A 144,179-nucleotide genomic window follows, 5' to 3' on the forward strand; every position below is an offset into this window, starting at 1 on the left:
TAATATCATGTCAAAGCCAATAGGCAGAATATCTAATAGCATGTCAAAGTCAATAGGCAGCTAAACTGAATACATCATGTCAAAGCCAATAGGAATGCAATGTCAAAGCCAATAGGCGGCTAGACTGGATATAGCATGTCAAAGCCAATAGGCAGAATACAGAATGTAATGGCTAATGCAATGTCAAAGCCCATAGGCGGCTAAACTGAACAAAACATACCATGTGCTACTGGTGAACATTGAGCAACTAATATGCGCAGTGGTGAAACACAAAGTCATTGGTCAAAACAAAACTTTATCAAATGGCAGTACATTCCGCCCTTTGACCAATGAATTTTTGTTTCACATATCTCTTGTTTCAAACAAAAACAAAAAACATCAGCACAAACAAAAAAAACATTATGATCAAAGCAATCCATGTAAAGCAATAGAAGTGAATTAACACATTGATTTCATAACCTTTCACATCAGATACATCTACATAGAAAAGACTGGGCAATTTGTACTCTGAATTAGTCTCTAATTCAACAGTGTTAGCAATTTGATGTAGCATGAGTACTACTCATGTAAAGGTGCACGGTCCACCTGAAAGGTTTTCTGGAAGGTAAGCAAAAGTCAGAGTTCCATACGAGAAGGCAAAAAAAATAAATTAAAAAAACACAGCTTAGTTCCAGTGGAAGAATGCAATCAAACAAGTTGAACTTGAACTGAAGGCGCAGTTTGCGCAAAATGGATCCATGGTGCTGGCACTTTACTCAGCCAGGTTCAGGTTGGGGGTTCGGACCCTTCCCCGACCCCACACGCACACACCGGAAGGGGGACCACACAGCACACTCAGGGACAGTGGCGAAACGTGGTAGGATCTGCAAAAGAAACAAGTATGACTTTTCTTGCAAATAACATTTTTCATTTAAACTGCACCCTTCCTCTTTCTTTCCCTGTTTTATAATCAGCAGGACGTTTTTGGGGCCCTTTGTTATATTCTCTGCAGGTTCTGGAGGGTCACTTGGGGCTTCAGCCCACACACCAGCACTGAGGTTTTTATCTGCTGCGCCACAGCTTCCCTTTTCTTGCACTGTCAGAATGGCTGGGGCAGACTCATTCTTTACCAAACCTCCATTCACTGCATTTTTGCCAAGTTGGGCCATTCTGTCTCCAATTTGTATGAATGAATCAGATTCTTTTCTAGGTATCAGCATAATTTCGATTTTTCCTTGGTAATTTGCAGCAATCACTCTCCCTAAAACCTGATCAATTTGCCATTTCTGTTCTGGTAACTTTCCTCTCCCCAACTGCTCTGTGACTGCTTGCATGACAGATTGCTTTTGTGCGTGCTGCACAGTTTTTATCAAATCTAGGGGAATGTGCATCTCTCTCATCTCTGCCCACCTGTAAGTGGCTTTTTCTCTCAGCTGTTCACATTTCTGGGGCACCCACTTAGCCATCCCCACTAAGGCAGAATTCTGGGTGTACACTTCTCTCTCTGAATTTTTCTGATTAACATCTGCAAGGTAATTGAACCAGTTAGGTACAAGCCATGTGGCTAAAACATTATTAAAGAACCAAAAATCAACATAAAAATGACACATCTCACGTAGCTCTTGCTTTAAAATCTGACACACATTATACAACGCTGTTCCTTCTACTGTGCCAGAAAACAACATTTCAGTCAATGAATCATTAGTAAAACAAACATGCTTTTTATCTTCAGTAGACACGAATTCAAATGGTGCACACAATTTCACCGGTAATTCTTTTACCTGTGGTACTCTAGCCCTGTCTTGCAAGTACCAGATCCATTGTATGATTCTAGCTAGGGGCACTATTTTCTTTCCTTGTTCTTGAGTTACATGTACATAAGTATTTCCTTCTTGCACTGCGCAGAAACCTAAAGTCTGCATTATTTCATTTGCCAAATCACAAGCGCGCAGCTGCATATTATTTTTCACAGTGACCATATACAAAAGTATTAGGATTTCTCTCAAATGAGGGCTATTCTTTTTCCAAAAATCAAACAAGCTAATGAAAGTCCGCTCTTGCTCTAAAATCTTTCCTTTTACTTGTGCATTTTGCAACGGTAACTCGTAAATCACATTCTGGTCTCTCTCGTCCGTCCGTGTTATCAGTTAAGGAATGCATTTTGGCTGCCAAAAACCCTGGCTCACACGAAAACTCAGTGCAGCTCGGAGCTGTCTTAACCCCCTCATTACTGGAATGGGACAAGAAAGATTCTTCAAAAACAGCCCTTTTATAACTTTCAGTCGGGCTAATTTGCTCACGTAAATTCCTATTTTCATGTTCCAACTTCCTACATTTCTCCTGCATTTCTCTGTAAGCAGATAAAGGTATCCAGACCTTTCTGTCATCATTACTTCCAAAACACACGTTTTCTACACATGCATTTTCTTCTGTAATTCCCCAAACAGAAAACAATTCACAGTTTTTCGTAGCACCATCAGGCAGTTTACCAATACATGCATTCTCAGACATGGTCTGCCGTGCTACTGTGATTCCCCAAACAACAAAAAACAATTTCTGTAATTCTCCAAACAACAAAAACAATTACACTTTTAAAGTGTGCACTTAGAAATCTACCAACTCGTCAACACCCTCTTAATCACCTCTTAATGACCGACCCCACGACTCCTGGTACCAATTGTAGTGCTTTCCTCTTATTTAGTTTCTAAGCACTAACATAACACAACAGAAATGCACTTCTGAGGTCAAAGAAGACTTTTATTGTTGTTAATTCTTCCCCAACCACAATATTTATGAATGACGAATTAGTAGCTTTCAAGTCCGCGTTAATCAAACAAAATATATCAGTTTGCAATATACACAGCAGGTTATATTTATAAGATATTGAATGCAAAGCAAAACAAATACTTCACCGTGTGGGAACTATCTACAGCTTCATCTTTCTAAGGTCTGCAAGCTGATGACCCCTGTCAGCCGCGAGAAAGAGAGATTCATCTACCCACACGGGATTGCTGGCAGCCTGCGCCAAGCTCCAGCACGAGGTCCGGCAGATTCGAATCTGACTCTCTGCAGCCTGTTACATTCGTTACAAAGGTGTGCCCCCTCCTCTCAGACCTGGGAAACTGAGCAAGCCTTTTGGAGACTGGCCAGGTCTCCAAGACTACTCCTGTTCCCAAGCTCAAGCGAAGAAAAAACAACACCCATGTACTCTCTCTTATCATGTCTAGTCTACTGTGAGAAAAACATCTTGGTTCTCTGGTGCAAAAACACAGCTTGGAAAAATACAGCTTGGATTCTCAACTGCAATGTCTAACTCCACGTTAAAGGCAATAGGCAGCTAACCTAAATATCAAATGCAATGTCATGTTAAAGGCAATAGGCAGATAACCTAAATATCAAATGCAATGTCTAGTGTCATGTCAAAGCCAATAGGCATCTAAGCTGAATACAAAATGCAATGTCTTATATCATGTCAAAGCCCATAGGCAGCTGAGCTGAATACAAAATGCAATGTATAATATCATGTCAAAGCCCATAGGCAGCTGAGCTGAATACAAAATTCAATGTATAATATCATGTCAAAGCCAATAGGCAGCTGAGCTGAATACAAAATGTAATATATAATATCATGTCAAAGCCAATAGGCAGCTGAGCTGAATATCATGTCAAAGCCAATAGGCAGTTAAGCTGAGTACAAAATGCAATATATAATATCATGTCAAAGCCAATAGGCAGAATATCTAATAGCATATCAAAGTCAATAGGCAGCTAAACTGAATACATCATGTCAAAGCCAATAGGAATGCAATGTCAAAGCCAATAGGCGGCTAGACTGGATACAGCATGTCAAAGCCAATAGGCAGAATACAGAATGTAATGGCTAATGCAATGTCAAAGCCCATAGGCGGCTAAACTGAACAAAACATACCATGTGCTACTGGTGAACATTGAGCAACTAATATGCGCAGTGGTGAAACACAAAGTCATTGGTCAAAACAAAACTTTATCAAATGGCAGTACAGTCGGTTACATGGATAACTGCACTTTTGCAGATACGTTTCACTGCAAGAGAACTTCTGTTTCCTTTTCTGTGGTTGCTTTGCGTTCATGGCAGTTGTCGGCTCGCTTATGTGAAACTGTTTTACTTTTCAGTTTATGTGGCAAGAAAAGTCTGGTTAGGAGTTTACAACACTAATAGCTTTAACTCGAGTAAACGCGAGACCCACTGCATTGCAAATGCTTGTTTTTATTTCTTCAGACCCAGCAGCTTCCGAGTAAGAAATGTTTTTCTTTATTTGCAGTGAATGCTCATGTGATGCCATGCTTTTCCTGCTTTAGGCCAATGGATCATCCACCTCAGGCACATGGCATGGACTGGTTGAAGGTATCTTGGAGGAGGCTGTTGCATTCCTAAGGAAAGCAAACAAAGTGATAGGTTTAGTTAAATAATTTTACTCAATCTATACAATGAATAAGGTATGGAGTCACTATCTCTGGCACTCTATTGGGCGGTATAAGGTAGTAAGCTATATGTATAGTCTTCACACCACTCCCATGCATGCTTTGTTAACTAATTTTCCATGATTTAACATGTCCTCTCTTTTCAATTTTCAATGTGTGATGACTTAACTGACCTTCACTGTGACTTATAATAAGTGCCGTCAACGTCTTACACGTAATAATACCTAGCATGAATAAAGTCCAAAGCATGACGAGACTCAGAAAATTAGCGGGCTGGAAATGCTGCAGCACCCCTTTAAAATTTGAACAAGTTTAGATCGGGAATGAAGAATGAAGGGCCCACTCTAAGGTTTATTTTCTGACACAAGTTGTGTTTTTAAGGACAGATTGTCCCTTATCTTATATGCATTTAGCTGTGTGGAGTACGAACCAGCACCCAACTCTTCAAATTGTTCCATAACAACTTCTGTCGATCTTCCTTTGTTTTATTTTAAACTGAATATATTGTATGCCCCCTTTACTAGTTCTCGTTATTTTGAAGTCAAGGTCTTCAGACATTCTAGGCTTCAGACTGTGCCTTTAAAGCTTATAGATTGAAATTCTAGGGGTATCATTTAGCAAGTTGAGGTAAAAGGTTAAACAGTAGTTCCCACGAGTTACTGGCACAAAAGCAGTTCGAAATGATTGGCCGGAAATCATCATAAGTATTTAGCCTGCCTCAAATGCAGTCTAAAGCAAGGCTTAGAATGTGAGGCCATTTCAAGAGCAGGGGTTCATTGGGAAAGTAATAATTAACTCGGTTTATGCAAACGACACGTGAAAGAAGACTCATTAGCGGTCTAGTGTTCACATTATATTCGTCTAATCATCCTAATGGCTGACCGCGGTAACAGCCAACACTCATTTTACAACCGAAAAGCACGTTAAAAACGTTCACGTCATAATTTGTTAAATGATCATCAGCCACATCTCAAGAAAATGAATCCATAAGACATCCATTTAAAGCTCATCATTGAATACTGACAACAGCAATTGTGTACATTATAAAGTCGAGGTGAGCAAGCCAGCAAATTCATAGAGCAGGCGAGAGCAATGTCAGAGATCTGACTCGGCTCTAAGAAACAAAGGGACATATTTAAGAAAAGTGGCGCCACAGACAGTGCAGTGCCACTTTTGTTGCACTCCTTAGCGCCACCCTAACACCACTACGTGTGTGCCATATTTAAAATATGGTGCACCATGGCGGTAGTTAGGGGACTAGCGTCTGAATTTTTTACACTAGTCCAGCGCTTTGCAGGATTAGCATAAAAAATTCTGACGCTAATCCTGCAAAGCACCCAGAGGCCCATTTCAAACAAAGGAAGCCTCAATCTAATGCCTGCTCTGAGCAGGCGTTAAAAGTGCCGAAAAAAATGGAGCAAGGAAATCACTTAGATTTACTTGTGCCATTTTTTTTGCCCCCCTCCCCCCTGGGTATGCCCCTTTTGCATACATTTTGCCTGGCACAGACATAATGTAGCGCAAAGGGTTACAAAGTGGCCCAATGCATGCATACCTTCACTTTGTGAATATGGCGCAGCATTTTTGGCCTTCTAACTCCACATTAGCGTCACAGATTTGTGCAGTGGGCATGTTTAATTATTGGAGTTTACAATTAAAAGAATTACATGTTGAATGGTTCACTTTGCTGATAGGGTCCGGTTTATGGAGGCATGTACATGACTGATACCGGGAGAAATGTTTAAGTTTGCCAGTGGAGGTTATGTCTATTTCCTAAAGGCGTACATACACTCAAGCATATGAAAGATAGAGGTGTAAATTATACGGTTGCATAATTCACATGCATTGCATTTTGGCCATTTTTACAATTACCAGAGGAGATTTTTGGCCTCTGCAAAAATACCATGAAGAAATGCGGATCAACCTTTGAAGGTGGACAAACAAATAAATAAAAGGGAGACCCACATGGGTGAGTATGTCTTTGGCTAAGATTCGAAGTATGGCTAGGTCATTCATGGAGCCAAATATACATTCCAACCTCAACTCCTTATGCAGCAATGATCTCTAAATTGACCAGACCTTTCTCTGGACAGTTTCCATTTCCACTGATATAACTACAAAAGTCTAGATAAAGTAGGCATAAGACGTTCATTCTTGCACCCACCCTTATTTGTTATATGTGTTTAGAAAAGAAATGTGCTTAAAAAACATTCATCCTTTGCCTTTCCAATATTCTTTGGTTTGTTTTCTGGGCAGAAATAACACAAATACAAAATAGTAGGCGACCAGACCCTGGTTTGGACACATTTCCTCTCGCCATTTCGACTTTCTGGCACAATACAAAGTGTGCGGTTTTCTCAACCTCTTATTATTTGTGCAGAATATTTCAGAGCCCTCTTGGGGAAGAGGAAACATACCACCAACACTTATTTGTGTGTGGAAAAGGCCACTTTATTGAAAAACTGGTGCACTCACAATTGAACCTTGGCCTTTGCCTTACAAAACGAAATACCTCACTATACATTAAAACACATACAAAAACTCCCCCCCAACCCTGCCCTCCCCCCGCCCTTTCAGATTGACCTTGTGATCTGGTACTCGTTAACTGATCCAGCTGTTTACTCCCCGTTGAAACTGTTCCTATCCTTACCAGCCTTGTGCTGCAACCTAAAAACTGAACTTGCAACTAGCAAAACTCCTAATGCAATGTTTTCCTTCCTGTCTTGTCCTGGCCTGCTGTTTCCCCCTCTTTTTGTTGACACACCCTGCCTCCACATGCATCATGAACAAGCGACAATTTACAAAAACCATCCCCTGTGCACCCATATTCCAACGAGTCTGCACATCCCCAACACTCCTTTCCTGTTGCAACCCTTACCATGTGCTAACCTCTAGGGAGGGGAGGGAAGGAAGTTCCCTACTGCTACAGCCAGCCACCGGTGACCTTCAGAAATGGCTCCTGTGCATTAAAATGGTGGCTATATATGTTTATAAGGATAGCCCAGTGAAGTAGCCCAATAATAGCCCAACTCGATTGGGCTGTACCACCTCCTCAAACCTACCCGGGGGAGACCATCCTCCAGTCGGCAGTCCACCAATCCAAGTCCCCTTTGGAGAAGAGGAAACATACCAACTGACACTTATTTATGTGTGAAAAAGGCTGCTTCACTGAAAAACAAGTGCACTCACAATTCAACCTAGGCCTTTTCCTTACAAAACTAAATACCTCACTATACATTAAAATCACTTACCAAAACTCCCCCTTCCCTATTCTAACCTCCCCTTGCCCTTTCAGCTTGACCTTGTGATCTAGTACTCGTTAACTAAGCCAGCTGTGTACTCCCCATTAAAACTGTTCCTATACTTACCAGCCTTGTGCTACATCCTAACAACTGAACTTGCAACTAGCATAACTTCTAATGCAATGTTTTCCTTCCTATCTAGTCCTGGCCTGCTGTTCCCCCCCTTTTTGTTGTCAATGTGTAGTGCCAGGTTCGCTATTCGTACGCATTATATGCCATGTGACATACCCTGTCTCTGCCACCAGAAAATGAAACCGACATTTTCTGCCTCCCCACCTCTATTTCTCCTTTAATAGGTCTTCCAAGACTTCCCACATGTGCTGTAAATACAGCTCCATGCCCATACAGGACAAGTGGACACCGTTGTCTCATAAAAATTCCACAGCTGCATACCTCAAGTCCTTTTGCTCTAGACAAGTAATCCCCATTGCCCGGCAAAACCCCTTCATCTCTTTGTTAACCTTCCTCCATGTGCGCTCGATCACCTTGGTTTTTTTAGCCCCCCCCAGAACCTCTGCGGAATAAACGCTATCCATATCAAATGACATCCCGCCACTGCCTTAGAATTTCCAGCAAGTCCTTTTTCATGGCTTTCCACACCTCTAACCCTGTTTGCACCACCAAATCGTTCTCACCTAAATGTAGCAGCAGCAGTTCCAGGTAAGATCCTCTGAATACCGACCTCTGCAACAACAAAATATAGTTCCTGCCACTTCATGCCCCCCTTTCCTTTCCAACGCACATGATAGCCCTCCTGATCCAAACCCAGATTCCTGCCATAGGTGGTTTGGCACGCCTGGTGCTGCACCCACTTTAATATTGAGTGCCCACAATCCAAATCAAGATGGCGCTCACATCGGGACCTGGAACCACACCTGCGGGAAAAGAAAAAGACACACAGTTAGACGTCGTCCCCCTCACATACCTTTTGTAGCATTCAGACCTCAAACGCCCGACCCCCATCAACACGGACCTACCTCACCCCTGACTGCTGGCATCCGTAGCCATTCCCACCCTAAAGGAGTGGTTTGTAAATAATGACACATCATACCCCAATGCTCCCAAGACCTTACGCATGACCGTGAGTAATTGGATTACCGCCTTTCCGTCCAGGTGCCTGAAAACCAGGCCTGCCTTGTTCGCACTCATCCCCCACAGCTGTGTGCCCAGTCGCAACAGGCATGTCTCCCTCACTGAGTACTTTCTCAGCATTACTGCTGCTCCTGCTCCCACCTGGTCTGTTTTGGAATGTTGCAGTAAGACATTTACCCCTTTCTCACCCACACAAACATCCTTCCACGTCAATGCCTCCGAGTTCCTTTTTACCAAAAACTCAAATACCTGGAACACTCCAAAAAAACATCCACAACATCAAGGTTCCGAAAAGTAAAACCTCCCTTCTCCCACGCAAAAACTCAGAAGCCCGGAGACCAATTCCTTTAGTGGCTGCATCGTAGCAGGACCCCTGACCCGGCCCCTACTGTCAACCTACCTGGCCCAACCTTCCAGCGGGTACCCCCAAAGTAACTTACCCACAAACCCGATACCAGCCAACTTCCCCACGATGGTCACCCTCGACTGTACCCTACCAATCATATCCAAAATTAACTGTACCACGTCCTCCACCTGCTCAGCAGTGTACTCCTGCTGCCTCGCCCCTGACTTCAGAAACTCTTCCCATGACTGTGCATATGCCCGCTTTGTGGAAGGCGCTAAAGAATTCACCACCAGGAGAAACATCCTCCTCTGCCTATGCTCCATAATGCCTGTGGCATCTCCGTCCTGGCCAGTTCCTCATCCGTGACCAGCCCAAGGAAGCTCGCCCACTGCGAACGAGACAAGGCATCCGCAATCTCATTATTCACACCAGGTACGTGCCTTACCCTGAATGCAATATAATGTCGTAAGCAGTCCAAAACGAACACCCTCAACAACTGCAGCACTTATGGATCTCTTGCAGACTGTCTATTCACAACTTGTACCACTTGCAAATTTTCCATCCAAAATCCTACCTTCTTTTGCTGCAGGTGCTGTCCTCACACACACAACCACCAAAGGAAACAGTTCCAAGAAAGCAATGTTCTTTCCTCCATGCTTCCACTCCACTGGCCACTCTTCCGCACACCATTTTCCCTGCCAACACATGCCAAAGCCTGTTGTGCCTGCTCCGTCTGTAAACAATTACGCATCCCACTCGCATTCCTTCCTCGACTGCAGAGGAATCCCTTTGAAATCCTGCAGAAATCTGCACCACATTTGTAAATCCTCCTTTGTTCCCACTGACAATCTCACGTGGTAGTGTGGCAACCTATGGCCTGTGAGCGCCAACCCGTGACCTACAAAAAGTCCTCCCCGGTCTTACCACCCTGCATGCAAAGTTGAGATGCCCCAAGAGCAGCTGAATGTCCTGCACGTTCACCTTTTTCTTGAATAGCATGTCCCCTACTGACCCCACCATGGTCACCTTTTTGTCCTCCGTCAACTGAGCCAACATAGCCTCTGAGTCAAGCTCAATCTTCACAAATGACAGCCGTGTGTAGGGTCCCATTGTCTTCTCCGGGGCTAGGGGCACACCGAGATCCCCCATGAGTGACATAAATTGGCCCAGAATCTCTGCCCTGTGCCCCTTACTGATGGGTGCCACAAAAAGAAGTCACCCATATAGTGGGTCACTGCCTTGTGACCTGCAGCTTGTGTAAACACCCATTGCAAAAATGTATTGAAACACTCAAACAAAGAGCAGGAGATGGAGCAACCCATCGGCAAGGCCTTATCCACGCTCCACTCTCCCTCAAATTGGATGCCCAGGAGTTCAAAATCCTGTGGATGCACCAGCAAAAGTCTGAAGGTGGACTTAACATCTGTCTTTGCCATAAGCGCGTGAGCCCCCAACGCTTCCACCATCTCAATGGCCACATCCACAGAGGCGTATGACACCTTTGTCAATTACTCCGTTATCATAAGTCATTTACTGACGCACCTTCGGGCCATGATAAACGTTGAATGAGCCGAAATTCCCCTGCCTCTTTTTTAGGCACTACTCCTGTCCGTGAGACAATGAGGTTTTTCATCGGCCAGTCATCAAACGGGCCCGCCATGCGACCTTACTGCACTTCCTTCCTCAGCTTCTGCCTCACCACCTCTTCCTGTCCTTTGACTGACTTCAAATTTTCCACCCACCGACGCACCCGCGGGCCTGTGTACCCCAGCTTAAACACACAAGCAAACCCCTCCCTCAGCAGCTCTGCTTCTTCTCGCCTGTCATACTGATCCAACCAAACCCCGAGCCTCTCCAACTTAATTGGAGTATGAGCCTTGTCTCCCAATCCTTTGTCCTCCTCTCCCCCTCACCGGCTGCCATCCTTGCTTTGTTCTGTCCCCAAAATCTCCCTGCCCTTGCCCGATCCACTAGTGGAAGGGGCCACATTTCTGAAACAGTGCACCAATGCACGCCTCCCAGCCCATTTGGATCATTCATGCTTAAACTTGCAATATTCCCTGGTGCACAACTTCATATTGAAGTCCCAGCAGGTCTCCAGTTGGGTTGCACCAGACCCTGTTGTTGTGCTCTGTCCTTTTCCTGCTGCTCCAACCCCTCCCTGGGTGGGACGATCTCGAAAGGAGCAATGCTTGATGGGGAGCCCACTAGTCGTAAAATTGATCTTACCGAATTTTGTCCGACACATCATATGCTGCCACAGGTGTGAGTGAATCTCACCCCATTGCACCTCCGTGTCCGCCGCCATGCGTGCCCGAAACTCCTTGTCGTACTGAGCCCACACGTACCCCAGTAGTTCAGTTGCGCCTTTCTAATAATATGAATGTATTTAAACTCTGTCCCGGATCTGTCCAGATAACACTCACAAAAAACAATGGCCGCTGTCCAGTTCTTGATCGTAACCAGAACTTTGGGGCACTTAGCCAGCTCGTACTCCTCCTCTTTTGACCCTTCCTTTGCCCTGACCTCCCTGTGGAGCAGCCTCAGCATCTCCACGTGCTCCCTTTTCCATATTTTCTCCTTCGTCGCTAGAATGAGGTGAGCGCCTAATGGCTTGTCAGTGCCCATATATGGCAGTTTGTTGCTCTTCTCCATCTTCCCCGCTTGGTCCCCATCGCCCACCCCCTTATCGTTGCCCCCTTTCTGTGCACCTTGTCCTGCATCAGTACCCTTTCCCCGTCATCCGTAACTACCCCAAGTCAACCAAACAAATCCCCTTTTTGCAAGCAGGCCTCCCCACCACCACCACCTTCCTTGGCCTCGATGGGCACCAACACCATATCTGTTATCGCACAACCTCCCTTATCTGACGCCAAGGTCGGCAGCCACTACTGTGCCTTCCGCCTAGGGACTTCTCTTTCCTTGCAGAGTCCTCCCTGGTGCGCTCCTGCGCTGGCGGCTGCAATGTCTTAAACACATGATTAGGTTGACCCCTTTTGCCCTGTCCCCCACCATCCCATCCCCTTGTCCTCTCCGTCCTCCTCCCTAATTTCCCTTTCCTCCACACTCTCCTCGTCATAATCCTACCATGTTGTGTCCTCGGCACCATACTCACCAGACGCAGACTCCCCTGCGCCTCCTCCTGCGTTTTTTGTGTATGCCATATTAGTCCTGCCTGGGGCTCATGCTGAGGGGCTGCATGCTGCCCTGTATGCCACTCCGATGTACTAGGATGCTTTCTCTTCAAGGCCACGACGTGGGTGGGCGAACTGCACCTACCGTCACACGACCCAGAAAGAACTTCCGTAGTCCATCCAGGCCATGCCAGTGCCTGCCCTAAAGATGTCATCCGGCTGGCAATTTGTGGCCCCGCCTTCACTTCTCCCCGGGGTAGCGGAGCCACACTTGGCTCCCCCAGGTCCTGCTGCTTCGCTTACCTCTCGTGCTGCCAGTGATAAGAAGGGTCCGATGTGCTGGTGCCATTTCTATTGCCAAATGCCCCTGGTTCCTTCCACTTCGTACCCTGTGCACGACTATGCCACCAACCCTCCTTCCCCCTTCCGTCGCCCTTCTCAACTCCCCATGCATGCCCCCCATTTCCATCCTGCCACTGTCCCCCACACTAACCCTCCCATACACCCTCTGGGGGGGCCTGACTCTCAAGTGCTCCCTCCCTCTTAGACCTTGATCCCCAATATGCCCTCCTTTGCAATCCGACCCTTCTTCATCACCATCACTCCATATTAGCATTGTGGGCCAACGCTGGGACTTAGGTAGGTTTACTGTGATCCTCTCTATCCCCCTTCTCCCTCCCCCTCTCTTACTGCTCCTTCTCATTCATCCTCCCCCCACCCATCCCCCTACCCATCTCCTCCTCTGCACTCCACTCCGCAGCATCCCCGAGGAGACCAATGACAGCACTTGCATCGCTCTCCCCTGCCACACAGAGCGCGTCTGTTGGTGCCGCCCCTCTCCTTTCCGGCTTGCATGTGGACCCTCTTCTGCGCACTGCCTCCCTCCAGCATGCCTGGGGCCTCACGCTGCCGTCTGCACAGCCGAGACGAATCCCATATGGGAGGGGCCTACCGTCCCTTCTCACTGGTGTCATCGTAGGATGCCCTTCCCCATTGCCATCACCGATGAGGCACGCCTTTCCCCATCGTCCGCCTCCCTCCCGGAGGCCGCTATCCACCCACAAGGGTGGCCTCCTCCTCCTCTCACCTGGGGCCCGAGGCTCCTTCTGAAGCATGGTGGCGAGCAGGCCAGATGGCCGCAGCCACGTCACTTTCCACTCTGCGCGTGGGCCGCGACTCGGCCAGCGTGCCATCTCTCAAGACGACCATGCAGCCCGCTTCCGCTGCAGCCACACCCCCTACTGCACCAACTTCTCTGATGACATTGTCTGCTGTGAGCTACACTCTGCCCTCGACACATGCGTCACACCGTACGGCCTCCCTCGCTCTCCGATGTTAATGGAATTTGCTATATCTACCTATCTATAGGTATCTATATTGTATTGTGTTATGTCTTCTATGTATGTATATTCTTTATTTATTTTTTTAATAAATGCCTGAAAAATTTAAAGTCAAAAAGGTCCCTACTGCTACAGCCAGCCACCGGTCACCGTCCAAATGGTGCCCCCGCATTACAATGGTGGCTATATAAGCTTATGAGGATAGCCCAGTGAAGTAGCCCAATGATAGCCCAACTTGATTGGGCTGTACTACCTCCCCAAACCTACTTGGGGGGGAGATCTCCCAGCCAGTCAGCAGTCCCCCCCCAAATCCCCTTTGTCACCTGTTGCCATATATTCAGCCATTAGCGCCGAATGCTGGCAGATACCATGGCAGCAAATAAATCATCTGCTCGACTTTCTTACTTGGAAACGGTGGTCGGAAACTGAAAATATACTCGTTGGGAAAATAATACTCCTTATCTGTATGCAGGTGCTATGACTCAGAGTTCAACTTCCAGGTCTGCAAAAAGTAATTCATTGTGTGTAGTGCTCTTGCTTTTCCAACCCTCAAGAATATAATTTATAGAATTAGTAGGTAAGATATTTCACTGCTTATAAGAGAATGTTTCAGAAAGTAGGGGCTTGTATGTGTCAGTTCCTTGTTTGCATAAGTTTGGTCACTGCACTGCGTTTGCATGAAACATGCAGCAAGACCAGGCAATGCACCTCAGATCTTTTTTACAGATGATGATATGATATGTTGGATGCAAAGGTTAGAATTCATTATCTATTGGGCCGATTTTATCTCGATTATGGTGTTCTGGAGGATTACCTGGCAGTGCTGTGGGGTAAGGGGTAAAAAACAAGTTTATTAGTTAATTAAAACCATAAAACTTTTCCTTCCACGTAAACATTTAACAGAACAATTTTAGTGCAAAAAGACAATTACAGTTCTTTGGCTTAGGGTGAAATGGTAAGTAAAATTTCCTTCCACATAAAATTTTTAAGAAAAAAACATACTAGTGCTATAAGGCATTAATAATAGGGCAACAGAACAAACTTATTAAAGGTAAGAAAAATACAATGCAAAATAAAATCTTGTGATTAAAATGAAATGGTATATAACGTTTCCTTCCACAAAGAAATATAAAGAAAACAGTGACAGCCCAATGAGGTATTGGTAAAAATGGGACAAAGTGGGAGGGGGCCTTCTAACGATTTTATTTACCCCTACTTAAGTCTGGTTGTTGGTACCAGACTCTATTATGACACAAGCTAAACAACCCAATGGACTACCTAGGAGCTTTCCCTTCTTTCAGATGTTTAAAGTGGGTTATAGGGATTTCGCTATCATTTCCGCCCTCTCTCTGAGTTGGTTGTTTCGAGAGGCTGTGGTTTTTAGAGTGAAAATTTCCAAAAATTGAACCAGCCTAATGTTCAATATTGTATTTTGAGGGTTAAAGGCTGCAATTAATGCTTGTCTGCATGATCTAATTGTTAAACCGTTAAATTCTTTTTTTAGTAGGAGTCTCTTTTCGGCCGCCAGGGCTGGGCAAATGCAGACCACATGCATCAAGTTTTCATCTGCTAGATGACAGAGATGGCACTCCCGAGAACCTACTTGCCGCTCCTTCTTCCATTTTGGCATGAGGTCTAAAGTAGGGACTTCACCCAGCCTAAGTCTGAGAAAGGATTGCTTTATTTTCCGTGAGTAGGAGCCAGCCATCAGTGGTGATTCTTTAAATGTTTTGTAGGGGTTAAGGATCAACCAACTATGCTCCCTTTTGGCCAGTGAGATCTTATCTTCTAACACACTCTTTAATTTACTTGCTTTATTCACTGCTTTATTGAAAGCGGAGATGGGTAGAGACCGGTTCCATACCTCATCTAAGCTCAAAAGATTCTTACTTTTTTCTAGATACCTTATGTAGTTGGGGTTCCCTCTTTCTAGGCTAATTTCCTGCCAGACTAGATTGGCTAAAGACCGTTTTGATGCGCGGCTCAGTTTGTAGCAGCATTTAATGTATGCTGCCGGTCGGGCTAACGACTGTTTGACCAGCATAAATTCCAGTCTGACCTGGGCTGGCGATGCACGTCCGGGCATGCTGTGGGTAAGGGTCAAGGGTTGCCGCCAGCCAGGGCAGAAAGGATCATTCTGTCTGATGTAATATTATCCAAGAAGAGCGTCCCCTACTGCCTTCAATTGAGTGTGCACCTCTAACATTCAGTGAGAAGAGTTTTAAGCTGGGCGAAACTCGGTGGAATCTCTCTGAGTTTTTATGTAACTCTGTGGAATGCTATGTCCCTGTAGCTCACACATGAGTCCAGCCAACTAGATCTTAGAGTACTTCTGGTGGTTCTGGGTTCAATGAGAGTCCCAAATTCTCCCCATTGTTTTGTAATGATGTAGCAGTTCTCATTCAAGCAGCAAGGCAGGTATTCAAGCATCAGGGCAGTCCTCTGGTAGCAGCAGGACAGTCATCGGTGGGTCCCAGCAATCCTTCTGAAACCTTCCACAGGTCCAGAAGTATCCTAAAGTGGTATTCAATATTTATAATTTGAGCCAACCTTTGAGGTAGGTGGACTTTTTGGGCTACTCCCACAACTGGTTCTGGAACATTTTTCCCTTCCTCTGTCAAGGCTCAAATCAGTCTGTGGTAAAAAAAGGTTTGTGTCAGGTTCCTTTGTGTGTGCTAGTGGCAATCCTCTTTGAAATATAAGTTGGACAGGGAACAGCTCTTCCCCCAACAACCCAGGCAGGATGGCCCTTCCTGCTACACCCAATCCCCTTTTGCTCACTGTCTGGCAGGAATACACAAACCCCAATAGCAGATCCCTTCACAGTCATCTGACACAGAATACCGGCAGCAGGCACCATATGGTTAAGCAAGAAAATGGTAACTTTCTAAAGAGGCATTTTTAGAATTGTGACATAAAATCCGACTTTACCATTAAAAGAATTTTAACTCACAATTCATCTGAGTCCAAGCATGATATCTATATTTGCTCCTAATCAACAGTTAGCACATATTAAATGTGTTAACGTAACCCAATATTACCCACGCGAGAGATAGGCCTCGTAGTAGTGGAAAATGAATTTAGCAATTGTTCACTAAAAGGACATTTAAAACTTAAATCCACATGCCCTCCTTCTTAAATACAATGTACAATGTCCTGTGGACTTATTTTGGGGTGATTTACATGTATTTAAAAAGAAAGGTTTAGGCCAGGCAAAAGGTTTAGTCAGCCTGTTCAACTTGGAAGTTTAAAACTGCACTATAGGCTGCACTGCAAAGCCTGAGATATGTTTTAAAGTGCTAAATTCGTGGGTGGCACAATGAGTCTGTGGGTCCACTAGTAACATTTAATGTTTACTGAGCCTGGGTACATACAGTACCACTTTACTAGTGACTTACTGTTAGACCTGACAGCCTTAGAATGGTCACCCTCAACTTTTTTCCTGCTTCTCTCCACTTTTTGACACTGTTTTTGCTGGTTTTAGGACTCTGCACACTTTACCACTGCTAACCAGTGCTAAAATGCCCATGCTCTCTCCCTTAAAACATGGTGACATTGGCTCATACCCAATTGGCTTATTTAATTTACTTATAAGTCCCTAGTAAGAGTGCACTACATATACCTAGGGCCTGTAGATTAAATGCTGCAAATGGGCCTGCAGCACTGATTGTGCCACCCACATAAGTAGCACCCTAACCATGTGTCAGCCTGTCTTTGCAAGGCCTGTGTCTGCAGTTTCACTGCCAATTCGACTTGGCATTTAAACTTACTTGCCAAGCGTTTAACTCCCCTTTTTCTATAGGTAAGTCACCCCTAAGGTAGGCCCTAGGAAACCCCTAGGGCAGGGAGGGTGGAGGACCTGACACTTACATGTCAAAGGACAGTGGCCTGCCCTCACACAATGGACTGCCAAACCCCTTACTGGGACCCTGGCAGACAGGATGGAACTGAAAGGGGACATTGTGCACTTCTAAGCCACTCTTTGAAGTCTCCTCACTTCAAAGGCACATTTGGGTATTTAAACAGGACCTCTGACCTTACCAACTTAAATACTTCTTGACAAGATACCTACTAAGAAAGGAACTCTGAACCAGAACCTGCAACCTGCTAAGAGAACCTGGCTGGCTGCCCAAAGGACTCATCTGACAGCTTTGCTGAAAAGGACTGCTGCCTTGCTGTTGCCCTGCTGCCTTGCTTCCCTCTGGCTCTGCTGCGAAGTGCTCTCCAAGGGCTTGGTTTGAGCTTGCCTTCCGTTTCCTGAAGTCTCAGGGCTGAAAAGATTTCATCTCTGCAAAAGAACACCTTGTGTGGCGAAAATCGACTCACAGCCTGCCGGAACAATGCGCAGCACACTGTGGTGAGAAAATCACTGCATGCCGAACCAGAATGGCACAGCCCTGCTCCCCGAGTGGAGATCGACACAGTGCCAGCGTTGCGACTGGAACTTCAACACACGACCCACTAGATCATCGCATAGCCGAGCAGGAACAACACAGCCTGACTTCCTGCAAGACTTTGCCCTGCACGCCCTGGATTTCTCCGAATCGTCCCCAAGGCATACAAATACCCTGCAACCTGAAGAGGATCCATGTCTGTGTGCCGGAAGTCGATGCAAAGCCCTTGTTGTGTGAAAAAGCATCAACGCATCGTCTGTGTGAACCCGGAGAAACCAACGCACACCGCACCGTTTTCCATGCATCTCCTCCTCTGCGGTCCTGTGCTGATAATTTAGACGCAAACCAGGTATTTTGTGCTTGCAAGAGACACATTGCTTTTCAAGGACTAAAGACTTTACTGATCATTTCAAAAGTGATATTTCAACTTGTATTTATCAAATCTGGATAGTTTTGACCTTATTCTACTCAGATAAATATTCTATATTTTTATAAACCTGTGTGGTGTATGTTTGTGGTGTTTATACTGTGTTATTGCATGATTTATTGCACAAATTCTTTACACATTGTCTTCTATGATAAGCCTGACTGCTCAGTGCCAAGCTACCAGAGGGTGGGCACAGGATACTTTAGATTGTGTGTGACTTACCCTGACTAGAGTGAGAGTCCTTGCTTGGGCAGGGGGTAACCTGACTGCCAACCAAAGACCCCATTTCTAATGCTTACAGATACATCAAATGTGCCAATTAGGTGCATGTCAATTTTACCATGGTTAGGAGAGTGAGCACACGCTCTTTAGCACTGTTAGCAGTCATGATGTGTGCAGATTCCTAATGCCACAATAACAAAATCACAAAACAGGCAGGGTGAAGGCAGAAGGGTTGGCTGAAAAACACACCAAGAATGCCAGGTTTAACAAGCCTCTGTATTTAATTTTTACTCCATGAAACAGCTTTTGTGGTGGTAGGAGAACAGCATACTGAATAATACTAAATAATGTTGCAACCTAATTATAGGTGAAAGAGCATGGTGAACTTACGTTTTTCACCCTCACCATTTACTTTAGAGTTGCTGTTAGACCTGGTATGCATGGCATGGTTATCCACATAACATTTAACCCTCCTGTTTTGCTAACTTCATTTTTGTTAGCTTTAGGACTCTGTACATTTTACCACTGCTAATCAGTGCTAAAGTGTTTATGTTCTCTCCTTAAGAAATGGTAGAAGTGTCTTATAGCTAATTGTCATATTTAATTACCTTATCACTCCCTAGTAAAGTGGCACTACCCTTGCCCAGGGCCTGTAAATTAAAAGCTATACCTGGCTGAAGAGCCCTAACTAGGGCAAAACCGGTCCTAGGTTGCTTGTGTTCCAGTTCAGGGAGGACCTAGCAGTTCGGGCTTGTCTATTGCCAGGAGCAGGGTCAAGACTGATTTGCCTATGGCTGGATCATTTGCTGCCCTAAGTGACCGGGTATGCCCAGACATATGTCCTGGGATCACTGTGCAAAGGGAACCAAGTTATACCTGGCTGAAGAGACCTAACTAGGGCAAAGCCAGTCCTGCATTGCTTGTGTTCTGGTTCAGGGAAGACCTAGCCTAGCAGTTCCATCTAGACTGTTCCCATGAGGAGCAGGTTCAAGACTGATTTGCCTATGGCTGGGTCCAAAGTGAGATGGCATGGTGGGCAAAAAAAGATGGATTGGATTGTGGCCCAAGCTATTGCCAGTGTCTGGATTAATTCAAGCATTCCATCCATCACCTTGTTGGTTTTGTGTTTCCCTTCCTAGTGGGCCTGCAGCACAGATTATGCCATCCACTTAAGTAGCACTTTAAACATAACTCTGGTCTGCCATTTCAGCCTGTAAGTACAGTTTTATACTGCCATTCGACCTTGCAAAATAAACCTTTTGCAGGCCCAAGCCTTCCTTTTAATACATATGTCACCCCTAGGGGGACAGCCCAGAAGGCAGACTGCAGTGCATTTAAAAGTAGGATGTGTACGTTTAGTACGTTTAAGTTTCACATGCCCTGGTAGTGAAAAACTCTTACATTCATTTTCAATACTGCAAGGCCTTCCTCTCCCATAGGATAACATTGGAGTTACCTTATTCCATTGCATAAGTGATCATTTCCAAATAGAAAAAGGTAATTTGTTCATGTCTGGTATTCTTGGAATTGTGATGGAAAATCGTCTCTCACTGTAAATTCAGATTTTAAATTACAATTTTGAAAATGCCACTTTTAGAAAGTTGGCATTTTCCTGACTTAGGCACTAAGGGCTAGATGGATGTAAATTATTGTTTGTGATTTCCTAATAGTGACCTTTTGCAATTCATTATTAGGAAATCGCAAACTATGATGTACCAAAGTGTGTTTCACAATGTTTGCAATCCTCAAAGGGTCGCAAATGGACCTGCCTATACATAATTCATGAGGTAGATCTTAATATGGGCCCCATTGGGAATGGCCAAAAATCACAGGGGAGGTAGCCTGCTGGGGTCGGCAGACCACATTTTCTGTGATTGTTTGTTAAATAAAGCTATGATTTTTTTAAATGCAGCCAGTTTTCCTGAAAGGAAAACGGGATGCATTTCAGAGGCATAGATGAAAGGTTCCATGACCTGTTGCCCTCTTGCCTGGGTGAGAAGGACTAGACATGTATCACATTAACCCAGGAACCCAAGGTGACCCCAGGGGCTAGTTGGTTTGCCTCCTGATCCGAAGCCTCAGGGGGACACAACAGTCTTCCAGCAGCCTTGCATTTGCACCTTGACTCTGCAATCGATGAATCCTACCTTGCCAAGTGGTGCCACCCTAGTCCTGGTCTCTTGAAAGTGAACCTGAAGGTGCTCTTCCAGCCCATCTGTGCATCCAGCAGAACTGATGCATCTACATAGTAGCTTAGAAAAACAAAACACTCTACCACAACATCATTAAGCAAAACAAGTATGTACACAGATTCTTATCACACCTACCAACTCCACAAATCAGTTTTCATAATATAGTTACAAAATGTGTTTGCACTAAGCCTACAACAGCGCTAGCAAAAAACGTTTTGTTATTCAGTCCTTGACATCTATTGTGATTTTTTAAGGGCCCATTTCACAAAGGTAAACTTACATTTTCTGTAAGTTTGTGATTGTTTGCTACTCACAAGGGTATTTTACTAGTAGTAGCTTTACTGCACATAAAAAGAAAGGAGAGTCCTTAAAATACCTTTGTGAATAGCAAACAATCGTAAACTTACGGAAAGTGTAAGCTTACCTTTGTGAATCAGGCTCATTGTATTTATCCTGGGGCAACTCACAGGAGGGAAGATGCTGACTAACTGGCAATCTGAAAACAAGCGTTCTGTCTGACGTCATAAACGTATAAGTAAACGCAACATGAAACGATAACCCTGGTTCTGACGAAATCGCAGTGGCTACAGCACATACACTAGCTAGAAAAGTGAGCAAGATGTAAAAGCTGCATCTCTCTATTCTGCGTCTGTGCACGGTGTGCCTCCTACACTCGCTAGTGTTTGTTCCATGAAATGCACGGAAACAGGTTAATAAAACATCATTAAAGCTAACCCCAGAGATTCATGCAGCATTTAGATGAGATACGTTAGTCCAATTCACTATAACTGATGCCGTTTCCATTAGCAGTGTTAAGCAATAAGCAGCCGTGCGTATAAACGATGCACACGCATTTTAGTTTAATTCCTCTCTCGTTTCTAGAATCCCCTTCCTTAAGACTGTTTCCCTGTTCAGTGTTCCATTTATTTTGTTCATCGATGGAAAATGTTAAATGACCTGCTAATTATGATCGCCGAAAGTATGCATAAAACATTTGAACTCTACAGAAATTATGCATTTGGGACCATGAAATATATTTGACAGCTGTTGGTTTTCATTAACGTTTTTCCTTTTTACGGGGCTCAACCTGGAGTAACCACCAGCATTACATTCGAAAGACACCCTTGGCCGTCACCTTAACCTTGCAAAGAAATAACTAAAGGAACATTTCAATGGAATGAATGAAAATCAGGATTTAGCATCTTTAAAGGGGCATGATCCCAATGCATTTTGCACAAATCATGTGAGGTTTGAAATAAGTGCAAACTAAGCTGACTACTATTTTATTCCTGTATTATTATGTGTTGCTGTTATAATTATTATTATTAATATTATGATTATCATCGTCGTCGTCATCATCATCAAATATGTTACTATTATAGCCCTTATGCTAGTAATATATTATTATTATTATTATTATTATTATTATTATTATTATTATTATTAATCAACCTCAAAGTTATTATTGTGATTATTAATAGTAGTATTCACAGTAGTACAAGTATTAGCGTTAGCTTTAATATAATTAACATTTGTATTAGTGCCCTAGGACTCATTCTGCAGTTGTAAACTGCTCTTTTGCCTAAGTAGGAAAAATTGTGCATTTAACGTTTTTTGGGTGCAACGGGTTTATGCTTTTCTTAGAACATTCGCCTAAATAATGCTTTTAGCGCAGGTGTTAAAGTTGGTCGACATCAGTGTGTGAGTTAAAATCGTATTTTTTACCCCCTTCCACTAAAATGTCTCCCACAGAGGTAAATGCCGCACGTGCAAGAGCAATACAACACAACTCCATAAGCTAAAGCACTTGGCATAGCTGCAGCACATGATAAGCAGGTTGCACCACAATGCCCGGACCAAGTCACATCTTAGGCAGGTAGGCGATAGTTGAGGCAGTCCGTAGATATCTTAAAACAGCCAGAAAATCCAGGTTGCCATAATGAAAAAAAAAACACTACTTAGACATAAATTCAATAAAACAAGACAAGGAGTGTGGATAATAGAGAAAGTATTTTAAAAACTTTGAGCTCATGGTTTTGGCCAGCGAGGTGGTGAAGTCATACCTTTTCAGCAGTCTTGTTTCGAAAACCAGGCACAGGATCAGGAACAAGCTTAAGCAAAACATTGCATACAAAATATGAACTGTGTCCAGCTTCCATTTAGAAGTGAATGCCAATAGCATTATAGAGCAACAGTGAATCGTGAGTGTGTAGTGCAATGGAAAATAATTGAACTACGATTCTGGGTTCAGGATGTTGTTCCACAGCATGTTTGGTCTTCGGGCCAAAGGAAAAGAAGGTGCTCATTTTTCTTGACCTTGTGGGAGGGATTGCTGCTCCAGAAGGCTTGAATTTGCTTTACTATTCTGGCCTCCACAAGGGGATTGCTCTCAATTTCTCTATCAGTACAGGAACAAGTGTAAGACATCAACTATGCAATCACATATGATACATTATTTACAGAATCCACATTGTAGATTACACCCAGGAGACTTCGAGGAAGGAGCAGAAAAAGAAATATGACAGTAATCAGCATCATTCAACGGCAAGAACACAGTCCATCCCATCCCTACTCAACCGCTATTCATTCCCCCATTGCGTTGGTCTGTTCTCAAGTATATAAGTGAACATACAATTAGGCAGCATCCTGCTGAGTCGGACTGTAAGGAGACAGAAGATGCTGTTCAGCCACACTCCCAGGTTCAGTGATGGTGCTGCTAATGAGAAAATACAGCCAGTCCTACCAACAGACAGTATTGCAGTCTCACTCATGAGTTTGATTGCATCACCAACAAGTTCAGAAAGGCCCAATGATAATGGCTTAAATCAACTCTGTATAGATAGGGTAGCAAGATATACTTGATAGTGAAACAGAAGAGTTGGGTGTCACTTGAGTCCTTGATTACAGAAATCGAATAATGAAGAAGGAAGTACCATATTTAGCTAAAGAGGCTTGGTTCGGCAAGTGGTGGGTGTCGACTTCTGCCCTCAGCTGCCTTCAGCTGGCCCATGTGCATCTGAAGTCTACTCCTTTAATTGGTAGATTTCTAATCAGGTGATTGAAATGTCACAGGAGAGAAGGATCTAGCGGGCGATGGCCAGTTCCCAAATTGACAATAGCTGTGCTGGGACAGCACAGCACCATCTGCAGTGTAATTTGTCTTCACACCTCATAACTGCAGCTCAGACCACATATCTGCCTGAAGCCACATCCAGGTCCAGAGAGGGCAGTTTGCAATTCTGTCATTGGTGCGTAACTACACAGTACATTTAATGTCACAGAACAGTGGAAAAGAATAATGTAAGTTGGAGATGATAGGGATCTTTCTTTGAAGTTGAGATATATAGTTTGTAGGATTTTGATGGTAAATATTATTTATGGTAGTGTTGTGATGAAAGAGAGTGTACGATCCCAGGAATTACAGCCCCCCTAGCCTACTAGATATTCTCCAAAAGGTGTTCTGAAACCGAAACCTAGCCAAAATCCAGCAAGGGACAAAAACATCCTGTTACCATTCCAGTCTGGGTTGAGATTTAAATATGGTACAACAGATCAAGTTTTAGGCTCATGTTGGATCCTTTGGATATACATTAAAATCCAGAAGGAACATATTTTTGTAGTCTTTATCAGCCTGAGAGTGATGGTCGATCTGATTCCCTGGGCTTCTCTATGGGACTATCTAAAATCGATAGGGGCCCCATCTGCCTTGGCAGCACTTCTAATGTGGCTTCACAAGATTAATTATGCTCAAGTTTCGTGGGGTAAACATGTGGGTCTAACAGAGAGGATTCCTTTTTATTCGAGAGGTGCATCAAGGATGTGTTCTTGATCTGACTCTCTTTTCAATGTATACAAACAACAATTTCAAACATAACTGATTGCATTTGTGACACCCCAAATCTTGATGATATCCTCATTCCAGGGTTGTTATCGCTGACAGCACCTTGCTTATTTCAAAAACCCCATTTGGTATTCAGAATATGATAAACAAATTCCATGATTCTTATAACCAAAATGGCCTCAAGATTAATTCCCAGAAAACTAAATTTATGATCACATAAATAAGTTTGTAGACATTTAAAACTTGAGAAGATGATCATGGAGGAAGTCAGTCACTTCAATTAGCTGGGAATCAGAATTAGTAACTGCCTGACAAAGACCCAGCATATTGAGAAGAGTAAGGCTACCATATTGCAATAATTAGCTGCTATTGCGAAAGTGCATAGGGCTACCACCGAGAGGGCAGTTACTACGGTCTTGGAAGTGTTTAAGGCTGCATTCCAGTCAGCTGACTTTTATGGGACATAGATTTGGGGTATGGCTCCATTAACTTCACTTTCAGTCAGAGAAAGCCATTTTATAAGATTGACACTGCAGGGTACCACAAAGTACTCCACTTGATCTAGTATATATTTCAACATGACACTGAAACAGATTGGTGATCTTTCCGCCTTCAGACCCTTGGTCCACTGGGTCAGGTTATGGTCTACCCCTGAATTAGAATCCTACAGACAGGGTCTCCAGGAACTAATTTGGTTGGACAGGATTCTATCTCTTCCATGGCTATGCCATATTAAACAAGAATTTGCAATCCAATAGGTCTCACATTTGTGAGAGTTCGAGCTCTTGGCATTTTGAAGGACAATGGCCCTCATTACAACCCTGGCGATAAATCCTGCTTTCTGCCATGCGGAAGACCGCCAACATACAGTGGCGGCAGCGGAATTCCGCTACAGGTATTACGACTCACAACTCGGAATCCGCCACAATACAGACACCCACACAAGTCCGCCACACCAAAGGTCAGTGATAAACTGGCGATACCAAAACCTACACTGTCACACCAACAGGAATACGCCCACACTATCACGACCCATGAATCAAAGCGGTGGTCTTTCAACCGCAGTATTCCATTGGCGGTACACACCACTGCGCTCAAAATACACACACATTTACAAAACACAACCACATTGGACAATTCAAAATACTCACACCTGATACACATACACACACCACTCCCACCCACCCAATTCGATATAAAACACACACCCACATCACCCACAAACTCTTACAAACACAATTCTGAAAGAAGGCCAGAGAGAGAGACTACCTAACACAACACCAGCATCCACAGGCATACAAAAACATCACTCATACAACATTCACGCACCTCAAACACCACACACCAACACATCCCCTCACACATCACAACAGACACCACCTCACACATCACCCACACCACACCATGACACCTCAAAGACACCCCACAGCTATTCGGATCACAGGTTTAGCAGACCTCCATTGCAAGGAAGATGGAGCTATGGTGGAGAATTGTCAACAGGGTCAACGCAGTGGGACAGCATCCAAGGACATGGGATGACATCAGGAAGAGGTGGAACGACCTACGGGGGATGGTATGTTCCATGGTATCCAGAAACCAGATTGCTGTACAGAGGACTGGTGGTGGATCCCCACCTCCTCCCCCACAACTAACAACATGGGAGGAGCAAGTCTTGGCGATCATGCATCCTAAGGGCCTCGCAGGAGTAGCAGGAGGACTGGACTCTGGTAAGTCATATCTTTACTACTTCATCCCCCCACCCCACCTGCATGCCATCACATACTCCCACCCTCACCCTCACACCCATCACCCTAACAACCCACAGATACCCCACTAACACAACCCACACATCCCAAATTCAAGCCCTGCATGTAACACCAATGCATTGAAGCCCATCACCAAAGCATGTCCAGAAGGTAGACTCACTCATGCCTCAAAATCACCAATCACACAAGGGCCATGGCAATAATGCAAGCACAGGAGTAGAGGGTAACGCACCCATTGCACAAGATGACACAGACAGATACAATAACTATGCATTTACACCCCAACAGGACCCATACCCAACGTCACCGGACAGGAGGTGCCAGACATATCCAGTCCCCCCACAGAAGAGGCCCACAGTGACGACAGCAGATCTGCACGCCTGGATCAAGATGACCAGCCCGCCCAACAGTCGGATCCCCTGACATAGGCACAAACCACCACTGAACCTCCCCCCTCAGGAAACACCACCACAGCACCCACTCAGCGGGCCCATCCCTCTGCCCCCAGGACACATCAATCAGCAGTGTGTCAACCACTACAGGGAACCCAGGCAACCCCACTAACACAGGACGATCAGGGACCTGGGGGGCAGTGGCAGTGGGCACACGGTTCAGGGGACATAAGCACAGGATAACAGGGAAGCTGGGAGGACTGCTGTGCTACAGGGGAGGACAGGCCCAGGGAACCCACTCTCCATGAGGCACTCTCCAACATCATGGGAGCTTACCACCATTCCCAGGATACCATGGGCATGGTACTGGCCAAGTTTCAGGCGAGCGAGCGGCTGCAGGAGGAACACTACCTGGGGATCAGGGAGGACTTGAAGTCCATCAACACCACCCTGGTCACCATTGCAGGGATGCTGGCAGACCTTCTCAACACCAGGAGGGACACAGTGGCACATCAATGGGCCCCTGACATTAGCCTGGACGATGAACAGCCCTCCACCTCCGCCGGCGCTAGTGGATAGGAGGCACTGCCACAGGAACAACAGGCCACCAGCACCCCACCCCCTGCAGATGGAGAACCACCCTGCAAACGGTCCCTGAGATCCAGGAACAAGACAGAGAACATTGGCAAGACCCCCACCAGGAAATAAGACCCTCCTGAATGTCACCCTTCGGTCCCACTTTGTCACCCTGTCCACCTTAAACTGGTATTGCTCCACTTCCTATGCCCCATTGGACAATGCACCTGTGAAACAAATAGACTGGACTCTGCCATGGACATTCCTCCACCATCACCCCAGCCCATTTCACACACCCCTCCACTTATTTGCACAGAAATAAACACACTTGAATCACAAAACAATCTGGAGTCTGTCTGTGCTTTCACTACTGTGTAATTGCAAAACCTCTGGAATATAGCAATGTCAATGTACTTGTTCACATACCAATATAACACAGCTGTAGGCCAGCAGGAAACAGAGCAGAGGGCACAAAGTGGGAGCCAGATCTGTGAAATGGAAAGGCAAAGTAACAAGTCAGGGTCCATACACTGAGGGAAAATGACAGACTTATGCTAGCTCCAACAATAGTATGAGATTTGGGAAGCAGTTACATCTTCTTACCTGTGTCTCACTGGAAGTATTGCATGATGATGTTTCGGTTGTCAAAATCTTATTCTTCTGCCTCCTCTTCTTCACTGTCCACTGGCTCCACAGCTGCCACAAGACCACCATCTGGCCCATCCTCCTGCAGAAAAGGCACCTGGCGTCACAAAGCCAGGTTGTGTAGCATACAGCATGCCACGATGATCTGGCACACATTCTTTGGTGAGTACTATAGGGATCCACCTGTCAGATGGAGGCACCGGAATCTGGCCTTCAGGAGGCCGAAGGTGCGTTCTATAATCCTCCTAGTTCGCCTATGTGCCTCATTGTAGCATTCCTCTGCCCTTGTCGTGGGATTCCTCAATGGGGTCAGTAGCCATGACAGGTTGGGGTAACCAGAGTCACCTGCAAATGTCGAGGGACAAATGTTAGACACACACTAACCCTTAGGGACAACCCCATACCCAGACACCTATGTCAACTGTGTTGGGACCTTGAGCTCACCTATTAGCCACACACGGTGCCTCTGGAGTTGCCCCATCACGTAAGGGATGCTGCTATTCCTCAAAATGTAAGCGTCATACACAGAGCCGGGATACTTGGCATTCACATGGGAGATGTACTGGTCTGCTAAACACACCATCTGCACATTCATCGAATGGTAGCTTTTCCGGTTTCTGTACACCTGTTCATTCCTGCGGGGGGCACAAATACCACATGTGTACCATCAATGGCACCACTGATGTTGGGGATATGTCCCAGGGCAGAGAGGTCACCTTTCACTGTGGGCAAATCCTCCACTTGAGGGAAAACGATGTAGCTGCATATGTGTTTCAGCAGGGCAGATAACACTCTGGACAACATGTTAGAGAACATTGGCTGGGATATCCCTGATACCATGGCCACTGTTGTTTGAAAAGACCCAGTGGCCAGGAAATGGAGTACAGACAGAACCTGCACTAGAGGGGGGATTCCTGTGGGATGGTGGATAGCTGACATCAGGTCTGGCTCCAACTGGGCACACCGCTCCAGGATTGTTGCACGATCAAGTATGTATGTGATGATGATGTGTCTCTCTTCCATTGTTGACAGGTCCACCAGGGGTCTGTACACCGGAGGATGCCACAATCTCATCACCTGCCCCAGCAGACGTGCCCTATGGAGAACAGCGAGCAGAGGGTCATCCAACACTTAGGTATCACATTGTGTTATTTGGTTAAAATTTGGAAATTCGCAATGTGCCTTTATCTGTCTGTATTCCAGGCCTAAATAGGTGTGACACAGTTTTTTTCCATGCCATGTGGGCCCTGAAATGGCGGATGCCTGACCTGTAAGGTGGGACAAGGGGAAATGAGGTAACTGCGCTGGCATTGTACACCGTCGCGGTGGGTGGTCAAAGACCGCAGCGCAATTCAGCATTGGTTGACATTGGGCCCTATGGATCCCAGGAGCCAATGACGATGTACGCCGGCGGTGATGGTACGCACTGCCGTGGATGTGACCACCATTTTCTTACTGTTCACTCACTTGATACCTGACCTTCCAGAGGAGAGGACCTACACTGCAAGTGCTGCTGTGACCTGTGTCTGGAAGCGACGATGGCTACAGTGTCTGGGGAAAGGGCCCCTGCCTACACTTCAGAGGAGTTGGAGAAACTGGTGGATGGGGTCCTCCCCCAGTACATGCAACTATACGGTCCTCCAGACAAACAGGTGAGAACACTGTGAGCATTGTGGATGGCACCTGAGTGTATGGAGTGTCGTGGATGGAAGAGGAGGACAGTCCAGCATGTCAGGATTGTGTGTGTTTGTTTGGCAGGGCCACTGTGGGAGGTGTTTGGAAATGCGTGAGATGAACGCACCATGACCCCCCTGATGTACCTGATCCTGGTGGTGGCCTGTCCGGAGTTGGATGGGCGCTTGAGGGCATCACAGCAGCCACAAGGGGGTGAGTACACTCTAATTCAGCTGACTCTGCGTGGATTACGAAGTGTCTGGGTGGGGGAGGTGGGCTGCGGGTTCCCCTAGGCCAGGGCGAACTTGGTAGGCAAGGTCCTTTGCTAAGCAGGCCCTGTGGCACCCCAACTCTTCTACTGGTAATAGCCATCTACACCTAGTCAGGCTCCTGTGGCTTCCAGATGTGCAGCAATTGGGCTTAGGCTTCGTCCCCCATGGGAAGGTGAATTTGCTAGGAACTGTTAGTGCATGGCTTAGTGCATAGGGCTGCTCCCTGTGTGTTGTGTCCACCAACGGTAGTGGTGTTGCATGCACTGAACATGTGTTTCTTCTGTCTCCCCCCCCCCCTTTTTGTTTTGTCTCCCTGTTCTTGCATGCATTAGCATCATCTGGCGGAGGAGCAGTGGCACCGGAGTAGGAGGGAGCTGCAACCCACTTGGCCCTGGAGGGTGAAGCAACAGAGTCTGAAGCCACCAGTGGGAGGGAGGGCGAGGGGAGCCCAATGACGGGGACAGGAGCATACACCAGTGACAGCGACTCCTCCTCTGATGGGAGCTCTCTTGAGGTGGTGGGCACCTCTGTGCCCACTGCATTAACAGGTACAGCCGCCATCCCTGCCCAAGGCACCTCAGCCCCTGCCCCAGTCAGCCCTGCTTCCCTCAGTGAGGAGGCTATTGACCTCCTGAGATCCCTCACTATTGGGCAATCTACCATTTTGAATGCCATCCAGGGTGTTGAGAGGCATTTCAACAAACCCATGTATACCTGGAGGGCATTTATTCTAGGCAGATGGTCCAACAGAGAGCATTTCAGGCTCTAGCCTCAGCACTGATGGCAGCCATTGTCCCTGTGTCCAGCCTCCCCCCTCCAACTTCCTCCACCCAGACACAATCCCCTGTACCTCTGCCTATCCCAAGTACACCATCAGACCAGTATGCACACTCATCAACACACAAGAGTGGACATGGAAAACATAAACACCACACATCCCACAAGCACTCACACAACCACCATCCCCATGCAAACACAGCAACAGCCACTGCCTCCACTGTGTCTCCTTCCTCCACCTCCTCCTTCTCCCTCCCAGTCTTGTCTCCACTCACACCTGCATGCACTACATCCTCAGCCACTACCTCCATCACCAGCACGCCCATCACCACACACCGCTCACGTGCACTCACCACTACTACTACCATTCACACATCCCCAGTGTCCTCTTCCAGTGTGTCTGTGAGCCCTCCTCCCAAAGTACACAAAAGCAGCACACACCCACCCAACAGCTATCCACCTCACAACAGCCTCCGGCCCATGCACCTTCACCCAAATTCAGCAAATGTACACCTCCTACAACCACTGCCTTTTCCTCCACTCCCAAAACCCCTCCATCTTCCCGTCCCAGTGTGTCTAAAAAACTTTTCCTGGCAAACTTTGACCTCTTCCCTTCACCTTCCCCCTTGGCCTTCCCCTAGGGCCAGGCTTTCCATGGTCCCAGCCCAGCACCTCTGCCACCAAATCCCCAGGCACAGTGGTACCAGCAACTGTGGGGTCATCGAGTGCACCACCTCTCAGGGCTGCCAGTGTGCCACCTTTCCAGGCCAAGGACATTCCGCCACCTGCCAAGGTGAAGAAGGTGCCCACATCCAGGAGGGAGAAGCCGCACCTACCAGCCACCAAGGGCTCTGCTAAAACTAAAGGTGACAGTGGCAAGGCACCTGCGGCACAATCAAAGGTGGGGAAGGGACAAAAGCAGAAGAGCAGGTCAGGACAGGGCACAGTGGCACCGACTGAGGGAGTAGTGTCACCCCTTCTGTCAACGACTACACCAACCTGTACAACGGTGAACAACACAACGTGCCCTGGCACCAGCACCGCCACCTGCACCGCCACTAGCAACACCAGCTGCACAGCCACCTGCACCACCACCTGCACGTCTGCAGCCTCAGCAACAGTCCCCAGCATCTACCCCAGTGGGCAGCCGTCCGAAGCTGCAGGAGACGTAGTGCTGTGTCCCTCAATAGGTGCTGACACATGCACCACTGCCAGCACTGCCGCCACAGACACCGCCGCAAGCACCGCCACCAGCCCCGCGACGTGCTCGGACAGTAGCACCGCCGCTGACATGGCTACAATCCCCAGTGGTCATCCGTCCTAGACTGAAGGTGACTTCCTGGACCCTGCCCAGATTCCATGAGACATGACTTTCATCACTGTTTGCACCTGCAGGTGGAAGGCGAAGCCACCTGCAGGTGGAAGGCGAAGGCGATGCCTCCACGGCATATCACGCCACTAGATTGCCTGTTCCTAGGCAATCTAGTGGCACACCCACCCATGTGAGGGAATGGGACCGGCCACACTGCATGTGGAGCACTCTGGGCACAAGGCCCCCTCCAGTGGAGAATAACATCCACTACCTCAGTACTTGGCAGGATGAAGCACTCTGGGCACAAGGCCCCCTCCAGAACCAGTGGAGAAAAGCATCCACTACCTCAGTCCTTGACAGGATGAAGCACTCTGGGCACAAGGCCCCCTCCAGAACCACTGGAGAATGTTATCCACTTGAGAGACTGTGCCTTTGCACTCCCCAGGATAGAGCAGTGGGCAAACCACCCACTGGAAAGACTTGAGAGACTGTGGCTTTGCATTCCCCAGGATAGAGCAGTGGGCAAACCACCCACTGGAAAGATTTGAGAGACTATGGCTTTGCACTCCCCAGGATAGAGCAGTGGACAAACCACCCACTAGAAAGACTTGAGAGACTGTGGCTTTGCATTCCCCAGGATAGAGCAGTGGGCAAACCACCCACTGGAAAGACTTGAGAGACTGTGGCTATGCACTCCCCAGGATACAGCAATGGGCATGGAGCCCCCTCATGCAGCAGTAGCGTCGTACGTTCATTCGGCTGAGGGGCCCCCCTCCCCTTCCCCCTGAGGTGTCTGTTTATTTTCAATCTGATGCCCCTGCAGTGTTCTCTCCATTTCGAGTCAGGTATCTTGTGTGGGGTTCGCCCATACATTTTGGGACCACTGGTCCACGGACAATGATTGGTACACTATCCGACTTGTGTAGTTGGTGTACATATTTGTATATACTGATTTTTGAACTTTCACTGTATGATTTTTCATGATTACAATCGTTACAATCATTTAACTTTGTCCTTGTGTTCTTCCAGGGGGTGGGGGGGTGTATATGTAATGTTGCTGCATGTATTTGTGTTGTGGTGTTGTGGGTGAGGGTGGGGATGGGGGTATTGCGTGTGTGTCACTCTCTTTTCCCTCCCCCCACCCACCTCCCCTGTGTTGTGGGTGCAGTACTCACCGTGGTCATCGACGGCATCTGCCCTGCTCCTGATAGAGCAGGAGGAAGACCAGCATGGGCAGGACCTGTAGTTTGTGCTCCTTGGCATCCTGATTCCTCGTTGGGTGTCGAGAGGTGAGTGGTTTCCCTTCTGTGTACTGTTTCTGCCGTGCTTTTCATAGCGTTGGTTCTGCCCCGGAAAAGGTGGCGGATAGGCCTGTTGTCATACAGTGGGCGGTACTTAGTCCTCCGCCTGTCTGTTGGCGGTTACCACCGCGGTGTTTGGTTCTACCGCCGTGGCGGTCAGAGTGTTAAAGTGGCTGTCTATGTTGGCGGTTTCCGCCATGGTCGTGATTCAATTTTTTTTTCCGCCGGCCTGTTGGCGGTATTACCTCTGCTTTAACACCATCTGCCAGGGTTGTAATGAGGGCCAATGTCTTTTATTTCTGTGTGTGCACAGGGGTAAGAGAACAGAAATAGGGGTGGCAGAGCCAAGTGTGCACAGATTGAAGAGCCGGGTGAGCACAGATTGCAGAGCCGGGTGTGCACATGGTGGTAATGGTTAGGCATGCACAAGGAGGTAGGGGGCTATGAGTGCAAGCAGCACATCTTAGTGTCCACTGGGAAGTGAGGAATTAGGGCTTTAGACAGCAGAGGACAAGAACGATTTAGGGCATGCTCAGGGATTCACAGTTAGATGCTTAGAACCAAGAGTTGCAGAGCGGGTGTGCGCAAGGTGGTAAGGGGGTACAGGTAAGGGTGGCATAGCTGGGTGTGCACAGTGCAGGAAGGGGGTACAAATAAGCCGGGTGTGTAAAGCCTGCAGAGCGGTTAGGTATGGACGAAGAGCCTCGTTTGCTGAGAAGCCCTTCTCTGCTTCCCTCAGCTTTGTCTGATGTTGCTGACCGTGCAGCTGAGGCTTGCTGTGGAAGTTGTTTTTCAGACCACGGGAGGAACAGAGAGAATGGGGTGCCAGAAGGAGATGGAAGGGGTGTCTGGGTGTATCAGAATGCCATCACACACCGGGGGGTGCACAAGGCATGCTGGGAAATGGAGCACATTAGCAAATCAAAAGTGATGGAGGGATGACCAGGAGGAACCCTGAGTGAAAAGCAAAAACTTTCACATAACATTAAACTGTCCACTGCTCTATCCTGGGGAGTGCAAAGCCAGAGGTCGGGGCATGGCAGTGGTGAGCTGTTTCTGTTTGTGGCAACCTAGGCCGTCATATTTTTGAAAGTGCATTTCAAAAGCGCTCCTTCCATTGATCGATAAAATCGTTGATCAATTAAATCAGCACAGTTTCCAAAAGCACAGAATATGCTACCTCCTCCAAAAAAAACAACAACAAAAAAAACATGAAGCACGATGCCGATTTAGCAGGTGCCATGCAGATTAAACAAATGCCGTGTTTGCTGCTTAATAAAAATAAAATAAAAAATGAAACATGAAGCATGGCTGGACGCCGTGCTGATCAAACAAAAGGTATTCCTACTACTCAAACCAAAGCCGACTGGGCTACAAAAGCATATCATTAGAAAACTTTTCTGTACAAGCAGCTCAACCTAGATAATAAAACGTAATTGATACTCATGCAAAGCACTGCAATGCCTCTGATCTAGTTTGCGCTATATGAAGCTTCAAAGAACCATGGCCTCCTTGGAGCGCCAAGGGAAGAGTCAAAAGAAAAAAGTAGTGAGCACACATGAAAGTATATGGCCGATTGTGCAATAATCCATGTAACAGGGTCAGTCTCCAAGGTGGTAACAAAGCAACCTCAAGGCGGGACAAACAAGAAGCATTTACCTAAGAAATCAAGTGAATATTGAAAGGCAGGTCCAGAATGAATGCGGGTGATGGGTCTAAGATGGGCGCGATTAAAGCCCACAGAATGGATTACAACATGTGGAGAAGAGCAGTGGCTGTGCACGGCTATGCTCAACCCAAAAATTACTGTCTTATCTGGGGCTGGATTTAATGTGGAAGAAACCCCTATCATTTTAACAGCTAATGGACTAGTAAAAAAACTTTACTGGGGGTTAATAAGAGGTGAACATTTGCAGAATTCTAAAAGCGATAGTCTTATAGAAAGGTCTATAGTTTGAGTTATATTATGATGAGGTTACTCAATGGGCCAAAACACTTTTTATTAAGTTCAGGTTGGTACACTGCTTTTGAGCAGCTATACCTGTAAATGGAACAAGGGGAATCTGGAGGATAAATATTGTACTTTATGTACTGACTGGGTGGAAACCATTGGCCTTGAGGAACACTGCATGCTTGTTATTGAAACCAATCATCATTTCATTTTAGTGATGGCACTTTAACTGAAGTTTTAGAACATATTTTCTGTTTCCGTTAATTTCACACTAAAATCACCACTACTAAAACTATACACAAAAAACATGTAATAAAGTCAACACTACTTTGTTAGTGTACTCTAAATGATTATTTGATATTACTCCAGAAAAGGCATGCAACGAAAATCAAGAAATGTCCTGCAGAGGCAACATTTCCTACTGACATAATATGGAAGACACATTTAAATAAGCTTTCCCTTTGCAGTATTATAGACATGTCTCATAATAGAAAAACAGTATACCATCATGAAACAAATATGCAGAAGAAACAACGCTTAAACACTTCAAAGAAAAAAATATCCCATTCAAAGGAAATAGAACTTATGATCAGTTATGACTCCTGACTGATCATTACAGGTAGCCCTCTTGAAGTATTATTAGAATTGTGATCTAGGATCAGTTTTACATTGTCTACATTTTTAATTTGCAAGTGTTAGATGAACACTAATGAAATTAGCTCTTGATCTGCCTGGAAGGGTGAAGGTAATTGTTGTTCTCAGCTGGGAGATCAAAAGATTCACCATTGCAAATCTCGACCAGCCTGCTCTACTGGTATAGGTGGGTTAGTGGACTGACCACTGTTCGTGTCAGTTAGAGGTGGAGAGTTGAAAAGGCAAAACTAAATTGAGTTGACAAAATTCCACTTGTCACTTCTCTACCCAACTTCTCTCCATCTCCTACTCCTAAGTTAGCTCAAATGGACCGATCCTCGAGGAAATGGACATAGTGTTCGCTGCTGATACACAATAACACCAAAGCAGAATCTTTGAGCTTTGGTGTCTGTGAATTGCTGGCACTGGGGGCCTGATTACGACCTTTGCGGATGGGATAGTCCATCACAAACATCACAAACATGACTGATATCCTGTCTGCCATTTTACAAGTTCCACAGTACATAATGGAATATGTAATATGGCGGACAGGATATTCGTCAAGTTTGTGACGGAGTATCCCATCTGCCAAACTCATAATCAGGCCTTGAGTGTGGTCTGCTGCAGAGACCTGAGGATGCTGCTGTGGAGATGGCATTGTTCCAGGTTACAAGACTTCCAGGGATAGGCAAACGGGCAGGGTCAGAGCTCTTAGAGAAAAGGTGCAGTTGCCAGGAGGAGAAAAAGTGATTCATAGACCTTGAAGGATGAAGAAATCCTATGATATGTGAGTCTGAGAACAAGAGCAGTGCTTGCTTGTGGCAATCTCCCTTTTTGTTCATACTCAATGGGGCCCTGGCTGTCCTCATTGGTGGCTGGAGTAGGTTCTCATAGAAACATGTTCCTCATCTCATATATATGCACGGGGAGTCTGATATCAGTTGTTTTCCTTCCACTCTTGTACGTTCTTTTCTGAACTCCTGTCCTGAATTTGTGGTACCCAAAAATTCATAAACAGGCTGCATGTTGTTAAGATATTCCTTTTAACGTGTGAGGGAGCAATAAAAAACCAAGTGTGCCTGTGTGCTACAGAGATGTGGACATTTGAAGTGTTGAGTAAAAAAAAACATATCAACAATGGAGCTGTTGAATTTGGATCACCCCTCAAAAAGAACAATGATGGTGTGCAGTTTGGGAATCAGTAATTTTGAAGTGTGGCCTCTGGGGAAGCTCAATGCCAAATTATTAAAAGTAAAGTGAAATAAAAAGCATTTTACCTGGTTGCTAGGCAATATTGAATAATAAGTCTGTCTGAATTGAGATACATAATGTTAACTAATGATAAATAAGGGCAGTTGTCTTTCTGTGTTATTATAAAAAAGAATGCTGTCAAAGCTTAGAGGCACAATTTTTATATGTAAGCCTGTTTGTCTTTTTTATTTGTTTCTAGTTGTTTTGTGTAGCTCGAACTTCACCCAATAGAGTTTCAGAACACTGTACATAAAATAGGTGTGAGAACACCACAGAAGAGTTAACCATGTGTTGACTGTTAATGTAACTAGACAAATAGTATTTACTATACAGTATTTGTTATAGAACTACAGTGGATTTTAATATCATGATATGTAGAATGGGAAATGGCACATTACATTTGTTAAAGTGCAGTATTTTAGAATTACAAAGCATTACAGTTCAAAGTATAGATGGTAAACATGACTCAGCTGACAACACTTAATTCAAAGTGTATATATATAAAGGAATAACAATTTTGAATGTAAGCTAGACTGCCAAGAGAAGAATATAGTTACAAGCATCAAAGAAAACATATCAAGCTAGAATAAAGCAGCACCTTCAATAAGGCAGCATTGGTCACAAGAGACGTTCTAAGGTAACAGTAAGTAATTGGTAGTTGGAATCATAGAACATAAGATTATGAGGTTGAAGGATGTTGTGCATCACCAAGAGTTAGTTATGGAGGTAAACAGCTCAGAAAATGTACACATCTTACTAGGGTTCATATAGAAGGTGTGACCTAGATTGGCAAGAGCAAGAGTATTTCAAGTAAAAGATTCTGGTGGAGGGATGTGAAGCTCTGGAAGAGGGGATGCTTTATATACAGATAGAGAGGGTGTTCCATACTTTTAGCCAGAAAAGTATATGCATAGTGTGGCTTTTTCTGAAGGTAGGAGTGGTCTTTCAGTGAAGTGAGCAAGATCTTCCAAAAAACTCAAGTATCTTGACAAGGTATTTTGGAGTGTGATAGTTCAGATATCTTAAGGTAAGGCAATGTTGGATGTGGCTTTTAGAACTGGGTTCAGAGTGAAGAAGGAACCCCAGAGACTTAGCAAACATTACCAGTTATTGGGTGATAGCAGCTGAGTTTAGGGATTCAAACCAGAATAGGTAAATGGCAGGGTCAGTTTTGGGAGTGAGAAATAATTCAGTCTTCAGTACATCAGGCCCTCTGCCTGCTGTATATGTAGTGAAGTAGACCAGTAATCTGTTTACAGTGTATCTCTCTGGCCTCTAGGTCCAGTGCCACTGTACCTATTGCATCACTGACAGCCACACCCCTGCAGTGCATTACATTTCAGATGCTTTGGCTGTATCCATTTGAGGATGCACCGAAGTGTGGATGTTAAAGCATTGTTAAAATTAGTAGACCTTTATTAGTAAACTGCTGGTGTACTCAGTTAAAGACAGGAGGCAGTTATTTTGTTTCATGGAATCTCAGAGATTAACATCTTAGGCAATGGTCATGCTGTTGATTACTACCTCTGACAAAACCGTGAGTTAAAGAGATTTTCTTCACAGTAATTCTTGTGAAGATTCGCAGCAAGAATCATGTATTATTTTATCAAGTGTAGCTTTATTTGCATAGTATTTAGCAGTGCTTACATTAAATTATCTTTTCTTTTCCAGGTAAAAGAACTACTTGGTCATTGATTTATTGAGAGCTTCTTTGAGTCAGACTTGGACTTCTCTGGTTTGCTATTGTGAGAGTCAAATGCTAAGTCAAGTGTTTAGAGGCACACGACATGACCTGCTCAATTTTAATTATTTTTAGCTTGCTATCCACATTAGACCTTTTTAACTATTTCGCTCTAAAACTACCACCACTTACCTGACATCCTCTTTTCCTTCTGCTCTCCCTGACATATTACTTGTTTGTTTGGCCACCATTTTCACTCCTTTCGGCTGTTCTGTTTCCGCCCACCATATTGGTTGGTGGTCTAGTTGTTGGCATTTATTCAAGATGCTCAATATAAACGTATCTACGCTCCAATCGCGCAGTGGGGGCGCCACTGGCGCGCCAAAGGCACGCCTGTGGTGCGACTAATTCAAGCCCGTCTGCGCCCGTCCATGCCCGGGAGAGGCCAGAGGCCAGACATGCTGTCGGTGGGGCCTATCCGCTCTCTCAGCTGTTGTCCTATAACAACCCTTTTTTAGACACAGTTCACTCTGTCTGCTCTCCCGACTCTGGGAATTGGGCATGCCAAAACTGCACTTGGACTCCCTCTCTTGACTTCCCACCCCCTTCCATCAACATCAATGGACACCTGGGTAAATGTTTTCTGGTCAACTGTCGCTCTCTATCAGCACATAGTCTACATATTTTCTTACTACTTGAAGAATGTCGTCCTGACATCCTGATCCTGATTGTAACATGGCTCAATGATGACTCCTCGCCTGAAGAAGTAAGGTCTTTACCTCAGGAGTATTTAATCAGCCGCCTAGACAGACCCCATGCAAGGGGTGGAGGCATTGCAATTATCAACAAGAATTCCATTAAATGCTCGACTACTCCACTAGATATTCCCGATTGTAAAAGTCTATTTCTTTCTTTAACCCGCAACGCGACATTCACTTTCTCTGGAAAACTCATCTACTGCCCCCCTAGGCCCCATGGGGGTTTTGTCCAAGCCTTGCCAGACCTGGTAGCCGATATCTGTTGTAAAACATCACATTTTACCATACTTGGAGACTTGAACATACTTGTAGATGACATACATTCTTTGGCTGCTAAAACCCTTCTCTCCAACCTGGCTTCACTAGACCTGACTCAGCTTAACACAGGACCCACCCATATTAAAGGCTGTATCATTGACTTAGGGGGTTATTCCGACCCTGGCGGTCCATCGACCGCCAGGGCCGGGGACCGCGGAAGCACCGCCAACAGGCTGGCGGTGCTTCCTGGGCCATTCTGACCGCGGCGGTTAAGCCGCGGTCAGAAAAGGGCAACCAGTGGTTTCCCGCCGGTTTACCCCTGGCCCAAGGAATCCACCATGGCGGCGCTGCTTGCAGCGCCGCCATGGGGATTCCGACCCCCTTCCCGCCATCCTGGTCCTGGCGGTAAATACCGACAGGAACAGGAGGGCGGGAACGGCTGTCGTGGGCCCCCTCACAGGGCCCCATAATGATTTTCAGTGTCTGCAAAGCAGACACTGAAAATCGCAACGGGTGCCACTGCACCCGTCGCACCCCTTCAACTCCGCCGGCTCCATTCGGAGCCGGCTTCATTGTTGAAGGGGCTTTCCCGCTGGGCCGGCGGGCGGCCTTCTGGCGGTCGCCCGCCGGCCCAGCGGGAAACTCAGAATGACCGCCGCGGTCATTTGACCGCTGTACGGTCTTTTGGCGGTTCCCGCCAGGCGGGCAGCTTCCGCCGCCCGCCGGGGTCGGAATGACCCCCTTAGTGTTTAGGAATCTTCCCAATCTTCTCTTCAACACCTCTCTTCCTCTGATCTGGACAGACCACCATCTACTGTCATTTTCTTTACCAGGTGGGCTTTCTCTTCCTCACTTAAGGCCTATAAAGTCAACCTCCCACCAGTGATCTAGATTGGACCCCAGGGAATGGCAGGGCACTCTTCGTCTCCTATCTCCCGAATATGATGAGTCTATCATGGGTCTCATTGAAGACTTTAATAACTGGGTTTCCACATCGTCAGACACTCTTCTTCCAGTTAAGATGACCATCAGAAGAACTAATCGCAAGGCCAAACCCTGGTTCACCTCCCAACTGTCTGAACAAAAAAAAGAGTGTAAGAAGCTAGAAAGACGGTGGAGAAGAGACTACATGGCCACCTCTAAAAAACAATACAGGAAAGCCATCAGAGACTACCACAAGGGAATTAAATCTGCTCAATCCTCATTCTATAGCTGTTGAATAGAACAATTTGCCAACTCCCAGAAAGAGATCTTTATGATCTTTAATGAACTCACTCACATTGTTTCTGCTGAATCACCTATAGAGCCTTCCATGACCCATAGCAATGCTTTAGCTGAATTCTTTCAAAAAAAGATAAATAACATTTATTCTTCCTCCCCTGTTACTCCTAGTTTATAATCAGACTGCTATCCCCACAAGAACCATCAAGTCTCTATGGCCTCGCTTGCAGTCTTTCAACTTTTGACTGAGGCGCTTGTCGATCACTACCTGCACTCTATAAAATCAGGATCTTCCCTCAATCCCACTCCCCCTCACATTCTAGCATTAGCCTCCAACATAATATCTACTATATTGACTAATATTCTCAACCATTTTTTTAAATTCTGGATTCTTACCTCAGTCTTTGAAGCATGCTGTTGTCAAACCTTTACTGAAAAAGCCTAAACTTGACCCCATGCAACTTAGCAATTATATTCCTATTGCTCTTCTCCCTATTCTGTCTAAGATAATGAAAAAGCATGTTAATAACCAGCTAACTTGTTTCCTAGAAGAACATGCACTTCTGCATCCCTCTCAAATGGGATTTAGACCCCAGCACAGTACAGAATCAGCCTTACTAGCGGTCATGGAAAACACCCACCTACTTTTAGACCGTGGTGGAGATGCAGCTATTATTTTGTTAGCCCTAAGTGCCGCATTTGACAGTATGGACCACAACCTTCTCCTCCAAAGGCTCTCTGCTATGGGAATGGAAGGCACAGTACTGAGTTGGCTCTCTTCATTCTTGAAGGACAGAATGTTCCAAGTCCTCGATCGTTCATTTCCATCTAACACCTGTTCCCTCACCAGTGGCGTCCCTCAGAGCTCCTCGTTGAGTCCTACCCTTTTTAATGTTTATCTTGCCTTTCGAGCTAAAGTGGTGGAACCCTATGATCTTTCTCTGGTCTCATACGCTGATGACACTCAGTTAGAAGTATCACTCTCACATGCCGAAAACACTTCTCAGTTGAATCTCTCATCCTGTATGGCAGGTATAGCCAGATGGATGACGGAATCTAAACTCAAGCTCAATGACAGGAAATCAGAAGTAATGATTTTAGGCAATTCTGCCTTTTCTAAATCTCCTACATTACTTCCAGAGGATCTTAAAATTCTTCCACCTCCCGAAGACCATATAAAGAGCTTTGGTTTTTGGCTTGACCCTCGTCTTATGATGGATTATCATTCTTAAAAACCTTGAGGAAAATTCTCAAACTCCTGCCCTTTCTCGCCAGAAGACTTCTTATCCAGGCTTTGATACTGTCACGTCTGGATTATGGTAATTCCCTCTTTCTTAGTTCCCCTGGCTATGTCACAAGGAGACTGCGGGTAATGCAAAATGCAGCCGCTTGTCAACTTAAAAATGCATCTAGATATACATTGGCCAAACCTGCTTTAGCTTCTCTCCACTGGCTCACTATAAAGCAGCGGATCAACTTAAAGACCCTATGTATGACTCATAAAGCCCTTTATAACAAGGGCCCCAAATTCCTCAGGCAAAGTATTTCATTTTATGTTCCAGCAGGACCATTGAGGTCCTCTGCTGCCCTGTTGGTGCACTCCCCTCGTTTTAAGAGAACCACATGGGGAGGTTACTCCTTCATAGTCAAAGTTGCACATCTCTGGTACTCCCTCCCTCTAGAGCTCTGACAAGAACACTTAGAATTACCTTTTCGCAAAAAATTGAAGACTTTCCTATTCTCATTATAGACTCTTTTACTGGGTCTTGCTCTGGGCTCTGACCTATCCTTTAGCGCTGGGAGGCCTTCTGGTAGCCATGCGCTCTATAAATTTCCCAAACTAAACGAAACTAAACTAAAATGGGTACTTGCTCCAAAGCTTGTGTCTAATCTATGGAGACCACAAGACACCACAGGTTAACAGGCCAATTATTCATAAAGGTAGTAACTTCTCATTGCCCTGGTACTTCTCCCATCGTTAACCTGGTATTGTCTTTCTCACTTTGATTACATGAATCTATTAAATTGGAATAACATGCATTTGAAATTGTCATATGCCGGGAGCAAGCATTCATTTATACCCATAGACCAACAAATGAGTGGTTGAAAATAACACCAGATCAATTTGCCTATAAATGAAAAAGAGTGGGCAGCGTTGAACAATTTTTAATTGCCCACAAATCCATACTCACCCAAGATTAAATTGTCTTTCCCTAAAATGGAATTGTTCAGGCCCAATAGAAACTTTACACAAAAACTATGAAAGCATGGCGAAAATAGCACAAACAAATGTAATGATCCTGATCATGTAAAAGTGACCTAATAACACAAAGTGAGCTATAAAACTGCCATTTAAGCCATCCTCAGCCATATGGATTTGGGTCCATTGATCTTGTTAAATGATCCACGTTTGGCAGTGGTAAACATGTGTTCTTCACTGGAACTCTAAGAAATGCCTTCGATTATAGATATGAAATCATTTATTCACGTCTGTTGAAGACACCACTCAACTGTAATGAACCACAACAACCATAAAGCAATGTAACTAAACAATAACACTTTAACACAGAACAAAACAAAATAATAACACATCAGCAGAAGCATAGCAGAGCACAATTAATAAAAACAACTACAACAGAATATAACACGAAACGAGGAAGGCACAACCACATAACATTACAATAATAACACTGAGAACGCAATGCCAAATTTGAAAGCAACACACCGCCATACAACAACACAGCACAGTACAATGACATACCACAAGACGTAAGCATAAAAAAACAACCCCACCACAACAGAAAACTACTTTAAAATTTACTTTGAAACACACTAACAGAGCAACAAATCCTAATACAACAAAAGAACACCAAGATTGTGAGCTTTAGTGCTAATGTGTTCTGTACTAAATTGTGCTGTTCTGCTGTTATGTTGTGCTGTTTTGTTCTGCTGTTATGTTTTATATTGCTGCATTGAGGTTATATTGGTGTGTTTGTCTTTTGTGTTGGTATCTAGTTGGTCTGTGTTTTTTCATTTTTTTTTTGCTGTAGAGAGAGTATCATACCATATGAAAATTATAATGTATGCCAAACACATTGTACACTAAAAATAGACATCACTAAACATCATTAAAAGATTTACTTAGAGAAAAGCAGGAAACATACTTCAGAATCAGATGTATCATAATCAGATGTGATACTCTAAAAGCAAACAAGTATACAGGTCAATTAAGAGAGCAGAAAATGACAAATGAGGCTCTTGAAAAGTATTTAGAAAATTCCCACTGCACGTTTTTGGGGATAGACTAGATCTCTGCACACTGGCCTGCATAAAAAATTGAACATTGTAATATTGTTTGACGTTAGTTATTGTCTGGTGCATGACAGGGGCTGCTTTTTTAACACACAATGGCTTAGTTCTCAAAGATCTGAACCAGCCACATGTTCCTTTGTTCACTATAACAAGGGCAAAGCCAAAGCAAAATGAACAGATTTTCATGTGATATCTCATCTCAAGAGGTTATCTATGATTATAATCAATCCCTCTATCCTAGTGCCCATATCCACAGTTTCCATCTCATATAATGGATATAATGGACTTCATTTAGGGTTTTGTGAGCGGACCACTAACCCACTTCAGCCTTGTACCATTTTCCCTGGTGGAGCTCTGCCAGACATATTTAGAGAAATCTGTCTGCCTTGTTGTTTGCCTATAATGAGACTCAGAAGGTAAGTGGTGCAAGGACAACCAACTCTCATAGTTTCACTGTTCTTTTCCAATGGAGCTAAAATGGAATTTAGTTGTGGTTTTAGCTGTTGAAATTGCCAACTAATTTCAGAGGGATTGCATTAATGTCTTGGGTCCTCTCCTGAGATGTCTGTTACTGTTCTGATCTGGACATCAGTTTGGAATGCATACTCAATGAACACTTACTCCCACTGAGTGTTATTGTTGGTGTGATTGCTTTATTACTATCAGCATGACTCAGGTTGAGCCTATAAATTTTAGTTGTTCAAGGGTAGGTTATGATCAGCCAGGGCTGCTTGACCTCAGAACATTATCGATCTGCAATGACTTAATGTATTTGCCTTTTTTCAGTGCAAACACCTTCCTGATAACAGAACATCACTATCACAAGTCTTAATATTAATATAGAAGTCTGCCAGATCTTTTTGAATCCAACATTAAAAACACTTTTATATAAACAAAATATCTTTCTATCGCTAATAAAATATACCTGCATAATGTCTCAGGTGTCACAACCCTTTCTGGTCTCATATAGCCATTTACATCAACCTATGAAATGAATAAGAACTCTAGTATCATAACAATCTAAGGTTTTCACCAGCATTTTTAACTGTGTCTCTTAGTAAAGCCACTAATAAAAACATCTTAAAAGCTAAACAATTTAGCAACAACAGACCTGCATAGCTGCGCCTGTTTATGGGCAAGTCATTGCAATAAATTGTCTACAGCCATTTACATGCATATCTAGAAACACAACTTTCTCATGGGCTACCACCCAGCTGTTTTCAAACCTGACCAAAGCTTGAGTGTGTAGTCTTATTTGCCTTAGTTGATCTGAAAAAGGGTGGAGGTAGAGTTCCAGTCTTATTAGAACACTGAGTTCTAAATCAGGCGTTAGACTACTTCAACTAAAGTAGGATATTAAGGTCATCAATCGTTATTCTCTGTAGTGAATGCATGACTAACAAACTTTTATTATTTCCAAAATAACCAACAAAGGGGAAATATTGCATCTCATGACATTACCCTACTGACTAAATAGTGGTGCAAGCAATATGTCTGAACTCTGCTATCATTTGAAAGAGATTCTCCCTATCCCACAAAGATTAATTAATAGTGTCAAAGGTATAGTGTCCCGTATAATGTGTCATGTAGTTTCCAGTGGGTACAGTAATTTAGTCACACATTTACTTACAGGAATTGAGGTAACTTACTCTTTTTATTTATGCCATTGGACAGAAGTGAGAAGAAAAGTTTTTTTTAGTTAAAAGTGAAGGAAGCTGGATTTTAGCAAGATCAATTTAACACTATGATTTTGTTCCATGAGTTACTTGTTAGCTGCATAAAACAGTATCACCCTAAAATACGTGCATCTAAAGCTACTGAAATAGAAATTTAAGGCAAGGTCAAATATATAATAGTTTTGAGGTAACCAGCCAAAATGGTGAAGCAAAATCTTTGAAATGCGAACATCTTAAAAAAAACATTTAAATCCTTCAAGCTAAAACACGGAACATCTGCAATATGAGCTGGTCGATAACACCTTAAAAATGTCAAAATCAAAAATCAAACAAATAAATTAATTTAACAGCAAAAAAGCACCATAAATGGGGCAAGCTTTAAAGTACAATAATGAAATAAATACATTTTTAAAATTTCACTCGAAAGGGTATGCCAGGAGTACAGGGTGAAGGGATGAGTGACAATGTTAGCACAGATAAGAGAAGAAATTTTAGGTCTTAGAGAGCATCTTACATCCTTTACCCATATGATATATGAGAAGCTGGATAGCATATCTGCAGTAATTGGGGATATAAGGAAGACCCCACCAAAATCAGATCCTAATTCTCTGCCAAAGTCAGTTGAAACATCGGAAACATCCATCCCACAAAGGTGTAGGGGCCAAAGGGTTGAAATGGTAACGCAGACTATCCAGGGGGGCAATAACGCACCTCCTGTAGCGCGTGTTCGTAATAACTATAACCCACCCTTGGATACAGGGAACAATTGGAAGATGCACAGAGAAGGACATCTAGATAAAAGCCCCAAACACCCCTTGGGAAATAACTTCCAAAGCCAGCCTAGACATAATATTTATGATATTTATATAACAAACGTCCCCAAGCTAAGTAAAGATCAAATTGAGCAAGGGTATTCTCTTAAAAACAAAGTTATTCATTGGATAAGAAGGACAAAGAAATGTAGATCCATTACAAGGGACGATATAGTCACTGCACAGAGACTCACAAAAATAGGTTCAACATCAGATCTCATAGGGATAAAATTGATGAGTCAGAATCTAGCTAAGGGTCTTTTGGCACTTGAGGAAAGAATGAGACCGGGTACCTCCTCCCAAATGACACTTGTCCATAAACCTCCCCAACTAAACCGGTTCCCACAAGAGAGAAACAACACTATAATGGCCCAGTATCCTTGCCCGCAGAGTAGGGATCGAAAGCAAAGCTATATTTCTAATATAGATTGACGTGAAGCCTTTGCCGCTGAAGTTCCCGCAGCTGAAGTTGGGAGTGATGGCATAACTCAGCCTGACTCTTATAACACAAAAAATGACCTATCTAATATCCTGGGAGCAGAGCCCAAAATAAATTCCAGTGGCTCGCCAAAGGAGAAGCGCCAACAAGAAATATTTTGTATACATGAGACTAGGGAAAATCTATCAGAAAATGGGCAAGACCATGACTTACCGATCAAGATCCTATCCTGGAATGTGGCAGGCCTGACTCAGAAAATAGACAATCCTGACTGGTGCAGATTTATAGATCAACACCACATTATTTTACTGCAGGAGACATGGGCGTCATCTGTAGTAAATAGAGAAGGCTATTGGACCTTCCAGAAGGCGGCATTACCATCACCATCAGGTAGGGCATCAGGCGGCCTGATAATTTGGTTAAAACACGACCTGTTCCCAAAAGTTAAAGAGATAGTATCCCCTACGAGGGATCTACTAGCTGTTGCGGTTGAAATCAGTACTGTTAAAGGTCCTGTCAATATAATAATTGTAAATTTATATATCAGACCTGGCTCCCAAAGGACCCAGACCATTCAGATGAGTTCAATAGTAGATTTTTTTAACTGTCTATCTAAGGGGCGGGGTATAATGGCCGCGGGTGACTTCAATATGCAATTGAATTGCAGAGATGGCAATCAGCAAGAGGGATCCCAGCTCACAGATTCATGGGATAGATCAGGGCCGGTGCAAATTACATCTAAGAAAGAAGGAGGAGCATCAGAACTATTGGAAGACCTAATAAAAATAATGGGATTAAGAATAGTCAATGGGAATACCAGATCAGATAACTCGGCGTCACCTACATATAGGAGAGGCGTATACACTAGTCACCTGGACTATGTTTTAGTAAATGACGCCCTCTGGAAATCCCTAACTGACATGATAGTTCTCCCTCGTATTGACAGTGACCATCTAGCTTTAAGCACCTCCTTTTCCACTATTTTATTTAGTTCCAAGACACTGTCAACGTGGACTTCAAATAGTGTCCTCACTAGGACAAATGATCGTAAAAATGTGAAATGGGATCGGGTTGAAAGTGATGCAAATTTTCAGCTAGCGATTTATAGATCGCTTGCAACAACACTTTCTCCCTTGAAACATACAAACATCAAATTGGTAGACTTGGTCTATCTTCATAACACCCTGGTCACCCGACTAAAACCACACTTTCAGACGGTAAGGAGGCGGACAGAGACTGTGATTAAAACCTCTAGATGGTTCTCCAATTCCTGCCGTCAAGCTAAGACGCAGTTATTGGTAGCACTTAAGGAAGGGAACCCAAGAGAGATAAGGAAGAATAGGTCTGTATACAAAGACACACTTAAAAATGCAAAAAAAGAATGGACGAATAAGAATTGGAATAAGATGGTTGTGGCGCTCCAGGAGAAGGATCTTAACCTATTCTGGAAACTAGTGTCAGATAAGAGTAGCCCCCAAGAAATGGGAAGCTACCCTGTTATCCAGCCAGAAATTTGGATGACGCACTTTTCAAATATATATAGGAAATCACATATTAATAGTACTATTACACCCCTACTAAAACCTAATGATTCTGTTGGCAATATCTTAACGTGGGGGAGTATAACACCACCCAAATTTGATCTGGACCTATTTTCCTTAAAAGAAACAACAGAGGCTCTCAAATCTACACGCAAGGGAAAGGCCCCTGGACTTGATGGCATCCCAGGACATCTATATCTCTCTCGTCTGACAACGTGGTCATTGTATCTAAATGCACTTAGTAATGAGATATTGAGGGGGGGAGGACTCCCTATTACATGGCAAGGAGCAGTTATAGTTCCTATCTATAAGAAAGGGCCAAGGGATCAACCTAACAATTATAGGCCTATCAGTCTTATTGATGTTAGTCAAAAAAAATTCGCTAAGCAAGTGCTTAACAGACTACAGACATGGATAGAGGATTCCCAAATTCTCTCCGAATTCCAGGGAGGCTTCAGAAGAGGAGTGAGTACAATAGACCAGGTATTTAGGTTTAACCTCCTTTGTTGGAAATACCTGTCACTCAATAAAAGCCAATTGTATGTAGCTTTTATCGATTTAAAAGCTGCTTTTGACATGGTTCCTCGGGATACACTATGGGAAGTTATGGAGAGTTATCACCCCAATAGCGAACTACTAAGACTGATTAGATATCTCCATGAAGGGACCTATGCTCATGTACGTTGGTCAGATAGTGGTGACCTAACGGAAGCCATACCCGTCAATAGAGGGGTTAGGCAGGGCTGCATCTTGGCACCAACACTATTTAATCTTTACATAAATGGTGCTGTGGACCAATTGCTACACTGTAATCATGATGCCCCTAGACTAGCTGGAACTCCGGTCCCTATTTTAATGTTTGCCAACAACACCTTATTAATTTCAAGAACACCTATGGGTTTGCAAAACGAACTAGACACCTTTTATAAGTTTTGCTCCAACAGAGGACTTGAAATCAATCTAACAAAATCTAAGTTTATGGCCTTTAACCCACACAAATCATTTAGGGGAAAAATGATGATAGCAGGCCAATCAGTGGAGAGAGTCAGACAATTTGACTACTTGGGGATCAGGCTAAGTGACGACCAATGTTGGTCGGCACAGATCAAGAAGAGTCTGACAACACTTAGGCAAAGGGCTATAGTGATAGCCAAGAAAATAGCTAATACCTACGAGGGGGAGATAACACCTGCCATCACCGTTTATAAAGCAGTGGCAGTAGCGGCCTCAATTTATGGTGCCGAGCTTTGGGGTCATACTAATTCTAGATGTCTGACCACTGTAGAAAACCAGTTTATTCGAAACTTTCTAAAGTTGCCGATGAGCACCCCTCTCACTCCACTCAGATTTGATTTAGCCCTAAATGAAATACACAATGAAATTGCACTAAGACCCCTAATGTATTGGATTAATCTTTGGACCTCAGAGGACCGGCATACTCTCCATGCAGCACTAGATGAATTTCTCGCAAATAACAGTGTACTTAAGATCCCTTGGTTTAGATACATCAGAGACACGTGTAAATTTCTTAAAATGGAGGAGGTGTGGAGTGCTCCTCACAATTTGGTAAAGGAGATAAAGGAACGTGTAAAAAAGTGCTACTGGGAGAACATTTTGACCCAAACTTGGTTAAAAAACCATGGCAGTTTGACTTTGCAGTTCTTAGACCACAAATGCAGTCCCAAGTTTGAGGCCTACATGGATAATGTAAATCCTCCATATATCAAAACACTATTCATTAAGTTTAGACTAGGGACTCTTCCGCTTAAGTCATTTACAGCGCAATGGAGACCGGAAGACTACAATTCAATATACTGCCATCACTGTCAAAAGACAAAAGAGTCACTTGCGCACTTTATGTTTTTCTGCCCTAGATATCTGGTACCCAGGAAAAAGTGGATTGCTCCATTATGTAGGGAAATTGGAATAAGGGAATGGAATACGGCATTACGACTCCTAACAACTGATACAAGTGATAAAATAATTTTCTCTGTGGTGGGATATCTATGAAGTGCATGGTCAATAAGAACAAAAGAACTATTATAAATGTGTAATTCCAACACATTGGTTTTAGACTATATTCATTTAACATATCAGCTCTTAATTGGACGAAGCTATAGCCTTAATGGTCTGGACTTTTAGTTTAAAGAATAATGATGATTTGCATGTTTTTACAAATCTGTGACCACAATATGTATTTAGGGGTTTTAAAAAAGTAAATTATGTAATTTTCGCCGTCTATACTAGTGAACAGAGATGAATGATAAAATTGGTCCCCCAGAGGCGAGGTTCTTGTAAAAAATATAGGAGACATGAACTATAACTTTGATAATTACGTGCTTTTAATAACTTGGTTTTAGATTATAATTAATTAATCTGATACATTTTTATTGATTGAAGCCAAATTTTAACGATCTAATATTTTTATACGTCTTGAGATTTTGTGAAAACAAAAATGCTTAAAAACAATATTATCTACACATTCTTAAAATTTTTTTAAGTGCTATGTTCTTAACCATGATATGTCTTGTTTTGTCGACTTTTATGGCTTACAGCCGAAATAAAGATATAAAGGCCCGTATTTATACTTTTTGATGCTAAACTGCGCTAACGCAGTTTAGCGTCAAAAAATTTTGCGCCGGCTAACGTCATTCTGAAGCGCCATGCGGGCGCCATATTTATTGAATGGCGTTACCCGGCGCAAGCAGACCGGCGCTGCCTGGTGTGCGTGGAAAAAAAACACATACACCAGGCAGCGCCGGCGTTGGGAAAAGTGGCGCTAGGGCGTCTTAAAAATGGTGCAAGTCAGGTTGAGGCAAAAAAACGCCTCCACCCGATTTGCGCCATTTTTAACGACGCCCAGACGCCATTTACATGACTCCTGTCTTAGTAAAGACAGGAGTCATGCCCCCTTGCCCAATGGCCATGCCCAGGGGACTTATGTCCCCTGGGCATGGTCATTGGGCATAGTGGCATGTAGGGGGGCACAAATAAGGCCCCCCTATGCCACCCAAAAAAACTAATAATAATAATTTATACTTACCTGAACTTACCTGAATGTCCCTGGGATGGGTCCCTCCATCCTTGGGTGTCCTCCTGGGGTGGGCAAGGGTGGCAGGGGGGGTCCCTGGGGGCAGGGGAGGGCACCTGTGGGCTCATTTTGAGCCCACAGGCCCCTTAACGCCTACCCTGACCCAGGCGTTAAAAAGTGGCGCAAATGCGGGGTTTTTTGACCCGACCACTCCCGGGCGTGATTTTTGCCCGGGAGTATAAATACGACGCATTTGCGTCGCCGTCATTTTTTTAGACGGGAACGCCTTCCTTGCATCTCATTAACGCAAGGAAGGCGTTCACGCAAAAAAATGACGCTATTTGCCCATACTTTGGCGCTAGACGCGTCTAACGCCAAAGTATAAATATGGCGTTAGTTTTGCGCCGAATTTGCGTCGAAAAAAACGACGCACATTCGCGCAAACGGAGTATAAATATGCCCCAAAGAGTATAAAGAGACAATGTTAATCAGAGCCAACAGGTTTCCCTGTCTCTGAATAGTAGGTGTTCAAATCACTGTAAAAACCCACATTTTTAGGTATGATGATTCCTTGATATGTTCTATACATTTTTTTCAATAAATTTAAAGTCTAGATTTTGAACTTATTACATTTGATGTTGAAATGTTAAAGATTTGAGGGGCATATATATGAGAGGCTTGTGCCACCATTTGTCGCAATGGGGACGTAGGTGATACTCCATATTAATGAGTCAAAGTATGTGGGTTAGTGCATTTGTTTTTCTAGGCCTGAGTTGAAAAGTACCTGCGCCCATAAGTGGCTGCCCCATGCAGATATTATAAAATGCAAGTTAGGCATTCCTTCGTAAAAGCTATCTTAAAACTGACACAGTGGCATTTATGGTTTTCTTAATTTGTGACGCATCATCAGCATGTGGTGCAAGGAGCCTGAAATGCATCAAAATTCCTGCGCACTGGCAACCTAGGCATAATAAATGATGCTTTGATTCTGGCATATGAAGATAACACACACTAGTTTACCAAGCTCAACTACGCCATGGAGGTGGTCCTTCTTCAGCTGGGAGCTGTGAGGAGGCCACCAACACCACCTCCACCATCAGCACCACCACATAGGCAGCGCAGGAGAAAGGAACATGTCTACCGCCAGAGGATTTCCATCATTTACTTCAGGGAGGATGAGGTCTTCACACATTACAGACTCAGGAGGGAACATATAAATCAACTGCTTGACCAGATTGTGCCAAGGCTGTAGCCACCAACTGTCAGGCCATCCAATATTCCTCCGCAGGTCAAGCTGATGGCAATCGTCCACATGCTGGTATCTGATTCATTTCAGCGCACAAAAGCCAGACTGGCGGGAATATCCCAGCCATGTTTTTCTGCATTTCTACCATCCGCCCTGGATGCAATCATCAGTACCTCCTTTTCCACAAAAAACAACAACAGCGGCAGGACACCAAGCAAGACTTCTATGCCATTGCAGGGTTCCCACATGTCTTGGGGGCTATGAACTGCACACATGTGCAACCGGTTCCTCCTGCAGCAACACCACACCTGTATTGCACTAGAAAGCACACATACTCAATCAACATTTACGCAATTGTGGACCATCTGGGGATGTTTACAAATGTGCTGGCCAAGTACCCTAGGAGAGCTCATCATGCCTACATCTTCAGGCACTCCATCATCTATAAGTTCTTCCAGAATGGGCAATATGGGAATGGCCTACTTGTTAGTAAGTACATAACAGACCTTCTAACAGTAAACAATGTATGACGACATAGCTATCTCTGTGTCTACCGAATGAGATAGAGCCATATGTATGAGGGATGTTCATGATGCTTTCACCATAGGACATGGCACATGTGGTATGCAAACCCCCAGATCACACATGTTAATACAGGCAAAAGCCACTGTATAAGCCTTTGAATGGTGTAAAGAACCAGAGCAATGCAACACTGTGCAAAATGCAGTGTAGCATCACTGTGTTCAAGGGAGGACTTCCATGGCTGTTGTGTGTGTGTGTCCACATGCAAATCCCATTGTTCATGAGGAATGTCATATACCCGCACCAGGTAAACTGTGAAATGTGGCAAATCAATTGCTCTTCCCAGGTCATGTGTACAATGGAAATATAACTTAGGTCACTGACCATGGTATCCAGTCTACTCTGGGCCCCAGAAGGTGGCCCCAGGCAGGCAATTGTCAGCAATTGTCAGCTTTGTACTGCCACAAGACCACAGTATCCAGCACTTTCTTAGCCCCAGGAGGTGGCTCCAGGCAATTGTTTGCAACTGCTAGTGCTACAAAGCACTCCACCGTGTCCTGTGGCACAGGAAGCATCAGTTTTGTTCTGCCACAGGACCATGGTATCCAGAACCCTCTGGGCCCCAGGAGACAGCCCCAAGCAATTTTCTGCACCTTCTAGGACTACACTGCACTCTACCACATCCTGCTGTGAGGGACACATTGACTGTGTTCTGCCTCAAGACAACAGTATCCAGAATCCTTGGGGGACCCAGGCAATTGTATGCACCTGCTAGTGCTACAAAGCACTCCATCATGTTCTGCAGCACGGAAAGCATCAGCTTTGTTCTTACACAAGACCATGGTATCCAGAATCCTCTAGACAACAGGAGGCGGCCCCAGGTAATTGACAGCACCTGTTAGCGCTACAAAGCACTCCACGGTGTCCCACCGCAGGTCCCGGGAGGCAGCCCAAGGCAATTGTCTGCAGCTGCTAGCACTATAAACGCTCCACCACATCCGCAGCATGGGAAGCATCAGCTTTGTTCTGCCACAAGACCATGGTATCCAGAATCCTTTGGGCCCCAGGGGGAACCCCAGGCAATTGTCTGCACCTACTAGTGCTACAAAGTGCTCCACTGAATCCCATGATAAGGGAAGCATCAGCTTTGTTCTCCCACAGGACCACAGTATCAGAATCTTTAGGACTCCAAGAGGCAGCCCCGGCTAGCTCTACAAATCACTTCACCACATCCTGCGGCAAAGGAAGCATTGACTTTGATCTGCCACAGCATCATGGTATGCAGAATCCTCTGGACCCCAGGAGACTTCCCAGGCAATTGTCTACACCTGCTAGCACTGCAAAGCACTCCACAGCATCCCGTGGCATAGGAAACATCAGCTTTGCTCTCCCACAGGACCACAGTATCAGAATCCTCTGGACCCCTGGATGCAGCCCAGGCAAATGGCTGCACCTGTTAGCACTACAAAGCACTCCATTGCATCTCATGGCACGAGAAGTATCAGCTTTGTTCTGCCATGGGACCTTGGTATCCAGAATCCTCTTGGCACCAGGAGGCAACCCCAGGCAATTGTCTGCACCTGCTAGCACTACAAAGTGCTCTACCACATCCTGCGCCTGTCAGTGCCAGGAAGACGCAGGTCAGGGCCACCCACCTGGGCCCTGCATTTGGACCCTAATAAGCTGTATTAAGGTCATCGACCTGCACTTTAATGGTAACGTCTCCTGTTGGAGCTTGCTTTTTGTTATCTGGGACCAACTACCGCCATTAGCGAGATCCAGTAGGATTACCTGCAGATGCCAGAATTATTTGTTCTGAGCCACTCCACAGTAAAAGGGTGTTACAATACCCACCTGATTCCATTGTTTGTACTGTTTAAGCTGCATAGGGATATCTGAATGCATTATTGACTTATTGGGCATGTTCATCTGGACGACCTTTGACCTAATAGCTGTATCACCTGCAGTTGTTACAATATCCCCCATAGATGGGTTAATGTTAGATGAACAAGTGCACAATCCCTGAAAGGGAGCAAACCGCCCTTAAGATGCAGGTGAAGAAACCAGCATCCTGTTATTTTTGTCCTCAGGGAGTGGGAGTCCTAGAGAAGGAGATCACAACAGTGCAGGATGAGTTGGCCTAGTGTGGGCCATCCTATGCAGGGTTGCCCAATGCAATTGATAGTGCCTCGGAGCAGGTGGCTGATTTCCTCCCACCATCTCGTAAACAAAAGAAGAGGGACGGTACAGGATTGAAAGGCCGCAGTGGCCCGCCATCCCAAGTCTAGGATGCCCTACTGAACTCAGCATTAGAGGATTTTATTAACATCAAACTCCAGAACTGCTGAGACTTATTGAATACAAAATTGAAACATTTAATTAAGAAACTGCTTCTTCTTTTGGAGAAGCATTGTGATAATATTGAACAAGCTATTGTGAGTCTTTAGAAATGTCCTTAGCGTGGAGTTCTTTCCTTACCCCCGGATTCAATTGGTAAAGGTCTGTCTGTAGGTGGGACAAGTGGGGTGGTCCTCGCTCAATGGAAACTGATTTTAAAGCTAACTCAAACGCTGTCGTCTGGCCCTTTGCTACACAGGAGCGGGATTTGGCCATTGGGGGTCCTTCTACCAGTAGAGATCTCACAGATGTGTTAACAGCTGTAGAATCAATGGCTTGGGGGTTATTTAGAGGTTGGACAGGCAGGGAGGGCAAGGATAGATTAGTGATGCGGGCACGTGCCCATTTCCTAGAAGACTAGAAAGGTGGGAGCCGGTTCTGTCACAGGTGGCTGGCTTTGTTACTGGGGGCGACGTTTCAGCAAAATCAGCTCCCCAGTAACAAAATTGCCCCCCAGTAACAAGATCAGGCCACTGTGAATCTGCAGGTTGCTCTAAGCCCATGCTGACAGCCTCCCCTTCTCCCTATCGTCCGGTCCCAGCACCACACTGTAGCAGACTTGCATCATAAGTATGCTTTACCCGTGCTGAAGCCTGGACTGCGTTTTTGGGCCGTCTAGTGGTAAGAAAGTGCTACAAACTTCACAGCCTGGTGGTGTTTGGTCTGCCCTGGCTCCTCTGCTCCTTGCACCCTCTGTCACCTCCTTAAATCCTATCCTTCTGTCCTCTCCTCACGTACCATCATATAGGCACAGAGCATAAGTAGTAATGGCTTCACCTTTTTCAGGCCCCTGTGCAGTGAACAGTAGATAGGTGGGAGACTGCGTGGGGCTTTCTCCAGGGTCGAGCTTTGCCGGACTGAGACCGGCAGGCACGGAACGAACTGTGATTTCTTCCTGGTGCTTATGTGCGGCAGAGCAGGCACACGTGTGCTACTAGACAACTTTATGCTGCACTCACTGCATGAAAAATATATATTCATTACCTTCATGTTTACCAGAGACTTAGCAGCGCTGACCATAGTTCAGATTTCAAACACTCCAGACATTGAGGCTTTTTTGACTAACTGTAAAGATGGAACAAGCACCACTATTTCAGTTAGATTTTGATTCTGACACCAGGAGAGTTATAGCATTTGGGCGCCTGCTGCTGGGGTTCATGTATGACCTGCAGTGTCATTTTCATGATATTTGTTGCGGAATAAATGCAGTTAGAGATTATTCTGTCAAGTGATTCTTCCTGAGAAGATGCATAACGGAGTCCTATTTTCATAATTTCATAAAATCGCCTATTTCAGCACCGACCCTTGTCTTTCAGTGCTATATAACATCTACATCACACGCTTGTTTTAATCACAACATTAATAATTGCAGGGCAGTGCAAGTGTTCCCTAGGCATGAGGACTGCAGAAGGGACAGAATTTAGGACAAAGGTGGGTACACAAATCACAGTACTCATATAAAATTACACAGATAACTAAGGGTCTGAAGAAGGACATGTTCCCTTACTTTGATCACGTGTTCTTATTGCTGGGACCCACTCTGTGCTTGAATTATGTGATTACAAAGAACATAGGGGCATATTTATAATGCCCTAGCGCCACCTTGTGCCACATTAACGTCATTATTTTTTACGTTAATGTGGCCCAACGAGGCCGAAATCACTGTGCCGTAATAAAGGGGCAATGCATGCATTGCACCACTCTGTAACCCTTTGCTCTACATTATGCCTGCACCAAGCATAATGTGTGCAAAGGGGGCGTTCCCCAATTAGGGGAGCCAGAAAAATGGCGTAAGGAAATTTATGAGATTTCCTTGTGCCTTTTTTTACGGTACTTTTAAAGCCTGCTCAAGAGCTGGCATTGAAAAGGGGCTCTTTAGAATGGGGCCTTATGTACTCCTGCAGAGTACATCAATAGCGTTAAGAGAATGACGAGTGCTAGACTTTTCATCCTTGGCGTGGTCTCCCTTAACTTTTTGCCTCTGTGCCCCAGGTTGTTGATGTGGCTGGACTCTGATTTTGCTGTTTTTATTACTCTGGGCACTTTACTGTTGCTAACCAGTGCTGAAATGCAAGTGCTCCTTTACAAAATGTGAATGTAATTGGCTTATCCATGATTTGCATATTTGGTTTACTAGTAAGTCCCTAGTAAAGTGCACTAGAGGTGCCAGATGCTACTAGTGGGCCTGCAGCACTGGTTGTGCCACACACATAAGTAGCTCTGTAATCATGTCTCAGACCTGCCATTGCAGTGTGTGTGTGTGTGTGCAGTTCTAACTGTAAATTCGACTTTGCAAGTGTACGCACTTGCCATGCCTAAACCTTTCCTTTTCTTACATGTCAGACACCCCTGAGGTAGGCCCTAGATAGCCCCAAGAGCAGGGTGCAGTGTATGGTTAAGGTAAGACATATTGGCGGTCATTACAACATTGGTGGTAAAAGCTGCTTACCGCCGTGCAGGAGACCGCCAACACACCGCCGCGGCCGCGGAATTCCGCCACAGCTATTATGACCCACATTTCGGAATCCGGCAAAATTCAGACACCCACACAAGTCTGCCACACCAAAGGTCAGTGATAAACTGGCGATAGCAAAACCTCCACCGTCACGCCAACAGAAATACGCCAACACTATCACGACACACGAATCCACGCGGCGGTCTTTCAACTGCGGTATTCCATTGGCGGTACACACCGCCACGCTCAAAATACACACACTCTTACAAAACACTACCACATTGCACAATTCAAAATACACACACCTGATACACATAAACACATCACTCCCACATACTCATTGCAATATAAAACACAGACCCACATCACTCACAAACCCCCACAAATTCCGAAAGAAGGCCAGAGAGAGACACCACCAGCAAGAACAACAGCATCCACAGACACACAACACCATCACCCACAGAACTTCCACGCTCCTCACACAACACACCACTACATATCAGCACACTTATCACCACACACTCCACCCCACAAATCACCTACACCACCCCATGGCACAGCAAAGACACCCCAGGTTCTCGGAGGAGGAGCTCAGGGTCATGGTGGAGGAAATCGTCCGGGTAGAGCCACAGCTATTCGGAGCACAGGTGCAGCACACCTCAATTGCAAGGAAGATGGAGCTATGGCGAAGAATAGTGGACAGGGTCAACGCAGTGGGACAGCACCCAAGAAATCGGGAGGACATCAGGAAGAGGTGGAACGACCTATGGGGGAAGGTGCGTTCCGTGGTCTCAAGACAGCACCAGGCGGTTCAGCGGACTGGCGGCGAACCCCCACCTCCTCCCCCACAACTAACAACATGGGAGGAGCAGGTCTTGGAGATTCTGCATCCTGAGGGCCTCGCAGGAGTAGCTGGAGGAATGGACTCTGGTAAGACAAATCTTAATTATTACATCCCCCACCCTACCTGCATGCTATCACATACCCCACCCTCACCCTCAGCACCCCAACTCCTCACATATGTCCCAACATCACAAACCACCCATCATAACACCAAGCCCTGCATGCAACAACAAAGCATGGACACCCATCACTAAAGCATGCCCACTGCACATACCCATACAACCCCCTAAACCATCATCTCACAAGGTCCCACACAGGAATGCAAGCACTGGAGTACACGGTCACCCACCCTTTGCACACCATGACACACACAGATGTAATAACCATCCTTTTATACCCCTGCAGGACCCCAACCCACCAACAGAAGAGGCCCACATTGATGACAGTACCTCTGTCCAACTGGATCTAGATGACCAGCCCGGCCCATCGGGGACCTCGGGACAGTCGGTTCCCCTCACACTGGCACAGGCCACCACAGACCTTCCCCCCTCTGGAAACACCAGCACAGCACCCACCCAGCGGGCCCATACCTCCGTCCCCAGGACATGTCAATCAGCTGTGTGTCCACCACTACAGGCAACCCAGGATAACCCACCACCCCAACAACAACAGGGACCTGGGGGCAGTGGTAGTGGGCACCCGGTCCAGGGGACAGAGGCCCAGGAACACAGGGGAACTGGGAGGGCTGCTGTGCGACGGGGTGGACAGGCCAAGGGAGCCCACTCTCCATGAGGCCCTCTCCTCCATCATGGGAGCCTACCACCACTCCCAGGAGACAATGGCAATGGTACTGGGCAAGTTTCAGGAGACCTGCAGGAGGAACAGTATTTGGGCTTCAGGGAGGAACTCAGAACCATCAGCTCCACCCTGGGCACCATCGTAGGGGTGCTGAAGGAAGTACTCAACACCAGGAGGGACACTGTGGCACTACAAGGGGCCCCTGACACTAGCATGGATGATGAACTGCCCACCACCTCCGCCGGTGCTAGTGGACAAGACGCCCGCCACAGGACCACCACACCAGCACCCCACCCCCTGCTGAGGGAGAACTGCCTTGCAAACGGTCCCTGAGATCCAGGACAAAGACAGAGCACGATGCCAAGACCCCCGCCAAGAAATGAGACCACCCTGATTGTCATCCTACTGTCCCACTTTGTCACCCTGTCCATTCTTAAACTGCCCCAGCTCCACTTCCTATGCCCATTTGGGCAATGCACCTGTGAGACTAATAGACTGGACTCTGCCATGGACATTCCACCGCCATCACCCCTCACCATTTCACTAGCCCCTCCAATATTGAGCACTAAAATAAACACACTTAAAGCACAAAACAATTTGGAGTCTGTCTGTGATTTCAAAATAGTGTATTATCAATTGCAGTGACAAAATGCTCTTTCAATTATAATGTCAACATACCTATGTCACACAGCTCTTGTCCATGAGGAATCTAAGCAGATGTCACACAGTGGGACCCACATCCGTGAAATCGTAAGGGAAAGTGACAACTCAGTGACCATACACTGGGTGAAAACGACAGACAGTAGAGAGGTAGAGTTAAAGTACATGTAGTAGGCAGGTCTGTACTCTTACCTGTGTCTCACTGGAAATATTGCTGGATCACTGAGTCCCTGATGTTCATGACTTCTTCCTCTGCTTCCTCGTCTTCACTGTCCACAGGCTCCACAGCTGCAACAACACCGCCATATGGATCATCCTCCTGCAGAAAAGGCATCTGTCGTTGCAAAGCCAACTTGTGAAGCATACAGCAGGCCACGATGATCTGGCACACCTTCTTTGGTGAGTAGAACAGGGATCCACCTGTCATATGGAGGCACCTGAACCTGGCCTTCAGGAGACCGAAGGTCAGCTCAATCACCCTCCTAGTTCGCCCATGGGCCTCATTGTAGCGTTCCTTTGTCTTTGTCCCGGGATTCCTCACTGGGGTCAGTAGCCATGACAGGTTGGGGTAACCAGAGTCACGTGCAAATGGTGAGGGACAACTGTTAAACATGCACTAACCTGGAGGGATATCCCCAGACCCAGACAACCATTCCCACTGACTTGCCTCCAGGTGCTCACCTAATAGCCACACAGGGTGCCTCTGGAGTTGACCCATCACATAAGGGATGCTGCTATTACGCAGGATGTAGGCGTCATGCAGGGAACTTGGCATTCACATGGGAGATGTCCTGGTCTGCAAAACATACCATCTGTACATTCATAGAATGATAACTCTTCCGGTTTCTGTACACCTGTTCACTCCTGTGGGGGGGGGGGCAAAACCACATGGGTCCAATCAATGGCACCTATGATGTTGGGGATGTGTCCCAGGGCATAGAAATCCCCTTTCACTGTAGGCAAATCCTCCACCTGAGGGAAAACGATGTAGCTCTGCATGTGTTTCAGAAGGGCAGACAACACTCTGGACAATACGTTGGAAAACATAGGCTGATACATCCCTGATGCTATGGCCATTGTTGTTTGAAATGACCCACTTGCAAGGAAATGGAGCACTGAGGGGGGATTCCTGTGGAATGGCGGATTGCTGACAACAGGTGTGGCTCCAACTGGGTACACAGTTCCTGGATTGTGGCACGGTCATGCCTGTATGTGATAATCACATGTCGCTCCTCCATTGTCGACAGGTCCACCAACGGTCGGTACACCGGAGGATGCCGCCATTTCCACACATGTCCCAGCGGACGGTACCTATGAAGGACAACAGCGAGCACAGAGTCAAACAACTCAGAGGTACGTTCCCACAGTTTACCCAGAACACCAATCATACACAAAAGGTGGCCTGTATGTGTGTTGAGTCTAGGCCTAGGTATGTGTGACGCAGTTGGAAAGGAAGCCATGTGGGCCACTGAAATGGAGGCTGCCTGACCTGTAAAGTGGGACAATGGGATGTGAGGTAACTGCGATGGCGTTGTACACCGTTGCGGTAGGCGGTCGAAGACCGCGGCACAATGCTGCTTTGGTTAACATTGTACCCTATGGGTCCCAGGAGCCAATGACGATGTACGCCGGCGGTGACGGTACGCACCGCCGCGGACGTGACCGCCATTTTCTATCTGTTCAATCACTCGATACCTGATCTTCGACAGGAGAGGACCTACACTGCAAGTGCTACTGTGACCTCAGTCTGGAACAGACAATGGCTCGAGTGTCTGGGGAAAAGGCCCCTGCCTTCACATCGGAGGAGTTGGAGAAGCTCGTGGATGGGTTCCTCCCCCAGTATACGCTACTCTACGGTCCTCCAGACAAACAGGTAAGTACACAGGGAGCATGTTGTATGGGCTATGCCTGTGTGGAGAGGGCTGGATGTAAGAAGGAAGGGGGGAGAGTGCTCTGTGCATGAAAGACGGTGAATGCATGTGCCACATGGCAAGTGTAGGGATGGGGGCCAATCACTTTGACGGTGCAGCTGGTAATAACTTCTCTTTTTCCCCTGTACATTTCATGTAGGTCAGCGCCCACCAGAAAAAAGATATTTGGGGGGCCATCGCCAAGGACGTCCGGACCCTGGGGGTCTACCACAGACGAAGCACCCACTGCCGGAAAAGATGGGAGGACATTTACCGCTGGAGCAAGAAGACGGCGGAGGCTCAGCTGGGGATAGCCTCCCAACGTGGGAGGGGTGCCCGTCGCACCATGACCCCCCTGATGTTCAGGATCCTGGCGGTGGCCTACCCGGAGTTGGATGGGCACTTGAGGGCATCACAGCAGCCACAAGTGGGTGAGTACACTCTCATTCTGGTGACTTTGCGCGCAGTGGAGGTGTCTGGGTGAGGGAGGTGGGCTGTGGGTTTCCCTAGGCCAGGGCGAGTTCCGTAGGCAAGGCACCTCCGTAAGGCAGGCCATGTGGCAGCCCACCCCATCTCTGTAGAGTACCAAGTACATCTAGTCATGCCCCTGTGTCATCTATATGTGCAGATGTCGACCATAGTCTTGTAGGCCATTTCCCAGGAATTGAACAGTGGAGCCTAGGAGAGCGGCGCAGTGCTTTGGGCTTCTGTGTCTGTCGTGTCCACCAACGGTAGCAGTAATGCATGCACTCAACATGTCTTTCTTCTGTCTTCCCCCCCTTTTTGTGGTCTCCCTTTTCTTGTGTGCATTAGAATCATCAGGCGGAGGAGCAGTGGCACAGGAGCACAAGGGAGCTGCATATCACATGGCCCTGGAGGGCGAGACTACAGACTCAGAGTTCACCAGTGGGACGGAGGGCGAGGGGAGCTCCACGGCGGGGACAGGAGCTGACACCAGCGACACGGACTTGTCCTCTGATGGGAGCTCCCTTGTGGTGGCGGCAACATCTGTGCCCCCCGCATCTACAGGTACAGCCGCCACCCCCCTACCAGCACTGCCCTCCCAGCAGACCCTCAGCCTTTGCTCCATGCCCGCTCACCCAGGAGGGTGGGCATCACCTAGACCCCAGGCACCTCAGGCCCTGCTCCAGTCACCCCTGCTGCCCTCAGTGAGGAGGACATTGACCTCCTCACGTACCTCACTGTTGGGCAGTGTACCATTTTGAATGCCATCCAGGGTGTAGAGAGGCAGTTGCAACAAACCAATGCATTCCTGGAGGGCATTCATTCTGGTCAGGCGGCCCTTCAGTGAGCTTTTCAGACTCTGGCCTCAGCACTGATGGCAGCCATTGTCCCCATCTCTAGCCTCCCCTCTCCAACTTCCTCCACCCCGACACAATCCCCTGTACCTCAGCCTATCCCAAGCACCCCTACAGACCAACATGCACACACGTCAACACACAACGGAAGCTCAGGCAAACATAAGCACCACACATCCCACAGGCACTCACGCAAGCATCACACACATGCAGACACACCAACATCCACTGTCTCCACTGTGTCCCTCTCCTCCTCGTCTCCCTCCTCCCTCCCAGTCTTGTCTATAATCACACCTGCATGCACTACCTCTACAGCCACTACGTCCATCTCCAGCACACCCACCACCACACACCGCTCACGTGCAGTCACCACACCCACTACCATTCACACGTGCCCTGTGTCCTCTCCCAGTGTGTCTGTGATGCCCCCTCCCAAGATACACAAACACAGGCACACACCCACCAAACAACCATCCATCTCACGACAGCCTCCAGCGCATGCACCTTCACCCAAAGTCACCAAAGGTACACCTCCTACAACCACCACCTCTTCCTCCACTCCCAAACCCACTCCAGCTACCCGTCCCAGTGTGTCCCAAAAACGTTTCCTGTCCAACCTTGACCTCTTTTCCACACCTCCCCCACCCCGTCCGTCTCATAGGTCCCGAACTAGCACCTCAGCCACAACATCTCCGGGACCAGTGGTGCCTGTAGTCACTGGAATCTGGAGTGCACCGGCCACCAGGGCAGCCAGTGTGGCAAGGAGCCACAGCACAGACAGTCCCCCACCTGTGAAGCATCAGAAGTTGGCCAGTGCCCGGCGGGAGAGGGGGAAGACTCCAGCCACCAAAGCCGCTCCCAGGGGTCCCAGTGGGAGTGTGGAGTCAGCTGTGACACCTTCCAAGGTGGGGAAGGGCCACAAGAAACCGGCAAGTCTGGGAAGAGCAGCACGGCGGAGAAGACCGCCATCATCCCCGATGCCCAGGAGCCCACCTTCAGCACAATCCCAGCTGCTGAGGACAGGACCGCCAGCACTAGCCCAGCTGCCCAGGAGGCCACCGCCAGTACCAGCCCACCTGCCCAGGAGGCCAGCACCAGCCCGGCTGCCCAGGAGGCCACCGCCAGCACCAGCCCACCTGCCCAAGATGCCACCGCCAGCACCAGCACAGCTGCCCAGGAGGCCACCGCCAGCACCAGCCCACCTGCCCAGGAGGCCACCGCCAGCACCAGCCCAACTGCCCAGGAGGCCACCGCCAGCACTAGCCCCGCTGGGCCTTGTAGGATTGCCAGCACTAGCCCCGCTGGGCCTTGAAGGATCACCAGCAAAAGCCCCGCTGGGCCATGAAGGACCGCCAGCACCAGCCCAACTGCCCAGGAGGCCACCGCCAGCACTAGCCCCGCTGGGCCTTGTAGGATTGCCAGCACTAGCCCCGCTGGGCCTTGAAGGATCACCAGCAAAAGCCCCGCTGGGCCATGAAGGACCGCCAGCAAAAGCCCCGGTGGGCCATGAAGGACCGCCAGCAGCTGAGACCCTGCAATGGAGACCGCCATCTCAAGCACCGCTGCACAGGGCACCGGCGTCTCAAGCACCGCTGCACGGGGCACCACCATCTCAAACACCGCTGAACAGTGCACCGCCATCTCATGCACCGCTGAACAGGGCACCTCCATCTCAAGCACCGCTGCACAGGGCACCGCCGTCTCAAGCACCGCTGAACAGGGCACCGGCGTCTCAAGCACCGCTGGCCCATGAGCGTCAAGGGCACTGACGCAACTGAGTCCGTCACGGGGTGAATGATGCACTCTGGGCAACAAGCCCCCTCCAGAACCAGTGGAGAAAAGCATCCACTACCCCAATCCTTGGCAGGATGAAGCACTCTGGGCACCATGCCCCCTCCAGACCCAGTGGAGACTGTCATCCACTTGTGAGACTGTGGCTTGCACTCCCCAGGATATGGCAGTGGGCAACCCACCCACTGTAGAGACTTGAGAGACTGTGGCTTTGCACTCCCCAGGATATGGCAGTGGGCAAACCACCCACTGTAGAGACTTGAGAGACTGCGGCTTTGCAGTCCCCAGGATATGACAGTGGGCAAACCACCCACTGTAGAGACTTGCGCGACTGTGGCTTTGCACTCCCCAGGATTGAACAGTGGGCATGTGGCCCCCTCGTGGATTTTGCGTCGTGCACTCAAGCGGCTGAGGTGCCCCCCCTTTCCCTCCCCCTGAGGTGCCTATTTAGTTGCTCTCTGATACCCCTGCAGTGTTCTCTCCGTCATGGTCGGGGATCTTGTGTGGGCCTTGCCCATACCGTGTGATCCCATTGTTCCATGGACTTTCTTAGTGCACTTCCTGGACTACTATGCTTGATATATATTATGTACATGGTGTATATATATATATTTCTGCCTACTTGTTTTGAATATATTACAATGGTTACACTCATTTTCTATTGTCTTTGCATTCTTCCGGGGGGTTTGGGGGGAGTAACTGTGATGTATTGATATGCATTAGTGTGTGTGTTGTAGTGGGTGAGGGTGGGGGTGGGGGTATTGCGTGTGTGTCCCCCTGTTTTTTGCTTCCCCCCTTCCCTGTGTCGTAGGTGCAGTACTTACCATGGTCTTCGCCGCCAGCGATCATGCTCCTGGTAGAGGAGCAGGAAGACTATTGCAGGGAGAATTTGGAGTTCCGGGTCCATGGCGTCCTCGTTCCTTGTGGGGTGTGTAGAGGTGAGCATTTTCCCTTCGGGATTCCTGTTTCCGCCATGTTTTTGTCCGCGGTGAATCCGCCCCGGAAAAGGTGGCGGATTGGCCTGTCATAATAGTGTGGGCGGTACATTGTCTCCCGCCTGTCTGTTGGCGGTGACCGCCGCGCTGTTTGTTTGTACCGCCGTGGCCGTCGGAGTGTTAAAGTGGCTGTCTTTGTTGGCGGTTTCCGCCACGGTCGTAATTGCAAATTTTTTACCGCCAGCCTGTTGGCGGTCTTACCGCTGCATTAACACCGACCGCCAGGGTTGTAATGACCACCATAGTAATGTGTTTTATATGTCCTGACAGTGAAATATTGCTAAATTAGTTTTTCACTGTTGCAAGGCCTGTCCCTCTCATAGGTTAACACGGGGGCTACCTTTAAATCTGATTAAAGTGTAGATTCCCTTTGGGAGCGGATGGACCTGTGGAGTTGTGGTCTCTGAGCTCACAATTTAAAAATACATCTTTTAGTAAAGTTGATTTTAAGATTGTGTGTTTGAAAATGCCACTTTTAGAAAGTGAGCATTTTCTTGCTTATACCATTTCTGTGACTCTGCCTGTTTGTGGATTCCCTGTCTGGGTCAGTTTGACAGTTGGGCTGGTTGCACCTCACACTAGACAGTGACACAAAAGGAGCTGGGGTGTAGTCTGCATTTCCTGATAAGCCATCTGTGCTAGGAGGGAGGGCAGGAGTGGTCACTTACACCTGAAAGGGCTGTGCCTGTCCTCACACAATGCAGTCTCCGACCCCCTGCTGAGTGTCTGGGGCCTGGCCTGGGCAAGGCAGGATTTCACATTCAAAAGAGACTTTACTTTGAAGTAGCCTACTTCAAAGGGGAAAATCTCGTGAAGAAATCTCCAAGGGTTTGATTTAGAGCTTGCCTCCTGTTGTTTGAAGTCTCAGGGACAGCAAAGACTTCTCACTGCCAGCACCTGGAGTCTCTGGAGGGACTCCTGCTCTGACAAGTGGTGCCCTATCCAGTCCCTGGGCCCTTGGAAGAAAAGCTGGTGGAAATCCAAGGAAATCGACTTCAGACGACTTCGGACGGACGCCGCTGCTGAATCCGGTGACGCCGTCTGCAACCGACTCCTGGAACGCGATGACCTTCGCAGGCCCGACGCCGCCGCAGCCCCGCTGAAGTCCGCGACTCCATGGAAGTGGCTGCACCACGTCGTGACTGATGCCGCTCGAAGTGTGCGGATTCCATGTCTGCACAGACGCCGCAATCCCCGACTTCGCGCATCGACTTGTTTTCACTCTTCACCAATGGTACTGTCCTTGGGGGCCTACGAGACTCCGTGTCCGACGCCGCTGGTGTCGGCTTGTTGGGAACGACTCCATCACAATGCCGTGTTAACACTCCATCGAAGCATTTTGTGTTTCTAAGCGCTATTTTTTAGTTTAATCTTTAAAAATTCATAACTTGACTTGTGTATGTCGGATGTTTGTCGTTTTGGTCTTGTTTTGTTTAGATAAATGTTTCCTATTGTTCTAAACTGGTGTTGTGTCATTTTGTAGTGTTTTCACTAAGTTACTGTGTGTGTTGGTACAAATACTTTACACCTAGCACTCTGAAGTTAAGCCTACTGCTCTTCCAAGCTACCAAGGGGGTAGTCAGGGGTTAGCTGAGGGTGATTCTCTTTTACCCTGACTAGAGTGAGGGTCCTTACTTGAATAGGGGATAACTTGACTGTCAACCAAAGACCTCATTTCTAACAACGCTATTGCCCCCTACCCTGCGCCATGGTGCTCCGTATTTTAAAAACTGTGTACAAATGATGGTGGTAGGGTGGTGCTAAGGGATGCAGGGAAAGTGGCCCTGCACTCGATGCAGCACCACTTCCATAAATCTGCCCCACAGTGTTAATGCTGAATTTTTACTAATAAATATTCATGTATTCTGAATGTATTCTGAATGTTGAAGCTGCATGGAAAATGAATTAATATAGAAAATAACGCACAACTTGGAAATTGAGCCTACTTGAGTGACTGTCAGTAATCTTGAGGTGTCCTTATTAATTGCTTGTTAAGATAAAATGATGTAATCATGTTTAGATTAATATGTTTGTATGTTTTATTAATGATTACTTATTAAGTATTTTCCTTATTAATCATAGGCCTTAAGTTAGCGAGGTTTTGGGCCTAGTTGTATAGCCTCATGTTAAGCTGCACTGTTTAAATAATTCACATAAAATGGCTGTTTAGAAAAATCATTATTATTCCACTGCATTGACCAAATGTTAGTAAATGTCTTTCTTTCCCATGAGAACTGCTTGCTAGAATACGCTGTATAAGCTATCGATGCATTGTAGAGTTTAGTGTGTGAAAGCAATGTTCCCAGGAGCTAACAATGGTTGCACTGACTGAAGGACACATAGATACAAAATTGTTACCTGACGAGTCCTACGATGGGAACAGAAGAGGAGCCAATCATCGACATGTGAAAGACAGTTTAGTGATATATTTGATTTGAAATTCTACTTTCATTGGACTAAATGTAAACATACAATTCTTTGACCAATGGCAACATGGAAAGTGTTCTGGATGGTTTTAACTTAGCCTGACTGCACTGAGAAGAGAGAGGGTTTTTCCCACTTTGATATCCTCCTGTGAGGAGCTTGCTTGTTCTGTCTGAGGAGCAGAACAGTTCCTGAGGACTTTAACTCTACTTTTAACTTTATTGCTTAGACTTTGATGCTGAATGCTGATCCTCAGACTATGCCTTACAAATGGGTCGGATAGTTTAGAGTCCCCTGTTTTGAACCATTTCCTTTCATCATCCGATTCTGATGCTGACCGAACAGATGTCTGATTGACGAAGATAGTCGCAGCTTGCTGATCCATACCAAGGAAAGGTATAATAGAATGTTGTTATTCTTGTTGTAATTTGTCTTTTGTTCCTAGGTACCAACCACTAATTTTACAGAGCCATAGCTAGATGTTTTCCAAATTTGAGTTGACTAAATTGTTTTGCATGAAGCCCAAACATGCTATTCTAATGAGAAAGTTAGCTAGGAGACTCACAAAAGATGTTTGTAAATTATTAACAACAGTTGATGTCATTACTTTGCTGAATCTAAATGTATGCTATTTCTATTGTGCAGTTATTCTTGTTATTGATTTGTACTGTAATCTGAGAATGCAAAACCATCCAAGCTTTGATTAAATTGAGCTTCTTTGGAAGATTTGGTCAACCGGTGTTGTTCCTGTATGTTTATCATTTGATTTTGAGAATAAGGGCCAGATGTATGAAAAAGTTTTGCACTCGCAAACGGTGCGAATCGGTAAATTTGGCAGTTTGCGAGTGCAAAACAGTGGTCTGCAATGCATGAAAGGCATTCGCAGACCACAAATAAGAAATCACTAAAATTGTGATTTCTTGCGTTGTGACCTGGAAATTGCGAGGCACATGCAAAATACCATGGACTGCAACCAGGTGGTAACCTGGTGCAAAATGTAAAAATGCATTTAAAATGCATTTTTTAATTGAACATGTAAAGCACACATGCCCTTATGGCATGTGTGTACTTTACATGTCCCCCAAAACATTTTTGGGGTGCAGCAGAGGGGGCCATAGGTCCCCAGCACCCTGGGGATTTGCACTTCCAAAATTGCGATTTCTGGTTCAGAAATTGCAATTTTGGAAATGCTAAAAATTCGCAGCTATGGGCCAATAGACCCATAGCTGCGAATGGGGGCCGGTATTGCAATTTGCGATTCGGTAATAGCATTTGCGATTTTTAAGAAATCGCTATTACCGAATCGCAAATGTGATACATGGCACTTTGCGAATCGGTAATAGCGATTTCTTAAAAATCGCTATTAGCGACTCGCAAAGGGCTGTGATGATACATCTGGCCCTAAGTTACGTGATATTAACATTGTTAAAGTTATGCTGCCTATTAGCATACTTTTTACAAAAAGTGCACAAGGAGTTATTGAGCAAGGGTATCTGGGTTAGGATCATGGTTAAAATCAAATTTCATGCACATGTTTGGGATTATAAACTAAAAGCACCTTAACCATTGCAGAGTTTGCAATGTTAACACCTTATTTACTTTTCAGTGAGGTTCCATAAACTGCCCCTGGAAAAGATCAATAGCAGCTTCTCTGCTATGGCAGAGGAGCATCACCCCCCCCCCCCTTCATCAGCCAGCAGCAGCAGCTGTAAAACTTGAAAAATTAAATTATATTAAACCATGTTTATTATCATTTATTATTCAAGGGAGCGGGGCCAAAGGAGATGACAGACAGGGAGGGGGAGTGGTGTGCACTCCCTTTGGTGTGCATGTGGGTTTGGCCGGCTGTCTCAGGGCGGACAAAGCCACAAGCGAAATGAGCTCTCTCCAACCTGAGCTGCGTTGTCGGGTTGGAGACAGCACTGCTAAGACAAAACTGATATATAGTGGGGAAAGATACATATTTTGTAATTGTGGGATGCCAAACACCTTTTTCAACAGCAGTCCTCCACTTGAGGTAGTTAATTATTGATACCATCTGTAATACAAAATTATTCAAGTCCAATTGAATACAGTATCTTCTTATATCATAGTCTTTAGGTAAAAAAATTCAAGACACTCCTCATGTTGTTAGTCAATGCGTTTCGGCCCTTCAATTATAGGCCTCATCAGGACATAGGAAGCGGTACCTACATATATAATTGTAAATATGTTTTTCATTGCTAATAGACACCACCAGGGTAACATTGCATCCTGTTCACCAAAACGTATTCTCAGAGCTACACCACTAAATTTAATAAAGTGCATATTAAAAGCATCACTGTTTTTTCTAAAAAATATGTGTCACAGTGACTGTTTATATGCATGCAACCATACATGCACTAGGGGTGAACACTGGATCCTCCGTGTGATAGGATAATAGTGGTAGGAAAAGAATAAAGTAATTTTTACGATGAAAAATGGAGGGCAGTCTATTTATTACAAAAAAGCATATGCTGGACTGCTTAATTCTGCTATTTATATTTATGCACTCTGAACTTTATGACAGTATGGGAATTTAGCCCACCGTATTGCTAAATGCGAGACCCTGGAGGTTCTTCCGAAATAGTTCTAATAGGACCCTCATCAAAACATTATAGACATTAGAATTCCGATGCGGGCTGTAATAAAGGTGTCAGAGGCTCGGTAAAACAAATATTGGCAACGTGGTATTCACTCGAAAAAGGCTACGCGCAATCATAAAAACGTACATGTCATTTGTATATAAGCTGCAATCCTCTAGTTTTCAAAACGCCCGTAACGTGGCGTGCATGGACACGGTATGTTTGAATCGTAGTCACACATGTAGCCACTCTTCTGAGGTTGAAGGGGAGTAAGCACGTGTGATGGCAGCCATATTTAAAGAAGATCGAGAATGGACTAGAGGCTCCTTCTTTTCATTGTATCACAAGTCATAGTTAGAAATGCGGCCATATTTGCAAGTGGACCAGAAAAATGCGTGGAGGGGGAGGGAACACCCGGAATTCCTCTATTCATTTGGTGGATGATCACATAGACTATGCAGCCGATTATATGTAACGAACAATCTTCTTAATATCTTATAAGGGAACACATTTAATTTACATCATTTAACCCATGTCTGGCTGTGCCGTTCTTCTCAATAAGTCTGGTTTCCATTTTGTCTAAGATAGTTGTCACCTTCATACCTTGTTTTATTTCAGCCACACATAATTCAGACCACCACGTCATCCTCTTTGTGTTCTTTGGCTGTAGAATGTGCTACCAAGGGAGCACATCGTAATAAGCACCTAATCCTCGACCTATGTTGTAAAATGCGGGACTTAACTGGTTGGACAGTTTGGCCAATATAAAACAATGAGCAAGGACATCTTATGCAATAAATCACATTTTTTGCATTGCAGTTAGAAAAACAAAGCTGTTTATGTGTTTTACCATTGGCATTAATAGTTTTGGGATTTTCATTGAACTTACAAGCAGTACATGTATTGCATTTATAATGTTCTGTAATGGGGTAGCTTCAACATTTGTCTCAGATCATTCTTATTTGGGACTAGGGAGGAGGCATGGACTTTTAAAAGAAAAAAGAGGTTTCGGTATGTCTAATGGAGCTAATATTTTCCAGTTCCTCTCTATGATAGATCTTATTCTATTGGCTTTAGGTTTATATACGATAGGACACAGGTCAAGAGAACATCCCTTGTTCGTTCTTTTGGAGTCAATAGACACTCTCCAGGATTGAACCAGGCTCTCTTACATGCTCCTTTCACTAGTTTTTAGGGTATCCTCTATAAATGAGTTTGGACATCAAATTCTCTGTATTGATAAAATAATCTTCCTTATTTGTAAAGTTTCTTCGAATGTGGAGGAACTGGCCATTGGGTAAATTTACTCTCAGGATACCTGGGGCCAGCTGTATCAAGCAATTTTGCATTCACAAACGGTGCAAATTGCAAAATTCGGCCGTTTGCGAATGCAAAAATGCCCTTCAAGATGTATGAAAGGCATTTGCTTTGCAATTTTAAGGAATCACTAAAATATCGATTCCTTAAAATTGCGATCCCATTTAGAGAATCGTAAATTGCGATTCTCTAAATAGGAAATCGCAAATAGGGAATTCCTATTTGTGATTTTCAAAGCACATGTATCAAGCATTTCCTAAATGCGAATTAGGCATTTAGGAAATGCAATTACTACCAAATCCAATTTGGTGGTAAGAATGTGCAATTTTTAAAAATGCATTACAAATGCATTTTAAAAAATGACATGTGGCTCACACATGCCCCTGGAGCACGTGTGTGCTTCACATGTCCGCAAATATTTTTTTGGGGGTGCATCAGAGGTGGCCGTAGGCCCTCAGCACCCTGGGGTTTGCATTACCTAATTTGCAAATTCCTAATTGGAAATCTCAAATTGTGAAATGCAAAACCATTTGCACCTATAGGGATGAATGGAGTCACATTCTCTAATTGCGATTTGGTAATAGTGATTGCGAATTTTAAGAATTCGCTATTACCGAATCACAAATTTCATACATTCCATTTTGCATTTCTTAAATAGTGATCTCTTAAAATTAACTATTAAAGAAATGCAAATGGGATCTTTGATACATCTGGCCCCTGGATGACTACTGGAAAAGTGTACTAATGTGTTTCTATCTGTAGGTTTGGTATACAAATTTATTTTGATGTGTCCCTCTCTTGACTCTATCCAGAGGTCTAGAAAGTTAATCCGTCTTGAATCATGGGTCATTGTGAATTTCAAGTCAGGGATTCGATAGTTAAGCCATAAATGGAAGACAGTGAGTATCTCCCTATCACCTTCCCATATCATGAAAATGTCATCAATATATCTTAGCCACTGTATGATGTGTTGGTAAAAGGGGTTATTGGTACTATAAATCCACTTCTTTACAAAACAATCCATTACACGATTAGCAATCTCTGGAGCAAAGCTGCAGCCTACCGCTACACCTTTTATTTGGAGATACATACAATTTCCATAGGAGAATTCTTTTTTTTAAGACACAATGAAGTGAGTATCATTATGAAGGTAGTGGAGACCCTATGTGGGGGGTCTCTAGATTCTAGCCAAGTCCTCATGACTTCTAAGGCTTCATCTTGTGGCATATTGGTATATAGAGCTTTAATATCAAGTGTAACCAATATTTGTGTTTGTTCATTGAAATAGGTACCCTCAAGTTTATTAATCATGTCCATGGAATCTCTTACATAAGCTTGTGTAGTCCACATGAAAGGTTTGAGAAAAGTATCTACATTTTGAGCAAGTGGTTCAAGTACTGATCCCATGCCAAAATTATAGGTCTACCTGGAGGATTCCTTGGATCTTTATGGATTTTGGGTAGGATATATAACCTAGGTGTATGTTTATCACTCTGATTCAGATAACCAAATTCCTTTTTGCAAATCCATCCATTTTCCAATGCCTTGCTAGTGGCTTCTTTAATTATACCTTGCAGGTTTATCGTAGGGTCTTCTGCAATAAATCAATATTATTCCTGATTATTAAGTTGCCTAAACACCTCTTTGTCAAATGTATTCTTATCCCAAACAACAATACCTCCTCCTTCATCAGCTGGTTTATTAATGATGTTATCATTCTTGGACAATGTCAGTATAGCAATATTTTCTTCTTGAGGACAATTATGCTTAAAGACATTTTTTTAGTATTAAGTTGGTCCAATTCTCTTCATACCATACCCTCAAAGATCTAAACCTCCGGTGACATAGTACTGGTTTCCGCTATTGTCGTTTCTAGGGTACCCGGCCGCTCTGCATAAAACACACGTAGTCTAATTTCACGTAGAAAATGTAACATTTCGGTCTTGGTTTCAACCGGATCTTGAATTTTGGTGGGTACAAAAGACAAGCCTTTGCTTATAATTTGATGCTCAGCCCCTGAGAGCATATAGCTAGACAAATTATATGTAGGCAAAGTGTCTTTCTCTTTGTCGGATTCGATCATCATCGTCTGTACGTCTTCCTTCTCATACGAAAATCTCCTTGTTCTTGGTAGTGCCCCCTTCCCTAGTCTTGATAGTGGGCTCTCCCTAGTGGTCCACCTACTCAGCCTCTGCGCCCGCCTCTGTTGAAAATAGGTTGCACTCCTGGGTATTGAGGTTTGGGAGTCGATTGCATCATAGGGTCTTGTTCTGAATCGGAAAAAGTGTCTGAAAATGTAATAAATCTTCTTCCCGATCTAGTTTGATATTTTAAATTCAAATTGGAGACAGCAGACACACGCTCCCAGTCTGCCTGGTAGTGCAAGTCGAAGGCGCTCAGGGCGCTCAGGCCAATCCTGATGCTGCGTTCATGCTGCCCAAAATAAACCATTGAACACTATCCACATGTTGTGCATTGTGCACTATACACTGTCTTGGCATGGCATGACCCTCAGACAGATGTTATATTTAAAAATACATGGTATTAATGCAAGTTTTCTTCTTTTCTCTCTATTTCTCTTCCCTGTCCTTTCCTGCTCTTCTTTACACTCGCTACAGTGTATTTGAGTTATAGTAGGCATTTAGTTATGTATTCATTAACTCCCTTACCCCATGCTTAATCCTATGTCCTGATGACGATACCAGCATTGGCTAAGGGATCAAAACATCGTCAACTAAGTTACCTTGACTCAGTCTTTGTGTTCTCCATTAGGTTGATATGGGTATGGGTACTTAAGTATTGTGACTTCATTTTTGAAGTGTGGTTTCTGCCACATATGTAATGATTGAGTATTCATCTTTGTTGCCTTTGTTGTGATTATAATTTTTTTGTTTGATCTGTTTTCCCACAACAATGTCATGAATTCAATAAATGTACAATACTATACATTTGGAAATTAAGCAACGACCCATTGCGTTTTTATGTTACATTGATTCTTATTGTTCACTTGAGGGATCATAGCTCCTTCTATAAAATACTCATGCTGCTAGCAGCATAAGAGAGTGTTAAGATTGGTCGCAGGTCAGGCTTGGAGCCTGTGACTGCCGAGCAGTGATGCGGGGATACAGTGATTCGGCAATGCAGCAATGGACAGGTACGTTTTTTTCTGTTTCTGTTTTGTGCCCTTCTACCTTGCCCCACCACTTTGCCCCTACACCAGCCGTGACTGGAAAAGATGACAAATGAAAGAAGTATATTGTATCATGCTGGAAAAAACATAAAAATGAGACTCTGCAGCTGATATGGAAGCAGTAACACACAAGCAATAGATACTGAACTGTTGTTTGCACCATCATCACCTAGTGGAGACCTTTTGAGCATGTTGTGTCAGCAATATCCCACTTCAGTCCCTGCAGAAATAATAAACATTGGCACAACCAATGAACATGCTTTAGTGTGCTAATGTGTGCCATTTCCATGCTTTCTGGCTTGGATGTTATATATAACATTTAATTGAGTAATGTGTGACAATTTTGAGTGACAATTTATTGAAAATACAACAAAGAATATCAGAATGTAGTTCTTATGCTGTAAAGTTATGGCACCGAATCAGTCTTAAAACAGCTTATGAGACACAGCACTTTTGAGTGAAAAGACAAAAGTGGCCCGAAGGATGTTGTGATCAGTATTGTATGGACCCTTGTAGAGTCCTGGGCAGCAATGTATGCAATTTTGCTCTTTATTTAGCATGTTTCTTAGACCGGTCCAGGGAGTAGTCTCTAGGTTGTGATTTCACTCTGCACTGTGCCATCTCTAAGTATGTCCTAGGGAGCTGTCTTTTCTTAATTTGTGATATTATTCTGTTTCACACCGTGCCTCAGTCTGCTCAATGAAGACGTCTCACCTGTTCTGATTTTACTTTGTGTTGAGTGGTCTCTGAGCCTGTCCTGGGAAACAGTCTCTTGAGTTATGATTATGACATACTGTGCAGTCTGTTAGGTAAACATAATTCCGCACTATATTATGGTGTTTCTTGAACTGCCCTCCAGAGAAGCCTCCTACTCTTGTCTTGGACACCACTACTTCTGATTTCACTCAATTCGAACTTGTGCAGACTCGGAATGAATTGTGAGAAGCACTCTGAAAAATAATTTATATCTTTCTTCATACTTTTGAGGTCCTTAAGCATATGCAAATAGAATGATAAAGGGAAGCAACTAGAAGGCTCTGACATCATTATAAATGATTAAATGAAAATGAAAAATGTGTTCTAAAATGCACCATTTCTGCCTTTTTATCTCCAAAATTTTCTTGGAGGGAGAAGTCCTCCCCAAACCCTCCCTAGCAGTGGTCAGGCTTGCTCGCTGCACTCACTCACTACATACTGTACAGGGTCTATTCTGACTTATACTTTGTGTTTTCTGATTCCCTTCTCTTGTGCCTATTTTTGGTGTTCTCTGCAAGGATGTTTATGGGTATGTATTACTGGGCATTCTAGTGCTCTTTAAGGTCGTCATTTAATATGCTTTGAAAGTTAATTAAATTAAATATGTGATGAAAAATGTGTGTAAAATGCACCGTTTTGGTCTTTCTTTACTTTTCGTGTAGGAGAACCCTATCTAGCAGTGGTCAGGCTCACTTGCTGCACACCGTATGGGGGCTGGTCTGCCAAAAGTTGCCACAGCTTCTTTGGATTCCAAGTCTGGCTTTGGGGGAGGGCACTCAATATTGTCTCCTGGTCTAATAGTCAATCTATTACCCGAATCCTCCCCTTATGTGGTGGTTCTAGGCAATGTACTTACCTTAATTGGCCACTCCTAGGAATTCTTCACCAGTTAAAACTGGTTCCAGCCTTATATGACCGTATTAACATGGTGAGGAGGGTGACCTGGGTGGGATTGGCTACAAAGGCTTGGGGGGGACTGTGTTATAATTAATTTTAATCAGCCCAATGTAACAGGTCATGTACCAGTGGCAGCTCATTCCCACAGGCCAATAGCTCTATCCTCTTTCCAGGTCCTCCCTTAGGGGCTTTTTAGAAACCAGAAACAGTCTGTTCCAGACCACAGATTTCAACTGGTACTCATAGACCGGCTGGCCCTACTATGCAAATCTTTCCCTCCTGAGTGGTGACTACTAATAGATTTGCCTCGCTGAGTCGTTTAGACTCTTGCAATTGACTGTAGCCACCTGCGCCTCCAGCTATTTCAGCATCTGCCCTATTAGTCGGGAAATTAACAGGGTCTACCAGCCTCGTTCTCAATTAACATCCTTTTGTGGTGATTTTCAGATGATAAGTTGGAATCTTGCAGGACTCACTTCTAAGTTTATAGATCCTCTTTGGCTGGAGTATATTAAGGGATTCCAACTGATCTGTTTGCAGGAAACCAGGGGGACCACTAATACCTTTTTCCTAGCGGGTTACAAAACTTTTTTTAGTCCAGCAAAACGGGACATGATAGTTTTCTTATCTCTAGACATAGCGGGGCAAGTCTCAGCTTTATATTCAGGGGCTCCGACTATACAAGCGCTAAAGCTAATACCTTCTGGGTCACTTTCTATTGTTGTGGTGAACTTTTACAGTGCCAGATCTTGGTCTCAGATCATACCTGACATCTATACTTTGGGCGTATATATTCAACAGTTGCTCACAAGCAGGAAGGGGCAGGCAACCTTAATTATTACAGGGGATTTCAATATCCACTTGTGTGAAAACGCTTCACAAGCTCCGAATGATACACAGAGGTGTCTGCTGTACAAGGGGTGGCACGTGGAACACACAATAGAGGGGACTAATTTGACCACCCTATTAAACTATTTCAACCTTGTCTTCACCTTTAATAAACTGGCCACAATATCAGGGCAGGGTTAGTTCTGACGTGTACAGGAAGGTGGTGTGCCTCTATCATGGACTTAATATTCGTCTCATTCCAGTTATGTAGCATGATCTCCAAATTTTCCACACAAGCATTTAGTGATCTTAACCTGTTGATCTTAGCACTAAAAGGGTCATGTAAGTGTCTGGAGAGTACTCTGAGATCTTACATTGCACTTCAGCCACACTGTCGGGTAGACTTCTAAGGTGGGTTATGATGGAACCCAAGCAATTTATGCACTCTTTATTAAACAGTTGTGCAGCAGAAATAATCTGTTTAGGCCCCACCTCCCCGATCACTAGCTCTTATTGCCCCCACCACCAACTCCACCCTAACAACCCCAAAATGGTTTGATTCTGGATGTTCTAGGGCCTTGCGTAATTTAAAAAGTGCCCTTAAATCCTCCCCAAAAGATGGAGCACTAATAGCAACCCGTTTGCACAAATATAAATAGAAATGAATAGAACGAAAGGAAATTTGAGAGGAATATCTTGGGAAGACCTGTTTCAAGCATGCACAGAGAAAGAAATAGCTTGGCCCTGGTGCATTGTTAATCAGCCTTGCTTTGCCCAGGAAAACGTCTCCTCCTTGCGTCATCACATAGCAGTGCATGAGTGGGTCACCCATTTCGAGGGCATTTATAACAATGCTCGGTCTACAGCCCGAGCTTGCAGGGTGGTGATATTGTTGGGAGTTCAGATTTTGTCTTCACCCTAGAAGAGACAATACAGGGCTTCAAGAGTCTTACAAAGCAAAAAGCCCCAAGCCTGGATGGCATTCCCCATGACTTATATGTTAGTAATATAGAGTTCTAGGCCCTGTTGCTTATATTGATCCTTAATGCCAGTGATAGAGGGCCCTCCCCTTTCTTGGTCATTCACCGTCAATCTCCCCATTTTCTAAAAAGGCAACAAAGAGAATCCCCAGTGATATAGGCCCATATCGCTTCCTGAATTGTCAAGGTACTCGGTTGTGTGATATTAGATAGACTTAAAGGATGGGGGGAAGAGAATGAGATCGTTTCACACTCTCAAAGTGGTTTCCAGTCAGGCAAATCTACTATTTACCAGTGTACTAACCTATACATGGTGATTAGTAAATATGCCACTATCTACTCAGAATCAGTTCACCTGGCCTTCATGGACCTTACATGTTTGACCACGTTACTTGTGACAAGCTGTGGAACATTCACCTCGGGCTGGGGGTGGATGCAAACATTATCTATTTTCTACAAGACATCCACGCAAACTGTACAGCATCAGTAAGATACTCGAATGATGCTGCCTGTACTAAAAGCATTAGGATGAGTCAGGGATTCTACCAAAGGTGTAGCCTCACCCATTCTTGTTCTCCCTCTACAAAAATGGGTTAGAACAGGCTCTAATTGCTACTAATACTGATTGTCCTCTAATAGACCTGCGCTCCCTACCTGTTCTCCTTTATGCGGATGATTCAAGGACAGCCAGTGGGCTGCAAAGTATGTTGAACACTTTCGAGTCCTTAATGGGGGAAATTAGTTGTTTGTGAATCTTAGAAAATCATATATTATAGTGGTGGGGCCAAAGTCAATTAGAACAAAGACTTTCACATTGGGTCACCGTACGTTGGCAAACGTTCAGAGCTTTCCTTATCTAAGTGTTTTGTTCGATAATCTTAGCTGAAAAACATTGGTTGAGGATAAAAGGCAGGAACTTAGGAAGTCTATTGGGGCCATTTTCAGTTTTGCCTCTAGGTTGGGTAGCAGACCACTAAAGGCCCTAGTGAATATCTATCAGGCCAAGAGTGTCTCAAAAGTTCTGTATGGGTGTAATATGTGGAGCTAGCAGGGCATTAACAAGTTACAGATCAAAGAACATCAGTTCCTGAGGTGTATTCTTTATGTCCCCAAAAGTACACACTCATTAAGTGTATATGAGGAGCTAGGTGTTAAATAGCTCAGTGCCCAGATAGCTCTTCGTCCTTTGCTGAGTTGGGTCAGGATTTGGCCTAAGTAGGAACTCAGTCTTAATCGCTCAATTATGAGGGACAGCCTGTTATTTAGTGGAGTTTGAAAAATACTGTGGTTCAGATACATAAGGGATGCTTGCTCCAAACTGGGCGAGCCAAGTTATTTTCCAGTCCCAAGGGTATTGGGAGAAGGGACTACAATGGATAAAGGAGCGATTCATAGTCATGGCGATGATGCTAAGGGAAGGAACAGAGCTGCTGAAACCCTATGTCAGTAATTATGTTTTGCTCACCTCCACTTTGGTATGAAGCCATATTTAACCATTGTGAAAAACAACAGTGATAGATTCCTGTTAGTTAGATTTAGACTTAACCCCCGCAACTGACCCTAGCCTCCCCTGAAGGCCGTTTCAATTTTTATTCAATGGGCCCCTGCAGCTGTGACAAAAGGTCTCCTTAGGGCACCCTGCATTTTGTTATGTTTTGTAAATTTTACAGGGCACCAATAAACTCTTTTAGTTCTTTTACTTAAAGAGAGAAGCTTCTCACTAGTTTTCCCTGGTATTTAATACCTACAAATGCTGTCAGGTGAGCTTGTTTTTACAAATGTTGTTTGTTTCTTAGGAGCCATAATCTGTATAGAAAGCTCACAAGATGATTAACCATATTTTATACCTTTGTGATAAAACCTTTGATTGGCTGTAATGCTAGTCACATTTAAAATGTTTATGGCTTTTAATTGTGCTTTTATGGGTTTGTAACAGAAACTGAATAAAAATAATTTGAATTGAACTTAAGTCACCCAACACACTTTTGCAACTTAGTGGGCATATTTAAGAGCCACTAGTGCCGCCTTGCGCTACATTAGCATCCTTTATTTTGATGCTAATATGGTCCAACAATGCCAAAAACCTTGCACCATATTTACAAAGTGGTGCAATGCATGCATTGTGCCACTTGTAACCCTTTGCGCTATATTATTCCTGCACCAGGCATAATGTATGCAAAGGAGGTGTTCCCACATTAGGCGAGCCAAACAAATGGCGCAAAGAAATCTAAAAGATTTCTTTGTGCAGTTTTTTGGCCCTTTTTACGCCTGCCTCAAAGCAGGCATTAACAGTAGATACACCATTGATAACAATGGGCCTCAATGAACTTTGCAGGATTAGCATCAAAATATTTGACGCTAATCTTGCAAAGCTCCGAACTAGGGTAAAAATTACCACACTAGTCTCCTAACTACTGCCATAGTGCACCATATTTTAAATATGCCGCACACATGGTGGAGTTAGGGGGGCCCTAGGAGGTGCAAGATAAGTGGGGCTGCACACGGCTCAGCGCCACTTTTCTAATATATGCCCCTATGTATGGGACATTTGGGGGCACACAGACATAAACAATCAGGCCTCCAAGGGTTCATGTTGTGTAGGAAGGTGGCCCCTCCTGCACAAAGCCAATCCCACATGAAATGCAGCTACACGAGCAATATGTTGCAAATGTGCCTGTCTCTGTGCTACACAGCCTATTGTGTGCCAGCGTAGCTTGAAAAGTTAGGACTATGCTGTATGGCCTAAAATATGTCCTACACTGACCTTTCTCAGTGATGCAGTACAGTGCTGATAGGTGACATGCTGTGCTGTACAGTGCCACATTCCAAAATATCTGGGCCCTTGTGTCCTGTCCATAGTTGGCCTAACGCACTGCAACATGTGAACAGTGATGTTCCACATTGACGTGTACTCACTAATCTATCTATGGCAAAAGCTACAGAACATCAGTGAGTACTAATGTGTCTTTTCACTCTGTGTGAATGAATGGGACCACATCATCTGCACCCGTTAACGAATTTAAATTAAAACACATGGAAGGCCAGAAAAGCCAATATGAGTACCAGGACAGCACAAAAGAGAAGTGTGAGATAAGTGTCTCCTCAATTGCATACCTACTCTTTGTATCAGTCTAGACTCTTCTTTTTCAGGGGAATGAGAACATGTGTAATGTAAATGAGTAAATGTGCTACACATGCCAGTATACTGGTATGTTGATTAAAGTGTCAGGAACAACACAGGATGAAGATTTTTGAAAGGCCATGTGTGTCATGCAATGTCAGTGTAGGCCCCAGACATGGGTACATGTCAATAGTGGTTAACAATGTGGCATCAACAGTACAAAACACACATATGTCTCAGATACACTGACAGTCCACCTACAAACATACACTCAGGTTTACTGCCACATCAACACATGCAACCAATGTGTTGGTTCACCTGTTCCATGGGGTAAGTCGAGTAAATGAAAACCATATGAATTAAGAAATGTGCAAGTAACAGACACTAACACAATGTTGCCAAATGTGGCATTCATCAATCATCATCATAGAATTTAATGCAACCTGGATAAAGCACCACAGTGTACTCAGGATACCAATCTCAATAGTCCGTTGTCACATCAATGATGATAGAATCATTACATACAGGTATATAACCAACTAAATGTTACAGTAAAACACATATGTTAGATGACCAATGTATTGTGTCCAGGTCTGTGGTAGACAGATATTAGTTACAACATCAGTGTGTCCTAATAGAGATGCTCCACATTGCAATGCCTTTGTGTTATTCCCAGTATACCATGACATATTGACTGATGAAAAGCAGCAGCTGACGTCTTACACTAAATCGTACAACTCTCCATAGAACATGTTTGAAATGCATCACGCAAACTCACCAAAATCACATTCTAAAGTAAGTATCAAAGTATCTGTCATTTTCAGGCAGTGTAGCAACAACATCATTGGTTCCACAGGGACATATTAATGTGTGAGTATGAAACAGGTTGGCACTGGCACAGCCTACCTAGAGATGACCAAAAGGGCAAAATGCTGTCACTTTGCACTTGCAGTGAGTGCATATCAACTACAATGGCAATCTAGCTTTAAAAAAATCTATCATATTAAACAACTGCCCAAATATAACTGTATGATTGTGGCAGTGTCAAAGGAATTAGGGAGTGCACCTACACATCACAGTAAGCTACTGTATGCACATGAAAACCTGGATGTAGAAGTGTACAATGTATCAAGCTATGCTTATCATTTGCTATTACACAGAGAACTGGAACAGACAAGTGTAAACCTTTGGTCAACTGTATAAATAACACATATTCCGAAATGCCATAAGAAATGTGTATGAGTTGGTTTAATTTTCAGTTGACCAAGGACATGGTCTCCAACCATCAGTCATGACCCCAAAAGTGCATCCCCCCACTGAGCCAGAACAACAGTACAATGAGGCACTGGTCAAGACCCGCAACATTGTGGAGAGAACCTTTGGTGCACTAAAGCCCCAGTTCAATTACCTTGCAGTGTTGGGGGGAGATCACTATACTGTTGCACATGGTCTGCAAGTTTATACCAGTATGTGCCATTCTCCACAACATCGGTGTATGGACAATTGTCCCATGGGACATGGAGTATGATGAGCAAGACCCAATGAAGGGTGAGGATGAGGATTCAGATGGAGGAAAGATCCAAATTACTGTGGCTGGGAATAGGTGACGCTCCCACATTGTGCAAATTTACTTTTCTTGATTTACATTTTCTTCGATGAACTGAATGTCCAACCATAATAGGAAGGTTCAACATGGTAATACAATCTTGCATCCTCCATTTGTGTTGTCATGTAAGCCAAAGTCTCAGTAAACATCAACTCACCCACATCTTGTCAATTAGAAGGGACCTCAAAATGTAACTATCATGTTATCAGACCCGTTGGTGCATAGTTGAGAGGATCACAAATATACTATCTTCCCAAAGATTAAATGTAAGTTGAGCGTGTGCCATTACATGTGTTTTTGTTAGGGAATACTGTCTCCTTGGACCAGGAGGCACACACAAAGGCTTATACTTAGAGTCTATGTAGTGCTACTAATTTTGACAGGAGTAAGATACACATAATGTGTGAATGGCAGCATCTTGTTAATTGAACATTACAAGCATGACAGACTAGACCAATTAACCATATTCTACTGCAGTGGTTACTGATCACACATTGGCTATTTCTGTACTGGTGTTTTGGACTTTTTTGCTTATGCAGGGTCATCCCCAATCTTTTTGCCTCCTGTCTCTTATTTTTTCTGACATGTTGCTGTTGGCTTTTGAACTCTGAGCACTTTACCACTGCTAACCAGTGCTAAAGTACATATGCTCTCTGTGTAAATTGTATTGTTGATTGGTTCTCCATGATTGGCATATTTGATTTACTAGTAAGTCCCTAGTAAAGTGCACTAGAAGTGCCAGGGCCTGTAAATCAAATGCTACCAGTGGGCCTCCAGCACTGGTTGTGCCATCCACATAAGTAGCTCTATAATCATGTCTCAGACCTGCCATTGTAGTGTCTGTGTGTGCAGTTTTAACTGTAAATTCGACTTGGCAAGTGTAACCACTTGCCGGGCCTAAACCTTCCCTTTTCTTACATGTCAGACACCCCTAAGGTAGGCCCTAGGTAGCCCCAAGGGCAGGGTGCAGTGTATGGTTAAGGTAGGAAATATGGTAATGTGTTTTATATGTCCTGACAGTGAAATATTGTTAAATTTGTTTTTCATTGTTGTAAGGCCTGTCCCTCTCATAGGTTAACATGGGGGCTACCTTTAAATCTGATTAAAGTGTAGATTCCCTTTGGGAGTGGATGGACATGTGGAGTTTGGGGTATCTGAGCTCACAATTTAAAAATACATCTTTTAGTAAAGTTGATTTTAAGATTGTATGTTTGAAAATGCCACTTTTAGAAAGTGAGCATTTTCTTGCTTATACCATTTCTGTTCTCTGCCTGTTTGTGGATTCCCTGTCTGGCAGTTTGACAGTTGGGCTGGTTACACCTCACACTAGACAGTGACACAAAAAGAGCTGGGGTGTAGTCTGCTTTTCCTGATAAGCCATCTGTGCTAGGAGGGAGGGGAGGAGTGGTCACTTACACCTGAAAGGGCTGTGCCTGTCCTCACACAATGCAGTCTTCAACCCCCTGGTGAGTGTCTGGGGCCTGGCCTGGGCAAGGCAGGATTTCACATTCAAAAGAGACTTTACTTTGAAGTAGGCCTACTTCAAAGGGGAAATTGGGTATAAGAAGGGCACTCAAAACCACAGACTTTAGAACACTTCTGGAAACAAGAGGAACCTCTGCCTGGAGAAGAGCTGAAGAGCTGAGGAGAAGTGCTGCCCTGCCTGTGACTGTGCTTTGTGGAGCTATCCTGCAGTTGCTGCTTCTGCCAGAGTAAGAGAGCAAAGACTGGACTTTGTGTGCCTTCCATCTTGTGAAGAAATCTCCAAGCGCTTGATTTAGAGCTTGCCTCCTGTTGTTTGAAGTCTCAGGGACAACAAAGACTTCTCTCTACCAGTACCTGTACTCTCTGGAGAGAGTCCTGCTCTGAAAAGTGGTGCCCTATCCAGTCCCGGGGCCCTTGAAAGGAAAGCTGGTGAAAATCCAAGGAAATCGACTCCGGACAACTTCGGACCGCTGCCACTGCTGAATCTGGTGACGCTGCTTGCACCCGACTCCGTGATCTTCACTGGAACACGACGACCTTCGCCTGCCCGACATATCTTCAGCCTTACCGAAGTCATCGACTCGGTGGAAGTCGTCGCACCACGTTGTGACCGACGCTGCTCAAAGTGCGTGGATTCAACGTTTCGCACAGATCCCCGACTTTGCGCATCGGCTCATTTCATTTCTTCACTAAGGTACTGTACCTGGGGGTCTATGCGACTCCGTGTCCGGCGCCGCTGGAGTCGGATTGTTGGGAACGACTCCGTTACAATGAGTGTTAAAATCTCATCAAAGCATTTTGTGTTTCGAAGCGCTATTTTTTAGTTTAATCTTTAAAAATTCATAACTTGACTTGTGTATGTCGGATTTTTGTTGTTTTGGTCTTGTTTTGTTTAGATAAATATGTCCTATTGTTCTAAACTGGTGTTGTGTCATTTTGTAGTGTTTTCACTAAGTTAATGTGTGTGTTGGTACAAATACTTTACACCTAGCACTCTAAAGTTAAGCCTACTGCTCTGCCAAGCTACCAAGGTGGTAAGCAAGGGTTAGCTGAGGGTGATTCTCTTTTACCCTGACTAGAGTGAGGGTCCTTGCTTGAACAGGGGGTAACATGACTGTCAACCAAAGACCCCATTTCTAACATTGGTGATCAGCGGTTGGGATTTGTACTTGTATTTGTACTTGACATACAGTGATTAAGTGTACACTACTATTTTGAGTGCAAACGACTATGTGACCATATACTACTTGTTTGGTGATCTTTTGCTTTTTCTCTTAAGGACTCCTTTTTCTTCTACTTCCATGATTTTGCTGATCCCTTGACTGATTCTTTTTACTTCATTGGGAACTTGTTTTCTGCCGTTGGAACTTTGCACTTGTTGCCATCATGTCTCAATCTGGAGATGCAACAGCTGGAGCTGTGTTTGAATTAGGGAATCTGAAGAGGTACTCAGTTGCTCAATTGAAAGATTTCTGTGAAGATCTTGCCTGTCCCCATTAAGAGCTCCACCAGGAAGGAGGAGCTGCAAAAGGCCCTGAGAGCCTGGGTGGCAGTCAATGAAGCTGGGGGGCACACAGAGGATATGGATGGAGAAGTGCAGAGTCGTCACAGTGGTGTAGTAGAGGTACCTGTTACACCTGGGGAAAGGGTCTCCAGGAGTGGTAGCAAAAGGTCCTCTAAGGGTTTGGCTTCTAAAGATGTGCAGGACAGGCAGGCAGAAAGGGCTCGCCGCTTGGAGGCAGAAAAGTTGAGGATGCAAAGGGAGTTTGACAAGTAGAAAAGGGACTGAGAGGTAGAACAGATGATTTGGGCTTATGAGCTAAAACTGAAAGAGCTGGAAGTCATGAGGACTGGGTCCAGCTGGAATGGTGACAGCAACAATTTTGTATCCAGTGCTGCTGAAGAACTGCACATGCCCGGAGATGTGGTGCCCTACTTGAAGGAGGGAGTTAACACACACCAGGAGGTTCAGGGGTATGAGGTAACTCCAGTGATGCACAGGGTCCCTGAGGTAGATTGGGGAACTGGCACAGGGAGTCATAGTCCTACTAGTGTGAGGGACACTCTACTGACTCTAGGTGAGAGTGACAGGGAGAGGGGTTTCCCCCAGGTAAAAGTCCTGGTTATGGAGTGTGAAGACATCCTAGAAGAGTGTGGGTTGAGTGTCAGGGACAGTCAGGTACTGCCTCACCAGTCTCATGTGGGTGATGTGGGGTGCTTTTTCAAAGCAGAGTCACTCGATGGTTGGGTTAAGGGTACATTGGTTAATTCATGTGAGGGGCTGAGTGATGTAATTGCTGGAGAGCATATATCTAGTCCTTATTTTCCAGAGCTACGCCAACACCAGGTGGAGTGTGAGTTCTCTGACCCCAGGGAACTTACACTGGAGGCAGACTTCTGGGTGAGTACCAGAGAGTCTGAAGAGGCATTTGGGGGTGCTCCTGAGAGGTGTGGTCTGGGTATTTCCCAACCAGGTGAGGTAGGGAAGGATTGTAGTGTCCCAAGTAGGCCCTAGTGTAGTGGGATGAGGGAGGGACCCCATGTCCAGTCTCAGAGGAGAGGGAATGGGGATGGGCTGAGCCCCAAGGTGCCCGAGATCCGGTCCCAGGTCCTGGAGGGTTCCATGAGGGAACACCAGGAGGGGAGCCTAGCCTGTACCGTAGGGCCATCTGTTGAGGGAGATCCCTCAGTGTCAGGAGAACTTAGGGGGGGTGGCTGTAGCCAGCGTCCCACCAGTTCTGGTGTCTGGCAGTACCACTCCTAGTAAGAGGGGGTGCAGAAGTGAAGACAGAGGGATGGGAGGGGGTTGTGGACCCCAGTGGAGAACCTGGAGGGTCAGGGGTCAGCTCTCAGAGCAGAGCCCCCAGGAATGACCTTGGTGAGACCATTTCTGGGTTGGGGGGAATCCAGACTCTGTCAGATGGGCAGAGGTCAGGGGACCTGTGCCAGCCAGACTCTTGTGTGGCCCTTGGGGATGGTGTGCCCCCTGGAAGTCCTGGTGTGCCAGGCAATGGTTCAACCGCAGGGTGGTGACTCTGGGTTGAATGACCAGTTTCAGAGAGTAAACTCTGACCTGGTGGGGGGTAGGTATGCCCCCCAGGAAGTCCTGGTGCGCCAGGCAGTGGTCCAGTCTGAGGGTACAGACCATGGACTCGAGGATCAGGTGCAGGGGGTAAACCCTGACCTGAAGGGGGCGGTTTGCCCAATCACACCCCCCTTGTGTGACTTCAAGGGATACTCTCCCTGAGGGGGGTGCAGAACCCTGAGAGTAGGGGAAGGGGTGAGAGAGACTCACCCCTGACTCCAGTGCAATCTAAGGGTACAGACCCTGGATTGGAAGGCCAGGTTCAGGGTGTCTCCCCTGACCTGGAGGAAGGGGCTACTGCCAACAGTGCCCCTACCATGTTGTCTTCTGGGGGGGGGGGGGCACTCCTAGTTGGGGGGTGCAGGACCCCAGAAGGGAGGGCAGGGAGAGTGAAGCCTCACCCCTGGCCCAACCTGAAGGTACAGACCCCAGGTTGGAGGATCAGTTGCAGGTTAACATCCCTGCACTGATGAAAGAATTGTGCATGACTGCTTCTACAAGCACCCTGACAATTTGGGACTCTGGGGGTGCCGCTCCTGCAGGGGCGGTACAGAGACCCAGAGGGGAGGACCAGGGTCATGTTGTCATCCCTGACCTGGTGGAAGAGAGAGTGGTCAAAGGGTGCCAGGCACCTGGGGCTACTGCCCCCCACTCTCTACAGTCACAGTGGTTGGAGAGGCCTGACGTCAGGCTTTCATCCCTGACAGTTGTCTGGGCTCACTGTGGCTTGCTGTCCTGGTGGATAGAGACGCCCCTGGTGGGGGGAACGAGAGTCACACCTCGGGTGGAGTGGGCAACACCACTGTGTTGGCCTTGGTGGTGCTGTCTACCCCCTGGGATACCTCTGTGAGCAAAGTAAAGTTAGGTGCTGCACAAATGGTATCTGCAGAGGAGGAGAAGTGTTCCCAATGGGTTAGCTTAGTGGGCCCTGACAGTATGGACAGAGAGATCCAACTGGAGTCAGGAAGGCGTAGAACTGGAACATGTCCCTGCTGTTGTGGGCCTGGGTCCTTGTTCTATCGCCCCAATCAGGGAAGTACATCAAGGTATTGATTGTTCTCCCCTGGCTTTAGGCTGGTAGGGGGTCGTATTTCACTTTTTTGCTTATGCAGGGTCATCCCCAATCTTTTTGCCTCCTGCCTCCTATTTTTTCTGACCTGTTGCTGTTGGCTTTTGAACTTTGAGCACTTTACCACTGCTAACCAGTGCTAAAGTGCATATGCTCTCAGTGTAAATTGTATTGTTGATTGGTTTATCCATGATTGGCATATTTGATTTACTAGTAAGTCCCTAGTAAAGTGCGCTAGAAGTGCCAGGGCCTGTAAATCAAATGCTACTAGTGGGCCTGCCGCACTGGTGTTGCCACCCACATGGTGCATCATAAAAAACAATACATTCATCAAAATTGGGAAGGATACACCCAGGAAATTACGCAACGGCTCTGGCAGGTTGCAAACTAGGAAGTATGAAGTAACTTTCATTTTCACTTATGGTCATTGTATCTGTGCTGGCTGTAGGAGGTGTTTTGTGGTTTGTCAAGAAAAAATTGGAGCATTTTGGTCTTATTGGTGTCTGTGCTGTTCCTGTTGTGTACCAATTGTGGTAATTGTGTGTTGTATTTGTTACTTGCATTGTTATTGTCACTGTATTGTTGGGTGTGGGTCAATTCAGTGGTGTTAGGGGTGGGGGTAAGTTTAAGGGATATTTGACCTAGTGGTAAGAGGGTAGAGTGCAGGTAGGACCATGTCAGGGAAGGGGAGAATGATAAACCTGTTGGAGTGGGGTTGGGAAGTCTTCTTTGGCTGCAGGCACATTATGTGCCCATCACAATACGTACGGGGGTAGGGTCAGCAAAGGCTAGCCCACCAAGGAATTCAAGGAGCAGTGGGAGAAACTGTGGTGGCACATGAGCAGAGACTTTGGTGTAGACCGCATCGTACATCAGCTACTAGATCACCTCCGTATGGACGTTGGGGATCCCATTGGTAAGTACATATTTACCATCTGCTTGTAGCTGTGTGCATAGCTAAAAATGATGTAATCTATTTCTCAACAGTAAAGGGCAGATATTTTAAGGGGTATACAGGACAAATTTGTCAAATGGTAACACCATTCCACAGGGGGCTGTTCACAGTGGTGTAAAAATAGCCCATGCAGACCCTGCAGTGTGGGGGAGGCCCATAGGTCCAGGTGGCCCCCTTTGGCACTATGCAGCGAGTGTGAGCCCCTGGCCTAAGAGCTCATAGCTTGGTCCTGAGTGTGGGGGTCACCCTCCATGTATATTGCAGGATGGCCCCTCACATTTTGTCATGCCACGGCTGGACAATGTTGTTGTATCACACCAAATATTTTCACATGCATGTATTTGTATACATGACCTCAATTCACATACAATCCTGTACAGAGTAGGAGTGTTTAATGTTGAAATACCCTGCACAGGTTACATGTAAGGAGCAAAGTTATGAAAACTCACTTATCATGTTAACAGCTTGATGTGCATTGCATTGTTCAGCACACGTACGGAGATGAGCACATATCCCAGACAGCATTAACAATTGTCAACATTACAGCATCATGGAATACTATATCATTAAACATCTTTTTCAAAATATCACTTCTACTTTTGTTATTTAGCATCATACTATGCTCATACATGCTGAAGACGTTTATCCTCACTACCAAAATGAGTACAGTGTGAAAGACTATAAGTATGATCAGAAATTCATGCAGTTCGATAACTGAAATATTATGTGGACCATACATGTACCAGTAGCTATGTGTGTAGCCAAACTTCACAATCAGAGAAACATGTGTGACCACGTGAGCAGGCTAGGCAAAACAAACCAATATCCCTTTCTTGACAGATGCTGCATATGTAGTTGTAAGGGGGCAAAGTTAGTCCTAATCTTTGATTAGAGTAATGAGTGGACAGATGGTATATCAATGTGTGCAGTGGTGAGGATGTAATATATTGCCAGTAGGAATAATTGATTTCATTTCAAAACTTAGGCCACAATTATCCCGAGGGCTGACAACTGTAATCTAGCCTAAGGGGCACCTGGGCATCCCCCAGAGTATTCCATATCATTAATATGTGAGATGGAGTGACGGAGGAACATTTACAAAGATGCCATGGGGGATGTAAGGATGTAGGAGAGAAACTCTATTTGACCATGGGGTTGGACGGTTCGATTTCAGACTGCCTATCTGATGCACATTGCTAGTGTAGTTGTCAACATGGCAAGGTACGGACATATAGCCTGGTAGGTCCTGACAGTATATATACAGAATCCTACCTCAGTGCAGACAGAATAGGTAGCAGTATATGTTGCGCATGTCACCAGTCTACACATAGAAATGCAGTTAAGTGCCTAAATCCTGGTCTCATATACCCAATGTTCTATCACACCTTTGCAAGGAGTTTTTCAATTTTGATGCCATGTGAAAAGGACCATATTCAGGTCTGCACCATGTCACCAGCATACAGCCCATTACACTGCTCACCTACTGATGGTATTACTCCTAGTGGCTAGCACCAAACCTGTCACCCTTGACTCATGGTGGGAGATTACCTGCTAGGTAGAGCACAAAGTACTTATAAACATGAGATCTGTAGCAAGCATGCACACACTTACCAAATGGATATGCTTTTTGTTAATGTACATCATGGAAGGCAGCTGTGTTAATGTGTGGACAGGCACTAGGATATAGAAAGGTTACCATGGTATTGCTGCAACTATATACCATACGTAATGTGTTAGGGTTACTGGTATTTTCCTGAGTCAATATTAGTGAAGTGTCCAACAAGTCTGTTTTACAGGAGGTAGCTACCACCCTCCATCTATGTTTTGACTACTTGGCACAGAGTTAGTCAATGCAGCAATGTGTGTGGCCTTGTGGATTTGCATTATAGATTAACAATGCTGAGGCACACTACCTGTACTTGCTTGACATAACTCATTTGACATAGGTTATTGACCACAAAATATACCCTGCTGCATGCTGCATAACATACACCAGGGAGTCTCTATGTGGACTATGTGTTCAATGTCATGTGAACATCACATCATAGTTCCAACTCTGTCTCTGGATTGATATGGTTGTAAGTTTATTTGTGTGAACTCTGCCATTTCCTGTACCTACACTACCAGCACTTGAGTATGTTTGTCTTGTTACATTTGGAGAAGTATATGTTTTGCAGGAACATTGTTCATTTTTCTTTCCCAAAATGTGTTTTTGGGTGAACAAGCCACATGTGATGTTCAGAACCTGTGGGCCTGTTATTGCTGACACCATGTACAAGCTCAGCTTTTGCTGATACGTAATTCCTTTATCTCCATCAGACAACATGAGAACAGATGAAAAGAATCACTCATCAGGCTGGAGCACTACAGCCACATCAGGCACAGGCGCACCAGAGGATGGGGAAACTGTACAAGGAAGGAAAGGTGGCTGGTACCTGAAAGTTAAGCAAGAATGAGCAACCAGGACCTTCTAAAGCAACCATCCCTCAGGATGCATCACATCAACAGAGCAGAGTCCTAGTGGCCATTCTAGCACCATTCTCTAGACAGCCAGCCCAAGCAACACAGGCCATGCTCACTACCCCTGCAGTAGGCTCAAATATGGAAGCACAGGCCCTGAAGGGCTTCTAAGAACTATAACTGAGGATGGCTACCACTGAGAGGGAACTCGCAGGCCTGCAGCCCATAATGCCCACCTTGCAAGAGGCAATGGAGAGGATTGGTGCTCAAATTTGACTCTCCCTCTGGCTTTTCCGCAGTTTAACTTTGCACTTGTATAGTGCACTACTCATCCGTTAGGGTCTCAAGGCACTGTACACATACCACTGTAGAACCCCTCCTGACATTCCCCTGTGAGGCGCCCACTCCTGGACAGCCCCAGGGTGAAGCCAAGCATCCAAGCGCTGTGAGGGCCATTGTGGACATTAAGCAAGCTATTGACCAGAGATACAGAGTGGGACCCATTAATTAGATTAGGCACCGAGGCAAGAATTATCTGGTCCAAGGGAATTGAGCCAAAGACCTGCCAAGGTGGGAATTGAACCCTGGTCCCGGACCAGATCTCTGCATCAGGGACTGCCACTCTAACTACTGTGCCACACTTTTCCGGGTGGTTACCAGTTGTTTGTATAGTACAGAATTTTAGCATTGGTTAAAAGAGGGTTTAGCAAAGGTTAGGGTAGTATAAGTTAGTTTAATATTTTATTTGGTAGTACTTTGCAGGTGTGTAAATGGATGGGTTTGTTTTTTAGTTGGTGGGTGGTTGATGCATAGTATGTTTTAGTCAAAAAGAATACAAAAATACTTGCTTAGATTTATATGTTTAGGTAGTGTATGTTTAGGATGTGTTTGTCGTTTGTTTTGTGCTGAGATATGTGTATTAAGTGGGTTGGGAGGCTGGTGTTTAGCAGGTCTGTTGTGGTACATGTGTAGCATAGATCAAGCTAAGTTTAGATAGGTTAAGGTAGTGTTAAGATAAGTTAATGTAGGATAGGTAGGCTGTGTTAGTTTAGGCTTAGTTTAGATAATGTAAGTGTAGGATATTTAGTTTTAGTTAGTGATATTAACAATTTCATAAATGAAAATATTTTCCAAATTCGCCAATGCGTAATAATTTACTGCATACGAGTGGTCATGATTGCTAAAGTTGATTTGAGCACATTGTGTAGGAATTGCCTGCAGTGTTTTTGGATATGTGTAACTTAGTGAGAGGTCTATGGACAAGAGTCAGTCTCCCCCACACTTGAGTCACTTGAGTACTCTTCACCAAATTTTGGGCACTGTGAGTGCTCCTCTTCGTGTGATTTTATGCACAGCTCAACACAGATAGTCACCCATTTATGTGCTGTGTGTGTACCAGATATTGCACATATAACATGGAGGATTCTGTCTCTCATGATTACACATTAATGGATGTGTAGGGGGACACACTGGTGACAGCCACTACCACACTAACCCTTGCACCATTATAGTAGGAATTCATTGTTGTTAGCTGTTTGTAACTCATGGATGTAGTCCTTACCTGCCCGGATAACCTCAATCATTCTTGGCATTGAATGCTTGCTAAGTGGGAGACTTCCTGCATGTGCTTTGTGCAACCACTTACTTAGGTGGTCATTATGAACATGGCGGTAAACGCCACCCCACTGGCGGTGGCTGTAACTACTGCCAACAAGCTGGTGGTCCAGACCGCCAAATAATGAAGCATGTGAGAAACAAGTAGTGGTCCATGCATACACCGCCATCATTGTAGTGCTGACGAGGATGGAGGAGGCCGTCCACAGGCTGGCGGAAAGGAACTACCCTCCCACCAAATTATGAAGCACAAGATCGCCATCAGTTCCGGGGCGGGAACCACCGCCACAAACAAAATAAAAGGAAACACTCACCGGAGGCACACAGAACACTCCAACGCAGAGATGGAGAGAGAGTTGGAAATAATGGCAGTGCTGCTCCTTGCCATATACCTCCACGACCGTGACCGTAGACGAAGACGACGACGGTAAGTACCGCGACTTAGTACACATGGGAAGAAAGGGCACAGTTACACACCCTCCCACCATCCCACCCCATACACACCCGAACAACATGTACTTACCCGACACAAGGCAACAAAGACCTGCACCAAAGTAAACACATGTGCACACCACACCCCCACAGAGAAATGCTGAAACAACGTCACCATAACAGCACTACTGGGCACTGAAATGTATTCACTGCAAAAAACGTATTGTCCAAATAAGGCCATTGGCCAGTCCATGAGAAAATCCCAGACAAGCCAAAATAGGCTGGACTTGACTCCCGCATGTGCAGTCCACCTGAAGGGGGCATCAATGGGGCAGCCAGGTACCTCAGGGGACAGAGGCAGGGGGTGGCTGGGGTGGGGGTAGGGACTTCCGTCTGGAAAGGGGGGCTTGGTCTAAGGTTTGGGAGGCGGGGGGGTTTGGGCTTGCCCTTGGAAGGTGGGGGAGAGGGCTTGGACAGTGGGGTGTCAGAAGGACCTGGGGCAACACGGGGCTTCTTCCTCCCTGGGGAAGGGGCACGGTAATGGGAAGGGTGAACTAGGTTGGACTTGGACATGGAAGGAGTGGACTGGGCAAGGAGATGGGCACGCCTATGGATGAGATGGGGTGGGCCAGTGTGTTCAAACAGGTCAACACGGGAGAGAAAAAGCTTCTTAGGGGCAGTTGGGGGATATTTGGAGGAAGGTCGGGAGTGGAGGTGGAGGGAGTGCTAGTATCAGGTGTAGGTGTGCCGGACGTGGATGCAGATGCCTGTACAGTATGCTGATGTGTGGTGGATGTATGTTGTGTGGATGTCTGTGAGTGTTTTGGGAGGACGGGGGTCGACACAGTGGGACAAGACAGGCTGCCAGTATAGATGGGTGTTGTCTGGGTGTCTGCAGGTCTGGTGCGTGTGCTGCAAGTGTCTGACAAAGTAGTTGTGGTGAGTGCAGGTGTGGTGTCTGGGGTGCATTTGTTGTGGTGACTGCAAGAATGGGGCCAGCAGCAGTGACTGAGGGTGTAATGTGTGGGGTTGTGCATGGTGACATGACACACAGGGTGGCGGGGGAGGTTGACACACTGGGGGAAGTGGATGTTGTTGTCTCTGCTTTGGTATGTTGGGTGTGTGCATGCCTGTGGTGGGTAGTGTAGTGCGTGTGTTTCTCTGTGTGCTTCTTGTGTGTTGATCTGTGTGCTAGGCTGTCTGGACGTGTGCTTGGGATAGGTGAAGGGGGTGGGGTGCTGGAAGGGGTAGAGGTGGTGGGAGGTGGGACGGAAAGTCCAGGGACACTGGCTGCCATCAAAGAGGAGGCCAGAACCTGAGAAGATCTCTGTAGGCCAGACATGGCACCGTTGATGCCTTGCAGGTAAGCATTGCATTGCTATGCTAGCCCCTGGATGACATTCACAATGGTTGTCTGCCCTACAGAGATGGTTCCCAAGAGGTCAATAGCCTCCTCTGTGAGGGCAGCAGGGCTGACTGGGGCAGGGGATGATGTGCCTGGGGGGGAGGAGATGCCCACCCCCCCTGGGTGAGCGTGCACGGGCAACTGGGTGGGGAACAACTGGGAGGGTGGTGATGGCATGGGGGTGGCAGAAGATGGTATAGAATGGGTGTGTCCAGAAGGGTCGGCCACCACCAGGGAGCTGCCATCATAGTCACTACCTCCAGTGGTAGTTGCCTCCCCCTTGGTACTCCCCTAGCCCTCCAACGCACTTCTCCCCTTGGTGTCCACCGACTCTGCCTCCTTGGAACCATGGGCCACTACATCCCCACTCACCGGTGCCACTGCTCCCTTGCCAGATGATGCTGATGTACACAAAGGACCAAGAGCACAAGGGTGGAGAGACAAAACATGGGAGAACTCTGTAAATACCTGAATGAATATACATCCCTGTCTCACACACACTCCCATCCAGGTCACACACCTACACGCAGCACCTACAACAATAGTCATGACTGTGCCACTGACTAGTGGCCACTACCCCAGAATACACCCCATTACCCACAGGAAACACGGACTTGATTAACTCTGTGTAGTACACACATGGGAGACCATGCCCAGTGAATGCACTCACCAGTAAATGAGACCACAAACATGCCCACACACCATCTCTGGGTTTTTGAGAGGGCAGGACTGCATGAACACAACTGTCTGAGTACCTGGCACTAGACAGCATACATACCACAGCATCCAAACACATCCATCAAAGCAGTATAACAACAGTGTTGGTACTCACTCCCTTGTGGCTGCTGTGCTGCCTTCAAGCATCCATCCAAATCCGGATAGACCACTAACAGAATGCGGGCCATTGGGGGGTCACGGTCTGGTGAGCACCCCTTCCTCGTTGGGAGGCCTTCCCCAGCTGGGCTTCACCGGTCTTCATGGCTCAGCTCCCCAGGTCCTCCCACCGCTTCCTGCAGTGGGTGCACCGCCAGGTGTAGACCCTCAGGGTCTGCACTTCCTTGATGATGGCTTGCCAGAATCCCCTCTTCTGATCGGCGCTGACCTGCATGGAACACACAGAGCAGAAAAACAGATGTCAGTATGTGTGCACCTAATACAGATGACATGTCGTCCCCTATGGAATGGACATTTTAGAAAGCCATGTCATCAACACACATACAGTACATGCCAGTCTACGTCTGGGCAGTCACATATCCAACACACTTGAATACAGACATCTGCCTCAATCACACACATCCAAGGATGACAGCCGCCAACTCACCTGGTCCTCTGGTCGCCCATACAACTTGGCATACAGAGGTAGGACCATGTCCACCAGCTTTTCCAGTTCCTCTGTGGTGAAGGCCGGGGCCCATTACCTTGTGACTCGCGCCATCGCATGGACCAGAGTCTGGACAAGGCAGCACACGCACGGGAATCAGGGCAAGGGTCTGACGAGATGGCATACGTTCCACAGCGGTGTGCATCATCACCGCCGGCGGCGGCGATCATGATAGGCTCCGGTTCCCCATTGACAACCATGTAACCCAATGATTGAGCGCACAGCGGTGAGCACCGCCTTCCGCCATGACGACTACCGCCAGAGGTATGATGTCACTTCCACTCCCTCAGACCTGGATGGCAGGAGGCTGCCATCTTGCTACCACCACATTATCATAGCCTGGCCAGGGGCCCCTTTCAGGGCCTCCTAGTCTACAATTTTAGTTGCTTGCTTACATGAGTTTCTGTTCCTCACATGTACACATCTTTAAAAATGTGTCCACAATGGTATGCCATTTAAACAGAGTTGACTCTGCACACATTCGCCTGACGGTGTACCACATACTTAGCGTTTGTGTGTGTAACCTACGTGTTGCACATTAATTGAAACAGTAACATCATGTGTTTCAGGTGTATGAGTGCCCTTAAAATGTGTTCTTTCCTCCCCCATAGGTACAGACCCATGTGGCAAGGGAGGGCCCCATCTCTGTATACAACTCTGGTTGATTTGGAAACAATGGATGAACGTCACATCATTGTCACCTACAGACTTAATCATGCTACAATCCATGACCTCTCTGCTTTACTGGATCCTGTATTGAGACTGGCTAATCGGAATCAGCATGCCATCCCTACTGGACTGCAAGTGCTCCATTTTTTGGCTACAGGCTCATTCCAGGTGACAGTGGGCATGGGTTTAGGGGTCTCACAGCCAATGATTAGCCTCATCCTGTCCAAATTCCTGGATGCATTCATCCAACACCTGCAGACATATGTCCAGTTCCCCGAAAGGGCTGAACTGCCTGCCATCAGTCTGGATTTTATGCCTATGCTAACATCCCACATGTGATAGGTGCCATTGATGGAACCCCCAAGAGTGAATGAACAGGTATACAGGAATCGAAAGAACTTCCACTCCATGAATGTACAATTGGTGTGTACTGCTGACCAGTACATATCACATGTAAATGCCAGGTTCCCAGGCTCAGTCCATGATTCCTTTGTCCTGAGAAACAGCAATGTACCACACTTGATGGGACAACTACAAGGGGACAGAGGATGGCCCATACGTAAGTGTGTATGACAATGGTTCTATACATAGGTATCAGCCAGCTAATATGTATGTTCATTCAGTTCATTATGGTCCTGTTCACGTCCACTATTGCAGGTGATTCTGGATATTCCAACTTGCAATGGCTCCTGACACCAGTGAGGAATCCCAGGACAGATGCAGAGAGGACTTATAATGAGGCCCATGGACGTACTAGGAGGGTGACTGAGCGCACTATAGGTCTCCTGAAGGCTAGGTTTTGTTGCCTCCATCTCTCTGGGGGATCCCTGTGCTATGTCCCTGACAAGGTGTGTAAGATAGTCGTGGCCTGCTGCATGCTGCACAACTTGACTGTGAGGAAAGCTATCACCCTTCTGGAAGAGGAGGGTGCTGTTCAACCAGCCCAGCAACCTCAGAGAGGGGATGAGAGTGATGGTGAGGAAGAAGAGAGGAAAGATTTTAACTCCAGGATCCAGCTGATCTGCCTATACTTCCAGAGAACCCTACGGTATTTTTCAATGATGCTGTTGTCTTCACTGCATAGGTTCAGTCGGACTCATGTAATTGGTAATGTGGTGTCTATGGTCATTGGCACTGTTAACTGAGTAGTGAAGTGGCATGTGCCAGGTGACCCAGTATAATGTACAGTGTGACTTACTTCAGACACTACAGTGTGTTGGATCCCCTCCTGCAATAAAGGTATGATTATGAAATGGACTGCCTAATGCATACAGATTCACAATTTAAACTCCTAATGGCAAGAGACATATGATTTGAGTGCATATGTGTTATTATCAAGTGACACAAATTTGTAATATTGTTGTACAGTGATAGGGAGTGGGCTTATGGTGCATATTCATACTCAGGTGCATGTGCTCAGCTGTTGGTGGCACTGGGTTTTGGTCCATGTGTCCATTGGTAGATGGTATGTTGGTAGTGGCAGGTCAACAAGGTAGCACAGTGGCACACAAGGGGGACAGTTTAGGGCAGAGTCACTTCTTTGCGGGGGCCTTGATCTTGGCTGGTGTTCTAGTTATATGTCTGGGTCTGAGGGCACGTTTGTGTGATTTGAGCTGGGCTGCAGGGCTAGGGGTGCTGGTCTCCTGTGTGTCCTCTGGCAGTGGCCCCAGTCCAGTAGCTGCTGCAGATGTAGATGGCAGGGCAGTGTCCTGGCTAGTGGTAGGGGCTTGCAGGTGGGTGGAGGACTCAGGTTGGCTGTGGTACTGATGCTGCAGCACCCCTGCAATGGTGGCCATGGTGGCATTGAGCTGTTTCCATTGCTCCATGGCCTCTTGGTGGTATGCTATCTGCAGCCTTTGATTCTTCTCCAGGGTGGCAAGGATCTGGCCCATCCTGTCCTGGGTATGGTGGTGTGCTCCTAGGACCTCAGATATCACCTCCTGGGCTGCTGCATCCATCCTTTGGCTTCCCCCCTGGGCCACTGATGCCTACCACTGGCCCTTGCCCGTTGTGCCGAAATACTCGAGGTCAAGCCACAACTTGTCGGGGCACAGGTGCAGCAGACACCCATCGCCAGGAAGATGGAGCTATGGCAGACGATTGTCAACAAGGTCAACGCAGTGGGAAACGATCCACACACAAGGGACAACATCCGGAAGAGATGGAATAACCTGCGCGGGAAGGTGAGGTCAATAGCATCCAGGCACAACATCGCCATACTGAAGACTGGTGGCAGTTCCCCACCTACATCCCCCGGCTACACCTACAGGGAGGAGAAGGTCCTGGCTATCCTGCACCCGGAGGGCCTCACTAGACTCACTGGAGGACTGAACTCGGGTAAGTCAATTACAATACTTTAACACTCAACCCACCTATAGTGCATGCAGCACCCCACCGCTCTCACTACCACCAGGACCCCATCCCCACCCATTCCACTACACCCACATCCAGTGACCCTGCATGCACCTAATCCCACAAACAGGCCCCATACTGCCCCCTGCGCACAGTCACCTACCCCTGCAAGGATTCACAGTGGCACTACTGCACCCACAATGCATCTCCACCCCCCACAGAAAATGCAAAGATAAGTACACAAAAAGAATGCCACAACAGGGGAATCAAAGTACAAAATAGGGCAGAGCTGTGCATCAGTTTTCGAAATAGTACATGATACATACATGTCCATTCCCCCCACAGACACCACTACCCATGCCACCCGTAGGGAAAGGCCAAGGAGTGCCAGCACCTCACACGGAGACAGATGCCCCATTCAGGAGACTGGAGAGGGATGTATGGAAAGTGAGGAATACCCTGGCCCATCACACAGTCCTGGACTGTCACCCTCCAGCAGCCCCACCCAAGATCACACTGACAGCCCTACCACCCAGCCACCAACATCAGCTCTGACCAACCAACCCCACACAAGTGTCTCCCGACCACAGACTGGCGGCCCACATGTACAGAGGCCAGAGTCTCCACCCACAAACAGGCAGGATGACAAAGGTGTCCAAGTTAAGTGAATAATCAGATCAAGCAATGGTGCAAGTGGTCTAGTGCCCTACTACCTATGGGCACAAATAGAGTGTATAATGGTATACACAGTGGATAAATAGATACATATGACCACAGCACACAGGCTCATGTAGAGTTAACGAGGTACAAAAAAGTAGAATTAGGTGATACACATATGATAATGAGTAGTATAGTCCTCTTCTTAGTGTTTCCAGAGATGTTTTATTTGGATCAAAAGTCGTGTACCAATATGTACAGAAAGGAAGCACAGCCAACATGTGGTTCGTCACACAGTGACATTTTCAAGGCTGTAAAGAATATAATATATACACATATTAACTTTATATTAAAAAAGAAGGAACGGCATATTTAAGAGCCAGAGTTTGTATAAGTGAGAAATACAGACATGACAGTGTGAGTGGTCAGTAATTGGAAGAGGGAAAGGTATGGTGCTATTTGATCAAAACATAAGTTAAGCATATAGAAACAAACCTTAGTGTGCAAGAGGGTGGAGTGGTAGGTGACCCATATCAATCGAAAACACAGTATAATTAAAATTAAAAAAGGAACCCGACCTACAAGTTAGTTCCAGAAAGTGTGGTGTAAACGTAAGTCCAAGAAGTGAGAGCAGAGCCATAAAGAAAGAGAATTGTATGTGTGAGGTACAAGAGCATACAGCAGCCATGTGGAAGCTGAAAAGGTCACTTTGAATCACGTACCGATATTGTCCCTGAGAATCCAAGAGTCAACCAGATGAAACGATGTAAGTTCTTGCGCTGAAGGAATGTAAGTAAAGAAAGCCCAAAGACAAAAGAAAAAACACAGTAAGAGTCATTGGGAGAGCGAAGGTGTTTAAATAAACTATGAAGATAAACAGTGGTAAGGAAGAGGCTGTTAGGTACCAAGTAGAAGCTAGTTCCCCACGTCTAAAAAGTGAGGGCAGGCCCTTAATAAAGATTTACCAGAATTACAACAGTAACAGGAATCAGTCTAAGTAAAAAAAGTTAGTATGAAAAAATGAGTAACATTGGGAATATGAAGGCAGCCCCTCAAGAGCTGAGTAACGGTCTGCTTTCGTGCCCGAGGACTAAACTGTAAGCATTAACATTGTGAATATGAAGGCAGCCCCTCGAGAGCCAAGTAACAGTCTGCTTTCGTGCCCGAGGACTAGACTGTTAGGTTAAATTTGTGCAGTGCATGAGTTAAAAAAGAGCTGCAATCACTTAAAGCAATTGGATGCAAAGTTATGCGGTGGCCAAGGGAAGTTCCCTTCACCACTAAGGGTAAGCATGGAAAAATCGCTCTCCCAATGACTCTTACTGACCTGTCTTTACCCTTATTTCAGAGTCTGTTACTCCACTCTTCTTCCAAATTATATTCTCTATAGAACATACCATGGTTCACCTGGATTCTTTGTGAACATAAGGTGTTGCTACTTTCGTTTTATTTTGACACTATCTTCTTGAGACACCGGAAGCCCGTATCTGATCTACAGTTTACTAGGACTCACTCACAGGTACTTTTTTGCTATCTCTCACCCCTTTTTCTTTGCCCTGCATATAGTATTTCCACTGATGGCTACTTACTTTACCCCCCTTTTTGTGTTTTTTCTTTTGTCTTTGGGCTTTCTTTCCTTACGTTCCTTCAGCGCGAGAACTTACATCATTTCATCTGGTTATACTGAAGGTGAGTGATCTGGAATGAAAACGCAGCAACTACTACTGATGATGCAACATGCACCACCTCGATCAGCTAATATCACATCTAGTACCACACGATTTTGGAGCGCTACAATCCTCGCAATTTGGAGCTCCTCTGTAATATTCCCAAGTGCCAGAGCTGCCTGATTGGTAACAGCTTCCACAACCCTAGTCAATCGTTTCACTTTCCTACTGTTTAACGCAGCACCCACAAATGAGAACAACCCTAAATTAAAATCAACATATTGTTGCAGGCTAGTGTCCATTTGGTCTACCTCATTTGTACTTATTATTCTTTTATATCTATTTTTAATGATGTCATTGAACAGTTTAAAATCTCTGTGATATGATGAAGGGGCCAAAAATGCAGGGGGTAATAGAAAAGATACATAACACACACCTGACCACCCAACAGGTAGTTGGTAATATCCATAGTTACCACAAACAAAATATGTATTATGTGAAGCTGTAAAACTACTATTATTTACACCCTCAATAGTTAAAATCAAGGTACAATAGCTTATCCCCACTGGAATTCGCCCACTGCTACGTATACATAAATCTGCTTTAGTTCTGGTAAAAGAAATCACAAATTGTTCTTTCTTGTCAGAGTCTCTTATATTTGTGAAGACATATGGTATTGAAACATTGTCCGGTTGATACTCTTCCCATTCCCATTTAGTTCCTTTGGCTTGGGGATACCCATTTTTGTCTTGGTAGCATACTTTATTAAGGCGAAAAAGAAGTCCACCCTCTGTACGTTTTCCAGATGCAAACAAAAGCGTATACCAAGCTTGACAAGAACCATTGTGTGAAAAAGGAAAAGGAATGAAAGTTGTTCCTCCTTTCTTTTGATGCGCAGATATCATTCCACCTACCCAACAGTTAGTAGTATTTGTAGCATTATGAGTATGATGCAACATCTGAATGAAAGTATTATTGAAGTACGATTGACGGTGCTTCTGCTCCTGATAGGGAAGCGTAAAGTAATAGTGATCCTCTGGTACTGGAGTAGTGGCAACAAAAAACTCACGAGCAGGAGCCTTCTTTTCAACAATCCAGGTGATTATTGCTATAAGCACCAAAACAACAATTTCTTCACCACAGGCCAAGATGAGTGTCACTACTCTAATGCATGGCTGATCCCCCCCCTTGCCACATTGGCTCTCCGTTTCACTAACCCAGGGTGGTAGCTCAACCAGTTTTCTCCAGCACTACAGGGTCTTTCCTCGGTCTCACATTATATCGTAACACTCCAGAAATCGTATGGTCCGGGAAGAACTCCGCAGATTCGTCAGGTGATATAGCATGGCCTTTCTCTGTAGTCAAAATCTCTTGATGATCGGTCAGCACAGCAGGTTCCACCAAGGTAGGTAGCACTCTCTTGCAGTGAGTACTCTGGACCCAATTCTTTTGGTTCGTCACTCGAACTGCTGTCCTTGTTGCAAGGAGCACCTGCTCTGGGCCTCGCCACCTTGGTTCCAAGCTACTTGATCTTTCAAAGGACTTAATCATCACCTGGTCACCAGGTCAGAGTTCATGGCCTTCACCTGTAGATCTGTCAGGAAGTGCTTCTCGAACCTATTGATGAATAGAAAACAAATTGTCGGTTAACTGTGCCAAATAATCATTCATCAGGACACAAGGTACATCATATACAGAATTTGGCTTAGGAACTCCCCAAATGTTCATAGGCCTTCCAAACACTATTTTGTAAGGAGTAAGGCAGATTCGAGAGTGAGGCACTGACCTAATAAACAATAATGCCAACGGTAATGCATCCGGCCAAGTGAAGGATGTGGAAACCTGTATCTTCGCTGACTTCAGCTTCAAAGTAGCATTACACCTTTCCACCAACGCTGCTGATTGTGGGTGGAAAACCGCATGGAACTTCTGTTTGATCCCTAATCCTTTCAGGACATACTTAATAACTTCCCCAACAAAATGAGGTCCGTTATCATTCCATAAAAGTCTGCAAACACCAAATCTAGGGAAAAATTATTTCAAAAGCACCTTTGCTGTGGTAATGTATTATCCTTTGTGGGGTACGCCTCTATCCATTTACTGAAGGCACATACCACCACCAAGACATACTTTAAATTGTTGCAGCGTTCAAGCTGAATATCATCCATTTGTAGAACTCTGAAAGGTGCAGTTGGTGCAGCAAACCCTCCCGCAGGAGTTTGTGTCCCTTTTCCAGGATTGTATTGTAAACAGATCAAACAAGACTGTACTACTCTCTTAGCTGTACTGGAAATTTCTGGATGCTCCCAAACTTGTGTAAGCAACTTCGTTATTGTTGAAGCTCCAACATGTGCCAGCGCATGTGCCATCTGACCCATAGGTTGTACAAAAGCTATAGGCAATTTCCATTTATCCATCTGCTTATTCCGCCAACAGCCCTCATCATCCAATTCTCCTTCTTCATCCCATTGCTCACGTTCTTTCACAGAAGCAGATTTCTGTATATCTAATACGTCTTGTCTAGCATTATGCCAACGTTCAGCTTGTGACTTCACTACATACATAGAAGTAGTACTTCGCTGCATCACAGTCTCACGTGCTACGCGGTCCGCAAGGGCATTACCTTGCCCTATCTTATCGGTCACTTTCTTGTGTGCACTACATTTCACAATAGGTAGTTTCTTTGGATATGTCAATGCAGTCAAGAGGTTATGCACTAATTCTCCGTGCATTATCTGCATCCCGTGGGATGTGAGAAAGCCTCTCTCCTTCCAAAGCAAACCAAAATCATGAGCCACTCCAAAAGCATAGCGGCTGTCTACATAAATGTTCACACATAAGTCAGAACTAAGCTCACATGCTCGTGTCAAAGCTATTAGCTCAGCTGCTTGAGCTGACTTCTGGGGTATACGAGCTGTCTCCACTACCGTTTGTATTGTGGTGATTGCGTATGCAGCTGAGGTCGTACCGTCTGGCAACTTCAAACAAGACCCATTAACCCACTATTCCCTGTCTACATCTGGAAGGGGCGTATCTTGTAAATCAATATGACCCTTTGTCTGTTCTTCGGTAAGGAATTTACAATCATGTGTTTCTTGTGACTGAGGCTGAGTCACCGGATATGGCAACAAAGTGGCTGGTTTTAGTGTTGCACATCTCTTCAGTGTAATGTGAGGAGCCAGCAATGTCAATTCATAACCTGTCAGGAGAGCGCTAGTTAAATGTTGTGTCTTTGTTTGATTTAAAAGAGCATCAACCGCATGGGGTGCTAACACCAACAGCTTATGTGACAAAACTATCCCTTCACTCTGACGTATTGACACAGCTGTTGCGGCAACTGAACGCCCAGGCAATGCTCGAGCGACAGGATCAAGTACTGCTGAAAAATATGCACAGGGACGCTGCTTATCGCCATGTGTCTGTATTAAAACTGACAATGCACATCCATCTTTCTCATGTACGTAAAGTGAAAAAGGCTTCATGTAACCTGGAGTACCTAACACTGGTGCTGAACAAAGGGCTTGTCGTAGCTGCCGGAAAGCAGTCTCACATTCATCTGTCCATGGGAGGGGCACTGGAGTATCTTTAGTCAAAAGTACTAGCAAAGGATTGACAATGTGTGAAAACCCTAATATCCATTGCCTACGAAAATAAGTAAGACCAAGGAATGCACGAACATCTTTCTGAGTAGAGGGTACTGGTGTGTCTAAAATTGCTTGAATACAATCTGATGTAAGTGCACGGCCCTCCTTAGACAAAAGGTGACCTAAATAGGTTACCTTTGGTCTACAATATTGCCATTTTTTTTTAACACTTTATTATGGTGTGAAGCAAGAAAAGAAAGTAAGAACAAAGTGCACTTTTCACATTGCTCAGGGTTATCAGCTGCCATCAAAATATCATCCACATATTGTATGAGAGCCACACCTTCAGGCAAAACAAAATAATCAAGTTGTTGTTTTAATGCTTGACTATAAATACCAGGACTCTCAGTATAGCCTTGAGGAACTCTGCAAAATCTAAATGATCGTTTATTCAAAGTAAACCAAACAAATATTGGCTGTCAGGATGAATAGGGATCGAAAAGAAATCATTCTTCAAGTCTATCACAGAGAACGTAGTTGCTGTCGGGGGAACCAAAGTAAGAAGTGTCGTGATGTCAGATACCACAGGATATTGTGGTACCACAATCTTATTGACTTCTCGTAAATCAATAATGAATCGGTAAATCCTAGTATCAGTATCCTTTTTCAGAATAGGAAGAATCGGACTGTTACAAACATTACACGGAACTTCCTCAACAACTCCAACTGCAATAAGATCATGCACAATTCGTGTGAGTGCTTCTTCGCCCTCCTGTGAAATTTTGTATTGAGGCAAACGTGGCAATACAGCTCCCTCCTTGACACTAATATGTACCGGTGGTATAATCATTTGTCCCACATCAGTATCTAAAGTAGCCCACAAAGTACTAGGAAGTGAACCTAATTCAATATCCTCTTTAACAAGACAAACAAATGTCTGCCCGTATCATCTGACAATAACTGGCCGCTAAAATCATGAAATGCTTCTTCAAAGTGTGTAAAGAAATCAGAGACCGATTCAACTGCCTTTTGCTTACAAGACGCTAAAACAGTCCAATCTATGTTTTTAGGGGGAATAATCATTTTTAACTTAACTAATTTGGCTGTGGGAAGATCTAGAATCAACTGATATGGCTTTTTTGCAGGTTCCCTATCCCCGTCCATCTGTTCTAATTCTTTCCATGATGCCCCAAAAACTACACGATCATCAACTTTACGAACAGTTCTCCACATATCTGGTGGTAATAACAATCTGAAAAATAAATCAATGTCAGCCAAAGTCATAGTACAAGAACTAATTGCTCCCTCAACTTCCTCATAAAAGGCGGCTGGATTTTTCCGCAGGTCAGGTAATGCTGTTTTAAGTGCCATTACATCTGCCCTATTCCAAGGAGTATATACCCAATTATAAATAAAATAACCCTAAGCATCAACAGAAGTTTTATCATCACTTCTACCCAATCCTTTAGGAGGAACATACACAGGCGCGGCCTCTCGCATTGGTTTTGCATGAACTATCATAGTCTTATCTGTTCCGAAGATGGAAGCTTGCTCCCCGCCGGTCTGAGATGTCTGTGCAACTACATCCACGGCCCTTTTCTCCTCTTGCAAACGGACTGCCACAACACATAATTTCACCAAACGCCTGATTGCATCGGCCACCTGGGAGAAAACAAAAAGACCATCACGCATTTGCTTATGATCAGCTGCTACATCATCGGGCTCTAACTCATCAGAATATTTCCGAAATAGTTCAATAACTTCTGTGCCAAATGCCTCAGTAAAATATAGCTGCTCCTTTTCCGTCCATCCTTTCATGTTGTTTAAAAGTTCAGAAGCAGAGACAACGCTACAAATTGTTTTATGAGCAATAGATCTAAGCTCAGACGCACGGTCAGCAGGCAACATAGAGCGACTGTCTCGTATCTTCTGTTGCTCCGAACCGGAGACCTCAGCTAACTCATGTGAGGCAGAAGGAACGACATACGGAGGTGGAGGGCGATCTAGTAACAAAAAATCATTGGTTGGTTTATTAAGGATAGGATAGAGAGGTTGGCTAACAGTGTATTGGCCAGTTACCTGTAATTTACGTTCTTTCTCTTCTAGCTCCTTTAAGTCATTTATTTATTTATTTCTCATTTTCAATGCTTTCACATATACATTCTTCCGCTGCTCTTTCTCAAGCAAGGCTTGCTCACACTTCACTCGTCCACGCACTTCTTTCTCCCACATTCGTACACAGTCAAACATATCTTGCCTAGACCTTCGCTTACACATACATTGTTCCACATACTCAATCTTTCGCAAATCAAATGACCCATGCATAGGCCAACGTAACTCAGGATCCACACGAGTGTATTTATTCCATAATGTGCTGTACATTATAGAAGAAAGACCATTTTTAACATACATATCTCTATTGGGCATCCCCTCTGGGGGTGCCGGTTGCGATTCTTTCAGTCTCAAATTGGCACCATTACAAAAGCAATATATCCTACGAAGTGCGCTAAAAACAGGCATGCCAAAAATAGTGCAGAATATGCAATATTATAATCAAAGTAGCACTTAAGGTGCCGTTCAAATCAAAGTTAAATTGGAGAAAATTCTCCTCATTACCTGCCTATATAAATTGCAATTTATATATCAATTCAAAAGACACAAATTGACTAGTCACCCAAAACACGAGAGCCACAGTAAGTGGTGCTAAACTTCATTACCAAACAAAGGCATCAAAACCCAGAGCAAGTGCCATAAAAAGGCTCTTACCAATCACAGGGCGCCCAGGTTCCAACTGCCAAGTTCTAAAATCGACCAAATGGTCACTGCATGACGAATGAACAAAAAGGATCTCAGTCGAGGACCGGCGGCACCTGGATGGTCAAATCAGAAAGAAGGGAAAAACGCTGTGGTAGCCAAGACTGGGTCTCCTCAGGCATTGATCGTCCGCAGCGAGATCCCAATCCTTTGTCGCGACCAATCCGTTGGGCATCCTAGTCGCCGATGAGTCCCTGTTCGGGTGCCAATTTGTCGAAGTAAGCCTCAGCAAGGCCTACTAGTGCGAGGAGTTCGCCCTTCTCTGCACAAAGCCCTCAGACCATATAGGAAGAAGTTGGCACAGAAACTGAAATAAAAGACAAAAGGCCATATGTACTAAAGCATTTTCCCATAGACACAGAATGGGTAAAATCCTTTGGTACATCTGGCCCAAAGTTTATTAAACCTCATGAGGTGGCACTACAGTTCAAACAGCACACTTCGGTAATGTTTGAAGTAGCACACTGAACTAAGGGAGCATGGTCCTTTTATACCCACACAGGGGCTAAAAGAAGGTGGTACAATTATAGAAAATAGACTTACATACATGTAAGGTCATATGGAAATGTACAGTCGACAGGTAGGAGGGGCTAACAGTTTCAAGGACTAGTTGACACATTACTGTCTGTTACTGATTACTAACAGCTGCAGATCTTACTGGGCATGTGCGAAAGTGGGAGATGCTAAATATAACTTGTCACTAGACAGATTTTCAAGAGTAGTTAACAGAAAGGTAGTACAGAGCACATGGCGAGCACATGGCAGAGAAAATGGCTGTCATGAATACAAAATGGATTCCGCGAAATGTTCACAATAGTTGCTAAATACCAGATGTCTTCTGCTAATGCTTAATCTAATCGCTATTAAATTACAACACTATGGCCTCCATTCACAGATGCTTGCATAAGTGTGAGACAATCAGACACAGCAGTGTGTGAGTATGGCCCAGGATAACTTGCAGTATACACATCACAATGTCACAACTCACTTCCTTGAAACACAATGTCACCCCATTCAGACACAGTGCCTGATCCTTGTGGTCAGCCACACCTACATTGTATTATCATACACCAAGTGCCTTACCGACATTCACCACCATTCCAAGTCTAAATATGTAGTTGACAGGAGGTAATGTGGTCTCAAACATGTCAGGCAGCACCTGTGAGCTCTCACTCTACACATCATGACAGCTGCATGCAACGTAATTTCATGCTAGTGACTATACACGTAGCTATTCGCATGAGCCTACATGATGAGACTTCTCATATACCATAGCTGAAGCCACTCTCAGGTGATGAGTTGATCTTCTATCAACCCCATTCCAATCCATTGATTTACAGGCAAGGTTTTACAGCAAGTGCCCAAAAATAGACACAGTAGGGCATCTTTATGTGAAGCTTGTGCCACTGGAGCGTAACCTTTTTTATGCTTCTGCGGCCCAAGCCTCTCAATCATATCTATGAGGCCACTCAAAGCCACTTTATAGGGCTTTGAATGGCCTAAAGTATCTGGACTAAGACAAAGCAGCGCAATTTGCAGTATTGCCTCACTCTGTAGCAGGGAGGCATGCCATGGGCTTTGTGGTGGCTTTTTGAAAACAACCCACATGGATTTTGTTGTGTCCCAGATATAATGATTCATGTAGACGTGGAGCAGCAACAACACCTTAAACCTCCCTAGAGCAGGTGTAACAAGGAGAAATGTTTTCATTTCTCCTCATTTTTGACTCTTGCCATGTGTGCTGCATTCTTCAGCACACATAGAAAGAGGAAAATACCTCTTGGGATTGCTTTTGTGCAGAAAGCTGCCCTTTCCAGCACAAAACCAATGCTGATTGCAACACAGGCACACTTGTACCATGATGCAAGGGTGCCTGCATTGGTGATAAGCAGACAATTGTGCGCCGGTGCAGGGGGAAGGACATGAATGCATGATATTGCATATATAGGGTGTATTAATTGCCCTTCACATTGGCAAAGGCAGTACAGCAGGATGACTTGTGGTGCTACCCTACACCAATTCCCAATAAATATGTTCCAGTAACATCCTGATGCAAGGGAAGCAGCATTGCCCAAGTGAGGTTGTGCAGGGCTCAAATGTCATTGTATGATGTGCTGTTCCAGTCCAGGTATCTTTCCTTTGTATTTTGGGGGTTTGTAGTCCTGGTCACTCATGTTATATTTTCCACAAGTCCCAGCATACAAATGTTGACCTGAACTGGTGCTGTACATCACCCAAGGAATGAACAAAGTTGACATAGCTGGACTGGGATGATCAACATGTAATTGGGCAGTGTGACTTACATTTTTATGATGTGTGACAGCACATGTGAGTGATTCCTGCCCTTTGCCCGACATACAGCACAGCACTGCAAAGGAACATAGCTTGCTGTGTTGCCCAGCATGATATTTTTACGCATATTGTCCCTTGTTGCCACTCATCCTGTTGCTCTTGTTGGTTCTCAAAGCCAGCACTGCCCTGTCCTGCCACTCCTGCCACCAACTCTTCTGAATGACTGATGCCACCTGCTCCTCTAGTGGGTCCAGCTTCTCCTGTTCCTCAGGTCCTCTTCCTGTCTTCTTTGGTCCTACGCTTATAATTATGCCAGCTCTTCTTGCACTGTGGCAGTTTCCTTTATGTTCGCACTCCACTCTGGACTGACAAATATTTTGTTTCTTCCATAATGCTAATTTGGAGGTGACAAAGAACTAAGGGCCAGATGTAGCAAAGGGTTTTACCCATTTTGTGTCAATGGGAAAATGTCTTTGTACATATGGCCCTAATGTTCATGCCTTGTCACCTCTGCTACTAATATTTCATTCTCCTTTTCACTGAAAATATTCTTCTTCCTCTGGGATTCTGTCTGGACAGCCTGGCTGGAGTTGGGGTTGTTGGCATTGTTGCCCTGACTATTGCTGCCCTCTGCCTCTCTCTTTTGAGGTGAAGTTACGAGTTTTCAAACCAATATGTGACTTTTTGAAGGTTTTTGGACACATGACGGACTCCACTGTGACACAAAGGTGATTTGCGACATGTACACGTTAGTTTACAACCCTCAAAGCAGCCTTGTGTCACTTTTCCAGCATATGTGTCAGTTTCTGCTGCGGCATCCATACTACGGATGTGTCAGGGTTTTTTGGCTTATCTTGTTACCTAATGACATGGTGGTGCAAGCCGTAAATACAGTGCATCCATTGCATTAGGAAATGTTGTACCACAGCTTTTTTTCTGACGCATCGCTGCCTTGCTACAGAGATGCTTCATTTTTCGTAAATGTGCCCCTTGGTTTCCAAGTGTTATAAGCAGAAATGATAACCCAAAACTTAATTTTAAATCATGTATCTATTTTCGAATTCCTTGAGCACATGCTGAGAAAGAAACAAACAAGTCCTTAAATTGACATATAAAGTGATTTCAAAGATTGTTTAATCAGCAAAATATTTCTTAGTCCCCATAAACATGTCAGACACGTAAATTGATGATGAAAGGTCTTCTGTAGAATTGGATCAGACTATATTATTAATGAAATAACTGGTGTTTTTATTTTCTGCTACTTATCTGTGAAACGCAGCTTTAAGTTATAATTTCTTACTGCAGCAAAAAAATATATATTGATTCAAATGAAACTTGTTGAGAGCCCTAATCCTGTTTCTGGCTGTTTGCAAAGGCAGACACATAAGTATGTGTAATTACTGTTAAAATAGCATAACATATATTGATCTGTACAGAGACGGTTGCTTTGGATCGAAGGTGGTATAATTGTTAATCTCTGTGAGGCAGGAGATCCTGATTATTTTCCAGTAATAGAGAATGTCACCTCATACGTAGCCAAATACACATACACACACATATATATCTGCGGGCTATTGATGTGTAGTCAATTGAGTAACGCATATCCTCTGCACCGAAACACATAAATCTTCGTATTTGAGTTAAGTCTGGGAAGGAGCGACTTTATTGATCATCTGCACCTTTGTTCCAAGCGGTAAAATGCTCTTCCGTTTGTCTGGTAGCAGAAAAAAATGTAAGGGTGATAAATTGAAAGATTATAGAGATACTCCATCTTCCAAATTATCATCGCTCTGGGAAATTAGAAATCGAGACTGCAACTGTATTTATAATATTATGAAGAACTGATTTATACTTAAACATTTTAAGACCGGTGGCCAGATTAAATAAAATGTATGACTAGTACTAATTTACAACGACATGCTGTTTAGCGCCATAATGTATGGTGGAAGGGATAGTATTTTTGTCCATTTTATAGCGATCAGTAAATAGGTTGTCTACAGAGAGCACCTCTCGAGAACTTTATGGAACTGCCCTCTCAAACCTATGCCATTAAAAGTTATTTTATATGTAATTCGCTGCTATCTATAAGCAGGACGACTGGAATTATGCACTGTAGCGGCAGTTACATTTTCTGCATAATTGTGAATTCGACACATATGGCACATAGCAAATCACCTTCTATAAAATCAGCACATTTTAACAAAATGTTTGTAGCTGAAATGCATCCAAAGTTACTAGTAATGTAGCAAAAACGCAATGGAAAGACCATAACAAATGTTGATTAGCCAGTTACCTGTTGATAATCGCTGTATTTGGGTGTTAAATCAGTACTGATAGGGTGAATTATTTGTCCACTTTGTGTTCACGTGTAAAAATGACAAAATACTCAAATAGTACTGTCCCAAAATATGCCGCATTATGCTGCATAATTTGTGCTTCCTTGCCACATAATTTAGTTCTCCCTGCAGCCACATAATTCTAATCACCCTGCCTATAGGTAAAAGTACCTTAGTATGGATTCCTTTTTTCTCAGTATTTAGAAATAGCCATTGCGACACTTATTTGGGATAGACAAATTATGGTGATAGAAGAAACAATAAGCAACGAGGGATGCTCTACGTTTTTATGCTCTCCTTTGAAATCAGCTGGTATTCTTGTGCAGGAATACTGCCCCGGTATTTCTTATACTGCTAGGTAAATACAGATGTGGGATTTGGGATTATACATCCCCCTGTATCATAAATACTTGTTGGTATTACCTCATCTTGAAGTACTGGCTCTGGGACTATTGGTTGCTAATAATGAACAGTAACGCTGGTGGACAGGACATGAATGCATGCTGAGCTTCAGATAGTACAGACGGGGTAGGTATAGGATTGAGATTAACCGGCAGTGGGTGGGTGTAGGATGTAGGATGTAGCTGCCAGGCACGAGGGATAGTTGAGGAGTGGGTGAATATTTAACAGGCCAGCTGGGAATTACATAGCTTCATTTTGTCAAAGGTGTGCTTTAGGAGTGTGTTGGGTAGAGAGTGGAGATATTAGCAGGTGCAAGTTTGTTGAGTTCACAAGAACAAAAATATTTTGATCAGTCATAATTGTGCTTACCTTCATTACTATTGCTCTTCTGCTGCATCCGAATACAAGTCATTGATGTGATTGGTACCGATGCCAGGGGCATTGCCACCCGGGAGTAATAATGATATGCATGTGAGACGCGCACTGAAGGCGGGGGAAGGAGGCGGCAACCCTAGTTTTGGGCAGGAGCCCTTTAAAACTTGCATCAGCGCTCCCGCCTCGCGGGACGCGCACTGAAGGCGGGGGAAGGAGGTGGCAACCCTCGTTTTGGGCAGGAGCCCTTTAAAACTTGCATCAGCGCTCCCGCCTCGTGGGATGCGTGCGGGCGGCGCCCGGGCCAAGGGCGGGCCCGTCCTGCGCCCGTCAGCGACCGGAGGAGGCCGGGCTGGGCCATACCATATTCATCCTGACTTTTGAGGTTGGTGACCAGCGGACGAATATACTTTACCCACCCAGATACCTTTCCAACATAGGTGAGCAGTACTTTTGGCCCTCCTGGTGTTTCAGCCTTTCTTAATAAAGCCTCAGTAGAGCGAAGCCTGGGTGGGAACAGGAGAGGAAAAGCACCTACGAAAATAAACTGTCAAACTTTGGGGCTGGACTAAAGTGTCTTATTAAAGCAAGATGGGTAGACGGAAGGGGGGGATGCTTTTGGTAAAGGCCGGCAACAATAAGACTCTAGATGGTTTCCTCCAAAAAGCGGTGGGGGCATTAGAAAAAGAAATTGAATTGGTGGAGCGCCGTCTAACTGCCCCCCCACCGACAGAGGCCCCACCGAAAACTCCACCACAACCTCTTCACCCACCCGCTTTTCAGCCTGCCTTGGCAACACTACCTCCAACCACCCAAATGTCTGCTGCAGAGCCCCTGGATAATGTTACACATCCTCCAGAAACTACACAGCCTCTGCCAGATAGGCCTGCACCCTCCCCAGAGCACAGCTCAAAGGGCAAAAGGAAACGAGGGGAGGTAAACTTAAAGAATAAACGGGCCCGTGTTTTGAACTCCCCCAATCATGCCGTGCCTACTCGGACCAAGGACTGTGCACCTGCCCAAGCTACTAACAATGGCAGCTCAGACATAGCCTTTATAATAGACTTTATAAAAGACGAGCTCTCTAAAAAGCTATACCCTATAACAACTCGCCTATTAGCTATTGAGGAGAAACTTGACGGTCTCATCAAACTTAATCAGCTGACCATTTCTTCCTCACTTGATTCACAATATTCCCAACAACATTTTTCCCCATGCCCTCCAGTCAACAGTGCCAGTAGCCTTCCCCTATCATCAAGCACGGGCCATAACTCTCAATCACTTTGCCCTGATTCTCTGCATCAACCAGTGAAGGCTCCAAATGCTAGATTGGTCAATGCCCCTAAAACTAAGTGCTCTAAGAGTGATCCCCTCTTCCCAAGGCGGACTGATGAAATTGCTTCTTCCATGAATATGGGCACAAAACTGTACAAGGATCAGACCCACCCTTCAGCAGACCGGATGCATAGGGATCTAGGAACCAATATGAGAACTTTACACCTACCACCGGAAGCCTGCCCTTATGTGCTTGTTATCACGAATGTTCCTAAGCTTAAACCCAACATTTCCGAATCATTTATAGAACTGAAAAATAAGGTCATTCACTGGCTACATAGATACGCTAGATTTGCTTTCTATATGATACCCTCAATATTAATGGTGAGGAGGGTGGGTTGGGTGGGTCCACTCAAAAACCTCGGCACGGGGGATTGTATTGTTATCAATTTCAATGCACCTTCTCTTGTCCAACAGCTTTCCTTGAATGTGTGCCAATCTAACCCTCTAGGGGGAGCAATCTCTCTATGTAGGCTCCAGGCTTTCTACCCTCACAAAGTTGTACCAGCTACTAAGGGGGCGACAATGCCACTTAGAGGCCCCACTAGTGTGCAGATGCAGCCTGACCCCCAGCTGAGATGCAGCCCCCTTTTGCTCTCGCTTTCTGAAATTGATTGACTAAAAGCCAGCACTGTGTATAGTTCATTTCAGCCTCAAGGTTCTAAAAATTGGGATAAGAAGTACCCTATAGTTGGAAATACTGAAACACACGAAATAGGGCTAGGTAATTCTGAGGCCGAACAAACCCTTATTGCAGACACCAGAGACTCTACGCCAATTTCCGCACCTGCTCAGCCAGATCTTTCTAAGATGGAAACCAGTATCTGGTTTTCCTCCTGTGACCAGAGCTTGGAAATTTGTATTGGGGGAGCAAATAAGGAGGGCAAGGTGATTGAGACCAATTTAGCCCTGGATTTAATAGACCCCAGTAACCATGGATATTCGCCACCATCTCAGATACTCGAACTGTTCACGCCACCCCCCGATTTAGACGGGGCAAGAAATATCTTGGGCTATACTGTAGTGGGAAACCCAAATGAGGCTGGTATAGATATGACTGAAAATGGTATAAAATCTTCCCACGGCACTCCTTTTGCAAGAGAGAACTTTGTGGCTGGAGCTCTCCAAGACAAAATAGATGGCCTAGATACCATTCTTAGTTGGAATATTGCGGGGTTGGAGAATAAAATGAATAACCCTGAATGGGGCAAATTCATAGACGAACATAAAATATGTCTTTTCCAAGAAACGTGGGCACTGGAGCCCAAATACAGAATCGGCTACAAAAGTTACTGGGTCCCAGCAACTAAGGTAAATCCAGGGAGACCCTCAGGTGGGCTGCTTATATGGCTTAGCTGTTCTCTCAAATGTCAGATTGAAACAATTGACTTGGGCTGCCCCGATCTGATGGGTTTATCAATGCCATCCCTTAGTGAGAAACCACTTCTAATAATCAATATTTATAATAGAAGCCTGGGTAGCAAACACGAGTCCGACACATTGACTATTTTGGACAGCCTTCTCTCTTGTAAATCACCTTCCCACTTTATTCTTATTGCAGGAGATCTTAATGTCACGTTTGAACCCTACTTGCTGGCCCAGGAACTATATAAAGATGAGGACGCTTACTGGGGTATCCCTCAATTGGTATCAAGCAAAAGACCAAAAATAAATAGATTAACACATCAGGTTGTGGATATTACACTGGCACATGGCCTGCGGGCCTGCAATGGTCGTTCCCGCTCGGACCCTGATCTTCACCCTACATTTAGGCGCGGAACACAGAAGAGCCAGATAGATTATATTTTGCTTGACATCCGGCTGTGGGGCTATTTGGTTGACATGAACATTGTAGAACATGAGGAAAGTGACCATGAGCCATTGATTTTATCTCTTAGGAATTTATTACCCCTACTTGAAGTCTCTTGTCTCAAGACCCACGAGCAACAGCTCGCACTGACCAATAATAGACGAAATGTTAGATGGGAATCCCTGAGCACCAACACAGTCACCTTGGCATCTGTGTACAGACAGTTGGCTGATCACATGGATCGTAAACCTCAGCCTTTAGAAGATAGTGGTGGGCTTATAGCAGCCCACACACAACTATTTAATTCTCTAAAATATCTTTTTACTAAAGAGTCTGCAAAAGAAGTTAAAAAGAAGTGCAATGCAAGGTGGTTCAACGCTGCATGCAGGGAAGCACAGCACAAACTATTGAGAGCTTTAAGAGGAGGCCAGTCAGACCATATAAGGGAAGCCAGGAAAGACTACAAACAGGAACTAAGTAGAGCCCGTAGGAGATGGGATGAATCTAGATGGGTTTCCCTCCTGGAGTCTGCTAAAATAAATGACACCTCGAAATTCTGGAATCTGGTGGCTGATGCCAGTGAAGAACCTAATCGTTCGCCTGGTGCCTCAATACTCCCTGTAGAGTGGACAGACCACTTCTACCTATTATATTCTGGGATCACTGGTGTTACTACCAGGGAATTGAGCCATATCATGACTACTGAGACCTCCAAAATTGAATTTACGCTGGCAGAAACCAAGGCTGCGATCGCTTCACTGAAATGGGGAAAGGCCCCTGGCCTTGATAAAATACCAGGCTATTTATACAAGACAAGCCCAGATATATTGGCCCCATATCTGAACCTCATTTCCCATTCGGTAACTGCAGGAGCACCTGTCCCGAGCTCCTGGATGGGTGTGAAGATAGTTCCCATCTTTAAGAAAGGCAGCCCCTCTAACCCTGCCAATTACCGCCCAATCTCCTTACTCGATAACTTCCAAAAACGTTTTGCAAAGCAAATTTTGTCCCGTCTAGAAGAACGGATTCTGGAAACCAATGCCATTTCCGATCTGCAAGCAGGGTTTAGGCCAGCAATTAGTACTATAGATCAGGTGCTAAGATTTTTAACAATTAAATGGAAGACTGTGGAAGTAGGAGGGGGTAACCTCTTTGTAGTTTTTATTGATCTTAGAGCCGCGTTTGATCTGGTCCCCAGAAACCAGCTATGGCTGACATTAGCCAACATGGGTATCCCACATGGTCTCTTGAAACTTATCGCCCGATTACACGAGAATACTTACGCACAAATCAGGAGCGGTAAGGATGGCGACCTAACAGAACCAGTGGCTATTGAGAGGGGAGTCAGACAGGGGTGTGTCTTGGCCCCTACCCTCTTTCTTCTATACCTAAATAATTGTATCAAGTATTTAGCAAATTGCACTAACTATTCCCCAAAGCTGGCCGGGATCAAAGTTCCATGTCTACTCTATGCAGATGACACTATCCTCCTGTCTAAATCATCCATGGGAATCCAGAATCTGGTCAACCAGTTCTGTGCATTCTGCAGAGATTACGGGTTAGATATAAATGTTAAGAAAACCAAACTCATGATATACAGTGCCCCGAACAAGAAACTCAGAGCAAATATAAAGATGGATTCAATTTATCTGGAGAGGGTAAAGGAATATGATTACCTGGGCATTAGACTATCTGATAAGGGCAGCTGGGATGCAGCTATAAGGAAAGGGGCACTAACCATCAGCCAAAGATGTGGAGTGATTGGACGTAAGGCTAGCACTGCAACAAGCCCCCCTCTGACTCTTATCTCTGAAATTTACAAAGCCCAAATTCGTGCCACTGCCCTATATGGAGCGGAACTTTGGGGATATCATAGACAACTGGACACTCTTCAAATCAAAGAAAATAATTTCCTTAGACACATATCCAGACTAGGGAAGGGCACGCCGATATTCCCCCTAAGACTGGACATGGGTTTAAATAGTATTAAAGATACAGCATACTTAAGACCACTTCTGTACTGGGTTAGACTAGGAAAACGGAAGAACTCAAACCCTTCAGGACAGCAGTTAAAGAACTATTGCCACCTTGCTATGGATGGGAAAAAGTACGTTGGTTAAGGGAGATGAAAGCGGCTTGGGTCAAACTGGATTTATCCCATTATTGGGAGAATCCCAAGATGATTCCTGGTAACGCTAGACTCCTGATCAAAGACCGATATTGGGAAAAAATCCATGAGGAATCTCTCGGCTCAAATGGGTTAGGTCGGCTGACAGCAGAGTTTCTGCTGGTCAAGCACAAACCTTTGCCTGAAAGCTCCCTGGATCTCCCTATCCCAGCCTGTGCCCGCTCTTTACTACTTCAGTTCAGATATGGAACATTGGCAGTCAACAGCTTCATGGCTCGCTGGTCGACCAATAGTCCTTTGTCTGACAAATGTATAAACTGCCATCTATGTAAGGAAACTTCTGAGCATGTCCTATTTTTCTGTCCTTTGTACAAATGCCCTCAAGGGAAGTGGATTATCCCTCTGTGCAAAACACTGCTAACACAAAACCGAAACAGTGTATATAGAATATGTAAATATGACACTTCCATGCTGATAGTGAGCTCTGTTTCTAAATATTTGGCAGCAGCATGGAAAATCCGCAGTAGGATCATTACAGATCTGAATCCACTGGTTGAAGAACGGTCTAGAAGTTAGCAAACTAGCACCTTGTTATAATAGTTTGGGATTTTAAATATAATTATTAGTGCGATCTATTGAGGATATAAGACTGTGGGGGTCATTCTGACCCTGGCGGCCGGTGACCGCCAGGGTCACCGACCACGGGAGCACCGCCAACGGGCTGGCGGTGCTCCCAAAGGCATTCTGACCGTGGCGGTTCAGCCGCGGTCAGAAAGGGTAAACCGGCGGTCTCCCGCCGGTTTACCGCTGCCCCATTGAATCCTCCATGGCGGCGGAGCGTGCTCCGCCGCCATGGGGATTCAGACACCCCCTACCGCCATCCTGTTCATGGCGGGAAACCCGCCATGAACAGGATGGCGGTAGGGGGTGCCGCGGGGCCCCTGGGGGCCCCTGCAGTGCCCATGCCAATGGCATGGGCACTGCAGGGGCCCCCGTAAGAGGGCCCCACAAAGTATTTCAGTGTCTGCTTTGCAGACACTGAAATACGCGACGGGTGCAACTGCACCCGTCGCACCCCTGCAACTACGCCGGCTCAATTCTGAGCCGGCGTCCACGTTGCAGGGGCATTTCCGCTGGGCCGGCGGGCGCTCTTTTGGAGAGCGCCCGCCGGCCCAGCGGAAATGTTTGAATGGCCGCCGCGGTCTTTTGACCGCGGTGCGGTCATTTGTCGGTGGTACCTTGGCGGACGGCCTCCGCCGTCCGCCAAGGTCTGAATGACCCCCTGTATCTCCGAGCGTGTTGTCTAGTGGGTTACCCCAATTGAAGTGATTTACAGTTCCCTAGCATATATTATTTTATAAATGGCAAGATGCAATTTATTTGATCAATTTACTTAAGAGAACTGACCAACTTAGGGCACCCTTTTCCACTGGTTGACTCCTAACTTTTGTAAATAGGAGCTATTGTATGTAGTTTTTATGTCTTATTTTATGTATAAATCTGTTTTAGAATAGTTTATAGGTTTTTAACAATTGATTCGCATTATCTTAGCATTTAGCGTCTTGCATAGGGTATAATTTAGACACTATTTTAAAAGTCGTCTTAATTATTTATGAAACTTTTTTTATGTAGTTATATGAACCTTTTTTAGATAAGCAGTGCATTAACTGCCAATGTCTCTTTTCTATGCGATGGTTTATGGTTTTTATCTTTCTGTATGTATGATTATTTTTAATTTCTCAAATGGTCTAAATTTGGACCGAATAAACTATTGATTGATTGATTGATATGCATGTGCCTTTTCACCACTGTAACTGACACCACTGTTCAGGATTGATTCCCAGGGTGCTGCATAAATATATGTGTGTTCCTATCACATTAATTATTGTTTGTTTACATAAAGGTATTTTACACTCATTTCGATGGTGTTCCATGTTTTTCATTGCTGTGACATCTGCTTTTAGAATGTCTCTGATGTTCCCTATAACTGGAGCTATCCCTATGATGGCCATGCGAAGAGTTGCACTTCTTAAAGGAAAATGCTACTTTGATTAAACAGTTGTGCACAGATTGTTACCAGAAGGACAAATGTGTAGTGTATGTTTGAGAAGTTGATTACAAGTGGGGATGGCAGTCCTACTGCCTCTGTTAGACTTCCGTGCCTCAGCAGTGAGATCTTGTATGTGCAGGCTTATGTCCAACTCCAGAAATGTTTTAAATGTTAGCTTGAGGGGACTTTGAACATTTTTTGACAATGACCATTCTCCTTTTTAAAAGGGCTGGTGCTGCAGCGCCAAGAAATCCTAGCTATTATTTCAAACCAAAAAGTGGATTTTTGTGCGCTAGAGGCCAATGGATTGACACCACATAGGTTTGAGGGGATGTCAATAACGGGTAAGATAGTCATCAACAATAACCAATATATTCAAAGATCTAGACCTCAAACATTAACCCCACCAGTTTATTAAGAAGAATTATGAATTTATTTCCCTATATTAACAATGCTAATGTCACAAAAATAACACTTAAACTAATGATAAGCATGTAGAATCAATAATGGCTGATTAGAACATCTTATATATCTAAGTTTAATCAAAGTAATCAAGCAAATAATCTCAAGTATCATAACACTGATTAATAACTCTAAAATTGTCAACAAAGGTAAAGTATATATTAGCACAAACAATCGAAGAATGTCAATATGAATCATGAGCATGTGAAGTTAGATTCCCTCACTAACCACAAATTAACATTAACATATTGAACTTCATGTGAAAGAATTTAGAAACGCAAATTTAGAAAAATCACTCTAACTCGGGTCATTATAAAAAAACATTATTTTTATTATTAATATGTCACAGTTAAATTACCTAAAATACAGTGGCGACAACGTTAGCCAGTGCACGATCATAACAGTAACTTTTCCTCTTCCGTCTCGTCTGTGACTCCATTGTTCCATCTCGTCTAAACTTCTCTTCTCAGGAAAAAACTTTTCAGCTCGCAACATTTACTTCCATCCTCGAGGAAGAAACCACGTATTAGTGACAATTTCAAACAATAGAACATTCAAACTTATGTATGATTTAATAAGTCTGACCACGTAAGACATAATGCAGCAACCCGCTAGGGGTAGCTATTTACACATTTATAAGCTATTAATCACACACTTTTATGTAAGCATTGAGCAACGGAAAATAACTACAACTTTAGCTAAAGTTTTGCTTAGACAGAGAACTAAAATGAATTATGGTGACCATTTACAAAAGTCACCCATTTCACATGTTAATTCATCAGTGATTAGTGCAATAGAAAACATTAACAATACATTAGAAAATGTGCACTCCTGCACTGGCATGGTCTTGTGGCACTTGTCTGCTTCAACCGCTATAATCTACCACTGGACCAAAATGCCAGTGATTACAGTGAGTAGTCATGAACATTTTTTTTTGTTCTGGCCTATCTAATGGCTGCTAATGTAGGCCATGGTATGCTACACTTCTATCTGTCGCAGATGTTTCAATACCTGTGGCCCATTGAAGTATTTGGAGAAGCAGTTGCACACCAGATCTAACTATTGAAAGGCGCCCATTGAATCCGGTATTAACTGGCCCCTTCGGAATGCTAGTGGGTGCTTTGTGTGTTACTGTTGTTATCCTATTGTTTATGGTGTACTTTGTGGTTGTTGTGGTTTAACATTGCATTTTTAAAACTGTTTTTGAACTGGATATCACTAATTTGTGTTATAATACAAAGCCAACAAAGGTAAATATGAGCTTTCATTAATAACTTGGAATGCTAACTTTTTAACTAATAACTCATCATTAGGTCTGCCAGAAGCTAAGAACTTAAGGTTTTTATAGTTTTAACGGTATAGGTTTACCTACAGGCTCCATTAGCATGATATTATCATTAGCCTTAATATTATTACTATTGGCAGCCTTTCTGCAATGATTGCGCTTTCCTTCATGTGTTCGGGGTAAGGAGCCTTCATGCATTCTGTAATACACGTTTTCCAATGTGCTTGATTGAGCACAGCGCCTTTTGCTTGGGGTCATGAAAGAAGATCTAAACTATGTATGGCTTGTTCCAGTTTTGGTTTCAGCCACTTCGCACACTTCTATGTGTAATGGTGATATGCATATTGATATAGATATTTACAAAGGAACTTCAGCCTATTTTCAACACTCATTACATTTTAACAGAATTTAGAGAAACACCGTCTCTGCAATCACTTTTACCACTGCATGGGAACACGACGCATTAGCAGCATATGAACAAGTGCAGTATGTATTACGTGATGGCAAAACATTTATCTACACATATAGAAATAGATCTACGTGCTTAGTTCAACTTTCATGCACACTCGTCAGCACCATGTGTACCCTGGTAGCACCATGAGAAATACATTGTTTTTAAATAGCGGTTCGTACCACATGTCTAAGAACACCATTATCCAATTTTATTGTAATCAATTATCGTGGATGGATGGAAGGCCGAGGTGGCCTTCTTATGATTTGAACTTGTGACTTGCACATCACTATCATTATCGGTGGTGACCATTTAGGGGGTGATTCTAACCCTGGCGGTCGGTGTTAAAGCGGCGGCCAACTCAATTCTGACCCTGGCGGGAACCGCCAACACAGACAGCCACTTTAACACTCCGCCCGCCACGGCGGTACAAACAAACAGCGCGGCGGTCACCGCCAACAGCCAGGCGGCAGACAATGTACCGCCCACACTATCACAACTCACCAATCCGCCACCTTTTCCGGGGCGGGAGCACCGCCGATAAAAACACGGCGGAAACAGACTACGAACGGGAAAACGCTCACCACTACGCACTCCAGGAGGAAGGAGGACAGCATGGAACCCGAATTAAACATCCTACCTGCTCTCGTCTACCTTCTCATCTACCACAAGTACGAAGTCCGGCGCAGACGACAACGGTGAGTACTGCACCTACGACACACGGGAGGGGGGAGGACGAAAGGTTACGGGCACACACATATGCGACCCCCCCCCCAACTATGTACACACCAATGCAGAGCAACAAGTCACAGTGACACCACCCAAACACCCCTGAAAAATGCTAGGACATAATCAAATTTGGAATAAATATTTATGTACCAAAAAGCTCCTGAAAATTATCGTACAACCATGAAAGATATTCACAAGAAAACAAATGACATACACATCAGTGTATAACTGAAGTAACAAGTCCTGCACATCCTACGAATTCATCATGTCCGTGGGCCAAAGTTTTGAGAAACAAGGGCAAAGCCCACACAGGAGACCTGAGTCCTTCGGAGAGAACACTGCAGGGGCATCAGATGTAAAAACTACAGGCACCTCAGGGGGAAGGGAAGGGGGGGGCACCACAGCCACATGAGTCCACAACGCCAGATCCACGAGGAGCCACCATGCCCACTGTACCATCCTGGGGAGTGCAAAGCCACAGTCTCTCAATGTCTCTATAGTGGGTGGGCTGCCCACTGTACCATCCTGGGGAGTGCAAAGCCACAGTCTCTCAATGTCTCTACAGTGGGTGGGCTGCCCACTGTACCATCCTGGGGAGTGCAAAGCCACAGTCTCTCAATGTCTCTACAGTGGGTGGGCTGCTCACTGTACCATCCTGGGGAGTGCAAAGCCACAGTCTCTCAATGTCTCTACAGTGGGTGGGCTGCCCACTGTACCATCCTGGGGAGTGCAAAGCCACAGTCCATCAGGTGGATGACAGTCTCCATGGGTCAAGGAGGAGGCATGGTGGGCACAGTGAACCATAAACAGTGATTGAGACGGCGGTGCCCAGCGGAGCGGTGCTTGACAGGAAGGGCCCAGCGGAGCGGTGCTTGAGACGGCGGGGCCCAGCGGAGCGGTGCTTGAGAAGAAGGGCCCAGCGGAGCGGTGCTTGAGCAGAAGGGCCCAGCGGAGTGGTGCTTGACAGGAAGGGCCCAGAGGAGCAGTGCTTGAGACGGCGGGGCCCAGCGGAGCGGTGCTTGAGATGACGGGCCCAGCGGAGCGGTGCCTGAGATGAAGGGCCCAACGGAGCGGTGGTTGACAGGAAGGGCCCAGCGGAGCGGTGCTTGAGAAGAAGGGCCCAGCGGAGCGGTGCTTGAGATGAAGGGCCCAGCGGAGCGGCGCTTGAGAAGAAGGGCCCAGCGGAGCGGTGCTTGAGATGAAGGGCCCAGCGGAGCGGTGCTTGAGACGGCGGAACCCAGCGGAGCGGTGCTTGAGATGAAGGGCCCAGCGGAGCGGTGCTTGAGACGGCGGGGCCCAGCGGAGCGGTGCTTGAGAAGAAGGGCCCAGCGGAGCGGTGCTTGACAGGAAGGGCCCAGCGGAGCGGTGCTTGAGACGGCGGGGCCCAGCGGAGCGGTGCTTGACAGGAAGGGCCCAGCGGAGCGGTGCTTGAGACGGCGGGCCCAGCGGAGCGGTGCTTGACAGGAAGGGCCCAGCGGAGCGGTGCTTGAGACGGCGGGGCCCAGCGGAGCGGTGCTTGAGATGAAGGGCCCAGCGGAGTGGTGCTTGAGACGGCGGGGCCCAGAGGAGCGGTGCTTGAGAAGAAGGGCCCAGCGGAGCGGTGCTTGAGAAGAAGGGCCCAGCGGAGCGGTGCTTGACAGGAAGGGCCCAGCGGAGCGGTGCTTGAGACGGCGGGGCCCAGCGGAGCGGTGCTTGACAGGAAGGGCCCAGCGGAGCGGTGCTTGAGACGGCGGGCCCAGCGGAGCGGTGCTTGAGATGAAGGGCCCAGCGGAGCGGTGCTTGAGACGGCGGGGCCCAGCGGAGCGGTGCTTGAGATGAAGGGCCCAGCGGAGTGGTGCTTGAGACGGCGGGGCCCAGCGGAGCGGTGCTTGAGACGGCGGGGCCCTCTTCAGCGGTGCCTATCCTCACGGCGGGCCCTGTTCAGCGGTGCTCTTCTCCACGGCGGGCCCTGTTCAGCGGTGCTCTTCTGCACCACGGGCCCTGTTCAGCGGTGCTCTTCTCCACGGCGGGCCCTGTTCAGCGGTGCTCTTCTCCACGGCGGGCCCTGTTCAGCGGTGCTCTTCTCCACGGTGGGCCCTGTTCAGCGGTGCCTATCTTCACGGCGGGGCCCTGTTCAGCGGTGCTCTTCTCCACGGCGGGCCCTGTTCAGCGGTGCTCTTGTGCACCGCGGGCCCTGTTCAGCGGTGCTCTTCTCCACGGCGGGCCCTGTTCAGCGGTGCTCTTCTCCACGGCGGGCCCTGTTCAGCGGTGCTCTTCTGCACCGCGGGCCCTGTTCAGCGGTGCTCTTCTCCACGGCGGGCCCTGTTCAGCGGTGCTCTTCTCCACGGCGGGCCCTGTTCAGCGGTGCTCTTCTGCACCGCAGGCCCTGTTCAGCGGTGCTCTTCTCCACGGCGGGCCCTGTTCAGCGGTGCTCTTCTGCACCGCGGGCCCTGTTCAGCGGTGCTCTTCTGCACCGCGGGCCCTGTTCAGCGGTGCTCTTCTCCACGGCGGGCCCTGTTCAGCGGTGCTCTTCTCCACGGCGGGCCCTGTTCAGCGGTGCTCTTCTGCACCGCGGGCCCTGTTCAGCGGTGCTCTTCTCCACGGCGGGCCCTGTTCAGCGGTGCTCTTCTCCACGGCGGGCCCTGTTCAGCGGTGCTCTTCTCCACCGCGGGCCCTGTTCAGCGGTGCCTATCTTCACGGCGGGGCCCTGTTCAGCGGTGCTCTTCTGCACCGCGGGCCCTGTTCAGCGGTGCTCTTCTCCACGGCGGGCCCTGTTCAGCGGTGCTCTTCTGCACCGCGGGCCCTGTTCAGCGGTGCTCTTCTCCACGGCGGGCCCTGTTCAGCGGTGCTCTTCTCCACGGCGGGCCCTGTTCAGCGGTGCTCTTCTGCACCGCGGGCCCTGTTCAGCGGTGCTCTTCTCCACGGCGGGCCCTGTTCAGCGGTGCTCTTCTACACCGCGGGCCCTGTTCAGCGGTGCTCATCCAGCAGGTCAAGGGAGCCAGACCTGGCCTGGACTCCCTGCTCAGTCGCCCTCGGACCGTGACGTTTCTGGACCCTTCGGGGATGGACTCCTGGCCTCCTTAGTGTCCTCCTTCCCAGCTGGGATGTGACATGTGGGTTCCACCTTCTCCGCGCTCCTGCTGCCCTTCCGCTCCTTTGATGGGGCTCTCGGGCCCTTGCCTCCCCTAGATGGTGTGGGTGCTGAAGTGGCCGCACATTGCTCCTTGGGGGCAGCCCTGTCGGTCCTCGCACGGCGGCCCTTGTTTTTGCGGGTCCTCTTGCCGGGGGGGGGGCTGGACGTGTCCTTGCTGCTGATCGATGTGTCACTGCTGGCAAAGGGTGGGCTCCAGAACCCATGCACAACAGTGACACCCGAAGCTGGGCTGGTGGTGGCTGCGGTGCTCTTGGGACTCTTTGCAGATGGAGGGGGGAGCTCATCGGAGGGAAAGAGGTCAAGATTAGCCAGGAAAAGTTTTTTAGGGCCAAGGTAAAGGGTAGGAGAAGTGGAGATGGAAGTGGAGGAAGAGGAGGTGGTTGTAGGAGAGTCAGGTGTGCTGTCATTGGGTGAAGGTGCTGGTGCTGTAGGCTGTCGTGAGGTGGATGTCTGTTGGGTGGGTGGCTGCCTGCGTTTGTGTGTCTTGGAAGAGGGGGTGACAGACACAGTGGGAGAGGACACAGGGGACGTGTAAATGGCAGTGGGGGTGGTGACTGCACGAGTGTGGACTGTACTGGAGGGTGAGGTGGTGATGGAAGCACTGGCTGATGTTGGGGTGCATGCAGGTGTGAGTGTAGACGTCACAGGGAGGGAGGAGGGAGACGAGGAGGAGGGGGACAAAGAGGTGGTTGTGACTGTTGGAATGTCTGCATCTGGGTGTTGCTTGGGTGAGTGTTTGTGGGATCTGTGGTGCTTGTGTTTGGATGAGCTGCTCTTGGGTGTTGAGGTGTGTGCAGGCTGGTCTGATGGTGTGGATGGGATAGGCTGAGGAACAGGAGACAGAGAAAGGCTGGAGGCAGTAAGAAGAGGGAGGCTGGAAACAGGGACAATGACTGCCGTCAGTGCTGAGGCCAGAGCAGTGAACGCTCGTTGATGGGCAGCCTGACCCGAATGAATGCCCTCCAGGTACGCATTGCTCTGTTGCACCTCCCTTTGCACCCCCTGGATGGCATTCAAAAGGGTCGTCTGCCCAACAATGAGCGTCCTCACCAGGTCAATGAGCTCTGCACTGAGGGCAGCAGGGGCAACAGGGGCAGGGGCTGAGGTGCCTGGGGCGAAGGAGACGCGCGCCTTCCTGGGCGAGCGGGCACGGAGCGTAGGCTGAGGGGCTGCTGGGAGGGCGGTGCTGGTGCGCTGGGTGGCGGCTGTACCTGTAGAGGCGGGGGGCCCGGATGTTGCCGCCACCGCTAGGGAGCTCCCATCCGAGGACGTGTAGCTGTCGCTGCTCTCACCAGCGGTCCCAGTCGTGGTGCTCCCCTCGCCCTCCGGATCACTGGTGCCCTCGGTGTCTGTTCCTGGGCCCACCGGGGCCTTGTGTCCTGCAGCTCCCTCGTGCTCCGATGCCAAATCTCCTCCGCCTGATGATGCTAATGCACACATGCACAAGAAGATGAAGAGAAAGGGTGGGGGGAGAAAAAAGAAGACCAGGTTGAGTGCATGCAATGTCAACACCGTTGGCGGAGAGGACAGACACAGGAGCCTAATGCACTAAGCCGCGCATTCGGGGTACACTACTCAGTACTACTGACTAGGACAACAGGCCAAGAGACGTCAAACGCGCACATGGGAGATGCTGGACCTTCAATGGCTGTACTTGTCACCCTACAGAGGTGGGGGCCGGGGGCACAGGGCCATGCCTAAGGGAGAGGACTACACTACAGAAAGCGACCTGGCCTAATGTCACCCACAGCCCTCCTCCCCCACCCAGACGCCTCCACTGCACAGAAAGATAGGAGAATGTTCTGATACTCACCCCCTTGTGTCTGCTGTGATGTCTTAAGGCGCCCATCCAATTCAGGGTAGGCCACCGCCAGGATCCGGGACATCAGGGGGGTCATGGTGCGACTGGCACCCCTCCTAGGTTGGGAGGCCATCCCCAGCAGTGTTTCTGTGGTCTTCCTTGTTCCGCGGCGGATGTCCTCCCACCTCTTGCGGCAGTGGGTGCCCCGTCTGTTGTGGACCCCCAAGTTCCGGACTTCCTTGGCGATGGCACGCCAAATCTCGATCTTCTGATGGGCGCTGACCTATTTGACATGTACAGGGTGGAAAGGAGGAAATCATCAATGACCTGCATGTTAGATGTGATTGGCCCCCCCCACCAACTTTGCCATATGGCACATGCTCTCATCTGTCGGGCGTTGCACTCCTCATTCGCCCCCCACCCCACCAACTTACATCCACCCCAATCCACACAGGCATAGCCCATTCCATGTGCACCCGGTGTACTCACTTGTTGGTCTGGAGGACCGTAGAGTAGCGCATACTGGGGGAGGACCCCATCCACGAGCTTCTCCAACTCTTCAGACGTGAAGGCAGGGGCCCTTTCCCCAGTCGCAGCAGCCATTGTATCTTCCAGACCGAGGTCACAGCAGCACTTGCAGTATAGGTCCTCTCCTGTGGATGATCAGGTCTCAAGTGATTAATCAGATAGAAAATGGCGGTCACGCCCGCGGCGGTGCGTATCGCGGCGGTGAGTACCGCGACCGCCGGCGCACATCGTCATTGGCTCCTGAAACCCATAGGGTTCAATGTTAACCTATGCGGCTTTGCGCCGCGGTCTTCGACCGCCTACCGCCACGGTGTGCCCCGCCAGCGCATTGACCTCACATCCCATTGTCCCACTTCACAGGTCAGGCAGCCGCCATTTCAAGGGCCTACATGGCTTAATTTTGACTGCGACACACAGGCCTAGGCCTTGCATTGCCACACATACACGCCTTTCAACCCATTGCCATTCTTTAACTGTGCAAGCTGTCTGTACGTACCTGTGGTTTGCCTGACTCTGTGCTCCATGTTGTCCTTCCTAGGCACCGTCCGCTGGGACTTGCGAGGAGAAGGACGAATCCTCGCGTGTACCGACCGCTGGTGGACCTGTCGACAATGGAAGAACGCCATATAATACTTCGATACAGACTTGACCGTGCCACTATCCATGAACTGTGTGCCCAGCTGGAGCCAGCCCTGATGTCCCCCATCCGCCAACCCACAGGGATTCCCCCTCTGGTGCAGGTTTTGTCAGTCCTCCATTTTTTGGCAACTGGGTCATTCCAGACCACAGTGGCCATGTCATCTGGAATGTCTCAGCCTATGTTTTCAAAGATTTTGAGCAGAGTGTTGTCTGCCCTGATGAAACTCATGCGGAGCTACATCATTTTCCCAGAGGAGGGTGACTTGCCTACAGTGAAGGGTGATTTCTATGCCCTGGGACATATCCCCAACATCATTGGTGCCATTGATGGGACCCATGTGGCTTTGGTACCCCCAAAAGACGATGAGCAGGTGTACAGAAACAGAAAAAGTTATCATTCGATGAATGTCCAGGTGGTCTGTTTGGCTGACCAGTACATCTCCCATGTAAATGCCAAGTTCCCAGGGTCAGTGCATGACGCGTATGTGATGCGAAATAGCAGCATCCCCTATGTGATGGAGGAGCTACAGAGACAACGTGTGTGGCTAATAGGTGACTCTGGTTACCCCAACCTGCCTTGGCTACTGACCCCAGTGAGGAATCCCCGGACCAGGGCAGAGGAACGGTACAATGAGGCCCATGGGCGAACTCGGAGGATCATCGAAAGGACCTTTGGCCTCCTGAAGGCCAGGTTTAGGTGCCTGCATATGACTGGGGGATCCCTGATGTACTCACCAAAGAAGGTGTGCCACATCATCGTGGCCTGCTGTATGCTTCACAATCTGGCATTGCGACGTCAGGTTCCTTTCCTGCAGGAGGATGGTGCAGATGGTGGTGTTGAAGCAGCTGTGGAGCCTGCGGAGAGTGAAGAGGAGGAAGACTCAGAGGACGACACAGACAACAGGGACAGAGTAATAGAACAGTATTTCCAGTAGCACACAGGTAATAATCACCCATGCCATTTTACATTTCCTGAAAGCCTCCTGCATCTCAACTTTGTCGATTTCCCCCCAGACCTATAAACATGATGTTTGATTTTCCCTTCCCTTTTCTGTGCTGTATGAGCCACTGCGTGACCTCGGCTTGGTTGGCCCATGGACTAATGCTAAGTTACCTCGGTATGTGTAATTCACAATGTTAATAATACGTAATTGATATGTAATGTGTCATACATTTGTAAATAAGACAGGCTGAGTCCTGATTGATTTCAGTGCAATGTGTGATTTATTATTAGTGCATAGATATTGGTACATGATAGTGAAACAGTGATGGGTGGGGGTGGAGTAATGTCCATGGCGGAGTCCAGTTCTCAGTCTCACAGGTGCATTGTCCATATGCCTGTGGCAGGATGGAGCAGGGGCAGTTCAAGGTTTGACAGGGTGGCAATGTGGAACAGTGGGAGGACTTCAGGGGGTATGTGATGCTGGCGGGGGACTTGACATCCTACTCTGTCGGTTTTTTTGATCTCAGGCTCCTTTTGCGGGGCAGTTTTTGTTCAGCAGGAGGTGGGGTTCTGGTGGGCTGTCGTTGTGGTGGGGCCTCCTGTCCACTAGCGCCGGCGGAGGTGGTAGGCTGTTCCTGTTCCTGGCTAGTGACAGGGGCCCTGTGTGATGCCACATGGTCCCGAAACGTGTCCTCTATACGGTTCAGGGCCTGGACTATGCTCCCCATAGCGGTTGAGATGTTGCTGAGTTGGTCGCTGAACCCCATGTAGCGTTGCTCCTGCTGTGCCTGGATCTCCTGGAACCTGGCCAGTACCGTCGCCATCGTCTCTTGTGAGTGGTGGTAGGCTGCCATGATGGTGGTGAGGGCCTCTTGGAGAGTGGGTTCCCTGGGCCTCTCCTCCCCCCCCTGTCGCACAGCAGCCCTCCGCGTTGCCCTGTTTCCCTGGGCCTCTGTCCCCTGGACGGTGTGCCCACTCCCACTGCCCCCAGGTCCCTGTTGTTGTTGGGTTGGTGGGTTACCCTGGGGGCCCTGTAGTGGTAGACACACCGCTGCTTGACCTGTCCTAGAGACAGAGGCATGGGCCCGCTGGGTGGGAGCTGTGCTGTTGTTCCCAGAGGGGGTTGGGTCTGCAGTGGCCTGTGTCTGGGTGAGGGGAACCGACTGCCCAGAGGTCCCCGATGGTCCGGGCTGGTCGTCAGGTTCCAGGTCGACAGAGCTGCTGTCATCACTAGGGGCCTGTTCAGGGGGTGGGATGGACATTTCTGGTCCCTCCTGACCGGTGTGTTGTCGTTCGGGTCCTGCATGGGGTAAGAGGGTATGGTTATTGTTTCTGTGTGTGCATTAGCTTGCGTTTTATGGGTGCCCTTGTCCCCCAGTGCTGGCATTCCCTTGGGGGAGGTGTTGTGAGGGTGTTTTGTGGGGGGGGATGGGTATGTGCAGTGGTCATGCTTAGGTGATGGGTGTCCATAGTTTGGGGGTGGCATGCAGGGGTTGGTGTTGGGTGGGTTGTGCTGGGGAGACATTCTCAGGGAGGATGTGTGCTGGGGGGTTGGGGGTGAGGGTGGGGGTTAGCATGCTGGGGGTGAAGTGGTTGGCCTTGTACTTACCAGAGTCCATTCCTCCGTGTACTCCAGCGAGGCCATCAGGATGCAGGATGTTTAGTACCTCTTGCTCCCATGTTGTGAATTCGGGTGGAGTGGGTGGGGGTCCCCCGCCAGTCTTCTGCACTGCGATGTTGTGTCGCGAGACCATCGAGCGCACCTTCCCCCGTAGGTCGTTCCATCGTTTGCGGATGTCCTCTCGATTTCTGGGATGCTGTCCCACCGCGTTGACCCTGTCCACGATCCGCTGCCAGAGCTCCGCCTTCCTCGCTATGGTGGTGTGCTGGACCTGTGAGCCGAAGAGCTGGGTTTCCACTCTTATGATCTCCTCCACCATGACCCGGAGTTCTTGGTCCGATAAGCGTGGGTGCCTTTGTGGTGCCATGGGGTGGTGTGTATGAGGTGTGGGGTGGTGTATGTGATGATGTGTGTGTTGGTGTGTGGTGCTTTGTGCTTCTATGTGGTGTGTGTGATGTTGTGGTGTGCCTCTGTGTGTCTGGCTCTCTATTCTCTGATGTGTCTCTCTCTCCTTCGTCTCTGGTTTTTGTTGGTAGGGGTTTGTGGGTGATGTGGGTGTGTGTTTTATATGGTATTGGATGTGTGGGAGTGGTGTGTGTATGTGTTTCAGGTGTGTACCTTTCAAATTGTCCAATGTGGTAGGGGTTTGTAAAGGTGTGTGTATTTTGACCGCGGCGGTGTGTACCGCCAATGGAATACCGCGGTTGAATGACCGCTGCGTCGATTTGCGGGTCATAATGGGATGGGCGTATTTCTGTTGGCGTGGCGGTGGAGGTTTGGTCTTCTCCAGTTTACCGCTGGCCGCTGATGTGGCGGACTGCAGTGGAGGGCGGATTTTCGGAGGTTTTGCAGTTGTGGGTCAGAATGTCCGTGGCGGCTGACCGCGGCCGCGGCGGTATTGTGGCGGCCTTCTGACCGGCGGTAAGCGGCTTTTACCGCCGAGGTCAGAATGACCCCCTTAGTTTGCTGATTCATCAAAATGACTCTTTGACGAAAATGCTGGCCAGTGACACCTGTTGTGATCTGCAGGTCATGAATTTGATACTACCACATCAACTCAGACTTCCATCTGAGGTAGCTAAGCATATCACATTATGTATGCTAATAATATCAGTTGTTTTACTATGGGATATAGCAACAGTAATATATGAGGTGCTGTTTAAAAATAACTGCTAACTGAACAAGCATTTCTCTGAGTTAGAGCTATTGGCAGTTGTAAACTCCCAACCGGACTTTTCTTTCCTCATTAAATGGAAGAAAAAAAACGAGCGCGATCGCACTGCTAAACAAGCGAGATTGCGCTGCGAAAAAAGAGGAACAGTAATCCACAAACCGGACGGAAAACAGCGAGCCTTGTATGTTTTTAGTACTTGGTTGCTGCGCTCGAGTAGGGCTAACCATCAGAAAAGGCATGACGTATGCATGTCTTTCACTAATGAAAGCAAGCAGATTTTAAAAGGCAGCCCACGAACCAATGAAAGACACTGATGTGACATGGACGGGGCTCCGAGCCCTTTTCTAACTACTAAAGCGTCTCGCAAACGATACGCATGCGCAAGCGCATGCTACGCAGGCTCGACCCTAAAAAGCATATTCTTTTAAATTCCTGCCTATTATGCATGAAAAAGGACACCTAGGAACAGATTCAATAACAGTTCATGCAGCGCTGGAAACAAGGTTGCCATGCTGTGTTGTGTGAGAGGGAGAAAGCAGCAAAGCACCATAGCTACTAAGATACTGCATTGGTGCTCACTTCCCAAGTGTTGGTGCATACTTAGGCTGCCTAGCACCCGCACACATATTTGCACCACAGTGTGTGTGCTGTCTAGCATAGGTTTTTTTACTGGGAGTCTGGGCTTCCAGGACCAAATATAGGGCTCGGACATACTTTAAAACGTTTCCCACTTTGTATGGATGCTGTTCAGTGCAACACACCTGCAAAGTTTCAAAAGCTTGGAGAAACAAAATGTTTTTCCTACTTTGCCGCAGTATGAAGAAGGCATGGGGTAGTAGCACGGGAATGCTAATGTAACTTCCATGAAATGCCAGCTTCATGCAAAGTGACTCAGAGTAGTGCACATCATTACCCCTGTTACATTTAGACTACTCTATAGTGCAAAAAACATTTGCACTGAAAAATAAATAGTTTATCATGACTTTGCCCCATCTTGCATAGTGTTTTGTGACTTTGAAACAGCGTAAAAATTTGCTATGTCTGCCCCTAAGTGTGTGATCAGTGATGCCAGTGTGCACCAGATACAGGGTCTAGGTTAGTCCTGCTGAAAAAGTAACCTTCTCAACATCCAGTGCATGGAGTACAATTTGTGGTGGAGCAGGTCACGAGGAGCAGGGAGAATATCGCATATGGTCGTTGCTGTAACTTGAAGGCCAGGCTGGGTGTTGCAGATGGTTGTTGTAGCATGAAGATCCTGTTGGGTGTCATGGGTGGCCATTGATGGAGCTTTGTGTTGGTGTGTACCCCTGGCTGTTGATGTTGTAGTGTGAAGTGCAAATCTTGTATTGCTGGTCTTCTTAGGCAACCACTGTAGTGTGAAGAGTTGAGTTCACAGGAGCTTCAAGTTGGTGGTTGATACAGTTGTCAAAATCTCAGCACAAAGAGTCAGTTCAAGGTCATGATCAGCCCTAAACTCAGAATTTTTTGCCTTCCTCCCTCCCTCCACTTTTTAGATACTGCTTTTTTTCTGGTTTTAAGACTCTGTGCACTTTACCACTTTTAACCAGTGCTAAAGTACATATGCTCTCTCCCTTTAAACATGGTAACATTGGATCATACCCAATTGGACTATTTAATTTACTTATGAGTCCCTAGTACAGTGTACAATATGTGCCCAGGGCCTGTAGATTACATGCTACTAGTGGGCCTGCAGCACTGATTGTGCCACCCACTTCAGTAGCCCCTTAACCTTGTCTCAGGCCTGCCATTGCAAGGCCTGTGTGGGCGGTTTCACTGCAGATTTGACTTGGTATTTAAAAGTACTTGCCAAGCCTAAAACCCCCTTTTTTTACATATAAGACACCCCTAAGGTGTGCCCTAGGTAACCCATAGGGCAGGGTGCTGTGTGGGCAAAAGGCAGTACATGCACCTGTGTAGTTTACATTTCCCGGTAGTGTAAAACTCCTAAATTCGTTTTTACACTGCTGTGAGGCCTGCTCCCTTCAAAGGCCAACATTGGGGCTGCCTTCATTCATTGTTTGGGTGGTAGATGCTGATCTTAAAGGAGTAGGAAGGTCATATTTAGTGAGGACAGAATGGTGATATCAAATCGTGCTGACTGGTGAAGTTGGATTTAATATTACTGTTTTAGAAATGCCACTTTTAGAAAGTGAGCATTTCTCTGCACTTAAATCTTTCTGTGCCTACAATCCACGTCTGAATGGGTTTAGTTGACAGTTCTTTGTGCATTCACTCAGAACCATCCCAAACACAGGTTACTCAGCCTCACTTGCATACATCTGCATTTTGAATGGGTCTCCCTGAGCTGAGAGGGTGGAGGGCCAGCCCTCACACAAAGGACTTGCACACCCCCTACTGGGACTCTGACAGACAGGATTTGCCACTCTTTGAAGACTTCCCCACTTCAAAGGCACATTTGGGTATATAAACAGGGCCTCTGCCCCTACCAACTCAGACACTTCCTGGAAAAGACCTGAACCTGCATCCTGCCCAGAAGAACTGCCTGGCTTCCCAAAGGACTCACCTGACTGCTTTCTGTTAAGGACTACTGCCTTGATGTTGCCCTGCTGCCTTGCTGCTCTCTGTCGGAGGTGAAGAAGTGCTCTCCAGGGGCTTAGATAGAGTTTGCCTCCTGTTCCCTAAAGTCTCAGGACCAAAAAGACCTCATCCCTTCAAGAAGGACTCCTTGTGTGGCAAAATTTGACTCACAGCCTGCCAAAAACAATGCACAACCTGCACCATGGTGAAAATTTCACCGCATGGCGAACCGGAACGACGCAGCCCGACTTCACAACGAGAAGATTGACGCAGTGCCACGTAGTGACCGGAAATTCAACGCACTGCCCACTGGAACGATGCACAGCCAGCCCAGAATGACGCAGCCCAACTTCCAGAGAGGAACTGGCACAGCACCTGGCGTGCGGTAGAAAATTAGAAGCAACACCCATCGGATCGACACAGTTCCTGTGACTTCCTCCTGCCAGCGCAGGAAATCCACGCTTCATCCCAGCGGCGTCTGAAAACCCCGCAATCCGAAGAGGATCCACGAAGGAGCACTGGAAATTGAAGCACAGCTGTCCCTGTGTGAAAACTAAATGAAGCATCACCGTGTGCGGCCCGAGAAATCGACGCATACCCCTTTGTTTCCACGCATCTTCTCCTCTGCGGTGCTTTGCAGAGATTTTTTCAAGTGAACCAGGTACTTTGTGCTTGAAAGAGACTTTGTTTGCTTTTAAAAGACTTAAGACACTTTGGGGGTAATTACAACATTGGCGGTAAAAGCCGCTTACCGCCGTGCAGAAGACCGCCAACACACCGCCGTGACCTCGGAATTGCGCCACGGTCATTATGACACAAACCCGTAATCTGCCAAAATCTAGACACCCACACAAGTCTGCCACACCAAAGGTCAGTGATAAACTGGCAATAAGAAACAGGAATTGGGCACCATTGTAGGGGTACTGAAGGAACTCGTCAACACCAGGAAGGACACTGTGGCACAACAAGGGGCCCCTGACACCTGCCTGGATGATGAACTGCCCACCACCTCTGCCTGCGCTAGTGGACAGGAGGCCCCGCCACAAGACCACTACACCAGCACCCCACCCCCTGCAGAGGGAGAACCACCCCACAAACGGTCCCTGTGATCCAGGACAGAGACAGAGAACGATGCCAAGACCCCCGCCAAGAAATGAGACCACCCTGATTGTCATCCATTTGTCCCACCTTGTCACCCTGTCCATCCTTAAACTGTCCCAGCTCCACTTCCTATGCCCCTTTGGACAATGCATCTTTGAGACTAATAGACTGGACTCTGCCATGGACATTCCTCCACCATCACCCCTCACCATTTTACAACCCCCTCCAATATTGTGCACTTAAATAAACTCCCTTAAAGCACAAAACAATCTGGAGTCTGTCTGTGATTTCGAAATAGTGTATTAGCAATTACAGTGCCAAAATGCTCTTTCAAATGTAATGTCAATATACCTATGTCACACAGCTATAGTCCATGAGGAAACAAAGCAGATGTCACACAGTGGGACCCACATCTGTGAAATCGTAAGGGAAAGTGACAACTCAGAGACCATACACTGGGTGAAAATGACAGACAGTAGAGAGGTATTAGATTAAAATTAGATGTAGCAGGCAGTGTTGTCTTCTTACCTGTGTCTCACTGGAAGTATTGCAGAATCACTGTGTTCCTGTTGCCAATGTCCTCTTCTTTTGCTTCCTTGTCTTCACTGTCCACAGGCTCCACAGCTGCCACAACACCTCCATCTGGACCATCCTCCTGCAGAAAAGACACCTGTCATCGCAAAGCCAGTTGTGAAGCATACAGCAGGCCACGATGATCTGGCATCCCTTCTTTGGTGAGTAGAATAGGGAACCACCTGTCATATGGAGGCACCGGAACCTGGCCTTCAGGAGGCCGAAGGTCCACTCTATAATCCTCCCAGTTCACCCATGGGCCTCACTGTAGCATTCCTCTGCCCTTGTCCTGGGATTCCTCACTGGGGTCAGTAGCCATGACAGGCTGGGGTAACCAGAGTCACCTGCAAATGGCGAGGGACAACTGTTAGACACACACTAACTCTTAGGGACATCCCCAGACCCAGACACCTAGTCACACTGTATTGTGTCCATGTCCTCACCTAATAGCCACACCCAATGCCTCTGTAGTTGCCCCATCACATAAAGGATGCTGCTATTCCGCAGGATGTAAGCGTCATGCACTGAGCCAGGGAATTTTGCATTAACATGGGAGATGTACTGGTCTGCCCAACACACCATCTGCACATTCATGGAATGGTAACTCTTCCGGTTTCTGTACACCTGTTCAATCCTATGGGGGGCTACCAAGGCCACATGTGTCCCATCAAAGGCACCTATGATGTTGGGGATATGTCTCAGGGCATCACCTTTCACTGAGGGAAAACGATGTAGCTCTGCATGTGCTTCAGCAGGGCAGAAACACTCTGGACAACACGTTGGAAAACATAGGCTGGGACATCCCTGATGCTATGGCCACTGTTGTTTGAAAATACCCACTTGCTAGGAAATGGAGTACTGACAGCACCTGCACTTGAGGGGGGATTCCTGTGGGATGGCGGATAGCTGACATCAGGTCTGGCTCCAACTGGGCACACAGTTCCTGGATTGTGGCAAGATCAAGCCTGTAGGTGATGATCACATGTCTTTCCTTCATTGTCAACAGGTCCACCAGCGGTCTGTACACCGGAGGATGCCGCCATCTCCTCACATGCCCCAGCGGACGGTGCCTATGGAGGAGAACAGCGAGCACAGAGTCAACCAACTCTGAGGTATGCAAACACAGCTTATTCAGAAAATATTAATGAATCAAAATTTGCCTGTATGAGTGTTTAGGCAAGGCCTAGGTATGTGTGACACAGTCAAAAATAATGCCATGTGTGCCCCTGAAATGGCGGCTGCCTGACCTGTAAGGTGGGACAAGGGGATATGAGGTAACTGCGTTGACGTTGTACACCGTCGCTGTAGGCGGTCGCAGTTCTGCATTGGTTAACATTGGATGATGCATGAAACGACGGTGAGTGCATGTGCGCCATGGCAAGGGTAAGGATGCAGGCCAATGTCTGTGACAGTGCAGTTGGTAATTACTTCTCTTTTTCCCCTGTACAAGTCTTGTAGGTCAGCGCCCACCAGAAGAAGGACATCTGGCGTGCCATCGCCAAGGAAGTCCGGACGATGGGGGTCTACCACAGATGGAGCACCCACTGCCGGAAAAGATGGGAGGACATTCGTCGCTGGAGCAAGAAGACGGCGGAGGCCCAGCTGGGGATAGCCTCCCAACGTGGGAGGGGTGCCCGTCGTACCATGACCACCCTGATGTTCAGGATCCTGGTGGTGGCGTACCCGGAGTTGGATGGGCGCTTGATGTCATCACAGCAGCAACAAGGGGGTGAGTACACTCTTATTCTGCTGATTCAGCGCGCATTGTAGGTGTCTGGGTGGGGGAGGTGGGCTGTGGGTTCCCCTAGGCCAGGGCGAGTTTGGTAGTTAAGTTCCCTTCTTCAGGCAGGCCCTGTGGCACCCCACCTGTGTACAGTGCCAACTACACCAAGTCAGGCTCCTGTGACATCCATGTGTGCAGAAATCGGCCATAGCCTTGTAAGCCATGTCCCAGGAATTGAATAGTGGACCCCAAGTGCGTGGTGTAGTGCAGGGGGTTTCTGTGTCTGTCGTGTCTGCCAACGGTAGCGGTATTGCATGCACTGAACATGTCTTTCTTCTGTCTACCCCCCCCCTTTTTGTGGTCTCCCTGTTCTTGTGTGCATTGGCATCATCAGGCGGAGGAGCAGTGGCACCGGAGCAGGAGGGAGCTGCATCCCACATGGCCCTGGAGGGCGACACTACGGAGTCTGAATACACTAGTGGGACGGAGGGCGATGGGAGCTCCATGGCGGGGACAGGAGCTGACACCAGCGATACGGACTCCTCCTCTGATGGGAGCTCCCTAGCGGTGGTGGCCCCATCTGTGCCCCCCGCATCCACAGGTACAGCTGCCACCCCCCCTACCAGCACCACCCTCCCAGCAGCCTCTCAGAGCGCCCCATGTCCGCTCACCCAGGAGGATGGGCATCACCTTCGCCCCAGGCACCTCAGCCCCTGCCCCAGTCACCCCTACTGCCCTCAGTGAGGAGGCCATTGACCTCCTCAGCTCCCTCACTGTTGGGCAGTCTACCATTTTGAATGCCATCCAGGGTGTAGAGAGGCAGTTGCAACAAACCAATGCATACCTGGAGGGCATTCACTCTGGTCAGGCAGCCCTTCAGCGAGCTTTTCAGACTCTGGCCTCAGCACTGATGGCAGTCATTGTCCCTGTCTCTAGCCTCCCCCCTCCAACTTCCTCCACCCAGACCCACACCCCTGTACCTCAGCCTATCCCAAGCACACCATCAGACCAGCATGCACACACCTCAACACACAAGGGAAGCTCAGGCAAACATAAGCTCCACACATCCCACAGACACTCACACATGTATTACACAAATGCAGACACAACAACATCCACTGCCTCTACTGTGTCCCCCTCCTCCTCGTCTCCCTCCTCCCTCTCAGTCTCATCTCCACTCACACCTGCATGCAATACATCCTCAGCCACTACGTCCACCAACAGCACACAGACGTGCAGTCACCACCCCCACTACCATTCACACATCCCCTGTGTCCTCTCCCAGTGTGTCTGCGAAGCCACCTCCCAAGGTACACAAATGCAGCCACACACCCACCCAACAGCCATCCATCTCACGACAGCCTCCAGCCCATCCACCTTCACCCAAAGTCAGCAAACGTACACCTCCTACAACCACAACCTCTTCCTCCACTCCCAAACCCCCTCCAGCTACCCATCCCAGTGTTCCTAAGAAACTTTTCCTGTCCAACCTTGACCTCTTTCCCTCACCTCCCCCACCCCTTCAGTCTCCTAGGGCCTGACTCTCCGGATCCCAACCGAGCACCTCAGCCGCAACATCGGCGGGACCAGTGGTGCCAGTAGTCACAGGATTATGGAATGCACCAGGCAGCAGGGCAGCCAGTGTGAGAAGGAGTCACAGCACGGAGAGTCCCCACCTGTCAAGTATAAAAAGTTGGACAGTGCCCGGCGGGAGAGAGGAAAGAAATGAGCCACCAAAGCCGCTCCCAGGGGTACAGTTGGGAGTGTTGCGACAGCTGCAACACCATCCAAGGTGGGGAAAGGGCACAGTAAAACCGGCAAGTCTGGGAAGATCAGCATGGTGGACAAGACCGCCAGCAGCCCCGCTGCCCAGGAGACGACCGCCAGCAGGCCCGCTGCCAAAGCCAGGACCGCCAGCAGCAGCCCCACTGCCAAAGACAGGACCGCCACCAGCAGCCCCGTTGCCAAAGACAGGACTGCCACATGCAGCCCCGCTGCTTAGGAGATGACCGCCAGCAGCCCCGCTGCCAAAGACAGGACCGCAAGCAGCAGCACCGCTGCCAAAGACAGGACCACCAGCAGCAGCCCCACTGCCCAGGAGACGACCGCCAGCAGCAGCCCTGCTGCCCAGGAGACGACTGCCAGCAGCCCCACTGCCAAAGACAGGACTGCCAGCAGCAGCCCCGCTGCCCAGGAGACGACCGCCAGCGGCCCGCTGGCAAAGACAGGACCGCCAGCAGCAGCCCAGCTGCCCAGCTGCCCAGGAGACGACTGCCAGCAGCCCAGCTGCCAAAGACAGGACCGCCAGCAGCAGCCTGCTGCCCAGGAGACGACCGTCAGCAGCCCCGCTGCCAAAGACTGGACCGCCAGCAGCTGAACCGCTGCCCAGGACACTGCCACCAACTGAACCGCTGCCCAGGACACCGCCGCCAGCAG

Source organism: Pleurodeles waltl, chromosome 9, assembly GCF_031143425.1.
Source record: "Pleurodeles waltl isolate 20211129_DDA chromosome 9, aPleWal1.hap1.20221129, whole genome shotgun sequence".
NCBI lineage: Eukaryota > Metazoa > Chordata > Amphibia > Caudata > Salamandridae > Pleurodeles > Pleurodeles waltl.